At 48.6% G+C, this 144,179-nt stretch overlaps 1 protein-coding gene across 1 annotated transcript; it reads right to left on the bottom strand.

Moving 5' to 3' along the window:
• Nucleotides 1-77,804: 77,804 nt before the first annotated feature.
• LOC146025229 (vomeronasal type-2 receptor 26-like) lies at nucleotides 77,805-133,231 on the bottom strand. The gene is made up of 4 exons (XM_083155509.1): nucleotides 133,188-133,231; nucleotides 109,050-109,259; nucleotides 82,330-82,453; nucleotides 77,805-78,986 (listed from the first exon to the last, which is right to left on the bottom strand). Exons 2-4 carry the CDS (start codon nucleotides 109,113-109,115, stop codon nucleotides 78,073-78,075), a joined length of 1,104 nt encoding a protein of 367 aa, XP_083011635.1. The 5' UTR covers nucleotides 109,116-109,259; nucleotides 133,188-133,231; the 3' UTR covers nucleotides 77,805-78,072.
• Nucleotides 133,232-144,179: the final 10,948 nt, after the last annotated feature.

Genomic DNA, 144,179 nt, shown 5'->3' with positions numbered 1-144,179 from the left:
CATACCTGTCCTGTCCTTAAATATGGGTCTACTCCCATGGGGAGGCGCCTACTACCTGTTTCTCTCTTTCCCTCCCCCCCTATACTGTTCCTGCTACCCCCCTGCCCCTATCCTGATAACAGCTAGACAATGGGAGCACTTCATGGCCTTGGGAGCCCAGCCTTGTAGTTTACGGTCTCTCCCGGCTAGTCGCCGTTCGCTTCTATTAATATTACAACACCGGATATTCCCAGTGGGTTCTCCCCACGGGTACTAAGCTGGCCAATCACTGCTTAGCTGCTGAGATCGGAACGGGATCAGGCAGTCCAGTGATGTATGATAGTAAATTTACCAAATGAGAGGGCACCTGTGTTGATACCCAAGGAAAAGCAGGATGCTTCTGCTTTCAGAGGTGCCACCAGTACATCGCCCTGTTACCTGCCTGTATTGATGAGAGAGCATGGAACAATAGAAGAGTGAGAAATGGGTTGGTGTCTCCGGCGTGTCTCACCTTCTGCTGTCCACCATCTACTGATAGTATCCAATGGTGAATGAGAGAGGCGAGTGACGTCCACCCCTTCCCTGAGATATAAGGGGTGACATTCTATGGGATGCGATTTGCGTTTTTTGGCGTTAATTAGACAACAAAATGGCGATATCGCATTTTCCCGTCAAATCGCCAATTTAATGGGATGCGCTAAGGGACTGAAATCGCATATTATGTGCGTTAAGGCATGCGGACCAAAAGTGCGAGATTAATTCGCATTTTTATCGCATCCAGATGTTTTCGTATATAAAAGTATACAAATCGCTTATTTAATGCAATGCGCATTCGCAAATCGCACTTTTTAGGTGTCTAATTATCGCACTTATTTCAGACCAGGTTCTGTTTGGCGATTTGGGCCAGAACTCATTTTGGTCAAGTGCACACATGGTTAATTTCAGCACAGGTACCCTCATTTTCACTCACAAACACCCCTACATAAACCCCAACATCATTAAGGACACCTGTGAGGGTTTCAGACAAGGAGATTTTGCAGAGTGGTTTGGAGTTGCATATCTGTGATGTGGCCCATTTGGAGGAGCTGCGCAGGAGGGAGGAAGCTGCGCAACAGATCCTGGTAGCCCCCCGACTACTGCGTACCCCACGTATGTATCGTGCTCGCCTGTACCTGGACTCCCTCTCGGATCAACAGGTTGTGGGGATGTTTAGGCTGAACCGCATTAACCTGTTGGACTTATATGAGCAGGTGAGAGATGATTTGGACCCTTTTGGGGGAGCCAACTATGCAGTGTCTGGCCAGCACAAATTAATGTGTGCCCTCTACTATTTGGCCACAGGCTTCACTCAGTCTGTGACCTCATGGGCCTTGGGGGTATCACAGGCCACTTTCTCTAAGCATTTTACTCAAGTGTTACTTGCTATAAAGAAGTTGTGGCGGACATACATCAGCAGCCGTTACTTTTCTGGTAAGCACATGTGCCCTGTACTCCAAAATGTACCTGTACTGTAAGTGTACTCATAAACAAATTATTGACCAATACCATCTGTTTCCACCCACATTTAACCTAATACACAGTGCCCAACGGATGCACATGGCGGTGCTGACCTATCCCTTGCTGGTATCTAGCTTGTAAGTACATTTGATACATGTATGAATGAAGTTTGCAGTCAAACAAGGCTCACTGGTGTTGTGGAACTACACGTGCCAGCATGCCCTGACACACTACAACCATTACAGTCCAAACCATGAGTGTCAGAGCCTGCTGGAATATGTAGATCCACAACCTTTGACGGCCATGGAGTTACCTCACACTACTTTAGTGCAATCCCATTGTCATATACCATTACAATATGTTATAATTCACACAATAATTGGTTTTTATAAAAAGACACAAACACAATGGTATGCGGTTAGACATTTTTACTTCTGTCTTCTTTTTTAGAAGCAATCTGCATTTTGGCAGGTGAAAAATACCAACTGTGGGGGCATGTTACAAGATGTTTGGGATTTGACAAAATGAACAAAAATTTATATCAGCTACCTTCTCCCAGCATCAGGCACCCCTACACCACTTCTAGACCCTGCACCAAGCCCACCACGGGTCCTAACACTCCGACGGGGTGGGGAAGTGGGGGAGCCACTTATTGGGGTGCTGGATACACTGCTGAGGGTTGATGCTGCGCCACCTCCCACATTGGCTTCCAGCTGCTGTAGTTGGGCCTGCATAGCTAGTAAGGCATTGGTCTGCGCTGTGCATGATTGGCTTAGTGCAGCTATACTTTGCGCCAGGCTGCCAATATGCCTATTCTGTTCCCTTATAGCAGCAGTTTGTTCCGCAAAACGGGTGTCAATGCTGTTAGCAATGCGCACATGAGTGCCTACACCTACCCGTACACTACGTGCAATTTTGCGTAACTGAAGGAAGGTGTCACGCATGTACCCCTGGATATTACCTATTTGGAGGCTTTGGAAGGCCATGAATTTTAACTGTTTGTCCTTGAAATTAACCAAGGAGTTAGCTACTTGGGAAGCAGAAGCTGCTGTATGGGGTGTGTGGGTGGGTGGGGGTGGGTTGGGAGACACCCCACTTGGGGGAAGATCACTCTGTGACGAGGTCTGTATTTCTTCCTCTGCCGCAAAGGTCTCCACGGGTTCAAGAATGATGTCCATTTCGTCTAAGACCAGTATTGAAGAATCTGTTTGGTTGGACCCTAGTTGTATAGCACCTGTGGATACAGATGAAGAGGTAAGTACTGATGCATATATTGGCCACACTGTTGTCTATACTGTTTTACATAGGGCTAGAGATGCTGGACGCACATACCTAGGGGTGTTATGTACTTACACATGTACCCCGATACATCATGTAACATTGACATGAATAATATGTCACATGCCTAGCTCAGATGACATTCATTTCCGTTGCAATGTAGCAGCAGGAGATGAATGTAGTGTGAGATATTGTTCATGTGACATGGGTGTGTGTACTGTATGTGTAATGGCGTGGTTTTTTTTGATCATTTACCTGCTTCCGCAGATTCTGCAGCAACGGGCCTTCTGGTCTTGGATGCGTGAGCACTTCGGGACGGACAATCTGTGCAAGGAAAGATGGGCAGCCATTATGGACCTTGCAATAGCTAAGCATTTTCTGCAAACATGCATTGAAATGACAATAATGGACAATACCCTTTGCATAAGGACTGCATTATTTCTTCAACACCTTTTTTTTTTGTTTAAAGTCAAAGATTTTTTATTAAGATTATTATTAAACTAGTGTACACATGACAACTATTGGATAATCTGTGGTATGTAGGCATGGCAGCTAAACCACCAGTACACCTCTGGGTTTTTGGCCACATACATGTTAGGCTGCTAGAAAGAATGTTACAGTGTTAATCAATATGAGCAGTTGTGGAACTACAAGGCCCAGCATTATGAGAAATTTAAAAGTAGGAGCAGGCAATTTATTGTGCATGACCTTGCTGGGCTATGTAGTTCAACAGCAGCACTTTACTTAGCATAACAATACAAGTGAACATTACAGTTATAATACATTGGCATGTATGTTTAACATTGCATGGAGTCACACTTACCAGCTCTGGATGGCGTTTGCGGCCTATCGGAATACGCCACGTGCATGCCAGGCAGGACCTCAGGGGGTATGATGCGCTTCAGCTTCACCTCATATGAATTGTAGCACACAGTGGTGGGGCTTCCTCCTCCAGTCTTGGTGGCCTCCTCCAACTCCATGGCCATTTTATTTTTCAACTGCCTTTTGATGTCGTTAAATCTCTTTTTCACATTGCGGACCAGGCGCTTGTGCTGACTGACAGCGTTCACCGCCTGGGTGATGTCCTTCCACATAGCCCTTTTGCGCTGTGCAGTGGTCTTGTGGTGAGATTTGCCAAGCAAACGCTCAAACACTGGCAGGATAGCCCGGACAAGTGCTGCATTTTCCTCATATGAAAAGCGGACCTTTCGGCCACTTTTTGTGCGGCCAGCTTCCACCTCCTCCTCCTCCTCATTTTCAACTCCAGCCATGTAGCCCTCCTCCTCCATGCCAGTGTCTTCCTCCTCCTCACCACCATCTTCCTCCACCTCTGACATGTGGCCCTCCTGCAGCTGGTGTGGTGTATGGTCAAGGTCCTGGCTGTAGGATGGGGATGCCAGCGGATCCTCCACCTCCTCCTGCTGGGGCTGGACGCATAGGGCCTGGTATGGGGCTGCCCTTGCTGTGGCCATGCTGCCTGCCACACTGCTGCCTCTCCCACTTGGCTTGCTGCTGCCACTCCTCACTCTGCCACTGCTCCCTCTGCCACTCCTCACTCTGCCACCAACACCTCTTCCTGTACTCACACTTCCACTGCTCCTCTCCATGCTCCTTACTTCCTATCAAAGAGTGAAATGGCGCCAATGCCCCTTTATATAGGGGGTGTGATGCATAATGGAGGGGACAGAGGTGGGCCAATAGGTTGGGGGGTTCTTACTCATGCGGAGACAGTTTTGTAAATTGCACTCTGGTTGGTCCAAAACTCGCACATGACCGGCGGAAGAACTCGCACTGTTTTGTTACTTAAAATCGCACCACTTCGCCGCAAATCGCACCTCTTCGCACTTTTCAGCCTCCAATGCGCATCACATTAAATATGCGAATTTTGACTGAAAAAAGCGATTTGAAAAAGTGCGAATAGCAGCGATGTGGTGCGCTTAAAAAACATGCGCATTTATCTCAAAGCATAGAATGTCACCCATTATATCAGGTATAAATGAATTGGTGAAAAAAGGGGGAGAAGGAGAGAGAAGTCTAATACTTAAATGTAAATTGGTGTGAGTACAGAATAAGCTATTTCTGAGGTAAGATGATGAATGTGTCCTCGTTGCTGGTGCAACTGGTTGTCACCAGTATCAGTATAGTCTTACTGGGACCGCTGTGACAGCCTGAGGAATTTGATCCTAAATTGACTGGTCTGTACGATTTAATGAGATTTTGGGTGAACTGACATCTGTCATTCCCCTAATAATTGACCAGGCAAAATAACCCTCGGTTGCCGTGGAATGCAATAACACAATGAAATTCACTGTGAAACTTGCGGTGGTAAATATTAATGGTTGCTATACACAGTAATTATATTGTATATTTGACAAAGCCGCAGCGAAACACGTGTTAGGAGGACACCTCTGACACACCTCCAGCCTCCGTCCTCCCTGCCGATCCCGGCACTTCGTCTCCTGCGGCGTTCCCGTCAATTTGGCGAGGGGCGCCCACTACCAGCTGACCACCCTCCCACTGCTGTCTTCACTGACAATCCCGGCATCCACCTCACCCCGTCTCACAGGCTACGGGCACCGCAATCAAGCTAAGTACCCTCCAGCTAGTCACCCTTCCTTGCGTCCACACTCCGGCGCTAAGAATCTGCAGTAATCTTAACCCCATCAATGCCAGTATACATATACCTGCTGAGACTTTCCAATAGCCGGTAACCTGATGCATGCCAGTTACTTTCGCTCAGCATAGGAGACAAAACAGCGTTATTTGTATCTGTCATTCTACCTGCAACAATGTATTGTCTTTGTGACTAGCAAAAGTGAAAAGTGTTTGTAACAGTTACAGCTTACTCGTTGGTTATATCTGAAGCCTGATATTTATCATATTCTGACTTCCACAGCGTATATTCTCAGTTAAATATACAATATAATTACTGTGTATAGCAACCATTAATATTTACCACCACAGTTTATTTCATTGTGTTATTACATTCCACGGCAACCGAGGGTTATTTTGCCTGGTCAATTATTAGGGTAATGACAGATGTCAGTTCACCCAAAATCTCATTAAATCGTACAGACCAGTCAATTTAGGATCAAATTCCTCAGGCTGTCACAGCGGTCCCAGTAAGACTATACTGATACTGGTGACAACCAGTTGCACCAGCAACGAGAACACATTCATCATTTTACCTTAGAAATAGCTTATTCTGTACTCACACCAATTTACATTTAAGTATTAGACTTCTCTCTCCTTCTCCCCTTTTCTCACCAATTAATTTATACCTGATATAATGGGTGACATTCTATGCTTTGAGATAAATGCGCATGTTTTTTTAGCGCACCACATCGCTGCTATTCGCACTTTTTCAAATCGCTTTTTTCAGTCAAAATTGGCATATTTAATGTGATGCGCATTGGAGGCTGAAAAGTGCGAAGAGGTGCGATTTGCGGCGAAGTGGTGCGATTTTAAGTAACAAAACAGTGCGAGTTCTTCCGCCGGTCATGTGCGAGTTTTGGACCAACCAGAGTGCAATTTACAAAACTGTCTCCGCATGAGTAAGAACCCCCCAACCTATTGGCCCACCTCTGATATCTCATATCTCAGGGAAGGGCTGGGCGTCACTCGCCTCTCTCATTCACCTTCAGGGAGACGGGCAGGGTTAGGGGGGGCTCTCGGGGTGGCGAGGGGTACCTGCGGCGACGGCGGGGGAGGCGGCGGGGACTGGAGGCAGGCTCCATTGCCAGGGTCGCACGAGTGTCTCGTGCGCGTGCACCCCATGGTGGGGATGGCGTGTTGGCAGGGCTGGCGTTAGAAACGGCAGCCCTGCAAAGATGGGACAAGCCCCATCTGTATGTCTGCACAAACCTACCCTGCTCTACCATGTCAGCACACACGTACCCTGGGAGGAGGTGGACACAGAACCAAAGTGGGAGCAGGGGTGCAGGCAGTGGACACAGGACCGCAGTATGAGCAGGGGTGCAGAGAGTGGACATAGGACCACAGTGGGAGCATGGCTGAATGCAGTGGTCACAGGACTGCATTGGGAGCAGGGGTGCACGCAGTGGACAGAGGACTGCAGTGGGAGAAGTGGTTCACACAGTGGACACATGACCACAGACGGAGCAGGGGTGCAGGCAGTGGAAACAGGACTGCAGTGGGAGCAGGGGTGCAGAAGTTGGACATAGGACCGCAGTGGGAGCAGGGGTGTGGACAGAGGACCGCAGTTGGAGAAGTGGTGCACACAGTGGACACACGACAACAGATGGAGCAGGGTGCAGGCAGTGGAAAAAGGACTGCAGTGGGAGCAGGGGTGCAGAAGTTGGACAAAGGACCACAGTTGGAGCAGGGGTGCAGGCAGTGGACACAGGACCACAGTGGGAGCAGGGGTGCAGGCAGTGGACACAGGACCACAGGGGGAACAGGGGTGTGGACAGTGGACAGAGGACCACAGTGGGAGAAGTGGTGTACACAGTGGACACACGGCCACAGATGGAGCAGGGGTGCAGGTAGTGGAAATAGGACCGCAGTGGGAGCAGGGGTGAAGGCAATGGACACAGGACCGCAGTGGGAGAAGGCAGTGGACAAAGGACTGCAGGGGTGCACGCAGTAGATACAGGACTAAAGTAGGAGCAGGGGTGAATGCAGTGGACACAGGAGTAGGGGTGAGTGCAGTGGAAAAAGGAACACAGTGGGAACAGGGGTGCAGGCAGTAGATACAGGACCGCAGTGGGAGCAGGGGTGCATAAGTTGGACACAGAACCGCAGCGGGAACAGGGATGCACGCAGTGGACACAGGACCGCAGTGGGAGCAGGGGTGCAAGCAGTAGATACAGGACCACAGTAGGAGCAGGCAGTGGACACAGGACCACAGGGGTGCACGCAGTAGATAAAGGACCACAGTAGGAGCAGGGGTAAATGCAGTGGACACAGGACCGCAGTGGGAGCAGGGGTGCACGCAGTAGATACAGGACCACAGTAGGAGCAGGCAGTGGACACAGGATAAATGGGGTGCACGCAGTAGATACAGGCCCACAGTAGGAGCAGGGGTGAATGCAGTGAACACAGGACCGCAGTGGGAGCAGGCAGTGGACACAGGACCACAGTAGGAGCAGGGGTAAATGCAGTGGACACAGGAGTAGGGGTGAGTGCAGTGGACACAGAAGCAGGGGTGCAGGCAGTGGACACAGGACTGCAGTGGGAGCAGAGGTGCAGGCAGTGGACACAGGACCGCAGTGAGAGCAGGCAGTGGACACAGGACCACAGTAGGAGCAGGGGTGCAGGCAGTGGACACAGGAACACAGTGGGAGTAGGGGTGAGTGCAGTGGACACAGGAACGCAGTGGGAGTAGGGGTGAGTGCAGTGGACACAGGAACGCAGCGGGAGCAGAGTTGAAGGCATTGGACACAGGAACGCAGTGGGAGTAGGGGTGAGTGCAGTGGACACAGGAACGCAGTGGGAGCAGGGGTGCAGGCATTGGACATAGGACCGCAGTGGGAGCAGGGGTGCACGCAGTAGATACAGGACCACAGTAGGAGCAGGCAGTGGACACAGGACCACAGGGGAGCACACAGTAGATAAAGGACTACAGTAGGAGCATGGGTGAATGCAGTGGACACAGGACCGCAGTGGGAGCAGGGGTGCACGCAGTAGATACAGGACCAGAATAGGAGCAGGTAGTGGACAAAGGACCACAGGGGTGCACTCAGTAGATACAGGTCCACAGTAGGAGCAGGGGTGAATGCAGTGGACACAGGACCGCAGTGGGACCATGGGTGCACGCAGTAGGTACAGGACCACAGTAGGATCACGCAGTAGATACAGGACCACAGTAGGAGCAGGGGTGAATGCAGAGGACACCGGAATAGTGGTGAGTGCAGTGGACACAGGACTGAAGTGGGAGCAGGGGTGCAGGCAGTGGACACAGGACCGCAGTAGGAGCAGGCAGTCGTCACAGGACTACAGTAGGGGCAGGGGAGAATGCAGTGGACACAGGAGTAGGGGTGAGTGCAGTGGACACAGAAGCAGGGGTGCAGGGTGCAGGCAGTGGACACAGGACCGCAGTGGGAGCAGGGGTGCACGCAGTAGATACAGGACCACAGTAGGAGCAGGCAGTGGACACAGGACCACAGGGGAGCACACAGTAGATAAAGGACCACAGTAGGAGCAGGCGTGAATGCAGTGAACACCGGAGTAGGGGTGAGTGCAGTGGACACAGGACCGCAGTGGGAGCAGGGGTGCAGGCAGTGGACACAGCACCGCAGTGGTAGCAGGCAGTGGACACAGGACTACAGTAAGAGCAGGGGTGAATGCAGTGGACACAGGAGTAGGGGTGAGTGCAGTGGACACAGAAGCAGGGGTGCAGGCAGTGGACACAGGACTGCAGTGGGAGCAGGGGTGCAGGCAGTGGACACAGGACCGCAGTGGGAGCAGGCAGTGGACACAGGACCACAGTAGGAGCAGGGGTGAATGCAGTGGACACAGGAGTAGGGGTGAGTGCAGTGGACACAGGACCACAGTAGGAGCAGGGGTGAATGCAGTGGACACAGGAACGCAGTGGGAGCAGGGGTGCACACAGTAGATACAGTACCACAGTAGGAGCAGGGGTGAATGCAGTGGACACAGGAACGCAGTGGGAGTAGGGGTGAGTGCAGTGGACACAGGAATGCAGTGGGAGCAGTGGTGCAGGCACAGGACACAGGAACGCAGTGGGAGTAGGGGTGAGTGCAGTGGACACAGGAACGCAGCGGGAGCAGAGTTGCAGGCAGTGGACACAGGAACGCAGTGGGAGTAGTGGTGAGTGCAGTGGACACAGGTACGCAGTGGGAGCAGGCAGTGGACACAGGACCGCAGTGGGGGTGAGGGTGCACGCAGTAGATACAGGACCACAGTAGGAGCAGGCAGTGGACACAGGACCACAGGGGAGCACGCAGTAGATAAAGGACCACAGTAGGAGCAGGGGTGAATGCAGTGGACACAGGACCGCAGTGGGAGCAGGGGTGCACGCACTAGATACAGGACCACAGTAGGAGCATGCAGTGGACACTAGACCACAAGGGTGCACGCAGTAGATACAGGACCACAGTAGGAGCAGGGGTGAATGCAGTGGACACAGGACCGCAGTGGGAGCATGGGTGCACGCAGTAGGTACAGGACCACAGTAGGAGCACGCAGTAGATATAGGACCACAGTAGGAGCAGGGGTGAATGCAGTGGACACCGGAGTAGTGGTGAGTGCAGTGGACACAGGTCCACAGTGGGAGAAGAGGTGCAGGCAGTGGACACAGGACCGCAGTGGGAGCAGGCAGTCGAACAGGACTACAGTAGGAGCAGGGGAGAATGCAGTGGACACAGGAGTAGGGGTGAGTGCAGTGGACACAGAAGCAGGGGTGCAGGGGTGCAGGCAGTGGACACAGGACCGCAGTGGGAGCAGGGGTGCACGCAGTAGATACAGGACCACAGTAGGAGCAGGCAGTGGACACAGGACCACAGGGGAGCACGCAGTAGATAAAGGACCACAGTAGGAGCAGGGGTGAATGTAGTGGACACCGGAGTAGGGGTGAGTGCAGTGGACACTGGACCGCAGTAGGAGCAGGGGTGCAGGCAGTGGACACAGCACCGCACTGGGAGTAGGGGTGAGTGCAGTGGACACAGGAACGCAGTGGGAGCAGGGGTGCAGGCAGTGGACACAGGACCACAGTGGGAGCAGGGGTGCACGCAGACAGTGGACACAGGACCGCAGTTGGAGCAGGGGTGCAGGCAGTGGACACAGGAACGCAGTGGGAGTAGGGGTGAGTGCAGTGGACACAGGAATGCAGTGGGAGTAGGGGTGAGTGCAGTGGACACAGGACCGCAGTGGGAGCATGGGTGCAGGCAGTGGACACAGGACCGCAGTGGGAGCAGGCAGTGGACACAGGACCACAGTAGGAGCAGGGGTAAATGCAGTGGACACAGGAGTAGGGGTGAATGCAGTGGACACAGAAGCAGGGGTGCAGGCAGTGGACACAGGACTGCAGTGGGAGCAGAGGTGCAGGCAGTGGACACAGGACCGCAGTGAGAGCAGGCAGTGGACACAGGACCACAGTAGGAGCAGGGGTGAATGCAGTGGACACAGGAGTAGGGGTGACTGCAGTGGACACAGGACATCAGTAGGAGCAGGGGTGAATGCAGTGGACACAGGAACACAGTGGGAGTAGGGGTGAATGCAGTGGACACAGGAATGCAGTGGGAGCATGGGTGCAGGCAGTGGACACAGGAACGCAGTAAGAGTAGGGGTGAGTGCAGTGGACACAGGAACGCAGTGGGAGCAGGGGTGCAGGCAGTGGACACAGGACCACAGTGGGAGCAGGAGTGCAGACAGTGGACACAGGACCGCAGTTGGAGCAGGGGTGCAGGCAGTGGACACAGGACCGCAGTGAGAGCAGGCAGTGGACACAGGACCACAGTAGGAGCAGGGGTGAATACAGTGGACACAGGAGTAGCTGTGAGTGCAGTGGAAACAGGACCACAGTAGGAGCAGGGGTGAATGCAGTGGACACAGGAACACAGTGGGAGTAGGGGTGAGTGCAGTGGACACAGGAACGCAGTGGGAGCATGGGTGCAGGCAGTGGACACCGGAACGCAGTGGGAGTAGGGGTGAGTGCAGTGGACACAGGAACGCAGTGGGAGCAGGGGTGCAGACAGTGGACACAGGACCACAGTGGGAGCAGGAGTGCAGACAGTGGACACAGGACCGCAGTTGGAGCAGGGGTGCAGGCAGTGGACACAGGACAGCAGTGAGAGCAGGCAGTGGACACAGGACCAGAGTAGGAGCAGGGGTGAATGCAGTGGACACAGGAGTAGCTGTGAGTGCAGTGGAAACAGGACCACAGTAGGAGCAGGGGTGAATGCAGTGGACACAGGAACACAGTGGGAGTAGGGGTGAGTGCATTGGACACAGGAACGCAGTGGGAGCATGGGTGCAGGCAGTGGACCCAGGAACGCAGTGGGAGTAGGGGTGAGTGCAGTGGACACAGGACCACAGTGGGAGCAGGGGTGCACGCAGACAGTGGACACAGGACCACAGTTGGAGCAGGGGTGCAGGCAGTGGACACAGGAACGCAGTGGGAGTAGGGGTGAGTGCAGTGGACACAGTAATGCAGTGGGAGTAGGGGTGAGTGCAGTTGACACAGGAACACAGTGGAGCAGGGGTGCAGGCAGTGGACACAGGACCGCAGTGGGAGCAGGGGTGCAGGCAGTGGACACAGGAACGCAGTGGGAGTAGAGATGAGTGCAATGGACACAGGACCGCAGTGGGAGCAAGCAGTGGACACAGGACCACGGTAGGAGCAGGGGTGAATGCAGTGGAAACAGGAGCAGGGGTGCAGGCAGTGGACACAGGACCGCAGTGGGAGCAGGGGTGCAGGCAGTGGACACAGGAACGCAGTGGGAGTAGGGGTGAGTGCAGTGGACACAGGAACGCAGTGGGAGCAGTGGTGAATGCAGTGGGCACAGGACCACAGTAGGAGCAGTGGTGAATGCAGTGGACACAGGAACGCAGTGGGAGCAGGGGTGCAGGCAGTGGACACAGGACCACAGTGGGAGCAGGCAGTGGACACAGGACCGCAGGGGTGCATGCAGTAGATACAGGACCACAGTAGGAGCAGGGGTGAATGCAGTGGACATAGGAGCAGGGGTGCAGGCAGTGGACACAGGATGTTTGGCAGGGAGGTAGGCAGTGCTGACCTGTTTGCTAAGCTGTGAGTATACGCAGCCTAGTGAACAGGTCTGAATTGCCCCAGTGTGTGATGAGGAAATGTTCTCCCTGTCCTGTGTGGCCCGGGTTGGTCAGACTCAGAGGCCTCACATATCCCCTGTCAGTAGCAGAGGCAGGGCAGCTCTCCTAAGTCACAGGAGGAAATGTTTGGCCTCGCCCGTGGTCGGGGAATTGTCCTGTAACGCTTCCTCTCAGGAATTCCGCTGCCTGGTGACATTTCTCATCCTAGAAGTCGCTGCTTGTTCCTGCGTTCCTCCCATTTCCTCCATCGCTGGAGCTCTGCGACACCGGCCTTTTCTCAGGGCGATACAGGACCTTGTACTTCTGGAGATTGGCCCTCTCGCAGTGTTCCTGTGGTAATCAGTAAAGGTGTGACACATCGGGGGTCCGTGGCCCCAGAGGCGTTATAGGGCAGATGGTGGATTGCAATGTCCTCCTATTTATTCATCAGCAGGTTTTATTCTCTCATCACTCCTATAAGGAATTATGGGCCTAATTCAGATCTGATCTCTAAACTGCGTATATTCCCCTCCCCTCACTAGCATGTGGGCATACAGAGGAGAAATCATTCCATTTCTCCTGCCTTCATCCGCTATTGCCAAAGGGGCGGGACATTGACATCATGTGACCCAAGTAGGCGCTGACACGCCTCTGTCTGCTTACCCCAGTTCCCTCCCAATGCCTTCATGGGAAACAGACATGCGCAAGGCTCGACCACCGGGGACAGGCTAATATGTGTCATATGCGGGGACAGGGGTGCCAAGGATAGCTCATGGGATCGCTGCGGGGAACGATCGCGCTACTGTGCATATGCGGGGACAGGGGTGCCAAGGATAGCTCATGGGATCGCTGCGGGGAATGATCGCGCTACTGCGCATATGCGGGGACAGGGGTGCCAAGGATAGCTCATGGGATAACTGCGGGGAACGATCACGCTACTGTGCATATGCGGGGACAGGGGTGCCAAGGATAGCTCATGGGATCACTGCGGGGAACGATCGAGCTACTGTGCATATGCGGGGACAGGGGTGCCAAGGATAGCTCATGGGATCGCTGTGGGGAACGATCGCGCTACTGTGCATATGCGGGGACAGGGGTGCCAAGGATAGCTCATGGGATCGCTGCGGGGAACGATCGCGCTACTGCGCATATGCGGGGACAGGGGTGCCAAGGATAGCTCATGGGATCGCTGCGGGGAACGATCGCGCTACTGCGCATATGTGGGGACAGGGGTGCCAAGGATAGCTCATGGGATCACTGCGGGGAACGATCGCGCTACTGTGCATATGCGGGGACAGGGGTGCCAAGGATAGCTCATGGGATCGCTGCGGGGAACGATCACGCTACTGCGCATATGCGGGGACAGGGGTGCCAAGGATAGCTCATGGGATCGCTGCTGGGAACGATCGCGCTACTGTGCATATGCGGGGACAGGGGTGCCAAGGATAGCTCATGGGATCACTGCGGGGAACGATCGCGCTACTGCGCATATGTGGGGACAGGGGTGCCAAGGATAGCTCATGGGATCACTGCGGGGAACGATCGCGCTACTGTGCATATGCGGGGACAGAGGTGCCAAGGATAGCTCATGGGATCGCTGCGGGGAACGATCGCGCTACTGCGCATATGTGGGGACGGGTGCCAAGGATAGCTCATGGGATCGCTGCGGGGAACGATCGCGCTACTGTGCATATGCGGGGACAGGGGTGCCAAGGATAGCTCATGGGATCGCTGTGGGGAACGATCGCGCTACTGTGCATATGCGGGGACAGGGGTGCCAAGGATAGCTCATGGGATGACAGCGGGGAACGATCGCGCTACTGTGCATATGCGGGGACAGGGGTGCCAAGGATAGCTCATGGGATCGCTGCGGGGAACGATCGCGCTACTGTGCATATGCGGGGACAGGGGTGCCAAGGATAGCTCATGGGATCGCTGCGGGGAACGATCGCGCTACTGCGCATATGCGGGGACAGGGGTGCCAAGGATAGCTCATGGGATCGCTGCGGGGAACGATCGCGCTACTGTGCATATGCGGGGACAGGGGTGCCAAGGATAGCTCATGGGATCGCTGTGGGGAACGATCGCGCTACTGCGCATATGCGGGGACAGGGGTGCCAAGGATAGCTCATGGGATCGCTGCGGGGAACGATCGCGCTACTGCGCATATGCGGGGACAGGGGTGCCAAGGATAGCTCATGGGATCGCTGCGGGGAACGATCGCGCTACTGTGCATATGTGGGGACAGGGGTGCCAAGGATAGCTCATGGGATCACTGCGGGGAACGATCGCGCTACTGTGTCATATGCGGGGACAGGGGTGCCAAGGATAGCTCATGGGATCACTGCGGGGAACGATCGCGCTACTGTGTCATATGCGGGGACAGGGGTGCCAAGGATAGCTCATGGGATCACTGCGGGGAACGATCGCGCTACTGTGCATATGTGGGGACAGGGGTGCCAAGGATAGCTCATGGGATCGCTGCGGGGAACGATCGCGCTACTCTGCATATGTGGGGACAGGGGTGCCAAGGATAGCTCATGGGATCGCTGCGGGGAACGATCGCGCTACTGCGCATATGCGGGGACAGGGGTGCCAAGGATAGCTCATGGGATCACTGCGGGGAACGATCGCGCTACTGTGCATATGCGGGGACAGGGGTGCCAAGGATAGCTCATGGGATCGCTGCGGGGAACGATCGCGCTACTGTGCATATGTGGGGACAGGGGTGCCAAGGATAGCTCATGGGATCACTGCGGGGAACGATCGCGCTACTGTGTCATATGCGGGGACAGGGGTGCCAAGGATAGCTCATGGGATCACTGCGGGGAACGATCGCGCTACTGTGCATATGTGGGGACAGGGGTGCCAAGGATAGCTCATGGGATCGCTGCGGGGAACGATCGCGCTACTCTGCATATGTGGGGACAGGGGTGCCAAGGATAGCTCATGGGATCGCTGCGGGGAACGATCGCGCTACTGCGCATATGCGGGGACAGGGGTGCCAAGGATAGCTCATGGGATCGCTGCGGGGAACGATCGCGCTACTGTGCATATGCGGGGACAGGGCTGCCAAGGATAGCTCATGGGATCACTGCGGGGAACGATCGCGCTACTGCACATATATGCGGGGACAGGGGTGCCAAGGATAGCTCATGGGATCGCTGCGGGGAACGATCGCGCTACTGTGCATATGCGGGGACAGGGGTGCCAAGGATAGCTCATGGGATCGCTGCGGGGAACGATCGCGCTACTGTGCATATGCGGGGACAGGGGTGCCAAGGATAGCTCATGGGATCGCTGCGGGGAACGATCGCGCTACTGTGCATATGCGGGGACAGGGGTGCCAAGGATAGCTCATGGGATCGCTGTGGGGAACGATCGCGCTACTGTGCATATGCGGGGACAGGGGTGCCAAGGATAGCTCATGGGATCGCTGCGGGGAACGATCGCGCTACTGCGCATATGCGGGGACAGGGGTGCCAAGGATAGCTCATGGGATCGCTGCGGGGAACGATCGCGCTACTGTGCATATGTGGGGACAGGGGTGCCAAGGATAGCTCATGGGATAGCTGCGGGGAACGATCGCGCTACTGTGCATATGCGGGGACAGGGGTGCCAAGGATAGCTCATGGGATCGCTGCGGGGAACGATTGCGCTACTGTGCATATGCGGGGACAGGGGTGCCAAGGATAGCTCATGGGATCGCTGCGGGGAACGATCGCGCTACTGTGCATATGCGGGGACAGGGGTGCCAAGGATAGCTCATGGGATCGCTGCGGGGAACGATCGCGCTACTGTGCATATGCGGGGACAGGGGTGCCAAGGATAGCTCATGGGATCGCTGCGGGGAACGATCGCGCTACTGTGCATATGCGGGGACAGGGGTGCCAAGGATAGCTCATGGGATCGCTGCGGGGAACGATCGCGCTACTGTGCATATGTGGGGACAGGGGTGCCAAGGATAGCTCATGGGATCACTGCGGGGAACGATCGCGCTACTGTGTCATATGCGGGGACAGGGGTGCCAAGGATAGCTCATGGGATCACTGCGGGGAACGATCGCGCTACTGTGCATATGTGGGGACAGGGGTGCCAAGGATAGCTCATGGGATCGCTGCGGGGAACGATCGCGCTACTCTGCATATGTGGGGACAGGGGTGCCAAGGATAGCTCATGTGATCGCTGCGGGGAACGATCGCGCTACTGCGCATATGCGGGGACAGGGGTGCCAAGGATAGCTCATGGGATCGCTGCGGGGAACGATCGCGCTACTGTGCATATGCGGGGACAGGGGTGCCAAGGATAGCTCATGGGATCGCTGCGGGGAACGATCGCGCTACTGTGCATATGCGGGGACAGGGGTGCCAAGGATAGCTCATGGGATCGCTGCGGGGAACGATCGCGCTACTGCGCATATGCGGGGACAGGGGTGCCAAGGATAGCTCATGGGATCGCTGCGGGGAACGATCGCGCTACTGCGCATATGCGGGGACAGGGGTGCCAAGGATAGCTCATGGGATCGCTGCGGGGAACGATCGCGCTACTGTGCATATGCGGGGACAGGGGTGCCAAAGATAGCTCATGGGATCGCTGCGGGGAACGATCGCGCTACTGTGCATATGCGGGGACAGGGGTGCCAAGGATAGCTCATGGGATCGCTGCGGGGAACGATCGCGCTACTGTGCATATGCGGGGACAGGGGTGCCAAGGATAGCTCATGGGATCGCTGCGGGGAACGATCGCGCTACTGCGCATATGCGGGGACAGGGGTGCCAAGGATAGCTCATGGGATCGCTGCGGGGAACGATCGCGCTACTGCGCATATGCGGGGACAGGGGTGCCAAGGATAGCTCATGGGATCGCTGCGGGGAACGATCGCGCTACTGTGCATATGCGGGGACAGGGGTGCCAAGGATAGCTCATGGGATCGCTGTGGGGAACGATCGCACTACTGTGCATATGCGGGGACAGGGGTGCCAAGGATAGCTCATGGGATCACTGCGGGGAACGATCGCGCTACTGCGCATATGCGGGGACAAGGGTGCCAAGGATAGCTCATGGGATCACTGCGGGGAACGATCGCGCTACTGTGCATATGCGGGGACAGGGGTGCCAAGGATAGCTCATGGGATCGCTGCGGGGAACGATCGCGCTACTGTGCATATGCGGGGACAGGGGTGCCAAGGATAGCTCATGGGATCGCTGCGGGGAACGATCGCGCTACTGTGCATATGCGGGGACAGGGGTGCCAAGGATAGCTCATGGGATCGCTGCGGGGAACGATCGCGCTACTGTGTCATATGCGGGGACAGGGGTGCCAAGGATAGCTCATGGGATCGCTGCGGGGAACGATCGCGCTACTGTGCATATGCGGGGACAGGGGTGCCAAGGATAGCTCATGGGATCGCTGCGGGGAACGATCGCGCTACTGTGCATATGCGGGGACAAGGGTGCCAAGGATAGCTCATGGGATCACTGCGGGGAACGATCGCGCTACTGTGCATATGCGGGGACAGGGGTGCCAAGGATAGCTCATGGGATCGCTGCGGGGAATGATCGCGCTACTGTGCATATGCGGGGACAGGGGTGCTAAGGATAGCTCATGGGATCGCTGCGGGGAACGATCGCGCTACTGCGCATATGCGGGGACAGGGGTGCCAAGGATAGCTCATGGGATCGCTGCGGGGAACGATCGCGCTACTGCGCATATGCGGGGACAGGGCTGCCAAGGATAGCTCATGGGATCACTGCGGGGAACGATCGCGCTACTGCGCATATGCGGGGACAGGGGTGCCAAGGATAGCTCATGGGATCGCTGCGGGGAACGATCGCGCTACTGCGCATATGCGGGGACAGGGGTGCCAAGGATAGCTCATGGGATCGCTGCGGGGAACGATCGCGCTACTGTGCATATGCGGGGACAAGGGTGCCAAGGATAGCTCATGGGATCGCTGCGGGGAACGATCGCGCTACTGTGCATATGCGGGGACAGGGGTGCCAAGGATAGCTCATGGGATCGCTGCGGGGAACGATCGCGCTACTGTGCATATGCGGGGACAGGGGTGCCAAGGATAGCTCATGGGATCGCTGCGGGGAACGATCGCGCTACTGCGCATATGCGGGGACAAGGGTGCCAAGGATAGCTCATGGGATCGCTGCGGGGAACGATCGCGCTACTGTGCATATGCGGGGACAGGGGTGCCAAGGATAGCTCATGGGATAGCTGCGGGGAACGATCGCACTACTGTGCATATGCGGGGACAGGGGTGCCAAGGATAGCTCATGGGATCGCTGCGGGGAACGATCGCGCTACTGTGCATATGCGGGGACAGGGGTGCCAAGGATAGCTCATGGGATCGCTGCGGGGAACGATCGCGCTACTGTGCATATGCGGGGACAGGGGTGCCAAGGATAGCTCATGGGATCGCTGCGGGGAACGATCGCGCTACTGTGCATATGCGGGGACAGGGGTGCCAAGGATAGCTCATGGGATCACTGCGGGGAACGATCGCGCTACTGTGCATATGCGGGGACAGGGGTGCCAAGGATAGCTCATGGGATCGCTGCGGGGAACGATCGCGCTACTGTGCATATGTGGGGACAGGGGTGCCAAGGATAGCTCATGGGATCACTGCGGGGAACGATCGCGCTACTGTGTCATATGCGGGCACAGGGGTGCCAAGGATAGCTCATGGGATCACTGCGGGGAACGATCGCGCTACTGTGCATATGTGGGGACAGGGGTGCCAAGGATAGCTCATGGGATCGCTGCGGGGAACGATCGCGCTACTCTGCATATGTGGGGACAGGGGTGCCAAGGATAGCTCATGGGATCGCTGCGGGGAACGATCGCGCTACTGCGCATATGCGGGGACAGGGGTGCCAAGGATAGCTCATGGGATCGCTGCGGGGAACGATCGCGCTACTGTGCATATGCGGGGACAGGGGTGCCAAGGATAGCTCATGGGATCGCTGCGGGGAACGATCGCGCTACTGTGCATATGCGGGGACAGGGGTGCCAAGGATAGCTTATGGGATCGCTGCGGGGAACGATCGCGCTACTGCGCATATGCGGGGACAGGGGTGCCAAGGATAGCTCATGGGATCGCTGCGGGGAACGATCGCGCTACTGCGCATATGCGGGGACAGGGGTGCCAAGGATAGCTCATGGGATCACTGCGGGGAACGATCGCGTTACTGTGCATATGCGGGGACAGGGGTGCCAAGGATAGCTCATGGGATCACTGCGGGGAACGATCGCGCTACTGTGCATATGCGGGGACAGGGGTGCCAAGGATAGCTCATGGGATCACTGCAGGGAACGATCGCGCTACTGCGCATATGCGGGGACAGGGGTGCCAAGGATAGCTCATGGGATCACTGCGGGGAACGATCGCGCTACTGTGCATATGCGGGGACAGGGGTGCCAAGGATAGCTCATGGGATCGCTACGGGGAACGATCGCGCTACTGCGCATATGCGGGGACAGGGGTGCCAAGGATAGCTCATGGGATCGCTGCAGGGAACGATCGCGCTACTGCGCATATGTGGGGACAGGGGGGATCCGATACGATTTCCCGGCGGTCGGGATCCCGGCGGTCGGAATCCCGACACTGGAATCCCGACCGCCGAAATCCCGACAAGGGGGGGACATGGATCGCCCCCCCTTGCGGGCTCGCTGCGCTCGCCACGCAGCGGGCCCGGTGCCTCGCTACGCTCGGCACGCTATTTTATTCTCCCTCTATGGGTGTCGTGGACACCCACGGAGGGAGAAAGTTTCGGGATTTCGGCGGTCGGGATTCCAGTGTCGGGATTCCGACCGCCGGGATCCCGACCGCCGGCAAATCAACTGCATCCCGACAGGGGTGCCAAGGATAGCTCATGGGATCGCTGCGGGGAACGATCGCGCTACTGTGCATATGCGGGGACAGGGGTGCCAAGGATAGCTCATGGGATCGCTGCGGGGAACGATCGCGCTACTGCGCATATGCGGTGACAGGGGTGCCAAGGATAGCTCATGGGATCGCTGCGGGGAACGATCGCGCTACTGTGCATATGCGGGGACAGGGGTGCCAAGGATAGCTCATGGGATCGCTGCGGGGAACGATCGCGCTACTGTGCATATGCGGGGACAGGGGTGCCAAGGATAGCTCATGGGATCGCTGCGGGGAACGATCGCGCTACTGCGCATATGCGGGGACAGGGGTGCCAAGGATAGCTCATGGGATCGCTGCGGGGAACGATCGCGCTACTGCGCATATGCGGGGACAGGGGTGCCAAGGATAGCTCATGGGATCGCTGCGGGGAACGATCGCGCTACTGCGCATATGCGGGGACAGGGGTGCCAAGGATAGCTCATGGGATCGCTGCGGGGAACGATCGTGCTACTGCGCATATGCGGTGACAGGGGTGCCAAGGATAGCTCATGGGATGGCTGCGGGGAACGATCGCGCTACTGTGCATATGCGGGGACAGGGGTGCCAAGGATAGCTCATGGGATCGCTGCGGGGAACGATCGCGCTACTGCGCATATGCGGGGACAGGGGTGCCAAGGATAGCTCATGGGATCGCTGCGGGGAACGATCGCGCTACTGTGCATATGCGGGGACAGGGGTGCCAAGGATAGCTCATGGGATCGCTGCGGGGAACGATCGCGCTACTGCGCATATGCGGGGACAGGGGTGCCAAGGATAGCTCATGGGATCGCTGCGGGGAACGATCGCGCTACTGCGCATATGCGGGGACAGGGGTGCCAAGGATAGCTCATGGGATCGCTGCGGGGAACGATCGCGCTACTGCGCATATGTGGGGACAGGGGTGCCAAGGATAGCTCATGGGATCACTGCGGGAACGATCGCGCTACTGTGCATATGCGGGGACAGGGGTGCCAAGGATAGCTCATGGGATCGCTGCGGGGAACGATCGCGCTACTGTGCATATGCGGGGACAGGGGTGCCAAGGATAGCTTATGGGATCACTGCGGGGAACGATCGCGCTACTGCACATATGTGGGGACAGGGGTGCCAAGGACAGCTCATGGGATCGCTGCGGGGAACGATCGCGCTACTGCACATATGCGGGGACAGGGGTGCCAAGGATAGCTCATGGGATCGCTGCAGGGAACGATCGCGCTACTGTGCATATGTGGGGACAGGGGTGCCAAGGACAGCTCATGGGATCACTGCGGGGAACGATCGCGCTACTGTGCATATGCGGGGACAGGGGTGCCAAGGATAGCTCATGGGATCACTGCGGGGAACGATCGCGCTACTGCACATATGCGGGGACAGGGGTGCCAAGGATAGCTCATGGGATCACTGCGGGGAACGATCGCGCTACTGCACATATGTGGGGACAGGGGTGCCAAGGATAGCTCATGGGATCACTGCGGGGAACGATCGCGCTACTGTGCATATGTGGGGACAGGGGTGCCAAGGATAGCTCATGGGATCACTGCGGGGAACGATCGCGCTACTGCGCATATGTGGGGACAGGGGTGCCAAGGATAGCTCATGGGATCACTGCGGGGAACGATCGCGCTACTGTGCATATGTGGGGACAGGGGTGCCAAGGATAGCTCATGAGATCACTGCGGGGAACGATCGCGCTACTGCGCATATGCGGGGACAGGGGTGCCAAGGATAGCTCATGGGATCACTGCGGGGAATGATCGCGCTACTGCGCATATGCGGGGACAGAGGTGCCAAGGATAGCTCATGGGATCACTGCGGGGAACGATCGCACTACTGTGCATATGCGGGGACAGGGGTGCCAAGGATAGCTCATGGGATCACTGCGGGGAACGATCGCGCTACTGCACATATGCGGGGACAGGGGTGCCAAGGATAGCTCATGGGATCACTGCGGGGAACGATCGCGCTACTGCACATATGTGGGGACAGGGGTGCCAAGGATAGCTCATGGGATCACTGCGGGGAACGATCGCGCTACTGTGCATATGTGGGGACAGGGGTGCCAAGGATAGCTCATGGGATCGCTGCGGGGAACAATCACACTACTGCGCATATGCGGGGACAGAGGTGCCAAGGATAGCTCATGGGATCACTGCGGGGAACGATCGCGCTACTGTGCATATGTGGGGACAGGGGTGCCAAGGATAGCTCATGGGATCGCTGCGGGGAACGATCACGCTACTGCGCATATGCGGGGACAGAGGTGCCAAGGATAGCTCATGGGATCACTGCGGGGAACGATCGCACTACTGTGCATATGCGGGGACAGGGGTGCCAAGGATAGCTCATGGGATCGCTGCGGGGAACGATCGGGCTACTGCGCATATGCGGGGACAGGGGTGCCAAGGATAGCTCATGGGATCGCTGCGGGGAACGATCGCGCTACTGCGCATATGCAGGGACAGGGGTGCCAAGGACAGCTCATGGGATCACTGCAGGGAACGATCGCGCTACTGCGCATATGCGGGGACAGGGGTGCCAAGGATAGCTCATGGGATCACTGCGGGGAACGATCGCGCTACTGTGCATATGCGGGGACAGGGGTGCCAAGGATAGCTCATGGGATCGCTGCGGGGAACGATCGCGCTACTGCGCATATGCGGGGACAGGGGTGCCAAGGATAGCTCATGGGATCGCTGCGTGGAACGATCGCGCTACTGTGCATATGCGGGGACAGGGGTGCCAAGGATAGCTCATGGGATCGCTGCGGGGAACGATCGCGCTACTGCGCATATGTGGGGACAGGGGTGCCAAGGATAGCTCATGGGATCACTGCGGGGAACGATCGCGCTACTGCGCATATGTGGGGACAGGGGTGCTAAGGATAGCTCATGGGATCACTGCGGGGAACGATCGCGCTACTGCGCATATGTGGGGACAGGGGTGCCAAGGATAGCTCATGGGATCGCTGTGGGGAACGATCGCGCTACTGCGCATATGCGGGGACAGGGGTGCCAAGGATAGCTCATGGGATCGCTGCGGGGAACGATTGCGCTACTGCGCATATGCGGGGACAGGGGTGCCAAGGATAGCTCATGGGATCACTGCGGGGAACGATCGCGCTACTGTGCATATGCGGGGACAGGGGTGCCAAGGATAGCTCATGGGATCGCTGCGGGGAACGATCGCGCTACTGCGCATATGCGGGGACAGGGGTGCCAAGGATAGCTCATGGGATCACTGCGGGGAACGATCGCGCTAATGTGCATATGCGGGGACAGGGGTGCCAAGGATAGCTCATGGGATCGCTGCGGGGAACGATCCCGCTACTGTGCATATGCGGGGACAGGTGCCAAGGATAGCTCATGGGATCACTGCGGGGAACGATCGCACTACTGTGCATATGCGGGGACAGGGGTGCCAAGGATAGCTCATGGGATCGCTGCGGGGAACGATCGCGCTACTGCGCATATGCGGGGACAGGGGTGCCAAGGATAGCTCATGGGATCGCTGCGGGGAACGATCGCGCTACTGCGCATATGCGGACATCAGACCCTGCAAGTGGCCATTGCCGGGAAGGACCATTTGGCTATCGATAAACAGTCTCGGTCAACACGCAATGTCCGCCTGCATTAAAATGATGTTGACAAAAAGTCAACACATGAAAAAGGTTGACATGCATTAGTTGACATGGTTAAACGGTCAACACCAGCAATATAGTAGGTCATACAGAAGTGTGTATATAATATTGGTCATGCAGCATGGCCAGGGGACGCGTCCACTTCAACGTCAACTTATATCAACATAAACTGGTGTTGACATTTTCCATGTCGACCTATTGCATGCGTTGACCTTTTTCATGTGTCATCATTTGACTGTCGACTTATTGACTGTCAACTGAATTGCCAGCAGTTTCCTGCTTGTTGCCAGGGGTTTGTAGCCAGGGGTTACATGCTTGTTGTCAGAATTTTCCTGCTCGTTGCCAGGGGTTACATGCTTGTTGCTAGCAGTTTCTTGTTCATTGACAGGAGTTACAGGTCATACTTGCCTACTTTTAAAAACTAATTTCAGGGAGATTATAGTTGGTAATAGAATTTTGCACATTGCTCATTGAGGGGGCGTGTCATGCTCCTCCCAAAGGGCGTGTCTAGTTCCATATATGGAGAGATTGTGCATGTGGCACCTAGAAGCGTGGGTGTGTATATCTAAGAGGAATCTTTTATTATGACTTAAGGTACATACACTTGTATGGACGGGGAAAAACCGCTCTGGGCATACACACTGAGCGGCTTTCCCCCTGCCCGTCGCCATCAGCGGGGGGCGGACGGCTATCTGTATCGCAGAGCTATGGAAATCCCACCACATAGCCGCTCATCTGCTGTTATAACCAGCAGATGAGCGCGGCCGGCAATGATGATGCAGGAGCACGCATAACCGCTCATCACCGGGGAGATTGCTAGACTAATGAGGGAGAGAGGGAGATTGCTGCTATGTCAGGGAGACTCCTGCAGAATGCAGGAGGGGAGGTAACTATGATGTAAAAGTGTAATGTGGGCTAGGTGACATGAGGGAGATTGCTAGACTAATGAGGGAGAGAGGGAGATTGCTGCTATGTCAGGGAGACTCCTGCAGAATGCAGGAGGGGAGGTAACTATGATGTAACAGTGTAATGTGGGCTAGGTGACATGAGGGAGATTGCTAGACTAATGAGGGAGAGATGGAGATTGCTCCTATGTCAGGGAGTCTCCTGCAGAAAGCAGATGGGGAGGTAACTATGGGTAACAGTGTAATGTGGGCTAGGGGACATGAGGGAGATTGCTAGACTAATGAGGGAGAGAGGGAGATTGCTGCTATGTCAGGGAGTCTCCTGCAGAATGCTGGAGGGGAGGTAACTATGGTGTAACAGTGTAATGTGGGCTAGGTGACACGAGGGAGATTGCTAGACTAATGAGGGAGAGAGAGGGAGATTGCTGCTATGTCAGCGAGTCTTCTGCATAATGTAGGAGGGGAGGTAACTATGATGTAACAGTGTAATGTGGGCTAAGGGACATGAGGGAGATTGCTAGACTAATGAGGTAGATAAGGAGATTTCTGCTATGTCAGGGAGTCTCCTGCAGAATGCAGGAGAGGAGGTAACTATGATGTAACAGTGTAATGTGTGCTAGGTGACATGAGGGAGATTGCTAGACTAAGGAGGTAGATAAGGAGATTGCTGCTATGTCAGGGAGTCTCCTGCAGAAAGCAGGAGGGGTGGTAACTATGGTGTAACAGTGTAATGTGGGCTAGGTGACATGATGGAGATTGCTAGACTAATGAGGGAGAGAGGGAGATTGCTGCTATGTCAGGGAGTCTCCTGCAGAATGCAGGAGGGGAGGTAACTATGATGTAACAGTGTAATGTGGGCTAGGTGACAGGAGGGAGATTGCTAGACTAATGAGGGAGAGAGGGAGATTGCTGCTATGTCAGGGAGTCTCCTGCAGAATGCAGGAGGGGAGGTGTCTATGATGTAACAGTGTAACGTGGGCTAGGTGACATTAGGGAGATTGGTAGACTAATAGGGGGGAGAGGGAGATTGCTGCTATGTCAGGGAGTCTCCTGCAGAATGCAGGAAGGGAGGTAACTATGATTTAACAGTATAATGTGGGCTAGGTGACATGAGGGAGATCGCTAGACTAATGAGGGAGAGATGGAGATTGCTGCTATGTTAGGGAGTCTCCTGCAGAATGCAGGAGGGGAGGTAACTATTATGTAACAGTGTAATGTGGGCTAGGTGACATGAGGGAGATCGCTAGACTAATGAGGGAGAGAGGGAGATTGCTGCTATGTCAGGGAGTCTCCTGCAGAATGCAGGAGAGGAGGAAACTATGATGTAACAGTATAATGTGGGCTAGGTGACATGAGGGAGATTGGTAGACTAATGAGGGAGAGAGGGAGATTGCTGCTATGTCAGGGAGTCTTCTGCAGAATGCAGGAGGGGAGGTAACTATGATGTAACAGTGTAATGTGGGCTAGGTGAAATGAGGGAGATTGCTAGACGAATGAGGGAGAGAGGGAGATTGCTGTTATGTCAGGGAGTCTCCTGCAGAATGCAGGAGGGGAGGTAACTATGATGTAACAGTGTAATGTGGGCTAGGGGAAATGAGGGAGATTGTAGACTAATGAGGGAGAGATGGAGATTGCTGCTATGTCAGGGAGTCTCCTGCAGAATGCAGGATCGGAGGTGTCTATGATGTAACAGTGTAATGTGTGCTAGGTGACATGAGGGAGATTGCTAGACTAATGAGGGAGAGAGGGAAATTGCTGCTATGTCAGGGAGTCTCCTGCATAATGTAGGAGGGTAGCTAACTATGATGTAACAGTGTAATGTGAGCTAGGTGACATGAGGGAGATTGGTAGACTAATGAGGGAGAGCTGAAGATTGCTGCTATGTCAGGGAGTCTTCTGCAGAATGCTGGAGGGGAGGTAACTATGATGTAACAGTGTAATGTGGGCTAGGTGACATGAGGGAGATTGGTAGACTAATGAGGGAGAGATGGAGATTGCTGCTATGTCAGGGAGTCTCCTGCTGAATGCAGGATGGGAGGTAACTATGATGTGACAGTGTAATGTGGGCTAGGGGAAATGAGGGAGATTGCTAGACTAATGAGGGAGAGAGGGAGATTGCTGCTATGTTAGGGAGTCTCCTGCAGAATGCAGGAGGGGAGGTAACTATGATGTAACAGTGTAATGTGGGCTAGGTGACACGAGGAAGATTGCTAGACTAATGAGGGAGAGAGAGGGAGATTGCTGCTATGTCAGCGATTCTTCTGCATAATGTAGGAGGGGAGGTAACTATGATGTAACAGTGTAATGTGGGCTAAGGGACATGAGGGAGATTGCTAGACTAATGAGGTAGATAAGGAGATTGCTGCTATGTCAGGGAGTCTCCTGCAGAATGCAGCATGGGAGGTAACTATGATGTAACAGTGTAATGTGGGCTAAGGGACATGAGGGAGATTGCTAGACTAAGGAGGTAGATAAGGAGATTGCTGCTATGTCAGGGAGTCTCCTGCAGAAAGCAGGAGGGGTGGTAACTATGGTGTAACAGTGTAATGGGGGCTAGGTGACATGATGGAGATTGGTAGACTAATGAGGGAGAGAGGGAGATTGCTGCTATGTCAGGGAGTCTCCTGCAGAATGCAGGAGGGGAGGTAACTATGATGTAACAGTGTAATGTGGGCTAGGTGACAGGAGGGAGATTGCTAGACTAATGAGGGAGAGAGGGAGATTGCTGCTATGTCAGGGAGTCTCCTGCAGAATGCAGGAGGGGAGGTGTCTATGATGTAACAGTGTAACGTGGGCTAGGTGACATTAGGGAGATTGGTAGACTAATAGGGGGGAGAGGGAGATTGCTGCTATGTCAGGGAGTCTCCTGCAGAATGCAGGAAGGGAGGTAACTATGATTTAACAGTATAATGTGGGCTAGGTGACATGAGGGAGATCGCTAGACTAATGAGGGAGAGATGGAGATTGCTGCTATGTTAGGGAGTCTCCTGCAGAATGCAGGAGGGGAGGTAACTATTATGTAACAGTGTAATGTGGGCTAGGTGACATGAGGGAGATCGCTAGACTAATGAGGGAGAGAGGGAGATTGCTGCTATGTCAGGGAGTCTCCTGCAGAATGCAGGAGGGGAGGTAACTATGATGTAACAGTGTAATGTGGGCTAGGGGAAATGAGGGAGATTGTAGACTAATGAGGGAGAGATGGAGATTGCTGCTATGTCAGGGAGTCTCCTGCAGAATGCAGGATCGGAGGTGTCTATGATGTAACAGTGTAATGTGTGCTAGGTGACATAAGGGATATTGCTAGACTAATGAGGGAGAGAGGGAAATTGCTGCTATGTCAGGGAGTCTCCTGCATAATGTAGGAGGGTAGCTAACTATGATGTAACAGTGTAATGTGAGCTAGGTGACATGAGGGAGATTGGTAGACTAATGAGGGAGAGCTGAAGATTGCTGCTATGTCAGGGAGTCTTCTGCAGAATGCTGGAGGGGAGGTAACTATGATGTAACAGTGTAATGTGGGCTAGGTGACATGAGGGAGATTGGTAGACTAATGAGGGAGAGATGGAGATTGCTGCTATGTCAGGGAGTCTCCTGCTGAATGCAGGATGGGAGGTAACTATGATGTGACAATGTAATGTGGGCTAGGGGAAATGAGGGAGATTGCTAGACTAATGAGGGAGAGAGGGAGATTGCTGCTATGTTAGGGAGTCTCCTGCAGAATGCAGGAGGGGAGGTAACTATGATGTAACAGTGTAATGTGGGCTAGGTGACACGAGGAAGATTGCTAGACTAATGAGGGAGAGAGAGGGAGATTGCTGCTATGTCAGCGAGTCTTCTGCATAATGTAGGAGGGGAGGTAACTATGATGTAACAGTGTAATGTGGGCTAAGGGACATGAGGGAGATTGCTAGACTAATGAGGTAGATAAGGAGATTGCTGCTATGTCAGGGAGTCTCCTGCAGAATGCAGCATGGGAGGTAACTATGATGTAACAGTGTAATGTGGGCTAAGGGACATGAGGGAGATTGCTAGACTAAGGAGGTAGATAAGGAGATTGCTGCTATGTCAGGGAGTCTCCTGCAGAAAGCAGGAGGGGTGGTAACTATGGTGTAACAGTGTAATGGGGGCTAGGTGACATGATGGAGATTGGTAGACTAATGAGGGAGAGAGGGAGATTGCTGCTATGTCAGGGAGTCTCCTGTAGAATGCAGGAGGGGAGGTAACTATGATGTAACAGTGTAATGTGGGCTAGGTGACAGGAGGGAGATTGCTAGACTAATGAGGGAGAGAGGGAGATTGCTGCTATGTCAGGGAGTCTCCTGCAGAATGCAGGAGGGGAGGTGTCTATGATGTAACAGTGTAACGTGGGCTAGGTGACATTAGGGAGATTGGTAGACTAATAGGGGGGAGAGGGAGATTGCTGCTATGTCAGGGAGTCTCCTGCAGAATGCAGGAAGGGAGGTAACTATGATTTAACAGTATAATGTGGGCTAGGTGACATGAGGGAGATCGCTAGACTAATGAGGGAGAGATGGAGATTGCTGCTATGTTAGGGAGTCTCCTGCAGAATGCAGGAGGGGAGGTAACTATTATGTAACAGTGTAATGTGGGCTAGGTGACATGAGGGAGATCGCTAGACTAATGAGGGAGAGAGGGAGATTGCTGTTATGTCAGGGAGTCTCCTGCAGAATGCAGGAGAGGAGGAAACTATGATGTAACAGTATAATGTGGGCTAGGTGACATGAGGGAGATTGGTAGACTAATGAGGGAGAGAGGGAGATTGCTGCTATGTCAGGGAGTCTCCTGCAGAATGCAGGAGGGGAGGTAACTATGATGTAACAGTGTAATGTGGGCTAGGTGAAATGAGGGAGATTGCTAGACGAATGAGGGAGAGAGGGAGATTGCTGTTATGTCAGGGAGTCTCCTGCAGAATGCAGGAGGGGAGGTAACTATGATGTAACAGTGTAATGTGGGCTAGGGGAAATGAGGGAGATTGTAGACTAATGAGGGAGAGATGGAGATTGCTGCTATGTCAGGGAGTCTCCTGCAGAATGCAGGATGGGAGGTGTCTATGATGTAACAGTGTAATGTGTGCTAGGTGACATGAGGGAGATTGCTAGACTAATGAGGGAGAGAGGGAAATTGCTGCTATGTCAGGGAGTCTCCTGCATAATGTAGGAGGGGAGCTAACTATGATGTAACAGTGTAATGTGAGCTAGGTGACATGAGGGAGATTGGTAGACTAATGAGGGAGAGCTGAAGATTGCTGCTATGTCAGGGAGTCTTCTGCAGAATGCTGGAGGGGAGGTAACTATGATGTAACAGTGTAATGTGGGCTAGGTGACATGAGGGAGATTGGTAGACTAATGAGGGAGAGATGGAGATTGCTGCTATGTCAGGGAGTCTCCTGCTGAATGCAGGATGGGAGGTAACTATGATGTGACAGTGTAATGTGGGCTAGGGGAAATGAGGGAGATTGCTAGACTAATGAGGGAGAGAGGGAGATTGCTGCTATGTTAGGGAGTCTCCTGCAGAATGCAGGAGGGGAGGTAACTATGATGTAACAGTGTAATGTGGGCTAGGTGACACGAGGAAGATTGCTAGACTAATGAGGGAGAGAGAGGGAGATTGCTGCTATGTCAGCGAGTCTTCTGCATAATGTAGGAGGGGAGGTAACTATGATGTAACAGTGTAATGTGGGCTAAGGGACATGAGGGAGATTGCTAGACTAATGAGGTAGATAAGGAGATTGCTGCTATGTCAGGGAGTCTCCTGCAGAATGCAGCATGGGAGGTAACTATGATGTAACAGTGTAATGTGGGCTAAGGGACATGAGGGAGATTGCTAGACTAAGGAGGTAGATAAGGAGATTGCTGCTATGTCAGGGAGTCTCCTGCAGAAAGCAGGAGGGGTGGTAACTATGGTGTAACAGTGTAATGGGGGCTAGGTGACATGATGGAGATTGGTAGACTAATGAGGGAGAGAGGGAGATTGCTGCTATGTCAGGGAGTCTCCTGCAGAATGCAGGAGGGGAGGTAACTATGATGTAACAGTGTAATGTGGGCTAGGTGACAGGAGGGAGATTGCTAGACTAATGAGGGAGAGAGGGAGATTGCTGCTATGTCAGGGAGTCTCCTGCAGAATGCAGGAGGGGAGGTGTCTATGATGTAACAGTGTAACGTGGGCTAGGTGACATTAGGGAGATTGGTAGACTAATAGGGGGGAGAGGGAGATTGCTGCTATGTCAGGGAGTCTCCTGCAGAATGCAGGAAGGGAGGTAACTATGATTTAACAGTATAATGTGGGCTAGGTGACATGAGGGAGATCGCTAGACTAATGAGGGAGAGATGGAGATTGCTGCTATGTTAGGGAGTCTCCTGCAGAATGCAGGAGGGGAGGTAACTATTATGTAACAGTGTAATGTGGGCTAGGTGACATGAGGGAGATCGCTAGACTAATGAGGGAGAGAGGGAGATTGCTGCTATGTCAGGGAGTCTCCTGCAGAATGCAGGAGAGGAGGAAACTATGATGTAACAGTATAATGTGGGCTAGGTGACATGAGGGAGATTGGTAGACTAATGAGGGAGAGAGGGAGATTGCTGCTATGTCAGGGAGTCTTCTGCAGAATGCAGGAGGGGAGGTAACTATGATGTAACAGTGTAATGTGGGCTAGGTGAAATGAGGGAGATTGCTAGACGAATGAGGGAGAGAGGGAGATTGCTGTTATGTCAGGGAGTCTCCTGCAGAATGCAGGAGGGGAGGTAACTATGATGTAACAGTGTAATGTGGGCTAGGGGAAATGAGGGAGATTGTAGACTAATGAGGGAGAGATGGAGATTGCTGCTATGTCAGGGAGTCTCCTGCAGAATGCAGGATCGGAGGTGTCTATGATGTAACAGTGTAATGTGTGCTAGGTGACATAAGGGATATTGCTAGACTAATGAGGGAGAGAGGGAAATTGCTGCTATGTCAGGGAGTCTCCTGCATAATGTAGGAGGGTAGCTAACTATGATGTAACAGTGTAATGTGAGCTAGGTGACATGAGGGAGATTGGTAGACTAATGAGGGAGAGCTGAAGATTGCTGCTATGTCAGGGAGTCTTCTGCAGAATGCTGGAGGGGAGGTAACTATGATGTAACAGTGTAATGTGGGCTAGGTGACATGAGGGAGATTGGTAGACTAATGAGGCAGAGATGGAGATTGCTGCTATGTCAGGGAGTCTCCTGCTGAATGCAGGATGGGAGGTAACTATGATGTGACAGTGTAATGTGGGCTAGGGGAAATGAGGGAGATTGCTAGACTAATGAGGGAGAGAGGGAGATTGCTGCTATGTTAGGGAGTCTCCTGCAGAATGCAGGAGGGGAGGTAACTATGATGTAACAGTGTAATGTGGGCTAGGTGACACGAGGAAGATTGCTAGACTAATGAGGGAGAGAGAGGGAGATTGCTGCTATGTCAGCGAGTCTTCTGCATAATGTAGGAGGGGAGGTAACTATGATGTAACAGTGTAATGTGGGCTAAGGGACATGAGGGAGATTGCTAGACTAATGAGGTAGATAAGGAGATTGCTGCTATGTCAGGGAGTCTCCTGCAGAATGCAGCATGGGAGGTAACTATGATGTAACAGTGTAATGTGGGCTAAGGGACATGAGGGAGATTGCTAGACTAAGGAGGTAGATAAGGAGATTGCTGCTATGTCAGGGAGTCTCCTGCAGAAAGCAGGAGGGGTGGTAACTATGGTGTAACAGTGTAATGGGGGCTAGGTGACATGATGGAGATTGGTAGACTAATGAGGGAGAGAGGGAGATTGCTGCTATGTCAGGGAGTCTCCTGTAGAATGCAGGAGGGGAGGTAACTATGATGTAACAGTGTAATGTGGGCTAGGTGACAGGAGGGAGATTGCTAGACTAATGAGGGAGAGAGGGAGATTGCTGCTATGTCAGGGAGTCTCCTGCAGAATGCAGGAGGGGAGGTGTCTATGATGTAACAGTGTAACGTGGGCTAGGTGACATTAGGGAGATTGGTAGACTAATAGGGGGGAGAGGGAGATTGCTGCTATGTCAGGGAGTCTCCTGCAGAATGCAGGAAGGGAGGTAACTATGATTTAACAGTATAATGTGGGCTAGGTGACATGAGGGAGATCGCTAGACTAATGAGGGAGAGATGGAGATTGCTGCTATGTTAGGGAGTCTCCTGCAGAATGCAGGAGGGAAGGTAACTATTATGTAACAGTGTAATGTGGGCTAGGTGACATGAGGGAGATCGCTAGACTAATGAGGGAGAGAGGGAGATTGCTGCTATGTCAGGGAGTCTCCTGCAGAATGCAGGAGAGGAGGAAACTATGATTTAACAGTATAATGTGGGCTAGGTGACATGAGGGAGATTGGTAGACTAATGAGGGAGAGAGGGAGATTGCTGCTATGTCAGGGAGTCTCCTGCAGAATGCAGGAGGGGAGGTAACTATGATGTAACAGTGTAATGTGGGCTAGGTGAAATGAGGGAGATTGCTAGACGAATGAGGGAGAGAGGGAGATTGCTGTTATGTCAGGGAGTCTCCTGCAGAATGCAGGAGGGGAGGTAACTATGATGTAACAGTGTAATGTGGGCTAGGGGAAATGAGGGAGATTGTAGACTAATGAGGGAGAGATGGAGATTGCTGCTATGTCAGGGAGTCTCCTGCAGAATGCAGGATGGGAGGTGTCTATGATGTAACAGTGTAATGTGTGCTAGGTGACATGAGGGAGATTGCTAGACTAATGAGGGAGAGAGGGAAATTGCTGCTATGTCAGGGAGTCTCCTGCATAATGTAGGAGGGGAGCTAACTATGATGTAACAGTGTAATGTGAGCTAGGTGACATGAGGGAGATTGGTAGACTAATGAGGGAGAGCTGAAGATTGCTGCTATGTCAGGGAGTCTTCTGCAGAATGCTGGAGGGGAGGTAACTATGATGTAACAGTGTAATGTGGGCTAGATGACATGAGGGAGATTGGTAGACTAATGAGGGAGAGATGGAGATTGCTGCTATGTCAGGGAGTCTCCTGCTGAATGCAGGATGGGAGGTAACTATGATGTGACAGTGTAATGTGGGCTAGGGGAAATGAGGGAGATTGCTAGACTAATGAGGGAGAGAGGGAGATTGCTGCTATGTTAGGGAGTCTCCTGCAGAATGCAGGAGGGGAGGTAACTATGATGTGACATTGTAATGTGGGCTAGGGGAAATTAAGGAGATTGCTAGACTAATGACAGAGAGAGGGAGATTGCTGCTATGTCAGGGAGTCTCCTGCAGAATGCAGGAGAGGAGGAAACTATGATGTAATAGTATAATGTGGGCTAGGTGACATGAGGGAGGTTGGTAGACTAATGAGGGAGAGATGGAGATTGCTGCTATGTCAGGGAGTCTCCTTCAGAATGCTGGAGAGGAGGTAACTATGATGTAACAGTGTAATGTGGGCTAGGTGAAACAAGGGAGATTGCTAGACTAGTAAGGGAGATTGCTGCTATATCAGGGAGTCTCCTGCTGAATGCAGGAGGGGAGGTGTCTATGATGTAACAGTGTAATGTGTTCTAGGTGACATGAGGGAGATTGCTAGCCTAATGAGGGAGAGAGGGAGATTGCTGCTATGTCAGTGAGTCTCCTGCAGAATGCAGGGGGGGGGGGAGATAAATATGATGTAACAGTTTATTGTGGGCTAGGTGACATGAGGGAGATTGGTAGACTAATGAGGGAGAGATGGAGATTGCTGCTATGTCAGGGAGTCTCCTGCTGAATGCAGGAGGGGAGGTAACTATGATGTGACAGTGTAATGTGGGCTAGGGGAAATGAGGGAGATTGCTAGACTAATGAGGGAGAGAGGGATATTGCTGCTATGTCAGGGAGTCTCCTGCAGAATGCAGGAAGGGAGGTAACTATGATTTAACAGTATAATGTGGGCTAGGCGACATAAGGGAGATTGCTAGACTAATGAGGAAGAGAGAGATTGCTGCTATATTAGGGAGTCTCCTGCAGAATGCAGGGGGGGAGATAAATATGATGTAACAGTGTAATGTGGGCTAGGTGATATGAGGGAGATTGGTAGACTAATGAGGGAGTGATGGAGATTGCTGCTATGTCAGGGAGTCTCCTACAGAATGCAGGAGGGGAGGTAACTATGATGTAACAGTGTAATGTGGGCTAGGGGAAATGAGGGAGATTGCTAGACTAATGAGAGAGAGAGGGAGATTGCTGCTATGTCAGGGAGTCTCCTGCAGAATCTAGGAGAGGAGGAAACTATGATGTAATAGTATAATGTTGGCTAGGTGACATGAGGGAGATTGCTAGACTAATGAGGAAGAGAGGGAGATTGCTGCTATGTCAGGGAGTCTCCTGCAGAATGTAGGAGGGGAGGTAACTTTGATGTAACAGTGTAATGTGGGCTAGGTGACATGGGGGAGATTGCTAGACTAATGAGGGAGAGAGGGAGATTGCTGCTATGTCAGGGAGTCTCCTGCATAATGTAGCAGGGGAGGTAACTATGGTGTAACAGTGTAATGTGGGCTAGGTGACATGAGGGAGATTGCTAGACTAATGGGGGAGAGATGTAGATTGCTGCTATGTCAGGGAGTCTTCTGCAGATTGCTGGAGGGGAGGTAACTATGATGTAACAGTGTAATGTGTGCTAGGTGACAGGAGGGAGATTGCTAGACTAATGAGGGAGAGCTGGAGATTGCTGCTATGTCAGGGAGTCTCCTGCAGAGTGCAGGGGGGGGGAGATAAATATGATGTAACAGTGTAATGTGGGCTAGGTGACATGAGGGAGATTGCTAGACTAATGAGGGAGAGAGGGAGATTGCTGATATGTCAGAGAGTCTCCTGCAGAATGCAGGAGGGGAGGTAACTATGATGTAACAGTGAAGTTGTAATGACTTTCTGAATTGTATAGGGTGAAGTAGGGTTGTGCAGACGGTTACTTTCTTCTTCACAAGTTCACAGTTTTTAAACAATTTATTAAAGTTAGAACAAATATATCAATTCACAAATACCATGTCTTTGGTATAAATGCATACACAACTATAAATCAGATTTTATTAGACTGGAACTGCAGTCGATGTCTCCTATCCCAACTCTCCTTTCCGAAGGGATTCTGGGGTATAACACAATTATGCAACCCTACCTTCTGACTGTAAAACCAATAAGTAGGTTATTAACTTTTATAAAACAACTGCATGCAATTACACAGTGAATACATTTAGTAATAACAATTATGCTATTATTGCGCAATAATATGAATGTCCCTGCATGTGCACTAGTCTCTTTCTATATTACCAAGGAGGATTAAGCTTATACTATACTTTCTTCTATTTGTTGCAAAGTTAATCAGTACTTGAGCTAGCTGAATCTTTTCCTAGAGCAAAGTCTCCACTGAATATCAAATGTAAGCTTGGTTCCTCTGAAGTAGAAGTTAGAAACAATGTATTTGTAATCCACAGGAAAAAAGGGTATGTTGACAGAGTAACTGGTGTATTTATAACTTTTGTATCCACTCAACAGGCTCCTGTGTGGTTAATTATGTCTCTTTGCTGGATGATTCACTCTCTGATATATATACGGCTAATATCACTCCTTCCTTACTGTCAACACTGAACTGTAGTCTATCTTCTATAATGAACAAACGCTGTCCACACCAATATTAACTGTAATCCTATATAGAACTGAGTCAACAATTGTCAAGTTCTAACACTGGAGGAATTATAGTTTAAACACGGGCTCTCTGAAGTAACCCCAGTTGCATATGGACTCACATCAGTCACTTTTTGGTTAATCTTTCCTAAATATTCGGAGCTGACTGAGAACTCTGACTGTAACTTGTTTCACTGAGCACAACCTTGCTTAGTCCCTAGAAATAGACTGCATTGGTTTTACTTTCCACAGGGTGATTCCCTATAATTACTGCAAGCTCTGCCTGATGTCTCTGTAAGCGGTAATAACCTTACTCACTATTCTCGGAGCAGTGACGTGAGCTGTGAGTTGAAAGTGCCTCTATCTCTGACTGAATAAATACTTTGGTTATTGCATAAACTCCTTAGTATTGAGGATAATATGACTCTCCCTGCACTCCTATGTGCAACTCCGTGCGTGTCAACATTTGTTTGGTGTAGTCAGTGCAGAGGGTATACTAACTGCAGGTTGGGGATAGGGCTGTCACTCACCACCTCCCACTGTTCTGTCAGATAGTTTCCGCCTACTGGTGCTTGCAGAGAGCCGTCCTGCTGGGCACACCTCTCCAATGATGGGACTTGCGCGCCTTCCGGACACAGCCGCAGATGTCAGCCGGGATCTACTCTCGGTTCACTCACTCTCCGGTAAGTATCACCTCTCAGCCTCACTTTTCCCGACCTCCGGTAACACAGCCTGACAGCGCTGCGCTGTCAGTCACCTCAGCGCGCACCCTTCTCCCTCAGTCCTCACCGAGATCTCCTCAGGGCTTCCCGCTCTGGCTCCTCTGCCCCCTTATATCACCTCTCGTTGAGCGGGCACAGACAGGGTCTCGAGCTACCCTCGAGCCCCTAAACTTTATTGACAATTCTCAGCTGTTTATCAAGTCGGAACAAAACTCCTCCCTCCAGTGCAGGGAAAATGGTGCAATCCATCCGAGGTTGCCATAGAGTAGACTGTCTGGGCTAGTCCATTTCCCCCGCTGGGAGGGGTGTTCTTTTAGACGAGTCTTTCCTTTTTCTTAGGAATATATATACAATCACCAAGCTTTGGTGATAAAGTCCCATAGTATTAATATAAATAAATAATTTATACTGGGTTTTCCTTTTAACATGCTTCTATAACATTTACATATACAGCATTATATTTACACTTGCATGGTCAGAGGATGTCACATAATGTGGGCTAGGTGACATGAGGGAGATTGCTAGACTAATGAGGGAGAGATGGAGATTGTTGCTATGTCAGGGAGTCTCCTGCAGAATGCAGGAGGGGAGGTAACTATGATGTGACAGTGTAATGTGGGCTAGGGGAAATGAGGGAGATTGCTAGACTAATGAGGGAGAGAGGGAGATTGCTGCTATGTCAGGGAGTGTCCTGCAGAATGCAGGGGGGAGGTAACTATGATGTAACAGTGTAATGTGGGCTAGGTGACATGAGGGAGATTGCTAGACTAATGAGGGAGAGAGGGAGATTGCTGCTATGTCAGGGAGTCTCCTGCAGAATGCAGTAGGGGAGGTAACTATGATGTAACAGTGTAATGTGGGCTAGGTGACATGAGGGAGATTGGTAGACTAATGAGGGAGAGAGGGAGATTGCTGCTATGTCAGGGAGTCTCCTGCATAATGTGGGAGGGGAGGTAACTATGATGTAACAGTGTAATGTGAGCTAGGTGACATGAGGGAGATTGGTAGACTAATGAGGGAGAATGGGAGATTGCTGCTATGACAGGGAGTCTCCCAGGCAACTAGCAAGTAACCTGTGGCAATGAACATGTAACATAGTGACCTCCCCTCCTGTAACTGTGAGTTCCATGGTGAGTTGTATGGTGAGTTCCACTAACAGATGCTAGAGGCACTGCCTCCCCCTCCCCATACCTCCCAACATTGAGCCTTTGGGATAAGGGACGCTTCCTCCACGAGCACCCAAAATTGTGGGGAATGACCTCATGACAAGGGGGTGTGGCCTATTGCCACGAGGCCATGCTCCAGATTTAGCCTCTGTGGGGGCATGGCTAGTGGCTGTAGGTGCTGCTGGCTTTGTCCTCCGCCCGTCAGGCTGCAGGAATAGACGCTCCCAAAAAAACAAACGGGATGCAGTTGGGAGGTATGCTCCCCCAGACGCTACTCGTTACAGCAATGTCTTCCATAGGGGTACCCACCCGGAGGACCGTGGACCCTGCCATAATCCCATGAGGGCTGGTATAAGGTTATATTTTATACCCGATGGCTCAGATGTACTGTATACAGTATAATGGATATATTTATCTCTGTGCACTGGGACCTTGTATCCTGCCTTGTACTCTGTTATATAGGAGCGAGCAGCGACTAGCCGGAAGAGACCTTAAACTATTAGTCTGGGCTCCCAAAGCCAGGAGGTGTGCCCCATTGTCTTGCTGGTATTAGGAAGGGGGCCAGAAGATAGCAGAGAAGAGATAGTGGTATGAAAGTAGTGGGAAGGTAGGATAGAGCTATTGGGAGCAGGCCCCTCCCCGGGGGCGTATACCCATACTTAAGAACAGGACAGGTATAGGGGGGAAGATCAGAAATAGCAACTGGTGATGCACAAAGGATTGTCCCACCCACCCATCCTTGGATGAAGAAGGAGCAACATCCAAGAAGCTTCTAGTTATTGCAGAGATTGTCTTAACGGGGCAGAAGTACCTGCGGGCCAGCCAAAGTGTGGCGCCAGGAAGCGGAGGCACCGTATAAAGGGGGTGCAGATCTCCAAATGCCTGGCGTCGGGGTGGGGGCAAGTTGGGGACCCAGGTCGGTTACCGGTTTCGGTTGCGAGATAGCGTCCATGGGCCCCCCCACGGTCGGGTTGATTCAGTTACGTTCGAGGGCTGGTGGACCGCAGTGCTTTCTTTACCACCTAAGTGATTAAGATTATATTGGTAATCTGATTAATAAATGTGACCTTTAATTCGCCATAAATAAATGACTCTGTTTGGTTATTCCAGGAAAAAGGGGAGCAGGTGGAAAGGGAAAGGAGGGATGGAGGACGTTTAAGGGGATGGGGTTTCTTAGTCTCTTTAGGGGTAAAAGTATGGCGGGAGCATCAGACGCTCAGAGGTTTAAGAGATAAGAGAGAGTGCAGCTTGGGTACAGCAATGCCTTCCATAGGGGTAACCACCTGGAGGACCGTGGACCCCTGCCATAATCCCATCAGGGCTGCTAGAAGGTTATATTTTATACCTTATTGAAGGCAGTTCTTTAATTGAGAAATTTCCGAAGTGAGAATTTACAAAGTGGGATTTACTTATAAAGAACAGTTATAAAACAGTTATCCTGCATAAATTTCCCTGAATATGGACTGATCTTCTGTTTATTTCTCTTCTCACAGGTATGTGATTTAAACTGGTCCTTTCACTACAAGTCCCAGCAGTCTGCTCTGCATAAACCCCTATGAGCCCATTGCAGCAGTATACAATCTATGTGATTTAAATTGGTATCTAAAACACTATAACTGATAATCTGTATTTTGGCCATTGCATAACAAATGTTGTATTGTTAATGTGTTTCTAGTCTTTATAGTACCTGTTTGAAGCTGTGCTCAGTGAGGCATACTTTATTGGAGTATATGTTTTGGCTAGTGTTTATGTTACACAGGCCTTGATTAGCTGGTCATGTGACCTCAGCTGTAGTCTCTCCTAATTAGACCTGCTATATCTGGTCATATAGAAGGCAGTCCTCTGCCTGGGCAGTTCCTTAATTGAGAACAGTTATAAAACAGTTGAAAACCATTAAACAACATCAAACAAGGTAAATACAATACTTATTCCACATTATTTCAAAACAATCTCCACTTTACCTGGTCACCAACAGACAAACTATCACATCATGCTCACCACAATGCTACTTCTCATTACATTACATGGAATACTCACCAGACTTCACTCATCCTGTAATCTCCCTGACACTCACCACTCTGTACACATTGCCTCTTCTATTATTCACTCCCCTCTTCTAAACACTCATGAGCTCTTTACTTACTTCTCTACTTGTACTTTCACATCCACTTCCCATCACCAATACAAAAACTGCAAACATCCACCTATATCTATCTCTGCTTTCTAATCTTATTAGCTGGTGACATATCACCAAACCCAGGCCCCAACCACCTGTCCCATTCAGATTTAATTGCTTCTAAGACTAGAAATTCATCAAACCTCATAAATATCACATGCCTCCCACCACACCCCAAACAACTTACATGTGCCCTATTGAATGCACGCTCTGTTTGCAATAAATTAACATCCATCCATGACCTCTTCATCTCCCACAACTTCAACTTGCTGGCCATTACAGAAACCTGGCTCACACAGTCAGACACGGCTTTGCCTGCAGCACTGTCACGTGGTGGTTTCCACATCACTCACACCCCCAGGCCTGGTAACTGTAACATGGTCACACAATCAGACACTGCCTCGCCTACAGCACTGTCACATGGTGGTTTCCACTTCACACACACCTCCAGGCCTGGTAACATGGTCACACAATCAGACACGGCCTCCCCTGCAGCACTGTCACATGGTGGTCTCCACCTCACTCACACCTCCAGGCCTGGTAACTGTATAGGAGGTGGGGTTGGTATATTACTGTCACAAGCCTTCACATACTCAGTTCTCCCACCAGTTCCTTCACTCACATTTACATCATTTGAAGTAAACTCCATTAGGGTTTTTCCCCTTTCTCTCTGCGTGTTGCTGCTATCTATCGCCCACCTGGGCTTCCCAAATCTAAATTTCTGGAAGATTTCTCTGCCTGGCTCCCCCATTTCTTATTCTCTGACATCTTCACTATCATCCTGGGTGACTTCAATATTGCTATTGACAGTCCACCAAGCTGCTTTCTCTAACCTCCTCTCTCGGCCTCTCCCAGTGGTCCGACGCCTCTACTCATGAGGAAGGCCACTGCCTTGACCTTGTCTTCAACAGGCTGTGTTCAGTCTCTGATTTTACAAACACTCCCTTCCCTCTCCCTGATCACAATCTCATTACCCTCTCACTCTCCTCCATTACCTCAAGCTCACTGACACTGAAATCATGCAAGCCTACTCTAACCCGCAGAAATACTAATGCTATTAATTTTCCACAACTTTCCACCTCCCTCCAACAACAGCTCTCACTAATTTCTACATTTACCTCTCCTGACTCTGCTGTTTCCCACCTCTACCAGACTCTTGAAACAGCCCTTGATGAAGCACTCCAACACAACAAGACAACTACGAAATCAGTCACGTAAAGTAGAACGCCAATGGCGTAAATCTCGTAATATGACTGATTTCCTCACATAAGACTAGCTACCACTCCTACTGCAATGCTTTGGACACGGCCAAACAAACATACTACCAATCTCTCATCTCTTCTCATGCCACCAACCCTAAGCGACTTTTTAACACATTTAAGTCTCTTCTGTATCCTCCCCCTCTTCCCCCACCGGCTACCATCAGTGCAAAAGAACTTGCCTCCTACTTTAAGGACAAGATTGATAAAATCCGAGATGAAATGGTATGCTCCACAACCTCTAATCCGCTTTCTTCCACACCTGAACCCTCTGGCACTTTCTCTTCGTTTGAGCCCACAAATGAAAAGGAAGTATCCGCACTCTTCTTATCCTCCTACTCTACTACCTCTGCTCTTGATCCTATACCTGCACAAGTCATTAAAAATCTATCTCCTGTGATTATTCCAACCTTAACTAAAATCTGCAATCTCTCTCTCGCTACTGGTACTTTTCCATCTCTGCTCAAACATGCAGTGATTACTCCCATTCTGAAAAAACACAATTCTGACGCTAACTCTCTAACTATCGTCCTATCTCTCTGCTCCCATGCCTCTCAAAGCTCCTTGAAAGACTTGTCTACTCTCGCCTCACAAACATTCTTAACTCTAACACCCTATTAGACCCGCTTCAGTCAGGCTTTTGCTCTCAACACTCCACTGAGACAGCACGGACTAAAGTGGTGAATGATCTGGTAACTGGTAAGTCTAAAGGCCATTACTCACTGCTTATTCTTCCAGATCTTTCTGCTGTGTTTGACACTGTGGATCACACACTCCTTTTACAAACACTACACTCCCTAGGTCTTAATGACACAGCCATCTCCTGGTTCACATCTTACCTATTTGATCGCTCTTTCACTGTTCACTTCTTTGACTCTACTTCCTCTTCACTACCTCTGTCAGTCGGAGTTCCGCAAGGCTCAGTCTTAAGTCCTCTGCTTTTTTCAATCTATACCTCCTCGTTTGGCAAACTAATCAGCTCTTTCGGTTTTCAGTATCACTTATATGCAGATTATACTCAAATCTATCTATCAACCCCAGAGTTGTTACCAGTGGTTTTGGGTCGAGTCTCTGAATGTCTCTCTGCCATCTCAAGTTGGATGTCTTCTCGCCAACTCAAACTCAATATTTCCAAAATAGAATTACTTATATTCCCGCCAACTAAGAACAGTTACCATCCTGATATCTCCATCACTGTTGACACCTCGACAATCTACCCTACCCCACAAGCTTGTTGCTTAGGGGTCACCCTCAACTCTGACCTGTCCTTTGTTCCCCACATTCAATCTGTCTCCAAATCATGTTACATGCATTTAAAAAACATATCCAAAATACGACCGTATCTCACACAAGACACTACTAAATCTCTTATCCATGCACTCATTATATCCCGCATTGATTATTGCAATAGTCTCCTAACTGGACTTCCCAAGAACAGACTCTCACCACTGCAATCCATTTTAAATGCTGCAGCTAGGCTGATCTTCCTTGCAAGACGCTCATCGTCTGCTGATCCGCTCTGCCAGTCCCTCCATTGGTTGCCTGTATATTACCGTATTCAATATAAAACACTTCTACTTGCATATAAAGCTATTAACCATACTGCACCAGCATATATCTCTGCACTTATCACAAAATATCTCCCATCTCGACCACTCCGCTCTGCACAAGATCTGCGTCTCTCATCTGAGCGGATCACTAGCTCCCATTCACTATTACAGGACTTTCATTGGGCTGCTCCCACCCTATGGAATGCCCTTCCACGCACAATAAGACTCTCCGCTAGCCTCAAAACTTCCATAGGGGTAACCACCCGGAGGACCGTGGACCCTGCCGTAATCCACACTGATGGGCATGCTTACCAGTGACAGATGCCAAGTCAATGTGATGGGCGACCACACTGATGGGCACACTTACCAGTGACAGATGCCAAAGACATGTGATGGGCGACCACACTGATGGGCAAGCTTACCAATGACAGATGCCAAATCCATGTGATGGGCGACCACACTGATGGGCACACTTACCAGTGACAGATGCCAAAGGCATGTGATGGGCAACCACACTGATGGGCACACTTACCAGTGACAGATGCCAAAGGCATGTGATGGGCGACCACACTGATGGGCATACTTACCAGTGACAGATGCCGAAGGCATGTGATGGGCGACCACACTGATGGGCACACTTACCAGTGACAGATGCCAAATCCATGTGATGGGCGACCACACTGATGGGCACACTTACCAGTGACAGATGCCAAATCCATGTGATGGGCGACCACACTGATGGGCACACTTACCAATGACAGATGCCGAAGGCATGTGATGGGCGACCACACTGATGGGCACACTTACCAGTGACAGATGCCAAATCCATGTGATGGGCGACCACACTGATGGGCACACTTACCAGTGACAGCCATGGAAAGCTCTCAAGAACTCCTCATTGAACACAGAAGAGTTGAATAGTTCCCAGATGAGAATCAGTCCTACTACAGTATATAATATATATATATATATATATATATATATATATATATATATATATATATATATATATATATATATATTCTATTACTGTGTATGCTGAACAATACATGATTCTGAATGACAAAACAAGGACCGGCCTTGATGCGTTTCGCAGGGCATCTTCCAGCTTCATCCGAATGGGGTGACTTTACCTATACAAATTCCAGTGGGTGTCAGTACTTTGTTCAGTAACTTTCTTCTCTTGTATTGAGTAGTTTCGTCCATGATGAAGTCCCAGCAATGCCAAATATTATATTTCATTGCTGAATTAACAATGGGTTCTACCCTAGTTATCCCTGACAAAAGGTGATTATGCTACATAATGTAAGATTGCAAGTCTCCAATTGTAAAGCGCAATAGAAGTTGCTGCACTTTATAAGAGAACCTGTTAATAAATTGTCCACCCAGTAATTAACTTCAGCTGATTATGTGGCTGTGGGAGTCTTGCTGGGAAGGCCTGGCGATCCACAGGAGACCTACTGATACTATGGAGCACACGGTCAGGCGTCAGTAAATGACAGTACTCATTCCCTGTTGCTGTGGGAGTAGGTGCTGACTGTTAGTGTAATGAACATCCAATTAGCAGCCGCGACCTTCTGACACCATCTGCAGCAATTTTCTAATATTCTGAAGCCTCATTCTCCCCCACATGCCCGGAATCCAATCTGGAACGTGAGCAATGTCTTATTTACTCTGCAACGTCAGCACTGTGATCACCAACATGCAACGTCAGCACTGCGATTACCAACATGCAACGTCAGCACTGCGATGACCGACATGCAACGTCAGCACTGCGATGACCGACATGCAACGTCAGCACTGCGATTACCAACATGCAACATCAGCACTGCGATGACCGACATGCAACGTCAGCACTGCGATGACCGACATGCAACGTCAGCACTGCGATGACCGACATGCGATGACCGACATGCATCGTCAGCACTGCGATGACCGACATGCAACGTCAGGAGTGCGATGACCAACATGCAATGTCAGCACTGCGATCACTGACATGCAACGTCAGCACTGCGATGACTGACATGCAACGTCAGCACTGCGATGACCGACATGCGATGACCGACATGCATCGTCAGCACTGCGATGACTGACATGCAACGTCAGCACTGCGATGACTGACATGCAACGTCAGCACTGCGATGACCGACATGCGATGACCGACATGCATCGTCAGCACTGCGATGACTGACATGCAACGTCAGCACTGCGATGACCGACATGCGATGACCGACATGCATCGTCAGCACTGCGATGACCGACATGCAACGTCAGCACTGCGATGACCGACATGCATCGTCAGCACTGCGATGACTGACATGCAACGTCAGCACTGCGATGACCGACATGCGATGACCGACATGCATCGTCAGCACTGCGATGACCGACATGCAACGTCAGCACTGCGATGACCGACATGCAACGTCAGCACTGCGATGACCGACATGCGATGACCGACATGCATCGTCAGCACTGCGATGACCGACATGCAACGTCAGGAGTGCGATGACCAACATGCAATGTCAGCACTGCGATCACCAACATGCAACGTCAGGAGTGCGATGACCAACATGCAATGTCAGCACTGCGATCACCAACATGCAACGTCAGCACTGCGATTACCAACATGCAACGTCAGCACTGCGATGACCGACATGCAACGTCAGCACTGTGATAACCGACATGCAATGTCAGCACTGTGATAACCGACATGCAACGTCAGCACTGCGATGACCGACATGCATCGTCAGGACTGCGATGACCGACATGTAACGTCAGGACTGCGATGACCGACATGCAACGTCAGCACTGCGATGACCGACATGCGATGACCGACATGCATCGTCAGCACTGCGATGACCGACATGCAACGTCAGGAGTGCGATGACCGACATGCAACGTCAGCACTGCGATGACCGACATGCAACATCAGCACTGCGATGACCACATTCAACGTCAGGACTGCGATGACCGACATGCAACGTCAGCACTGCGATGACCGACATGAATCGTCAGCACTGCGATGACCACATGCAACGTCAGGACTGCGATAACCGACATGCAACGTCAGGAGTGCGATGACCGACATGCAATGTCAGCACTGCGATCACTGACATGCAACGTCAGCACTGCGATGACTGACATGCAACGTCAGCACTGCGATGACCGACATGCGATGACCGACATGCATCGTCAGCACTGCGATGACTGACATGCAACGTCAGCACTGCGATGACTGACATGCAACGTCAGCACTGCGATGACCGACATGCGATGACCGACATGCATCGTCAGCACTGCGATGACTGACATGCAACGTCAGCACTGCGATGACCGACATGCGATGACCGACATGCATCGTCAGCACTGCGATGACCGACATGCAACGTCAGCACTGCGATGACCGACATGCATCGTCAGCACTGCGATGACTGACATGCAACGTCAGCACTGCGATGACCGACATGCGATGACCGACATGCATCGTCAGCACTGCGATGACCGACATGCAACGTCAGCACTGCGATGACCGACATGCAACGTCAGCACTGCGATGACCGACATGCGATGACCGACATGCATCGTCAGCACTGCGATGACCGACATGCAACGTCAGGAGTGCGATGACCAACATGCAATGTCAGCACTGCGATCACCAACATGCAACGTCAGGAGTGCGATGACCAACATGCAATGTCAGCACTGCGATCACCAACATGCAACGTCAGCACTGCGATTACCAACATGCAACGTCAGCACTGCGATGACCGACATGCAACGTCAGCACTGTGATAACCGACATGCAATGTCAGCACTGTGATAACCGACATGCAACGTCAGCACTGCGATGACCGACATGCATCGTCAGGACTGCGATGACCGACATGTAACGTCAGGACTGCGATGACCGACATGCAACGTCAGCACTGCGATGACCGACATGCGATGACCGACATGCATCGTCAGCACTGCGATGACCGACATGCAACGTCAGGAGTGCGATGACCGACATGCAACGTCAGCACTGCGATGACCGACATGCAACATCAGCACTGCGATGACCACATTCAACGTCAGGACTGCGATGACCGACATGCAACGTCAGCACTGCGATGACCGACATGAATCGTCAGCACTGCGATGACCACATGCAACGTCAGGACTGCGATAACCGACATGCAACGTCAGGACTGCGATGACCGACATGCAACATCAGGACTGCGATGACCGACATGCAACATCAGGACTGCGATGACTGACATGCAACGTCAGGACTGCGATGGCCACATGCAACATCAGGACTGCGATGACCGACATACAACGTCAGGACTGCGATGACCGACATGCAACGTCAGGACTGCGATGACCGACCTGCAACGTCAGGACTGCGATGACCGACATACAACGTCAGGACTGCGATGGCCACATGCAACATCAGGACTGCGATGACCGACATGCAACATCAGGACTGTGATAACCGACATGCAACGTCAGGACTGCGATGACCGACATACAACGTCAGGACTGCGATGACCACATGCAACGTCAGGACTGCGATGACCGACATGCAACGTCAGGACTGCGATGACCGACATACAACGTCAGGACTGCGATGACCGACATGCAACGTCAGGACTGCGATGACCGACATGCAACGTCAGGACTGCAATGACCACATGCAACATCAGGACTGCGATGACCACATGCAACGTCAGGACCGCGATGACCGACATACAACGTCAGGACTGTGATGACCGACATGCAACGTCAGGACTGCGATGACCGACATGCAACTTCAGGACTGCGATGACCGACATGCAACGTCAGGACTGCGATGACCACATGCAACGTCAGGACTGCGATGACCGACCTGCAACTTCAGGACTGCGATGACGACATGCAACGTCAGGGCTGCAATGACCGACATGCAACGTCAGGGCTGCGATGACCGACATGCAACGTCAGGGCTGCGATGACCGACATGCAGAGATGATCTAGAAATGAGTTTGACCTTAGTAATAAACCTAATTTATTGTACACGACTGGTCACCATTGCGCACAAGCGTCGCTGGAAACAGTGTCCGCAGGATTATATTGTATTAAACAAATGTATATTTGTGTATGAAGCTCCTAAATCAGGGGAGACCTCCCATAATCCCGAAAGAGAAAGGTGCTTACATGCCAGATAGATGGGTGGGTCATGCTGCATGTACTGTATGTATTTTCATTCTCTGGAAATACACACACACACACACACACTGTCTCCCTTACTTAATGTCAGCTCCATTAAACAAGCCTTTCCCCCAAAATAGACACTTACACTCCTCAGTGCAGCATTTGCAGTTGGCAGCCAGCTTGGTAATTTATACTTATTGACTGCTGATTAAGAACCAAGCGCATGAGATTCACACGGCCATCCTGCAAGGCTAAAGTTTACCCTTGATCACAGCACTGAAAGGACCAGCCAGGGGAAGTATTGTTATTGCAATAGAACAAAGGAATTGTGTTTTTCTTTAGGACTGACCCACCCTGACACGGAATGTTGTGCACACTTACAGTATAGCAGCGTGACCCATGCCGCCTGTAACTGGACTGGCACCGAGCTGGGCAAGAACGCTAGACAGATTCAAGGGAACACATTCAAACAAATGTCACCAGTTTGTTGGCCAGGATCATGTTGAGATTGTCAGTACGCCAAATTCGAAAATTGCAGGTCACAATTGTGTGATAAATATAAAATTTGAATGTCAAACGCTGTGTGTAGAAAGGTCGCCGTCCACAATCGAGGCTTGCAATTAAAAACCAACACCTGATCAAGAGTTCTGCACCTTTGCCCAAGGGCGCGATGGCAAACAGGTTGGAGCGGACTGCCGTTACCTATTCTGCCGTTACCTATTCTGCCGGTGCCTATTCTGCTGGTGTCTATTCTGCCATTACCTATTCTGCCAGGGCCTATTCTGCCTGTGTCTATACTGCCATTGCCTATTCTGCTGGTGATTATTCTGCCGGTGCCTATTCTGCCAGTGCCTATTCTGCCGTTACCTATTCTGTCGGTACCAATTCTGCCGGTGTCTATTCTGCCGGTGTCTATTCTGCTGGTGCCTATTGTGCTGGTGCCTATTGTGCCGGTGCCTATTCTGCCTGTGCCTATTCTGCCTGTGCCTATTCTGCCGTTACCTATTCTGCCATTACTTATTCTGCCGGTACCTATTCTGCCGTTACCTATTCTGCCGGTGCCTATTCTGCCGTTACCTATTCTGCCGTTACCTATTCTGCCGGTGCCTATTCTGCCGGTGTCTATTCTGCCGGTGCCTATTCTGCCGTTGCCTATTCTGCCGGTGCCTATTTTGCCGGTGCCTATTCTGCCGGTACCTACTCTGCCGGTGCCTATTCTGCCAGTACCTACTCTGCCGGTGCCTATTCTGCTGTACCTATTCTGCCGATACCTATTCTGATGATACCTATTCTGATGGTAACCATTCTGCCGTTACCTATTCTGCCGATACCTATTCTGCCGGTACCTATTCTGCCGTTACCTATTCTGCCTGTGCCTATTCTGCCGGTGCCTATTCTGCCGGTGCCTATTCTGCCAGTACCAATTCTGCCGGTGTCTATTCTGCCGTTACCTATTCTGCCTGTGTCTATTCTGCCATTGCCTATTCTGCTGGTTATTATTCTGCCGGTGCCTATTCTGCTGTTACCTATTCTGCCGTTTCCTATTCTGCCGGTACCTATTCTGCCGTTACCTATTCTGCCGGTGCCTATTCTACCGGTGCCTATTCTGCCGTTACCTATTCTGCCGTTACCTATTCTGCCCAAACCTATTCTGCCGGTGCCTATTCTGCCGGTGTCTATTCTGCCGGTGCCTATTCTGCCGTTGCCTATTCTGCCGGTGCCTATTTTGCCGGTGCCTATTCTGCCGGTACCTATTCTGCCGGTACCTATTCTGCCGGTACCTATTCTGCCGGTACCTATTCTGCCGATACCTATTCTGATGATACCTATTCTGATGGTAACCATTCTGCCGTTACCTATTCTGCCGTTACCTATTCTGCCGTTACCTATTCTGCCGTTTCCTATTCTGCCGTTTCCTATTCTGCCGTTACCTGTTCTGCCGGTGCATGTTCTGCCGGTACCCATTCTGCCGGTACCTTTTCTGCCATTACCTATTCTGCCGGTACCTATTCTGTCGTTACCTATTCTGTCGTTACCTATTCTGCCGGTGCCTATTCTGTCGGTGCCTATTCTGTCGGTGCCTATTCTGCCGGTAAGTATTCTGCCGTTACCTATTCTGCTGGTGCCTATTCTGCCATTACCTATTCTGCCGGTGCCTATTGTGCCATTGCCTATTCTGCATTACCTATTCTGCCGGTACCTATTCTGCCGGTACGTATTCTGCCATTACCTATTCTGCCGTTGACTATTCTGCCGTTGCCTATTCTGCCGTTGCCTATTCTGCCGGTGCCTATTCTGCGGTGCCTATTCTGCCGTCCTGTTCCCATAGGATGGCGATATTCGCTGGATTTTGTTATAACGTTTTTGTTTTCTTTTTTTACAGAATTTTCCAGGGGCCTATTTATTATTGTGTTAAGAAGTAAGAACACGTCAGTTTCATAGAAAAAATAATAAAAAACAGGTGAACTTATTGACATGTCAACATTTTAAATGTTGGCATTTTGACCATGTCGGCATAATTAGTGTTGGTTAAATTGACTGCATCCCAGTGGTTCCCAAACTGTGTGCCGTGGCACTTTGGTGCCTCAGATGACTTTTAGGGGTACCTCGGGTTGGTGGTCCAAGAGACATTCACATTATTTATGGTCAGTGTAATAGAGAAAACCAGCGCAGGCATCCAGTCCGGATCAGAGTGACTCTAGGTCCACAGTCATAAAGGTCTACAGTCAAAATGTCGACGGGGTTTAAAGGTTGACAGGCAATAGGTCGACATGGTCAAAATGTCGACATACATTTTTTTACTAAATTTTCAGCCGACAGGCGGTATTTTATGCCCTACCATCCGCTAGGGCGTGGGGGGAGAATATAATAGTGTGCCGAGCGCAGGGAGCCATGCCAGAGGACACGGTACACTTAGACAGGGTCCATGTCGACATAGACACCCTAAAAGCATTAAAAACTCATGTCAACATTTTTCCATGTTGACCATATGATTGTAGACCTAGGCTGTAGATTTTTTATACCCTAACCCTGTTGCCCATCATGGAATATATTCACAAACTGCAGCAAATCCTGTCCCTCGCCACATAACTGACCCGAAGGACGACCTAGAAACACAATCGCTAAAATAGATTCTCCAGGGTTCTGTGATTCTGTGTATTTTGTGAACCGCTCCTTCATCAGCCATTGCACCATGTATGGTAAGAGTCCGCCAAGAGTTCAACTGTGGTACTGCAGTCAGACAGGTAAATATTTGGTGAAACAATACTATGGGGAAAATTTACTAAGAATACAAAAAATTGTATTCATATTCTTGCTACGAATGAATACGACTGCATACATCGTATGCAAAGTCGTGTTCCGGAGGGGAATTTACAAAGCAGTCAAATACGACTGTTTGTAACCCACCGATGTCGTATTAATTCGTATTAACGGCTGTATATACTGCCGCTAATACGAATTAGTGTAGGCAGACTGCACGGATCAGTCAGATCCATACAGGCTGCAGTGTGTAAATTTTTTTTTTAAAAATAACTAAATTAAAAAAAAAACTGCGTGGGGTCGTAACCAGCACCAGGCTGAAAGAACCGGGGCCAGTAATAAAAAAATCAGGGAACCCGACAAATAGGGGTTCCCCGATTTTTTTAAAACCAGCCCCAGGCTCCAGGTCCGGGGCTGGTTCCCAAAATACGGGGGACAAAATGACTAGGGGTCCACCGTATTTTAAGAACCAGCCCCAGGCCAAACCAGCAAGCAGGGTAATGTCACAGCCGGGGGACACTTATTATATAAGATCCCACTGCCAAAACATCACCCTACCAACCAGTCAGCCCGGCCAGGGGCCCTGGGGGTGTGGGGACCCCCTCAATAAAGCCCCCCCCCCTCCAGGACTTACCTGACCAGGCTGAAGTCTGGTGCTGTCCTCGATGCCCCTGGGCGGTGGGCATCGAGCTGATAAATGGTGTAAAAAAATAGAATAAAAAAACTATTGTTTTTTTTTACTGTGGAACTATGAGTCCCAGCAAGCCTCCCCCACAAGCTGGGACTTGGAGAACTCCAAGTCCCAGCTTGCGGGGCATTAAAGGGCCCGCTGGCACTTGTAGTTCCACAGTAAAAAAAAATAGTTAAATAAACACACACTGACACACCAGAAAAATAAAACTTTAATACATCCAAAACCTACACATACTGATACTTACCTATCTTGAGCCCGTAGGTAGGTCCCTGGGTCTTGGACCGGTGCCTTGTCCTGGTACAGATCCATGTCGGCATTTGGATCCATGTTGATGTCCATGTCGGCGGCGGCTGACGACGTCCATCCGGGTCCGAAGAAATGTTTCATCTTCCGCGCCTTTCCACTGAATGATTCTATTGGCCGCTAGGCGGCCAATCAGGAGCTGAGAAAGTCGGCTAATCAAGGTCAGCTGTCTCAAGACCAGAAGTAGGCCCGGGTGACTTGGTTTTATGGTGGTCACTCAAACTCTGTCTTGGAAATCATCAGTGGCGATGAATACTGGCCTAGTGGAGGTGAACTACCACAAAATTCTGAAGTGAGTGGCCAAGCAGATGGTGGCTAGTTTTGTTGCCAAGGCTGGTCATGTAGCTACAGTACCATACCACTTATGCAGCAGTCCACCATCGCTGGAGATTGGTATGCCAACCAATGCCTGCCATAAGTGCTGGAAGCCATGTCCAGTCACTGCCCACGATTTGGCACTTCATCACAGCATTGCACCTGCCCACAAGTTCAGGAAAGCGGTAGCTTTTCTGACCCATGAAGGCATATAGGAGCTTGGTCATCCAGCGTATAGGCCATGCCTGGCCCCCTGCGACTTCTTCGTGTTCCCACAAATCAAGATGCAAGATGCTTGGGCCTCACTTTGATTTGCCTGAAGCTGCAGCGGAGACCTTCATCCAGCATCTAGAAGACTGGTCCAGCTGCTGCACTAAGTGCTTTATTTCATGTAACCACCATAAATGCCTCTGGTGAGTACTTAGGGTCACATTTAACATTCACTTTATAAATATAATACTTTTTGAACTTTATTGCACACCCCTCGTACTATTCATTTCTGCTCTGTTCCCCCCGACCTATGGCCCCACAGACCATTGGTGGTGCCTTACAAATAAAAGATGATGATACTACTTATGAAGGGAGCTGCTTTCTGCGACTGAATGGTCTGTGCATCGCCAGGTAATAACACAGGGAGCGGCAGGCACATAGCGAGGGGGAGAGATTCCAAATGCTGCTTTATCCTTTATTTATTGCAGAGAAAGCAGAGGCTGTTCCTGATCTCTGGCTGGAGATAGCGGTCTCTTATCAGCTGGTATTCCAGGCATCTCCGCTATGATGTTCTCCAAGTATATAACTTTTATTCCAGAGCAGACACGTCACACCCAGCTATGTACTGCCAGGATCACTGAACAGAGACTGAACTAAATTGTTTTAGGGTAAAACCAGTGCAGAACTGGCCATTTGCCTATTTACCCACCCTACCTCATGCCCAAGCGCCAATCTACCCATCATACCTCATGCCCAGGGCACCTGTCCACCATACCTCATGGCCAGGCACCTATTAATCCATCATACCTCATGCCCGGGGCACCAATTCACCCATCCTACATTATGCCTGTGGCACCTACACATCATTCCTCATGCCCAGGGCACCTACCCACCCATCATACCTCATGCTCGGGGCATTTATCTACCCATCATACCCAGGGCACCAATCCACCCATCCTACCTCATGCCCGAGGCACCTATCACCCATCATATCTCATGCCCATGACGCCTATCCTCCCATTATACCTCATGCCCTGGGGCACCTATCCACCCTTCATACATCATGCCCAGTGCACCTATCCACCCATCATGGCTCATGCACAGGGCACCTATCTACCCATCATACCTCATTCAAAGGTAACTATCCCCCATCATACCTCATGCCAAGGGCACCTACCTACCCATCACACCTCATGCTCGGGGCATTTATCTACCTATCATACCTCGTACACAGGGTGCTTATCTGCCCATCATACCTCATGTCTGCTGCACCTATCCACCCTCATGCCCAGGGCACCAAACTTCCCATTATTCCTTATACCCGGTGCACCTGTCCACCCATCATACCTCATACATAGGGCACCTACCCACCATATCTCATGCCCATGGTATCTATCTACCTATCATTGCCCATGGCATCTATCTACCCACCAATCTCCGCATCATTCCTCATGCCTGGTGCACATATCCACCCATCATACCTCATGCCAAGGTCACCTACTCACCATACCTCATACCCAGGGCACCTATCCAACCATCATACCTCATGCTTGGGGCATCTGTCTACCCATCATTGCTCGTACCCATGGTGCTTATCTACCCATCATACTTCATGCCCAGGGCACCTACCCACCCATCATACCTTATGCCAGGGTACCTTTCCACGCATTAAACATAATGCCAGGGCATCTCTCCACCCATCATACCTCATGCCCACGGCACCTATCCACTCATCATACCTCATTCCCAGGGCACCTATCTATCCATCAGACATCATATCCTGGGCACCTACCTACCCATAATACCTCATGCCCAGGGCATAATACCTCATGCTTGTGTTGGCAGCTGTTTGCACCCGAATGGGCACCATCTAGTTACTGCTGACAATTGAATTCCCCTCTTCTTGTTTTCACTTGAAAGCTGGTCATTTTGGCACCATGAGATGATGCTGACCACCTCTCGTTGCTCTAACGCTGGCATCTAATTTCCGTTACTGATGATCTTGACGCGGTCCACTATCTATAGACGTCTAACTAGGCGGGTGACCACCATAATATGGTTGATCTAGACAGAGTCGGTCCACTATACCATAACCGGAGAGGTCACCGCTGGGGCCCTTAAAACCGGATCGCATCCCCCGGAAGGGTAAGTACATGAATACTACTTATCAAAGCAACTGTATATATCACATCAAACCGATGCAATGTACAGTACAGTGATAGCTAACAAATCACTTCTCATTCTGTACGTACACGTAGAAATCCCATTCTCTTACCAAATGGACTTATTAAGGATTAACCTCCTAGAGTTCCGATCCAATACATAGTAAGTATTCTAGTGTGTGTCTCTCTAGGATTCCAGTAATCTCAGCTAGAACCACAGTAATCACAGGAAATCCTGCCTGTAGGAGCAAGGAGATGGCAATGGGCCATCGGACATTATATTCAGATGCCTATATCCAACAATGGGGGGTACAGTCACTAGATATACAATAACCAGGTCTACAAGCATTAGACCGACACCTTCCCCATGTCAACATAATGCTTGTGTCGACCTAACCTGTGGACCTAACCCATGTTGACCTTCCTGCATGTCGACCTAGTGGTTTCAACCTAATGCTTGTCATCCTAGTTACTGGTTACCCAATGATCCCATTCCCAATGGGGTGCTGTACCCCTGACATTGTTACAGACAAAAAGAAAAGATGGGTGCAAAAATAATTTCATCTCATAACCACAATAATATTATTATATTAAAATGTCACAATAAATACACACACAAAAAAATCCCAAATAAATGACGGAGCCGCAGAACAGCCACGACAGGCCAGGTTTTCTTGTCAGCTGGCAGATCTCTTTAGGGTTCATCTAAGACGTGCATGGATGTTTGTCTGCCAATATCTGCCTGTTTAAGGGAGTTTGTGTGTTTATTATGATATTTTAATGTAATATAATATCATTTCTTTTAATATAACACATATTATTTCATAGACTACATTTTATTGTGGTTATTAATTATATATCCTATCTGCCCTTCCTTTATTTGTAAAATCTGGAAAGTTTTGTAAGATATTGCCCATAGGCTTTAATGGTCTCCAGATGACCGTAGCTGTTGGGGGAAAAAGGTTTTGTATTATGGAACTTAAGGTTCAGTAGCGCACGCAGAGAGGGTTTCTGAGTACCCAGAAACCCCTCCAGGAGTCTAAGGGTCCTAGGCTGAAAGCTGAGGGTCCCCTCTTTCCATTGGTAAGAATTTTAAAAATCGGCCTTTGGGAACCGGAGATATCTGACTTCAAAGCAGTGGTCCCCATCCAAGCCTATTAATTGCTCTTCCCAGTCAGATATTTCAGGTTCTGTCTGACTTACAGTTTTTCTGAGGGTATATTCCAAAAGCTGGGACTCTCCCCCTCTGATGGACACTAGTAGCTTGTCTCTACTGTGCCCAGAACCAGAGATATCAGCCTTCCAGCAGCTGGTTACTGCTCCAGCTCCACACACCTGGTATGTAGTTTTATATACTCGTGGGCAGATTGCTCTGCCTTCTGAATTCTGGTCCCCTAGTCACCAATACCATTTGGTAGGTGGGATCCTCTAGTTTTTAATTCCATTAAAATCTAAGAAATCTATTTCTGGGAACTGGAGATATCTGCAGTCAAGCAAGCTGTCCTCCCACCAGAAAATTATGAATAATAAGCCCACTCCACTATACACCCCTCCTCTGCATATTAAACATCCTCTACCACCCTGGAAGTAATGTATTAGGGCCCCTTCATTCAGCCCAATGCCCCCTTCTCCCACCCCATCTCCCACCATCTGCGCAGTAAAGGGGTAATTAGTGGAAATTACTGATCCAGGCCCTACATGCTGAGCGGTTGATATAATACAACCTACCACCCGGGGACATCAAAGCTTCCTCCACCCCTACCACTGGAGGATCGGCAGGGGCCCCAATACATGTCCAGGGGTCTACACTGCTGTTGATGCCCCTGTATGTATATATATATATATATATATATATATATATATATATATATATATATATAAATATATATATATATATATATTATGTAAATGTATGTGTATAATATATATGTGTGTGTGTATATATATATATATATATATATATATATATATTATATATATATATATATATATATATATATATATAAACAAAGAATATACCCAGCGCAAAAAGTCCTCAGTGTTAAGTGCCAATAATTCCACATCAAATCCCAGTGTGTGCAGTCTTTTTCTTTAGGATCGTGTCATAGATCCAGACATGGGGAATCACCGCTGCTCAGCTTCAGCCGCAGAGACCTCAGACCAAGACACCGCACCACTAGCACAGGACCAGAGGGGAACGCCGGCTGGAACACAGGTGGAAGACGGACGTCTCCAACGTCGGGGTGTTACTGGGGTGTTACTTCTATGGTCTGACGTTGGAGACGTCCTTCTTCCACCTGTGTTCCAGCCGGCGTTCCCCTGTGCGAGTGGTGCAGTGTCTTGGTCTGAGGTCTCTGCGGCTGAAGCTGAGCAGCGGTGATTCCCCACAGGAGTATCCGGGCTGTGATGGTGTTATGATCTGGCTGGCAAGCATTATACTTTTAATCCCTGTGTATGTGAGCTTTATTTGATCAGTAAAATTCTGTTACTTTGTGCTCATTGGTGCGTCTTTTCTACTCTTTTTGCATATATATATATATATATATATATATATATATATTATTGTTATTATTATTATTATTATTATTAATATACATTTGGTCTATCTATAATACTTTAACTGACCTGGCATATACTGGGTCACCTAAGTGTCCATCTCCGTGCTTTGCTCCGCCCCTCTGGAAACCCCCTTCTGAAAATCCTGCGTTTGCCCCTGAGGTTTCCTAGATACAATGCAATCTAGTACTAAAAGCATGGGATGCACAGACAATGGCCCTTATTCAGACCTGATCGCAGTACAAATGTGTTCTCAAAATGGGCAAAACCATGTGCACTGCAGGTGGGGCAGATGTTAAATTTGGGTGGGCGTGTTGAAACTGAAATCTAAATTGCAGTGTAAAAATAATGCAGCCAGTATTTACCCTGAACAGAAAAAAAAAACAACTCACCCAAATCTAACTCTCCCTATACATGTTACATCTGCCCCACCTGCAGTGCACATGGTTTTGCCCATTTTGAGAACACATTTGTACTGCGATCAGGTCTGAATAAGGGCGCTTATGTGTTGAGGAACGTGCATCTCATCGCACTGCCCTGTTACACCATGTATGGGCACCTTAATCTGGCAGCATTGCATCACCCATAGAATGCTATAATATTCATATGAACGATATTCAATCACAGTCAACACAATAGGAAGCAGTGATTTCTACAGAAAGGACACCAGTGCCGAATAACCAAATAGGTAGCATTAGCACAGGCCTATGGGGCCCGCACCTTTTAGGGGCCCCACAAGAAAAGTACTATCCCGCTTTCTTATATTGATTCCAAAAACAGCTCAAAGAAAAGAAAAGGTGACAACAAAGACTCTATAGAGGATACTGTACATATTATTACCTATCAGTATACAAACCTTACACGTCGTATTCACATTACCAGAGCATAAACCCCAAGATTTAGAATTCCAGTGGGCCTCCGCAGTATTTAATCTGGCACTGTCTGGCACCAATGCAGTAAGCAAGTTTTTCAGGTACTGTAATGTTAAATTAGGTGTATATCGTATTGTTCTAATGTGTGCCCCATGTATGGCGCTGCCAACGACTTGCGGTGCCTTAAAAATAAAATGTAACAATAATAATGATATTGGGCCTGATACATTCCCAATCAATGGGCTGCAATTATGGTACCCGGTACCCAGTGTGCTCGCGTGGGGCCCCCCATCGAACATAGCCATCGCTGGCTATTCCCGAAGGTAGGGTTACCACCTTTGTGATGAGCGATTCCCGGACAGTGACCGCCCCTTGACACACCCACAGCCCACCCATTGACCCGCCCCGCCCCTTGACCCGCCTTATGGGGGGTTTTTTACATTTGCTTCACATCTATTCTTGATTTCGCACACGGTAATGCCACATACACGTTACGTCACATAACACACTGTAATGCCCATTATACATTATGTCACACACTGATGCCCATTACAAGTTATGCCATGAGCGGACAATTTAAAAAGAAAATAGGGACAAAAAGGACAGTGCACACCAAAAATTTACACCATAATGCCTACATAATGCCGCACACTGTGATGCCCATAACACATTATGCCGCAAACTGTGATGCCCATTACACCGCACACTGTGATGCTTATTACACATTATGCCCCACACCGTGATGCTCATTACACCCCACACTGTAATGCTCATTACACCCCACACTATGATGCTCATTACACATTACACGCCACACCGTGATGCCCATTACACTTTATGTCCCAAACTATGATGCCCATTACGCCGCACATTTTGATGCCCATTACACTGCATGCTGTGATGCTCATTACACATTATGCCCAACACTGTGATGCTCATTACACCCCACACTGTAATGCTCATTACACATTACACCCCACACCATGATGCTCATTACACATTACACCCCACACCCTGATGCCCATTACACCGCACACTGTGATGCTAATTACACATTATGCCCCACACCGTGATGCTCATTACACCCCACACTGTAATGCTCATTACACATTACACCCCACACTATGATGCTCATTACACATTACACCCCACACCGTGATGCCCATTACAATTTATGTCTCAAACCATGATGCCCATTACGCCGCACACTTTGATGCCCATTACACTGCATGCTGTGATGCTCATTACACATTATGCCCCACACCGTGATGCCCATTAGGGGTAAAGAGGGTGAAGGTTTTCTGGAAAATGAGGGACTGAGAGACAGAGTGTCAGGGATTAAAAGATAAAGGGGGATAAGGGGGAGAGTGAAGCAATTAGGGAGATGGGGTGTCAGATCGAGAGTGGGAGGAGAAAGGGTAGTCTGTTGCAGGGGTAGCGCACGCATGCTCACAAGCGAGAGTGAAGTAAGCAGACTGTCACTTGTATGTGCTGCTTGGAGAGAGGCTGTCACGGGGGGACATTCAGGTGAGAGGGAGGAAGCAGGCTGTCACTTGCTGGGGGGAGGGGTTGGTAGGAACACGCAGGTGGGAGAGGGGGTCAGGCTGTCACAGGGGTAGCAGGGATATTCAGGTGTGATGGAGGAAGCAGGCACAAAAGTTTTTCAAGTTAAAGGCAGTACATGCAATATCCCCTCTCACTCCCCGTTTTGTTACCTGCGGTTAGCTAAGTTCTGATAGTGGCCAGACTGTGAGCACTGATGACTGACAGCTGCCTGCCTTCCGACTCTCCGCTATGCTGCGTTGTTGCGGCGGGTAATGGTGGCTGTGGGCGGGATGTACCTCCCTGCAGGAGCCGCCAGTAGCCATTCTTGTAGCTGCGAGTAATCTCAGTGAGCACCCAGCAAATGGATGGGGCAGTCGCATCTGGTGCTAGACGCAGCCTGCCCTATCAGAACCCCGGCGCAGCACCTGCTCTTCCCTCCAGCTTATACAGCGGGTCGGGGGAAGCTGGCGCAGCATCCGGCAGCTCTAGCGGAGGCAGACAAGCCGTGCGGCCCTGCTCCCGCCTCCAGTTCCCGGACATTGTATACTCGGGAATGCCACTCTTCCGGACTCCGGACACCCGGTCTAATTACCGGTTTGTCCGGAGTAATCCCAGACGGGTGGTAACCCTATCGCAAGGTGATTCAAAGCCGGAGGACGTATGTGGACAGCATGCCAGCGTTTCTGGGAGCGCTCAGGAAAATGCAGATGGTGCCCGGCCAATGGGAAGCCAGTAGGGTGGCCAATCCCGGGATCGGGATCGGCGGGATCCCGGGATTTGGCCCCCAAAACGCCGGGATTTCAATCCCGGGATTTGAATTTCCAATCCCGGGATTTCGGGATTAAACTGCGCATGCGCAGTTTAATGCCGGGCAGCGTCTGAGCACTCAGACGCTGCCCGGCTTCTCCCATACCCCGCAGTGCGCAGCGTGACGAGGTCACGCTGCGAGGTCGCGCTGCGCAGGGCACAGCCGCACATCCGCCTCGGCCACCCGCCCGCCCAGCGCTCTCGGCCGGCCGCCCGCCCACCCAGCGCTCACGGCCGGTCACCCGCCCGCCCACCCAGCGCTCACGGCCGGTCACCCGCCCGCCCACCCAGCGCTCACGGCCGGTCACCCGCCCGCCCACCCAGCGCTCACGGGCCCCATAGTATGGTAAATATACATTAAACTGTATAATACTCTGCTTTAATCCAGTGTATTTCAATCATCTGTGGTGCCACTACCAGTCCAGACTGCTGCCACACCATATAAACAAATACATTTGTTACCTCTATTTTCCATCTGGGGTTTCCAACTTTAATGTAGCAAAATGGATCGTGACTAGGGAAGCCAATCCCGGGAATCCCGGGATTGAGCATTTTTCAATCCCGAATCCCGGGATTGAAAAAATGCCCCGGGATTGGCATCCCTAGAAGCCAGCAGCAGCATCCATCTCCCCACGGCCATCGCAGTGCAGAGTACGATTAGACTTATTCGGTGGCTGTGAACAGGGAGAAATCCATTAAATCGTGAACATATTTCCATCTTTGCACAGGGGCGGGGGGAATTCTGGTGGGGCGGAGTTTACCTGATCGCTGGGATCCAAGGATTTGCAGTTCAGTGAACAGCTCTGAATCAGGCCCATTGTATGCACAGTTGGGGGACACTTGATGCAGATGAGCTGCCACCTAGTGACTGATAAGTTTAGAAGTTATTTTATTTCACCAGTTGTTGGTGAAAGTAAAACAATAATGACACCTAGTGGATGCTATTATGTAATGCACTGCTGCTCTCGTGTGTTGCTGAAAGTAAGACTTGGACAATACTGACACCTAGTGGATGCTACTATGTAATGCACTGCTGCTCTCGTGTGTTGCTGGAAGTAAGACTTGGACAATACTGACACCTACTGGATGCTACTATGTAATGCACTGCTGCTCTCAAGTTTTGCTGGAAGTAAGACTTGGACAATACTGACACCTACTGGATGCTACTTTGTAATGCACTGCTGCTCTCATGTGTTGCTGGAAGTAAGACTTGGACAATACTGACACCTACTGGATGCTACTATGTAATGCACTGCTGCTCTTATGTGTTGCTGAAAGTAAGACTTGGACAATACTGACACCTAGTGGATGCTACTATGTAATGCACTGCTGCTCTCATGTGTTGCTGGAAGTAAGACAATACTGACACCTAGTGGATTCTACTATGCAATGCACTGCTGCTCTCATGTGTTGCTGAAAGAAAGACTTGGACAATACTGACACCTAGTGGATGCTACTATGTAATGCACTGCTGCTCTCATGTGTTGCTGAAAGTAAGACTTGGACAATACTGACACCTAGTGGATGCTACTATGTAATGCACTGCTGCTCTCATGTGTTGCTGGAAGTAAGACTTGGACAATACTGACACCTACTGGATGCTACTATGTAATGCACTGCTGCTCTCATGTGTTGCTGAAAGTAAGACAATACTGACACCTAGTGGATGCTACTATGTAATGCACTGCTGCTCTCATGTGTTGCTGGAAGTAAGACTTGGACAATACTGACACCTAGTGGATGCTACTATGTAATGCACTGCTGCTCTCATGTGTTGCTGGAAGTAAGACTTGGACAATACTGACACCTAGTGGATTCTACTATGTAATGCACTGCTGCTCTCATGTGTAGCTGGAAGTAAGACAATACTGACACCTAGTGGATGCTACTATGTAATGCACTGCTGCTCTCATGTGTTGCTGAAGTTAAGACAATACTGACACCTAGTGGATTCTACTATGTAATGCACTGCTGTTCTCATGTGTTGCTGGAAGTAAGACTTGGACAATACTGACACCTAGTGGATGCTACTATGTAATGCACTGCTGTTCTCATGTGTTGCTGAAAGTAAGACTTGGACAATACTGACACCTAGTGGATGCCACTATGTAATGCACTGCTGTTCTCATGTGTTGCTGGAAGTAAGACTTGGACAATACTGACACCTAGTGGATGCCACTATGTATTGCACTGCAGCTCTCATGTGTTGCTGGAAGTAAGACTTGGACAATACTGACACCTAGTGGATGCTACTATGTAATGCACTGCTGCTCTCATGTGTTGTTGGAAGTAAGACTTGGACAATACTGACACCTAGTGGATGCCACTATGTATTGCACTGCTGCTCTCATGTGTTGCTGAAAGTAAGACTTGGACAATACTGACACCTAGTGGATGCTACTATGTAATATACTGCTGCTCTCATGTGTTGCTGGAAGTAAGACTTGGACAATACTGACACCTAGTGGATGCTACTATGTAATGCACTGCTGCTCTCATGTGTTGTTGGAAGTAAGACTTGGACAATACTGACACCTAGTGGATGCTACTATGTAATGCACTGCTGTTCTCGTGTTGCTGAAAGTAAGACTTGGACAATACTGACACCTAGTGGATGCTGCTATTTAATGCACTACTGCTCTCATGTGTTGCTGGAAGGAAGACTTGGACAATACTGACACCTACTGGATGCTACTATGTAATGCACTGCTGCTCTTATGTGTTGCTGAAAGTAAGACAATACTGACACCTAGTGGATTCTACTATGTAATGCACTGCTGCTCTCATGTGTTGCTGGAAGTAAGACTTGGACAATACTGACACCTAGTGGATGCTACTATGTAATGCACTGCTGTTCTCGTGTTGCTGAAAGTAAGACTTGGACAATACTGACACCTAGTGGATGCTGCTATGTAATGCACTTCTGCTCTCATGTGTTGCTGGAAGTAAGACTTGGACAATACTGACACATAGTGGATGCTACTATGTAATGCACTGCTGCTCTCATGTGTTGCATAAAGTAAGACAATACTGACACCTAGTGGATTCTACTATGTAATGCACTGCTGTTCTCATGTGTTGCTGAAAGTAAGACTTGGACAATACTGACACCTAGTGGATGCTACTATGTAATGCACTGCTGCTCTCATGTGTTGCTGAAAGTAAGACTTGGACAATACTGACACCTAGTGGATGCTACTATGTAATGCACTGCTGCTCTCATGTGTTGCTTAAAGTAAGACAATACTGACACCTAGTGGATTCTACTATGTAATGCACTGCTGTTCTCGTGTGTTGCTGAAAGTTAAGACTTGGACAATACTGACACCTAGTGGATGCTATTATGTAATGCACTGCTGCTCTCATGTGTTGTTGGAAGTAAGACTTGGACAATACTGACACCTAGTGGATGCCACTATGTATTGCACTGCTGCTCTCATGTGTTGCTGAAAGTAAGACTTGGACAATACTGACACCTAGTGGATGCTACTATGTAATATACTGCTGCTCTCATGTGTTGATGGAAGTAAAACTTGGACAATACTGACACCTAGTGGATGCTACTATGTAATGCACTGCTGCTCTCATGTGTTGCTGGAAGTTAAGACTTGGACAATACTGACACCTAGTGGATGCTACTATGTAATGCACTGCTGTTCTCGTGTTGCTGAAAGTAAGACTTGGACAATACTGACACCTAGTGGATGCTGCTATTTAATGCACTGCTGCTCTCACGTGTTGCTGGAAGTAAGACTTGTTTACATGTTTATAACAATTTTTTTAATAATTGTAGATTTTTTAAATATTATTTTAGACACTTTTTAAATAATGGGTTGGGTTATGTGCCTAAAGATGGCCATACACGCTGCAATAGCAGCGTGCGATGCGATGTGCGCTCCTGTGGGCATCGCACAGTACAAAAAGTATGTGCTGCACATAGTTTTTGTACTGCTTTCGGATTGCATCGCACACACACATTGCATGCATGCCGTGCGATGCGATCTAGCTTATAACGTATGCGATTCTCGCAGCGTGTATGGGCACCTTTGGTTCCTGCAGCATTTTGCGGACACAGCACTGAGATGGTGTATGCATACATGTACATGCACCAGAGATCCTCCATAGGATTGCATGTTGCATACACTCCCACAATCAGGCTGCAGCTTGTTGCAATGGCAATGTGAAAGGGCACAAAATGTATGGTTTGCAGGAGGGCGCCGGACTCCCTAGCACCGGCCCTGCAAACACCATGATGCCCATTATACATATGGCACACACTGTGATGTCCATTATACATATGCCACACACCTTGATGCCCATTACACGTATGCATTTACCCGTACCCACCCTGACGCTATCATTCACCCGTACCTACCCTGACGGTCTCATTCACCGTACCTACCCTGACGCTCTCATTCACCCGCACCTACCCTGACGCTCTCATTCACCGTACCTACCCTGACGCTCTCATTCACCCGCACCTACCCTGACGCTCTCATTCATCCGTACCTACTCTGACGCTCTCATTCACCCGAAGCTACCCTGACTCTCTCATTCACCCGTACCTACCCTGACGCTCTCATTCACCCGTACCTACCCTGACGCTCTCATTCACCCGTACCTAACCTGACGGTCTCATTCATCCGTACCTACCCTGACGCTCTCATTCACCCGAAGCTACCCTGACTCTCTCATTCACCCGTACCTACCCTGACGCTCTCATTCACCCGTACCTAACCTGACGGTCTCATTCATCCGTACCTACCCTGATGCTATCATTCACCCGAAGCTACCCTGACTCTCTCATTCACCCGTACCTACCCTGACGCTCTCATTCACCCGTACCTACCCTGACGCTCTCATTCACCCGTACCTAACCTGACGCTCTCATTCACCCGTACCTACCCTGATGCTATCATTCACCCGTACCTACCCTGACGCCCTCATTCATATATACATACACCAACGCTCTCATTCATACATACATATATACAGCAACGCATGCACTCATACATATGTACACTGATGCTCTCATTCATACATTACATACATACATACATACATACATACAAGCATGCACCAGTGCAGTTATTGATACTGTACATACACTGGTGCTCTCATTCATACTGTTTCCCTACATGTATACATTTCACCCCAAAGCACACTAAGACCACTACCCCCTTCCCCCAGGGAGTGACTCTAGGCAGCCACTACTGGGGGCTCCAAGTGATTAAAAAGGGCACCTTACTGCTTGCAGGGCTGCTGGTGCTGTTGCTGGTCAGTCTGTTGCTGCTGGCTCAACATGTTCCGCTTGTGTGCGTGTGTCAGGTAGGCGAAACTTAAAATGTGGCTCAGCAGCGCTGTTGCTGCTGCTGCTGACAGCCCCGCACGGCTCACACACAGCACAGCGTCTATGCAGTGGGAGCCGGCCGGGTCCTGATCATTCACGGCAGGGGTGGATCTTCTCCCTCCCCTTCCCTACATCCTTGCGTGTGGATGTGTGTACCGTGGGAGGAGCTGCGTGCTGCCGCACTTGAGCAGCAGCCCTCCCGCGGCCATCTTTGATTAGGGAATAATGCCATGGTCGCACTTAAAGTATTGTCCGCGGCCCAGACACGGAGGGGGGGGCGGCCTTTTCTGGCCAATTGTGGGCCGGCCCACCGGGAAACGGCCCAGTTTCCCGCCAGGGCCAATCCGCCCCTGACACTGAGTCTCTGTTACACACTAGCCTCTCCTGTGTACAGTATGGGACACAGCATACAAAGCTTTGGGAACATATTACAGTCATTTACATAACATGAGAGAATATTTCCCTCCAGTAGCACACATACTCATCCTAATGGAATAACCTGTTTGGATTATTCAGTATAACATCCTATTATTGTCCGACATACAGCCCTGTGATGTCCCCTGTATACAGCAGTCTGGGGAACACAGCTCAGATATGAATACAGTCAGTGATAATATCCGGTTATCGCCGGCAATTCTCTTTGCTGAAGCGCAGAAAGAGGCGGGAGAACAACATATGACGGAAAGGGGCGTGGCCTGGTTTCGTCACAATACACAATAGTTTTTCTATTTTTGTCACTATAATCAGCTCTATGCCCACTGCCCACGGGCATCGAGGACAGCCCCGTACTTCAGCATGGGCAGGTAAGTTCTGGAGGGGGGAACCCTTATTTGGGGGGGGGGGGGGTCCCTACTTCCCCAGGACCCCTGCCTATGCTGACAGGTCAGGGGAAAACGCTTTGGCCGGGGGGACTTGTATAAAAAAGTCTCCCCCCGGCTGTGGCATTACCCTGCTGGCTGGTTTAGCCCGCTGCTGGTTCTTGAAATACGGGGGACCCCTACTCATTTTGTCCCCCATATTTTGGTAACCAGGACAGGCCCTTGAGCCTGGTGTTAGTTTTATAAAATCCTGGGGACCCCTATTTGTTTTGATGTGATTTTATGAAACCAGGACCGGCTCTTTGAGCCCGGGGCTGGTTATGCGCAGGAGGGGGGACCCCACGCAGTTTTTATTCTGACTTTTTTGTTTTAACCCTTTTTTTAGACCAGAACTATGCACAGATCACAATGATCGGTGCATGGTTTAGACAAATTCGCTAGTCAGGACCTGGTCTATTTGTTTTGCAATTTTCAGTAACCTTTACTAAAAATCGCATCCCATTAAATTGCCGATTTGTATACTTTTTAATGGGAAAACATCTGGATGCAATTTTTAGTGTTACTAAAAATTGCACCTTTAAAATGTGCGAAATCGCGGCGAAATGTGTGATTTTTTTTTTTGCCGCAAATCGCATCATATAAAATTTGTGATTTTTGGAAAATTACCAAAAACGGCAGTTCTTGCGAAAATGTCACCCTTGGTGTCATGTGTTGTTTTACAATAGTAAATGGACATTGATATTGATTTATAGACCTGCAATGCGTTAGACCAGGGGTGTCCAAACTTTTTGCGACGAGGGACAGTTTTGGTGAGGTGAAAATGTGGGGGGCCGACGATTCAGCCTGACATTCTTTGAATCATTAATCGCATCAGAATAGTCCCCCACTCTGCCCCCATTCACTTTATGTCCCCCCAGCCTGCCCCTTCACTGTATATTCCCTAGACTGACCCCCCTTTCTCTGTATGTCCCCCAGCCTGCCCCTCCTTCACTTAATGCCCCCCACTCTGGCCCCTTCACTGTATATTCCCCTGCCTGACCATCTTTCTCTGTATGTCCCCCAGCCTGGTCCTCCTTCACAATATGTCCATCATTCACTGTATGTCCCCCACTCTGCACCCATTCACTCTGTCCCCAAGCCTGTCCCCCCTTCTCTGAATGTCCATCACTGCCTCCATTCACTGTATGTCCCAAAGCCTGACCCTCCTTCACTGTATGTCCCAAAGCCTGACCCTTCTTCACTGTATGTCCCCCAATCTGCCCCCATTCACTATATGACTCCCATTCACTATGTCCCACAGCCTGCTCCCCCTTCTCTGAATGTCCATCACTGCCTCCATTCACTGTATGTCCCCCAACCTGACCCTCTTTTACTGTATGTCCCCCACTCTCCTCCTATTGACTGTATGTCCCCCTGCCTGCCCCCTCCCTTCTCTGTATGTTTCTCAGCCCCTTGTGTGAGCCAGAGGATGGAGAGGCAGGCACTGCAAGGACGGGAGATGCTTGGGCTCCCACTGCCGCCCTCCTCCACTCTGCATGTCACGGGAGCAAGCTTACCCCCCTCCCCACACACTGCTGTCACTGTGATTGCGGAGGAGGGTGATATACAATTGCAGCTGCAGGGGTAGGACACATACTCACCCGAAAGACGCCAAACACATCTCACTGTGGCAGCCGGCACCTCCTCACTGCTGCAGACAGCAAGGTAAAGGCACCCTCGCCGGGGCCCCACCTTTAGTGTTTAGTGCTGTGTGTCCCGCATCTGATGCTCCCCCGCTTCTGGCTGGAGGCTACGGGCCGCTTGAAATGACAGCACTGGCCGCAATTGGCCCCCGGGCCTGACTTTAGACATGCCTGGCTAAGAGGATACCCCTAAAGTGTACTTTTGGGAGACTCTTGAATTGCTCTGAATATGGAGAATGATGTTGAAGTTGATATATGATTTGGGTGTTTTATATATTGAATGAATTTAATTTTTTTTTAAATTAAATATATTGAAAATCCTGGTGCATTAATGTACATACAGTACATCAAACGTAGTTTAACAAAAGTCTACATTTATGCACCACTTTGTGGGGGGTATTCAATCTGTGTGGCTATCGGCCGATTTTCTACAATGCCATACAATGCAATAGGATGTGATTATAAATTGTATAAGCACCATAATGGGTGCTTACAATGCTTAAATGCACCCCCAGGGCACCCCGAAGCGTGGTGAGCACAGCGGTATGCGTCCTACGACCTTTTTATACCCCCACTATCCACGTCGGCGTGGAGTTGAATTTATAAAGTGTGGCGAGCGCAGCGAACCACCGAGCCCGAAGCGTAGGGAGGGGACGCGGATACCTTTACAGGTATCCGCGTCCCCTCGCGGGCTTCACAGGTATCCGCGTCCCCTTGCAGGCTTCACAGGTATCCCGCGTCCCCTCGCAGGCTTCACAGGTATCCGCGTCCCCTCGCAGGCTTCACAGGTATCCGCGTCCCCTCGCGGGCTTCACAGGTATCCGCGTCCCCTCGCGGGCTTCACAGGTTTCCGCGTCCCCTCGCGGGCTTCACAGGTATCCGCGTCCCCTCGCAGGCTTCACAGGTTTCCGCGTCCCCTCGCGGGCTTCACAGGTATCCGCGTCCCCTCGCGGGCTTCACAGGTATCCGCGTCCCCTCGCGGGCTTCACAGGTATCCGCGTCCCCTCGCGGGCTTCACAGGTATCCGCGTCCCCTCGCGGGCTTCACAGGTGTCCGCGTCCCCTCGCGGGCTTCACAGGTATCCGCGTCCCCTCGCGGGCTTCACAGGTTTCCGCGTCCCCTCGCGGGCTTCACAGGTATCCGCGTCCCCTCGCGGGCTTCACAGGTATCCGCGTCCCCTCGCGGGCTTCACCGGTATCCGCGTCCCCTCGCGGGGCTCCCTGCTCTCGCCACGCTTCGGGCTCGGTGGCTCGCTGCGCTCGCCACACTTTGTAAAATCAACTCCACGCCAACGTGGATAGTAAGGGTTTGAAAAGGTCGTAGGACACGTACCACCACCCCTCGGGGGCTCTCTATGCTCGCCACGCTTTGGGTTCACGTTTATACTTGGGGGGTGGCGTGGGGGTGCATTTAAGCATTGTAAGCACCCATTAGGGTACTTATACAATTTAATATTGTATATGCGTTAAAATCGCATTGTATGCCATCGGGTGTATGGCATGCGATTCGATTAAAAAATCGGGCGAATAATTATCGGGGCGCCGTGCTAGTACACAAGTAAAGTCGAAGATGAATTGTTGGAAACAGCAGCTAATTGTGGAATTAGCGACCGATTCCGACAATTTACTGTAGTGTTCGATTCTGTTAGAACGCGTCCGTTCCAACACTTCGGAACACTGAATACCTACTGTCGAGTTACAGGCAGAAGGGGTGGAAAATAGCAGTGAATACGACTGTCAGGAACGTCCTGACCGTCAAATTTGGGATTGAGTACCCCCCTGTATGTGGAACTATCTCTTATATATCTGGCTACATCTGTCACTCAAAGTGTGTGATTGTATGTATAACAGGAGGGACACATTGCTCTGTTTCTGGACTTCTCCCTTAATTAATGATTGCCAGCACCTGTGTTGAAGCACCTTTCTAATCAATTAATAACATGTGTGAAACAGGTGATGGCAATCATACATTATGAGGGAAGTCCAGAAACAGAGCAATGTGTCCTCCTGGAGAGGGACATGCTGGGAGGTATGTGACTGACTCACATGAAAGAGAACCAGCCCAGTGAGCCCACAGTGCCAGACATCCTCTGACTCATGTTGCCCAGCAAAGACACTGTACCAGGTGAGCACCCCCCGCCGCCCCACCCACGATTCGCCCCCCCCCCCCCTGTGTCCCCTATCCCGCGATTCGCGGCACCCCCCGCGACCCCCCCTCCCACTATTCGTGACAAAACACACCCCCCGCAACCCCCCCTCCCGCGATTCGCGGCACCCCCCCGCGGTTCGTGGCAACCCCCCCCGCGATTCACGGCAACCCCCCCGCGATTCACGACACCCCCGCGACCCCCCCTCCCGCGATTCGTGGCAAACCCCCCTCCCTCCCCATGGCTATGGTCGACAATGAAAAAGGTTGACATGAGATTTTGAGATTTATTTTTAATTTTTTGAATGTTCTCATATTCATTCTCATGTGTCGACATGGACACCAATGAAATGCCACACTTATGTCAACATTAACATGTATTGACCTTTCTGTGTTGATTTTTTCTTGTGGCGATTCGCGGCATTCCCCCCCCCCGCGACCCCTCCCGCAATTCACGCCACCCCACCCTGTGACCCCCCCACCCGCTATTCGCCGCCAACCACCCCTCCCGCGATTCACGGCAACCCCCCGAGCCCTCCCTCCTGCGATTCGCGGCAACCCCCTGCCCCCGCGACCCCCCCTCCTGCAATTCGCTGCAACCCCCCGCGCCCCCCCTCCCGTGATTCGCGGCACCCACCCCACAACCCCCGCGACCCCCCCTCCCACAATTCGCAATCCCCCCCTTGAGCGATTCACGCCCCACTCCTGCGCTTTGCGGACCCCCACCCCCTCCCGAGATTCACCAACACCTGCGCCCCCCTCCTGCAATTCTGCCCCCTCCCTCGATTCACGGCACCCCCTGCGCCCCTCCCACAATTCACGGCACCCCTGCTCCCCTCTTTAGTCCCCCATATGCCCACACACCCCTATCACTACCCAGCTTCCTGCTATCCTGAACCATAACTTCCACCACTGTGGAGTCGCTGACGCTGTGTTGCCCACATACCCCTATCATGCCTCATAGCCCAGCCTCCTGCTCTCATGCACCCTAACTCCCACCCAGTAGGAGGAGACACTGACTCAGGGCCACCGTCCTGTACTCCTGTACTGCCACGCTGGACCCTCACCCACTGGCAGAAGCTGCACAGTATCTACCACCCTCCTCTTTAGTCCCCCTTATGCCCACACACCCCTATCACTACCCAGCCTCCTGTTTTCCTGTGTTGTGACCTCCGCCAGTGGGGAGCCGCTGACTCAAAAACACCCTACTATACTATTACACACACACCTCAACAACACGCACCCCCCCCCCCACACCCACAAATGTCACTGTACCCTCCACACTATCAATGAACATCTTACTCTGTAACCGCTTTTTAATTAAACAAAACAATACACACCCCCTTCCACATCATATGCTCTCTATTTAACACATTTCACCTATAACTCAAGTTGCAATACAGGCATCTTTCATACAATTCTAACCATATTTCTCACAATACAAACATTCACAAATTAAGGGGGTGCAGCCCCTTACGACGGTGTGAAGAGCGCCCGTAGGGCGCGATGAATCACCTAGTAATAAATATTGTCTTTAGCTGCTGTGGCAAATGCAGTTGTAACAATCTATAAATGACAGTATGTGTTTCTGTTTTAACTTTTCAATTGCACAAATCTGTAATGCCAATTAGTTCATTAATAGATTGTATCAATAAATACTCTAATTTAAATGACATTTACATTCATTAGCTGTGTGTATGTAATATTCAGTAGTTTTATTCTTTATTGTCAGCAAGGAATAAATGGAGTTACATTTATATTATAATAAGATAAACACATACAATCTGATAACACATACCTCCCAACTGTCACGATTACAGCGGGACAGTCCCGATTTTCGGGTCCTGTCCCGCTGTCCCACCCACGGCAGGCATTGTCCCGCTGCGGGGGGTGGCAGTTGGGAGATCCCCCAATCTAGTAGAATAGATGCTGTGTGCATGCGCACAGCGTCTATTCTTGTATGAAAATTAGGTTGCGGCTAATTGGCATAAGCCGCGCCCACATTTGCATACGCCCGCCCCCTTTTCGGACGCTCGTGCGGCGAAGAGTGTCCCTATTTCATCAGGACAGAAGTTGGGAGGTATGGATAACACATATGGATGGCGTACACTGCGCTAGTAAATGCATATCACAGTTACATTCATAGATAGGTGCCAATATTAATCAATAAAAACAATTTATTAATACATAATAAAAGATGTAGATAAAAACTGAATGGCCATGGATAACAACACTAAGTGGCATTGAGTGCTCGAATATATGGAGCTTCTGGCAGGGAATAACAGTTAGTGATCAGTCCATACGGTGCAAAGGATGAGATCCGTTCCTATGGTGCCTTTAAGGATGTCCTTGTTGTGGTCCCGTTCAACGGGGGGTCCACCCTAGTAGGGTGGCGATGTATTTGGGGGGTAGCACTCCCTGGCCAGATGGTAAGGCGCCCACTTCAGTGGACTCAGGACAAATCCTCCAAAACTTGGGGAAAGGACAAGATACATTTAGGGTGGGCTGGTTCAGACTCAGGTGAAATCTCCCAGTGCTTGCAGCAATTTGTATGGGACTGTAGGTTCCCTCTCCTCCACCGTATGGACTGATCACTAACTGTTATTCCCTCCCAGAAGCTCCATATATTCGAGCACTCAATGCCACTTAGTGTTGTTATTCATGTCCATTCAGTTTTTATCTACATCTTTTATTATGTATTAATAAATTGTTTTTATTGATTAATATTGGCACCTATCTATGAATGTAACTGTAATATTCATTTACTAGCGCAGTGTACACCATCCATTTGTCCTGTCCACCTTTACGGGTTTGACCACCCTTTTTAGTACACTGCAGCTTTGATAGGGCAACTCATCATTTTGCACCCCCCCACCTTTGATAACTTGTTATCCCCTACCACCCCCTGAAAACACATATGTCTAGCCTTACTATGGTACACAGCTCTAGACGCCTGTTAATAATAAGTGGTATGCTGATATCTGCAGCATTTGGGTGACCTTTTACCACCCAGTCATGCTCCTCACCCATAAATGGGATGTAGCTGAGATGCCTGCTACTCTATGCCACCCATAGATGCGTATGATCATCTCTGCTGCATGTGTGGTGGCCTTCTACCACCCAGTCATGCTCCTCACCCATAAATGGGATGTAGCTGAGATGCCTGCTACTCTATGCCACCCATAGATATGTATGATCAGCTCTGCTGCATGTGTCGTGGCCTTCTACCACCCAGTCATGCTCCTCACCCATACATGTGATGTAGCTGAGATGCCTGCTACTCTATGCCACCCATAGATATGTATGATCATCTCTGCTGCATGTGTGGTGGCCTTCTACCACCCAGTCATGCTCCTCACCCATAAATGGGATGTAGCTGAGATGCCTGCTACTCTATGCCACCCATAGATACTGTATGTATGATCAGCTCTGCTGCATGTGTGGTGGCCTTCTACCACCCAGTCATGCCCCTCACCCATAAATGGGATGTAGCTGAGATGCCTGCTACTCTATGCCACCCATAGATATGTATGATTAGCTCTGCTGCATGTGTGGTGGCCTTCTACCACCCAGTCATGCTCCTCACCCATAAATGGGATGTAGCTGAGATGCCTGCTACTCTATGCCACCCATAGATATGTATGATTAGCTCTGCTGCATGTGTGGTGGCCTTCTACCACCCAGTCATGCTCCTCACCCATAAATGTGATGTAGCTGAGATGCCTGCTACTCTATGCCACCCATAGATATGTATGATCAGCTCTGCTGCATGTGTCGTGGCCTTCTACCACCCAGTCATGCTCCTCACCCATACATGTGATGTAGCTGAGATGCCTGCTACTCTATGCCACCCATAGATATGTATGATCAGCTCTGCTGCATGTGTCATGGCCTTCTACCACCCAGTCATGCTCCTCACCCATAAATGGGATGTAGCTGCGATGCCTGCTACTCTATGCCACCCATAGATATGTATGATCAGCTCTACTGCATGTGTGGTGGCCTTCTACCACCCAGTCTTGCCCCTCACCCATAAATGGGATGTAGCTGAGATGCCTGCTACTCTATGCCACCCATAGATATGTATGATTAGCTCTGCTGCATGTGTGGTGGCCTTCTACCACCCAGTCATGCCCCTCACCCATAAATGGGATGTAGCTGAGATGCCTGCTACTCTATGCCACCCATAGATATGTATGATCAGCTCTACTGCATGTGTGGTGGCCTTCTACCACCCAGTCATGCCCCTCACCCATAAATGGGATGTAGCTGAGATGCCTGCTACTCTATGCCACCCATAGATATGTATGATCAGCTCTGCTGCATGTGTGGTGACCTTCTACCACCCAGTCATGCTCCTCACCCATAAATGGGATGTAGCTGAGATGCCTGCTACTCTATGCCACCCATAGATATGTATGATCAGCTCTGCTGCATGTGTGGTGACCTTCTACCACCCAGTCATGCCCCTCACCCATAAATGGGATGTAGCTGCGATGCCTGCTACTCTATGCCACCCATAGATATGTATGATCAGCTCTGCTGCATGTGTGGTGGCCTTCTACCACCCAGTCATGCCCTCACCCATAAATGGGATGTAGCTGAGATGCCTGCTACTCTATGCCACCCATAGATATGTATGATCAGCTCTGCTGCATGTGTGGTGGCCTTCTACCACCCAGTCATGCTCCTCACCCATAAATGGGATGTAGCTGCGATGCCTGCTACTCTATGCCACCCATAGATGCGTATGATCATCTCTGCTGCATGTGTGGTGGCCTTCTACCACCCAGTCATGCTCCTCACCCATAAATGGGATGTAGTTGAGATGCCTGCTACTCTATGCCACCCATAGATTTGTATGATCAGCTCTGCTGCATGTGTCGTGGCCTTCTACCACCCAGTCATGCTCCTCACCCATAAATGGGATGTAGCTGAGATGCCTGCTACTCTATGCCACCCGTAGATATGTATGATCAGCTCTGCTGCATGTGTGGTGGCCTTCTACCACCCAGTCATGCCCCTCACCCATAAATGGGATGTAGCTGAGATGCCTGCTACTCTATGCCACCCATAGATATGTATGATCAGCTCTGCTGCATGTGTGGTGGCCTTCTACCACCCAGTCATGCTCCTCACCCATAAATGGGATGTAACTGCGATGCCTGCTACTCTATGCCACCCATAGATATGTATGATCAGCTCTGCTGCATGTGTGGTGGCCTTCTATCACCCAGTCATGCCCCTCACCCATAAATGGGATGTAGCTACGATGCCTGCTGCGATGCCTGCTACTCTATGCCACCCATAGATATGTATGATCAGCTCTGCTGCATGTGTGGTGGCCTTCTACCACCCAGTCATGCTCCTCACCCATAAATGGGATGTAGCTGAGATGCCTGCTACTCTATGCCACCCATAGATATGTATGATCAGCTCTGCTGCATGTGTGGTGGCCTTCTACCACCCAGTCATGCTCCTCACCCATAAATGGGATGTAGCTGCGATGCCTGCTACTCTATGCCACCCATAGATGCGTATGATCATCTCTGCTGCATGTGTGGTGGCCTTCTACCACCCAGTCATGCTCCTCACCCATAAATGGGATGTAGTTGAGATGCCTGCTACTCTATGCCACCCATAGATTTGTATGATCAGCTCTGCTGCATGTGTCGTGGCCTTCTACCACCCAGTCATGCTCCTCACCCATAAATGGGATGTAGCTGAGATGCCTGCTACTCTATGCCACCCGTAGATATGTATGATCAGCTCTGCTGCATGTGTGGTGGCCTTCTACCACCCAGTCATGCCCCTCACCCATAAATGGGATGTAGCTGAGATGCCTGCTACTCTATGCCACCCATAGATATGTATGATCAGCTCTGCTGCATGTGTGGTGGCCTTCTACCACCCAGTCATGCTCCTCACCCATAAATGGGATGTAACTGCGATGCCTGCTACTCTATGCCACCCATAGATATGTATGATCAGCTCTGCTGCATGTGTGGTGGCCTTCTATCACCCAGTCATGCCCCTCACCCATAAATGGGATGTAGCTACGATGCCTGCTGCGATGCCTGCTACTCTATGCCACCCATAGATATGTATGATCAGCTCTGCTGCATGTGTGGTGGCCTTCTACCACCCAGTCATGCTCCTCACCCATAAATGGGATGTAGTTGAGATGCCTGCTACTCTATGCCACCCATAGATATGTATGATCAGCTCTGCTGCATGTGTGGTGGCCTTCTACCACCCAGTCATGCTCCTCACCCATAAATGGGATGTAGCTGAGATGCCTGCTACTCTATGCCACCCATAGATATGTATGATCAGCTCTGCTGCATGTGTGGGGGCCTTCTACCACCCAGTCATGCCCCTCACCCATAAATGGGATGTAGCTGCGATGCTTGCTACTATTTGCCACCTATAGTTACCTATGATCAGCTCTGTGTGGGGACCTACAGTATTACAATCCAGTAATGTCCCTCAACCATAAATAAGATAAGTCTGAGATGTCTACTACTTTATTCCATATATGTGTATGGTCAGCTCTGCAACATGTGTGGTGATACAATATTAAATAAGTAACTTGCATTCAACTGCCCCACTGTCTTCATTCTACCTCATAGAATATTAACAGCATGGTAATGAGGCATCTTCTGTGGGACACGAGGTCATATTATGAGAAATGTTTGTTTCCCACACACAGAATCTCTCTTCTGTTCCTCTCCGGTCTCATCAGTATATTGTAGCATTTGGGGAAAAATATACAGCCCAGAACCCCAATACATGAAGCTAATATAGCAAACACCTCTACAGTGACCATGTGTTTTCCCTTACTGCTCAGATAGGCCGGGATGGCACAGACCCACACACTGCAGAACATCAGCATGCTGAAGGTGATGTACTTGGCCTCATTATAGATGTCAGGCAATGTCCTCACCATGAAAGCCAGAACAAAGCTCACAGCTGCCAGGAGTCCCAAGTAACCCAACATGACATATAGAGATAACACAGACCCCTCATTACATTGTATGATGATAGTCCCAGGGTATGTGTCCATGTCATACTCTTGGAATGGAGGAGAGACTGACAACCAGATAGCACCATTCAGGACCTGGACAGATGAGCAGATCAGCACTAAAGCATTTGGCAGTGTGATTCCCAGCCATTGTCTCCAGTAGCTTCCGGGTCTTGTGGCCTTAAAAGCGATGCACACCATGATCGTCTTAGCCAGGACTGAGGACACCACAATAGTAAATGTGATTCCAAAGGAGATTTGGCGCAGCATGCAGGTTATATGTACCGGACGGCCAAGGAAAAGGAACACGCAGAGTAAGCTCAGCATGAGAGAGATGAGGAGAAGAAAGCTGAGGTTCCGGTTGTTGGCTCTGACAATATGATTGTTCCAATATACAGTAAACACTCCAATTATGAAGATAATTACAGCAGAGAATAATCCGGCTGTGACAGAGAAAACTGAGGCTACAGCGTCCATTTCATATGACAGGAAGTCCTGTGCCTTGGCAATGCATGTGTTCCTTCCGTCATTAGGCCATTCAGTATCAGCACATCTCACACAGGTTTCTGCATCTATGGGGAGAATATGACATAAATATAATATTATAGCAGCAATTTCACCATCACTCAGTCCTTCTATTCCGGTAGGTGGATGCATTGTATGATTACATTATTCTTATCTCTGTGAGTCCCATGTATTAATACATGTGTTATATTGTTATATTTGGTACTTATGTAGTAACTGGGCTGCCGATTTTGAAATCGGGTCCATCGCATCGCACCCGACCATATCGCATGCGATGCGATGGACCCAATTTTTCCATAGGAATCAATGTTAAAATGGACAGAGTCCATTTTAACATGGAATTCAATGGGAAAAGGGGTCCTTTTCATACCCCTACTATCCAAGTGGGCATGGAGTTGGATATAAACCTGTGGCGAGCGCAACGAGCCACCGAGCCCGAAGCGTGGCGAGCGCAGCGAGCCCCGCGAGGGGACGCGGACACCTGTGAAGCCCGCGAGGGGACGCGTTTACCTGTGAAGGTATCTGCGTCCCCTTGCGGGGCTCGCTGCACTCACCACGCTTCGGGCTCGGTGGCTCGCTGCGCTCGCCACACTTTCTATACTCAACTCCACGCCGACGTGGATAGTGTGGGTATGAAAAGGTCGGAGGACGCGTACCGCCGCCCCTCGTGGGCTCGCTGCGCTCGCCACGCTTCGGGTTCGCATTAATAGTGGGGGTGGTACACTCTGAAAAATGACATTTGGGGGCATTTAACATGTTTGCTGCACATCTCAATGCATTTGGATGCATTTCAGTGCAAAATCGCATGCGATACGATGCGATTTTTTAGCATGCGATGGACATCGTGGGAGCCGTGATACTCCACAAGTACTGATATTTCTCCTGTCCTTCATGTGACATCACCAAACCAAGATAGTACAATATTGTATGTACTGTACCTGTACGATCTGATATTTCTCCTGTCCCTCATGTGACATCACCAAACCAAGATAGTACAATATTGTATGTACTGTACCTGTACGATTAGATATTTCTCCTGTCCTTCATGTGACATCACCAAACCAAGATAGTACAATATTGTATGTACTGTACCTGTACGATTGGCTATTTCTCCTGTCCTTCATGTGACATCACCAAACCAAGATAGTACAATATTGTATGTACTGTACCTGTACGATCGGATATTTCTCCTGTCCTTCATGTGACATCACCAAACCAAGATAGTACAATATTGTATGTACTGTACCTGTACGATCGGATATTTCTCCTGTCCTTTATGTGACATCACCAAACCAAGATAGTACAATATTGTATGTACTGTACCTGTACGATCGGATATTTCTCCTGTCCTTCATGTGACATCACCAAACCAAGATAGTACAATATTGTATGTACTGTACCTGTACGATCGGATATTTCTCCTGTCCCTCATGTGACATCACCAAACCAAGATAGTACAATATTGTATGTACTGTACCTGTACGATTAGATATTTCTCCTGTCCTTCATGTGACATAACCAAACCAAGATAGTACAATATTGTATGTACTGTACCTGTACGATCGGATATTTCTCCTGTCCTTCATGTGACATCACCAAACCAAGATAGTACAATATTGTATGTACTGTACCTGTACGATTGGATATTTCTTCTGTCCCTCATGTGACATCACCAAACCAAGAAAGTACAATATTGTATGTACTGTACCTGTACGATCGGATATTTCTCCTGTCCTTCATGTGACATCACCAAACCAAGAAAGTACAATATTGTATGTACTGTACCTGTACGATCGGATATTTCTCCTGTCCTCCAAGTGACATCACTAAACCAAGATAGTACAATATTGTATGTACTGTACCTGTACGATTGGATATTTCTCCTGTCCCTCATGTGACATCACCAAACCAAGATAGTACAATATTGTATGTACTGTACGATAGGATATTTCTCCTGTCCTTCATGTGACATCACCCAACCAAGATAGTACAATATTGTATGTACTGTACCTGTACGATTGGATATTTCTCCTGTCCTTCATGTGACATCACCAAACCAAAATAGTACAATATTGTATGTACTGTACCTGTACGATTGGCTATTTCTCCTGTCCTTCATGTGACATCACCAAACCAAGATAGTACAATATTGTATGTACTGTACCTGTACGATCGGATATTTCTCCTGTCCTTCATGTGACATCACCAAACCAAGATAGTACAATATTGTATGTACTGTACCTGTACGATTGGATATTTCTTCTGTCCCTCATGTGACATCACCAAACCAAGAAAGTACAATATTGTATGTACTGTACCTGTACGATCGGATATTTCTCCTGTCCTTCATGTGACATCACCAAACCAAGAAAGTACAATATTGTATGTACTGTACCTGTACGATCGGATATTTCTCCTGTCCTTCATGTGACATCACCAAACCAAGATAGTACAATATTGTATGTACTGTACCTGTACGATCGGATATTTCTCCTGTCCTCCAAGTGACATCACCAAACCAAGATAGTACAATATTGTATGTACTGTACCTGTACGATTGGATATTTCTCCTGTCCCTCATGTGACATCACCAAACCAAGATAGTACAATATTGTATGTACTGTACGATAGGATATTTCTCCTGTCCTTCATGTGACATCACCCAACCAAGATAGTACAATATTGTATGTACTGTACCTGTACGATTGGATATTTCTCCTGTCCTTCATGTGACATCACCAAACCAAGATAGTACAATATTGTATGTACTGTACCTGTACGATTGGATATTTCTCCTGTCCTTCATGTGACATCACCAAACCAAGATAGTACAATATTGTACGTACTGTACCTGTACGATCGGATATTTCTCCTGTCCTTCATGTGACATCACCAAACCAAGATAGTACAATATTGTATGTACTGTACCTGTACGATTGGATATTTCTCCTGTCCTTCATGTGACATCACCAAACCAAGATAGTACAATATTGTATGTACTGTACCTGTACGATTATATATTTCTCCTGTCCTTCATGTGACATCACCAAACCAAGATAATACAATATTGTATGTACTGTACCTGTACGATTGGCTATTTCTCCTGTCCTTCATGTGACATCACCAAACCAAGATAGTACAATATTGTATGTACTGTACCTGTACGATCGGCTATTTATCCTGTCCTTCATGTGACATCACCAAACCAAGATAGTACAATATTGTATGTACTGTACCTGTACGATCGGATATTTCTCCTGTCCTTCATGTGACATCACCAAACCAAGATAGTACAATATTGTACGTACTGTACCTGTACGATTGGATATTTCTCCTGTCCTTCATGTGACATCACCAAACCAAGATAGTACAACATTGTAGGTACTGTACCTGTACGATTGGATATTTCTCCTTCTGAGCACAGGACACAGTCATAGCAACAAGCATGTTTTCCTCCCACTTGAGCCTTTCTGAACCCGTAAGGACACTCTTCCGAACATCGACCTCGTGGCTTCTATTAAACAAAGATAAAAAGTAAGAGGTGAGATTCCGTCTAATCACCCTATAACGCTATATAACCAACGTGACCGGTATCCCCGAGACATGTGACCTGTATCCATGAGACACGTGACTGTTATCCCCGAGATATGTGACCGGTAGCCCCGAGACACATGACCAGTATGGCTGGAGACCCCGGCACACGTGAGTAATGGCTGCCACACCACTGAAGGGGTTAAGCCTGTTGCTGGGTACAAGGCACAAAGTATACGAATTTATGAAATGTATGTTTAGCACTAAGCTGGGATTGTACCAGACTGTGGGGGAAATTTACGAATACCAAAAATCGGTACTTGTTTCCTAGCACGGCGCCAACGATTTAAATTGTATCCATCGGGTCTTAAAAAATCGCATCGCATGCAACCAAATCGCATGCGATGCGATCGACGCGACCAACCCGATTTTTTACATTGGAACCAATGTAAAATGGTCCCTGAGACCCGATTTTACATTGGACCCAATGTAAAATGCCCCCTAGACCCCAATTTTAATTGTATACCCACCCTGATGGGTCAAATGCCCCCCCATTGTTAACGCCACCTCACGATGAACGCCAACCCGAAACGTGGCGAGCGCAGCGAGCCCGCGAGGGGTGGCGGTACGCGTCCTCCGACCTTTTCATACCCCCACTATCCACGTCGGTGTGGAGTTGACTTTATACAGTGTGGCGAGCGCAGCGAGCCACCGAGCCCGAAGCAATGAGCCCATTACAATGGCATACAATGGACCCGATTTTACATAGGAATTTAACATTGAATACAATGTATTCAATGTTAAATCGCGTCGGTCGCATCGGTACCTTAACTTAAGGTATGCGATGGACGCGATTTTTTAATTGTCGGGGGAAAAGGTTAAAAATAGCCCAAAAATCGTGTCGATCGCGTTCATCGCATACCTTAAGTTAAGGTATGCGGTGACCCACGATGGGCGCCATGCTAGGAAACAAGTACCCCAAAATCTTATTCATATTCTTAATATTGAATGAATACGACTGGTGTAGTCGTATTTTCATTCGTATTCCGGAGGATAATTTACTAATCAGTCGTATTTGACTGATTCATAATTATCCGATGGCGTAATGATTCGTATTAGCCGACTGTATATACGGCCGCTAATACGAATTCGTATAGCCAGTCTGCACGGATCAGTCAGATCTGTGCAGGCTGCAATGTGCCGGGGCTGGTTCCCAAAATACGGGGGACAAAATGACTAGGGGCCCCCCATATTTTTAGGACCAGCCCCAGGCCAAACCAGCCAGCAGGGTAATGCCACAGCCGGGGGGAGACTTTTTATACAAGTCCCCTCCGGCCAAAGCATTCATCCCTACTGACCAGTCAGCCTGGCCAGGGGCCCTGGGGGAGTGGGGACTGACCAGGCTGAAGCCTGGTGCTGTCCCCGGTGACCCTGGAGCAGTGGTCATCGGGCTGATTAAGTATAACAAAATAGAATAAACTATTGTTTATTACTGTGGAACTATGAGTCCCAGCAAGCCTCCCCCGCAAGCTGGGACCTCGAGAACCACAAGTCCCAGGATGAAGGGCATTAAAGGGCCCACTGGCACTTGTAGTTCCACAGTATTAAAAATAGTAAAATAAACACACACACACACAGACACGTGAAAAATAAAACTTTAATACATCCAAAGCCCACACATACTGATACTTACCTATCTTGATCCCGTTGGTAGGTCCCTGGGTCCGGGGTCCAGGGCTCCATGGTCCAGAGCCTGTACCCAGAACGTTCTCCGATTGTTCTGGGTACAGTATCCAGCGTCTCTGAGTTCCACTCAGCTATGGAAGCAGAGGTCTGGTCCGCGACCAGTGGGGAACCAACCGACACCAGTCAGGGGTGTGTCAGCAGCGTGTCGACGCAGACACCCCAGCAGATAGTACTCAGGTACCAGCGTTTGGGCCTGAGGAGGTGTTCGCGGTTCCGGGCACCATGTAGTAGGAGTCCGGTGGTGGCAGCGATATCCCCGCCCACTGCGTAGTGGGTGGAGTCAGTAACAGGCAATTACTGATAGTAACAGGGAATGCCCTATTGGCCAGGTCCCGTGAGACAAGAAACTGCCGTCTATGGACACGAATGTCATAGCCAGAGCGTAAGGGCAGGTGGTAACCGTTAGACATGTGAACGGTATCCCCAAGACACATGACCGCTATCCCCAAGACACATGACCCGGTATCCCCGAGACACATGACTGCTATCCATGAGACACATGACCGCTATCCCCGAGACACATGACCGCTATCCCCGAGACACAAGACCGATATCCCTGAGACACAAGACCGATATCCCTGAGACACAAGACCGCTATCTCCAAGACACATTACCCAGTATCCTCAAGACACATGACCGTTTTCCGCGAGACACATGACCGCTATATGTTAGACACATGACCAGTATCACCAAGACACATGACCCACTTTCCCCGAGACACATGACCCGGTATCCCAGAAAAACATGACCCGGTATTTCCGAGACACATGACCCGGTATCCCAGAGACACATGACCCAGTATCCCTGAGACACATGACCGGCATCCCCGAGACACATGACTGGCATCCCGAAGACACATGACCACTATCCCCGAGACACATGACCAGCATCCCAGAGACACAAGACCAGCATCCCCGAGATACATGACCAATATCGCCGAGATACATGACCCAGTATCCCTGAGACACATGACCGGCATCCCCGAGACACATGACTGGCATCCCGAAGACACATGATCACTATCCCCGAGACACATGACCAGCATCCCAGAGACACATGACTGGCATCCCCGAGACACATGACCGGCATTCCGGTGTTACATGCAGGAAAGTGCAGTACCTGGGACGGGGCTGCGGCATCTCTTGGCCGCTCGTTCCTCCTGCCCCGGCGTCACGCTGCCTGGTTGCCCGGCAATCTGGGACACCGGAGGACGAGGTAGCCAGGCGCAGCCCGCGCCCGTCACTCTCATATTGCCCAGCAACCCTGGATGCAGGGAGGACTCGGAGCAGCAGCAGGAGGCGCAGGGAACGGGCCGGGCAGCAGGTGGACCTCAAGTGTCCGGGTCGCAGCTGAGGTTAATGGAGATGGGCTGGCCTTCCATAGGGATTGGCCACGGTATCCCATTTAAGGAAGCCAGCCCATTACAACCCTGTCGGTGATAGCTTCACCTTCCTTTGCTATCCAATGCCCGATCCCTTCTCTGCACCAGTGCCTGTCAGCGCCCGGGAATTCTTCCCTGTGGTTTCTGTGACGCTCGTTCCTGGTATCGTGAGTACCCCTGCTAGGGGCCTGGTTTATTTCTTTATTTCTTGTGGCTCTCCTGAGCATATCTTTATTTACCCACCCTCTGCTTGTTGTGCAAGGGTATCCTTACAGCAGGTCGCTGTAACTATATTCGGTTTGCTTGGGTGGTTCTTCCGGCACCTTATTCTGTGTTCTTTGTTCCTTGCGAATTGTTCGTTTTGTGCTTTTTGGTGTGGTGTTTATTATTCTTGTATATGCGACGCGGTCGCTGGTGGTTGGCGACTAGGTCGTGGGCACAATTAGTTGCGTAGTTAGTTTTTAGCAAGTTGCCTTTTTCCCTTAATTTTCAGTTAGGCCTCCGTAGTTAGTTTGCCCTTTTGGCCGTACCCTGAGGGGGTTGCCGGTTCTTTGTCCTTACATAACACCTGGCTGCACCGGAAATAGGGCGGGCTTAACTCGCCCTTTCAAACATGGTGGCTACAGGCAAAGCCTAGTTCCTGCAAGAACCGGTCACCCAACTTGGGGGGTCAACAGAGTGAGTATAGGGTTCCACCGTGGCTGTCCTAAACAGCAGTCCTGGCTGCGGGTTCACACCCGAAACCTAACACCCGGAGATACATGACCAGCATCCCAGAGACATATTACCAGTATCCCTGAGACACATGACCGGAATCCCCGAGACACATGACCAGCATCCCCGAGACACATGACCGATATCCCCGAGACACATGACCTCTATCCCCGAGACACATGACCGGCATCCCGAGACACATGGACGGTATCTCCGAGACACATGACCGGTATCCACGAGACACATGACCGCTATCCCCGAGACACATGACCGCTATCCCCGAGACATATGACCGCTATCCCCAGGACACATGATCAATATCGCCGAGACACATGATCGCTATCCCCGAGACACATGACCGGCATCCCCGAGACACATGACCGGCATTCCTTAAACACATGACAGCTATCCCCCAGACACATGACTGGTATACCGGAGACACATGACCGCTATCCCCGAGACACATGACCGCTATCCCCGAGACACATGACCGCTATCCCCGAGACACATGACCGGTATACCGGAGACACATGACCGATATCCCTGAGACACATGACCGGCATCCCCGAGACACATGACCGGCATCCCCGAGACACATGACCGGCATCCCCGAGACACATGACCGCTATCCCCGAGACACATGACCGCTATCCCCGAGACACATGATCGGCATCCCCGAGACACATGACCGCTATCCCCGAGACACATGACCTCTATCCCCGTGACACATGACCGCTATCCCCGAGACACATGACCTCTATCCCTGATACACATGACCGCTATCCCCGAGACACATGACCGCTATCCCCCAGACACATGACCGCTATCCCCGAGACACATGACCGGTATCCCCGAGACACATGACCGGTATCCCAGAGACACATGACCGGTATCCCCGAGACACATCACCGGTATCCCCGAGACACATGACCGGTATCCCAGAAACACATGACCACTATCCCCGAGACACATGGCAGGTATCACCGAAACACATGGCAGGTATCCCCGAGACACATGACCGGTATCCCCGAGACACATGACCGGTATCCCCGAGACACATGACCGGTATCCCCGAGACACATGACCGGTATCCCAGAAACGCATGACCACTATCCCCGAGACACATGACCGGTATCCCCGAGACACATGACCGGTATCCCCGAGACACATGACCGGTATCCCCGAGACACATGACCGGTATCCCCGAGACACATGACCGGTATCCCCGAGACACATGACCGGTATCCCAGAAACACATGACCACACTATAAAATTGCACACAGGCAGTAATCTATACTTCTAGTGCCCTATTCAACTTGGATACAGAACGCTGCATCTATACGTGTAGGTTACAACAGTAATAACTGTGTCTGCAAAAAATTGAGTGTCAAGGTATAAAGGGCAATATACAGTCTATTCAGACTAAGGTGACTAATTAGTAAATTGTCAAATCTATGGTATATCTCACCCTTTTGTTCCTTACACCGACCATACTCCATTTAATACTATAAGCAGGGCTTAAAGTGGTCACGGAGAGGGGGTGGAACTCCCTCCCCCTAACACCGCCCCAGTCAGGGCCAGTGCAAGGTTTCTTGGCACCCTAGGCAAAACTTTGGCAATTCCCCCCCCCCCCCCACATATTTGATGGGCACACTTACTGACACCCCTTCCCAGATCTTGGCGCCCTATGCAGCTGAGTATCTCGTTCTATTTCATTCTGCCTCTGATACATATATAGCTATCTATATAGCGCCTCCCTCATATTCCTTCACATTTCACTCTCTCTTAAAATAAATACTATCTCCTTTTAGTTCTGCCACATACACCTATATCTGTTTCTAATCCCACGTGTCTCATACATACATACACACATATATATATATATATATATATATATATATGCACGCACATCTATATACTTCCTCTCACATACATACATACATACATACATACATACATACATACATACATACAGTATATCTATTATTAATATGGTCCTGGTAGGAAGGGTAGGTTAGGATAAAAATACTCAATGGGGTCTGAAAGTATCTGACCGTCATTGTGCTGTGCATCGGGTTTCGTACCCAACCATTGCGCACTAGCATACTTAGCATGCCAGTGAAGTAGTTGAATATTAAATATATGCATAATAAAAGAAACTGGAAAAAAAATATGCTACAAAATAAAATAATAAAGTCCTTAAAAAAAATGCTTTAACAAGCAGATGTTTTTTGGGGGAGATAGTAGTAGGAACTGGGTATGGGTAGTTATAGTGGCACATGGCAGCTGTGGAAGGTGGTTGGGTGAGGGTGGTAGTAGACATAGTGGCACATGGCAGCTGGTGGAGTTGGTGGGGGTGAGGGAGGTAGTAAGGAATGTAGTGGCACATGGTAGCTGGGGGAGGAGGTGAGGGTAGTAGTAGGGACTGGGTGGGTTGTAGTTATAGTGGCACATGGTAGCTGAGGGAGCTGGTGAGGTAAGGGTGGGAGTAGTAGGGACTGGGTGGGGGGTAGTTATAGTGGCACATGGTAGCTGGGGGAGCTGGTGAGGTAAGGGTGGGAGTAGTAGGGACTGGGTGGGGGGGTAGTTATAGTGGCACATGGTAGCTGGGGGAGCTGGTGAGGTAAGGGTGGGAGTAGTAGGGACTGGGTGGGGGGGGTAGTTATAGTGGCACATGGTAGCTGGGGGAGCTGGTGAGGTAAGGGTGGGAGTAGTAGGGACTGGGTGGGGGGTAGTTATAGTGGCACATGGTAGCTGGGGGAGCTGGTGAGGTAAGGGTGGGAGTAGTAGGGACTGGGTGGGGGGGTAGTTATAGTGGCACATGGTAGCTGGGGGAGCTGGTGAGGTAAGGGTGGGAGTAGTAGGGACTGGGTGGGGGGGTAGTTATAGTGGCACATGGTAGCTGGGGGAGCTGGTGAGGTAAGGGTGGGAGTAGTAGGGACTGGGTGGGGGGGTAGTTATAGTGGCACATGGTAGCTGGGGGAGCTGGTGAGGTAGGAGAATTTAGTTGGGAGTTTAACATTCAGTTAGCTTTATGTATAGGAATATACTATAATATTACTAACTCAAAAGAGAGCGCCACACATCTGAATTGTAATATTAAATACATATAAAAAAAAATTTATTATATAAAAGAGAAGAAAAACAATAAAATTACATAAAAAATCATAAAACACAATATCGCAATAAAATTAAGCCTCAATAGGATGCAATAAAGGCAAAAGCCAATAATAACTTTTGTTAGTATTCTGGTATAACCCAACTCTGGATGATATTTCTGCACAAATATATACTATTTGATATGTAAACAAAGTCAATTGGTATCGGCCCTTTTAACTCCAAAGGGTTAAATTGATTTAGGATGGTTTTTAGTTGAAGGATAAGTATCCAATACAATGGAGTATTCCTTATTTTGTGAAAAGGGCTTGCAGGAGATGTTCTGCACCGATGGAAATAATAATAGGAACAGTACCTCTTGTAATGTACACAGCAATTTGTGTGATATCCGCCGCGGACCTCTGTGTGGGTTCGCTTCTACCCGCCCGGCTCCAGCTGATGACAGCGAGCCTTTGATGTTTGTAGTACGGCGGGGAGCAACCTCACTGACCTGTGTTGTTTATGCAGGTTCTCCGTGTCCAGCTTCTCAATTAAGCAGATTTCTACGGCCAGCTGTGTGCTGCTTGTAAAAAGGAGGTGCTTTCGTTCCTTTAGTTTGCAATCTCCCGGGGTATGAGGGAATCTCTGCAGATAGAAGTTGGGTTAATGAATGTCCAGATATCGGATCCTTGACGCGTTTCTCTGCAAATTACACATGGCGGTTTCTTCAGAAGGAGCAGGGACTGGGTGGGGTGTAGTTATAGTGGCACATGGTAGCTGAGGGAGCTGGTGAGGTAAGGGTGGGAATCATAGGCGTGCGCAGCACATTTTATTAGGGGGTACACCATCAAAGGGGTGTGCATAGCTCCACCTATTGGGCGTGTCTAACACCGCCAATCAGGCATGTCTACCATCATCTATTGGCACTCGCTACAATATATCTCAGCCACACCATAATCTTCTGCCTAATTCAGTTTTAATCTTCTAATTACTCTGTGTAACAGTACATGCAAATAATGTCACAAACATATATGGATGACGCAGGTATGTAGGGATATGACAATGGTCTCGTACAATTAACAATGCAAACACACATAATTGATTGATAGGTGCTTCTTTTAATGGAATACAGTTCTAAAAAGCAAAAGTCTTTTGCTGGTATTGCTAGCGGCAGAGGTGTTCATAAGGGTGGGCACAGCATTAGGGGTGCCTGTGCACCCCTAACACTCAATGTGCGCACACCTATGGTGGGAATAGTAGGGACTGGGTGGGGGTGTAGTTATAGTGGCACATGGTAGCTGAGGGAGCTGGTGAGGTAAGGGTGGGAATAGTAGGGACTGGGTGGGGGGGTAGTTATAGTGGCACATGGTAGCTGGGGGAGCTGGTGAGGTAAGGGTGGGAGTAGTAGGGATTGGGTGGGGGGTAGTTATAGTGGAATATGGTAGCTGAGGGAGCTGGTGAGGTAAGGGTGGGAGTAGTAGGGACTGGGTGGGGGGTAGTTATAGTGGCACATGGTAGCTGGTGAGGTAAGGGTGGGAGTAGTAGGGATTGGGTGGGGGGGTAGTTATAGTGGCACATGGTAGGTGAGGGAGCTGGTGAGGTAAGGGTGGGAGTTGTAGGGACTGGGTGGGGGGTAGTTATAGTGGCACATGGTAGCTGGGGGAGCTGGTAAGGTAAGGGTGGGAATAGTAGGGACTGGGTGGGGGGGTAGTTATAGTGGCACATGGTAGCCGGGGGAGCTGGTGAGGTAAGGGTAGGAGTTGTAGAGACTGGGTGGGGGGTAGTTATAGTGGCACATGGGAGCTGGTGAGATAAGGGTGGGAGTAGTAAAAGGTACTGGATAGCAGGGCCGTCTTTTCGTATGGGCTTAATGGGCACTTGCCCAGGGGCCCCATGTGTATAAGGGCCCTATGCTGATAGCTGAGGATCCCCTTTTTCCAGTGATACCAGAATTTTGAAAATCGGCCCTGGGGAACTGGAGATATCCAACTTCAAAGCAACAGTCCACATCCGACCTGTTAATTGCAATTCCCAGTCATATTTCTCGGGTTCTCTCTGACACTAGCGGCTTGTCTCTATCATGCCCAGAACCAGAGATATCAGCCTTCAAGCAGCCGGTCCCTGCTCCAGCTCCAAACGTCTGGTGTACAGTTTTATATTTTTGTCAATGGATTGCTCTGGCTCCTGATCTCTGATCCCCAAGTTCCCAGCACCTCCTGAAAGTTGGGACTCTAGGTTTTTATACTATTGAAGGCTAAGAATCTATTTCCAGATAATGGCGATATCTGCAGTCAAACAAGCTGCCCTTCCACCGGAAAATGATGAATATTAAGCCCACTCCATTATCCAACCGTCCCCTGTGTATAAAACACCCCCTACCTCCCTGGAAGGCATTTACAAGGAACCCTTCATACAGCTCAGTGCCCCCTTCCACACGTTAGTGTTCACCCTCCCACCACCTGTGCAGTAAAGGAGTAATTAGCAGAAGTTACTGCTCCAGGTCCTACATGTTGAATGGAAGATAGAGCACCCCCTGACACCCGTGGGACATCAAAGCTGCTGCTGATAGCACCCCCACCCCTAGGAGGGGAGAATGGGTAAGGGCCCCAGTGCATTGCTTTGCCCAGGGGCCCACACTGCTGTTAAGACGGCCCTGCTGGATAGGAGTAGTAGTGAGGAGGGACACAGATCATCTGGATTTAGCATAGGCTAAAGGGACACACTCACACAGGATGATAGAGGCACCCACCTAAATCCACAACTCCCCATACAGCTGAGCAGTGAGCACACTCATAATTCTTATTTTTCTGTATTGCTACTGCTGGGAAGCTGCCTGCTTCTCCCAGTCTGACAGGTCACACGATCTCTGGGAGTAAGGGGTAGTCTGCAAACTACATGCCCCTATTCAAGTGTATTCAACACTATTTGAATACACTTGGAAAGGGAGATAATAGCTTACATACTGTCCCTGGCTCCCAGCGTGAGATCTAGTAAACACTATGGGCGGGATTCTCTAAAATCCGCAGCACTCTTCGCCCGGCATCGCATTTCTAATGACCGCATATTCTCTAAAATATGCGGTCATTAACGCAAGGGACAGCTCTTGCGGTAAGAGCTGTCCCTTGCGATGCGGCGCCGTTGCTGGACTTCCGGGTCTATGACCCGGGAGTCCGTCTGCGCATGAGCAGACTGACGCGCCGGCCGCGGGGCATGCTGGGAGGGATCCGTGACGGATCCCTCACACAGCGCTGTGGTAAGAAGCCCATAGGCTTCTGCAGGGGACCGCCAGCTTTTGCTGGCGATTCCCTCCGCAGCGCTGCCACTGCGAAGGGGGGTTAGAGAATACAGAAATGTGGTAAAAACTCCGATAACGGGGTTTTTACCGCATTTCTGTGATAGAGAATCTCGCCCTGTGTATGTAACCTGTGTGACCCACTGCAGCGCATGGGAGAGACAGAGCTGATGACTCCTGCCCCTGCCTGCCTATACTGGGGCATGCTGAACATACAGTATGTATTTCTATAGTGTAAGAATAGCAGAAAAAAATCAGCACTAAAGTGAAGAGGGGTGCCCTGGTGCCATCTTTACCACAGCCACAGCATTTTGCCTGACAGCCGTGGAGTCAGCAGAGGAGCTTACCCGGCTGTCAGGAAGCATACAGGACCTTGTCCCTGCGCTGCTGCTGCCGCCCAGCCCACCGGGTTGTAGTGGGGGGTTACTGCTCCCTGCTGCTACCATCTATGTCTGCTGCTTACTGTTCCCCAGCCACCTTGCGTGGTCCCACCGCTCAGCTGCCGCTGAGAGTACTGCTGGCAAGGACTCATGTACCGCTCCATGTAGCTGCAGTGCTGTCAGCTGTATAGCGCTGCTCCAGGTGAGGGATGGGCTTCTTGCCGCCTCCCAGAAAACCCGGCAAATATGTATTAAAAAATAAAATCATTGGTCGGCTGCTGTGGGGTGAACAAGGGCGCCCTCTAGCGCCCAGCGCCCTAGGCAGCTGCCTAATACTGCCTAGTGGCAGCGCCGGCCCTGGCCCCAGTAGCACATTACACTGCACGTAGTGCCCTTGATACATATTAAATCACACAGTAGTGCCCCTTATGCACACAATGTGCACAGTAGTGCTGCTTGTACACAACTGGCTCTCTCACTCCAGCAGCTCACTGCCCATGTACCCTCAGTAGCTCCGTGCCCTGTGTCCCTCCAGCAGCTCACTGCCCATGTACCCTCAGTAGCTCCGTGCCCTGTGTCCCTCCAGCAGCTCACTGCCCATGTACCCTCAGTAGCTCCATGCCCTGTGTCCCTCCAGCAGCTCACTGCCCATGTAACCTCAGTAGCTCCGTGCCCTGTGTCCCTCCAGCAGCTCACTGCCCATGTACCCTCAGTAGCTCCGTGCCCTGTGTCACTCCAGCAGCTCACTGCCCATGTACCTCAGTAGCTCCGTGCCCTGTGTCCCTCCAGCAGCTCACTGCCCATGTACCCTCAGTAGCTCCGTGCCCTGTGTCCCTCCAGCAGCTCACTGCCCATGTACCCTCAGTAGCTCCGTGCCCTGTGTCACTCCAGCAGCTCACTGCCCATGTACCCTCAGTAGCTCCGTGCCCTGTGTCCCTCCAGCAGCTCACTGCCCATGTACCCTCAGTAGCTCCGTGCCCTGTGTCCCTCCAGCAGCTCACTGCCCATGTACCCCATACTTGCCGACTCTCCCGCATTTTGCGGGATGCTCCCGCTTTAGCCACCATTCTCCTGGTCCCCCGCAAAGCCCCCCCAATCCCCGGGAATTTCAATGCCGAGCTTAAAAAAACGGACTGCGCATGCGCTAGTCCGGCGCGATGTGGGCGGGGCTTGGAACTACTACGCGTGCAAGTCGCAACATCAGTGTGAGAGCCGCACGTGAAAGAGCCCTAGCAGTCAGCATCAGCATTGCAAGCAGAGAGACTACGAGCAGCAGCAGTGAAGCCCGCCCCTCTGGCCTCTTCCCCTCACCGCCTCAACTAGGAGCTGCACGCTGGAGGCAGAGAGGAGGGGGAGAGACGGGGACCTGCACAGAAAGCAGCTGTGTGGAGACTGGCTGACCAGGCCAGCTGGGAGCTCGGAGGAGAGGCTGGGGGAGGAGCAGGACTAGTGCTCCGTCCCAGGTTAGTTCATGTTGTTCTGCCACAGAAGCTCCATACTGGCCATACTTGCCTACTTTTGAAAACGAGTTTCAGGGAGATTATAGTTGGTAGTAGAAGTTTGCACTGTGCCCCATTAAGGGGGCGTGCCATGCTCCACCCAAAGGGGCGTGTCTACTTCCATATATGGAGAGATTGTGAAAAGAAATTGTGAACGTGGCACTTAGAATCTTTTACATTTAATTATATCCAAATGTAGATAAGCTCCAAAGCAGAAATTAAGATCTGCTATACTTGGTAAAGTGCTGGGAAATGGTGCTGATGATTCAATGTAAATGTATCTAGCTTTCATTCCTTCCCCCCCCCCCCCCCCCCTAAAGTGTAACAGTGTAATGTGGGCTAGGTGAAATGAGGGAGATTGCTAGACTAATGAGGGAGAGAGGGAGATTGCTGCTATTTCAGGGAGTCTCCTGCAGAAAGAGAACCGAGGGCTGATTAAGCTAGAGGTGCCATAAACTGCTGAAGGAATCAGAGATGCCGCACTTTAAGTTGTGTTTGTTAAGGGGGCTATGATGCTGCAGCAATAGCCAATTAGGGAGCAGGGGAGGAGTTCCTGCAGTTAGGAATAGCCAGAGGGTCAGGTGATCTGCCTCTCTGGCCCAAATTTCCCCACCCTCCCTCCCTATTTTTCTATCTTTCTTGGCGGCGGTAAAGAACGGTCCTTGTTCAAATGCTGATATGAGGATAGTGGGGTGCGCTCTCCCCTCAATGATACGCCACGAGCCCATGCCCCTTGGACAGGGGATGGGCTGCACCATCCGCACGGGTGGGTTGCGTGGGAGAGTTGAACACCAACGTTGTGTGAATGGTGTGATGTCATCTTACCCTTCTTTTCTCTATGACCGTTCTTTAGGGCCGCCACCCTCTTTTATAAGATCAATATATATAAATAGTTGTCAATAATAAATTTGACATTCATATTGAAACGCCAGCACTTGTGTCTGTCTCTTTATTTTAGTGTTAAGATAGATAAGTTTAGATAAGTTATTAAAGTGTCGGGGCATAAGGATTACCGATGGCAAGTTTATGCAGGAGGGGAGGTAACTATGATGTAACAGTGTAATGGGGGCTAGGTGACATGAGGGAGATTGCTAGACTAATGGGGGGGAGATGTAGATTGCTGCTATGTCAGGGAGTCTTCTGCAGAATGCAGGAGGGGAGGTAACTATGATGTAACAGTGTAATGTGGGCTAGGTGACATGAGGGAGATTGCTAGACTAATGAGGGAGAGAGGGAGATTGCTGCTATGTCAGGGAGACTCCTGCAGAATGCAGGAGGGTAGGTAACTATGATACTGGCTGGTCCTGTGTGTAGGCAGCTACTGTATGTAATGTGATCTGTTTGTGTTTACTTAGCTTGCACTGACTGTAATGTGTGTATGTAGGTGACCTATGGGTGTATCTATTACAGCTGGCAGTGTGTGTGTGTAGGTATGTCATTGTGTGTGAATACACTGGCACTGTGTGTGTAAAGCCTAACACTGTTCCATCTGTGTGTGTGTGTTTGTGTGTTTACTGGCAGTGATCCCTGTGAATTTTAGGCTGGCACTGAGCATTTGTTCATATGTGTAGGTAGGATCCTTGTTTGTGCATACCTCCCAACTGTCACGATTCCGTCGGGACAGTCTTGATTTTCGGGTCCTATCCCGACGTCCCACCCGTGGCAGGCATTGTCCCGCTGCGGGGGGTGGCAGTTGGGAGACCCCCCAATCTAGTAGAATAGACGCTGTGCGCATGCGCACAGCGTCTATTCTCGTATGAAAATGAGGTTGCGGCTAATTAGCATAAGTCGTGCCCTCATTTGCATACGCCCGCCCCCTTTTCGGGCGCTCGCGCCGGAAGTTGGGAGGTATGGTTTGTGTGTGTGTGTGTGTCAGTGTGTGTGTGTGTGGGGGACAGTAGTGACCCCTGTGTGTGGGACGGTAGTGACCCCTGTGTGTGTGTGTGGGCGGTAGTGACCCCTGTGTGTGTGTGTGTGTGTGTGGGCCGTAGTGACCTGTGTGTGTGTTTGTGGGCCGTAGTGACCTGTGTGTGTTTGTGGGCCGCTACTCTAGTGACCCCTGTGTGTGTGTGTGTGTGTGAACGGTAGTGACCCCTGTGTGTGTATATGCAGGGACTGGTAGTGACCCCTGTGTGTGTGTGTGTGTGTGTGTGTGTGTGTGGGAACGGTAGTGACCCCTGTGTGTGTATATGCAGGGACTGGTAGTGACCCCTGTGTGTGTGTGGGAACGGTAGTGACCCCTGTGTGTGTATATGCAGGGACTGGTAGTGACCCCTGTGTGTGTATATACAGGGACTGGTAGTGACCCCTGTGTGTGTGTGGGAACGGTAGTGACCCCTGTGTGTGTGTGTGAACGGTAGTGACCCCTGTGTGTGTATATGCAGGGACTGGTAGTGACCCCTGTGTGTGTGTGTGTGTGTGTGTGTGTGTGTGGGAACGGTAGTGACCCCTGTGTGTGTATATGCAGGGACTGGTAGTGACCCCTGTGTGTGTGTGGGAACGGTAGTGACCCCTGTGTGTGTATATGCAGGGACTGGTAGTGACCCCTGTGTGTGTATATGCAGGGACTGGTAGTGACCCCTGTGTGTGTGTGGGAACGGTAGTGACCCCTGTGTGTGTATATGCAGGGACTGGTAGTGACCCCTGTGTGTGTATATGCAGGGACTGGTAGTGACCCCTGTGTGTGTGTGTTTAGGCTGGCAGTGACCCCTGTGTGTGTTTGTTTAGGCTGGTAGTGACCCCTGTGTGTGTGTGTGTAGGCTGGCAGTGACCCCTGTGTGTGTATATGCAGGGACTGGTAGTGACCCCTGTGTGTGTGTGTGTGTGTGTGTGTGTAGGCTGGCAGTGACCCCTGTGTGTGTTTGTTTAGGCTGGCAGTGACCCCTGTGTGTGTTTGTTTAGGCTGGCAGTGACCCCTGTGTGTGTTTGTTTAGGCTGGTAGTGACCCCTGTGTGTGTGTGTGTAGGCTGGTAGTGACCCCTGTGTGTGTGTGTGTGTGTGTAGGCTGGTAGTGACCCCTGTGTGTGTGTATATGCAGGGACTGGTAGTGATCCCTGTGTGTGTATGTGTAGGCTGGCAGTGACCCCTGTGTGTGTGTATACAGGGACTGGTAGTGACCCCTGTGTGTGTGTGTGTAGGCTGGCAGTGACCCCTGTGTGTGTTTGTTTAGGCTGGTAGTGACCCCTGTGTGTGTGTGTGTGTAGGCTGGTAGTGACCCCTGTGTGTGTGTGTGTAGGCTGGCAGTGACCCCTGTGTGTGTGTGTGTAGGCTGGTAGTGACCCCTGTGTGTGTGTGTATATGCAGGGACTGGTAGTGACCCCTGTGTGTGTATATGCAGGGACTGGTAGTGACCCCTGTGTGTGTGTGTGTAGGCTGGCAGTGACCCCTGTGTGTGTGTGTGTAGGCTGGCAGTGACCCCTGTGTGTGTTTGTTTAGGCTGGTAGTGACCCCTGTGTGTGTGTGTGTAGGCTGGTAGTGACCCCTGTGTGTGTGTATATGCAGGGACTGGTAGTGACCCCTGTGTGTGTATATACAGGGACTGGCAGTGACCCCTGTGTGTGTATATGCAGGGACTGGTAGTGACCCCTGTGTGTGTGTGTGTGTGTGTGTGTGTGTGTAGGCTGGCAGTGACCCCTGTGTGTGTATATGCAGGGACTGGTAGTGACCCCTGTGTGTGTGTGTGTGTGTGTGTGTGTGGGAACGGTAGTGACCCCTGTGTGTGTATATGCAGGGACTGGCAGTGACCCCTGTGTGTGTGTGTGTGTGTGTGTGTGTGGGAACAGTAGTGACCCCTGTGTGTGTGTGTGTGGGAACGGTAGTGACCCCTGTGTGTGTGTATATGCAGGGACTGGTAGTGACCCATGTGTGTGTTTGTTTAGGCTGGCAGTGACCCCTGTGTGTGTTTGTTTAGGCTGGTAGTGACCCCTGTGTGTGTTTGTTTAGGCTGGTAGTGACCCCTGTGTGTGTGTGTGTAGGCTGGTAGTGACCCCTGTGTGTGTATATGCAGGGACTGGTAGTGACCCCTGTGTGTGTGTATATGCAGGGACTGGTAGTGACCCCTGTGTGTGTGTGTGTGTGGGAACGGTAGTGACCCCTGTGTGTGTATATGCAGGGACTGGCAGTGACCCCTGTGTGTGTATATGCAGGGACTGGTAGTGACCCCTGTGTGTGTATATGCAGGGACTGGTAGTGACCCCTGTGTGTGGGACGGTAGTGACCCCTGTGTGTGTGTGTGGGCGGTAGTGACCCCTGTGTGTGTGTGTGTGTGGGCCGTAGTGACCTGTGTGTGTGTTTGTGGGCCGTAGTGACCTGTGTGTGTTTGTGGGCCGCTACTCTAGTGACCCCTGTGTGTGTGTGTGTGTGTGTGAACGGTAGTGACCCCTGTGTGTGTATATGCAGGGACTGGTAGTGACCCCTGTGTGTGTGTGTGTGTGTGTGTGTGTGGGAACGGTAGTGACCCCTGTGTGTGTATATGCAGGGACTGGTAGTGACCCCTGTGTGTGTGTGGGAACGGTAGTGACCCCTGTGTGTGTATATGCAGGGACTGGTAGTGACCCCTGTGTGTGTATATACAGGGACTGGTAGTGACCCCTGTGTGTGTGTGGGAACGGTAGTGACCCCTGTGTGTGTGTGTGTGTGTGAACGGTAGTGACCCCTGTGTGTGTATATGCAGGGACTGGTAGTGACCCCTGTGTGTGTGTGTGTGTGTGTGTGTGTGTGTGGGAACGGTAGTGACCCCTGTGTGTGTATATGCAGGGACTGGTAGTGACCCCTGTGTGTGTGTGGGAACGGTAGTGACCCCTGTGTGTGTATATGCAGGGACTGGTAGTGACCCCTGTGTGTGTATATGCAGGGACTGGTAGTGACCCCTGTGTGTGTATATGCAGGGACTGGTAGTGACCCCTGTGTGTGTGTGGGAACGGTAGTGACCCCTGTGTGTGTATATGCAGGGACTGGTAGTGACCCCTGTGTGTGTATATGCAGGGACTGGTAGTGACCCCTGTGTGTGTGTGTTTAGGCTGGCAGTGACCCCTGTGTGTGTTTGTTTAGGCTGGTAGTGACCCCTGTGTGTGTGTGTGTAGGCTGGCAGTGACCCCTGTGTGTGTATATGCAGGGACTGGTAGTGACCCCTGTGTGTGTGTGTGTGTGTGTAGGCTGGCAGTGACCCCTGTGTGTGTTTGTTTAGGCTGGCAGTGACCCCTGTGTGTGTTTGTTTAGGCTGGCAGTGACCCCTGTGTGTGTTTGTTTAGGCTGGTAGTGACCCCTGTGTGTGTGTGTGTAGGCTGGTAGTGACCCCTGTGTGTGTGTGTGTGTGTGTGTGTGTGTGTGTGTGTGTAGGCTGGTAGTGACCCCTGTGTGTGTGTATATGCAGGGACTGGTAGTGATCCCTGTGTGTGTATGTGTAGGCTGGCAGTGACCCCTGTGTGTGTGTATACAGGGACTGGTAGTGACCCCTGTGTGTGTGTGTGTAGGCTGGCAGTGACCCCTGTGTGTGTTTGTTTAGGCTGGTAGTGACCCCTGTGTGTGTGTGTGTAGGCTGGTAGTGACCCCTGTGTGTGTGTGTGTAGGCTGGCAGTGACCCCTGTGTGTGTGTGTGTGTAGGCTGGTAGTGACCCCTGTGTGTGTGTGTATATGCAGGGACTGGTAGTGACCCCTGTGTGTGTATATGCAGGGACTGGTAGTGACCCCTGTGTGTGTGTGTGTGTAGGCTGGCAGTGACCCCTGTGTGTGTGTGTGTAGGCTGGCAGTGACCCCTGTGTGTGTTTGTTTAGGCTGGTAGTGACCCCTGTGTGTGTGTGTGTAGGCTGGTAGTGACCCCTGTGTGTGTGTGTATATGCAGGGACTGGTAGTGACCCCTGTGTGTGTATATACAGGGACTGGCAGTGACCCCTGTGTGTGTATATGCAGGGACTGGTAGTGACCCCTGTGTGTGTGTGTGTGTGTGTGTGTGTGTGTGTAGGCTGGCAGTGACCCCTGTGTGTGTATATGCAGGGACTGGTAGTGACCCCTGTGTGTGTATATACAGGGACTGGCAGTGACCCCTGTGTGTGTATATGCAGGGACTGGTAGTGACCCCTGTGTGTGTGTGTAGGCTGGCAGTGACCCCTGTGTGTGTATATGCAGGGACTGGTAGTGACCCCTGTGTGTGTGTGTGTGTGTGGGAACGGTAGTGACCCCTGTGTGTGTATATGCAGGGACTGGCAGTGACCCCTGTGTGTGTGTGTGTGTGTGTGTGTGTGTGGGAACAGTAGTGACCCCTGTGTGTGTGTGTGTGGGAACGGTAGTGACCCCTGTGTGTGTGTATATGCAGGGACTGGTAGTGACCCATGTGTGTGTTTGTTTAGGCTGGCAGTGACCCCTGTGTGTGTTTGTTTAGGCTGGCAGTGACCCCTGTGTGTGTATATGCAGGGACTGGTAGTGACCCCTGTGTGTGTGTGTGTGTGTGGGAACGGTAGTGACCCCTGTGTGTGTATATGCAGGGACTGGCAGTGACCCCTGTGTGTGTATATGCAGGGACTGGTAGTGACCCCTGTGTGTGTATATGCAGGGACTGGTAGTGACCCCTGTGTGTGTATATGCAGGGACTAGTAGTGACCCCTGTGTGTGTGTGTGTGTGTGTGTGTGTGTGTGTGTGTGTGTGTGTGTGTGTGTGTGTGTGTGTGTGTGTGTGGGAACGGTAGTGACCCCTGTGTGTGTGTATATGCAGGGACTGGTAGTGACCCCTGTGTGTGTATATGCAGGGACTGGTAGTGACCCCTGTGTGTGTTTGTTTAGGCTGGCAGTGACCCCTGTGTGTGTTTGTTTAGGCTGGTAGTGACCCCTGTGTGTGTGTGTGTAGGCTGGTAGTGACCCCTGTGTGTGTGTGTGTGTGTAGGCTGGTAGTGACCCGTGTGTGTGTGTGTGTGTGTGTGTGTGTGTGTAGGCAGGTAGTGACCCCTGTGTTTGTGTAGACTGAGAGTAGGTTGCCGACACTCCCGGATTTTGCAGGATGCTCCCATTTTAGGCGACAGTCCCCCCGATTTCCCGCAAAGCCCTCCCAATACCCCATAATGCTCAATTCCCATCTAAAAATCCAGACCACACAGTCTGTCTGCCATGGGGGCATGATCATGCCTAATAGGCCTGCCATGCACCCCTGGCAGTAGTTAGCATGAGAGCCACCCAGGCCAGCAAAGCCTGCTGGCGGCCAGCCACCGGGGAGACCTTACATCACAGCTTTCTCTCTCCAGTGGGAGTGGCAGCAGCAGCAACGGATCCTCCCCTCTTGCCCTGACCCCTGCATGGTGGGACGGGAGCTAGTGCGGAGAGCAGCTGGTGCGGAGGCTGGCAACTGGGAGCCCCCAGGAGAGGCCGCGGGAGGAGCAGGAGTGCCCGGGCTGCAGGTTAGTGTTTCCTCAGCAACTCCATTTATCCCCTTTTTGTGTGTGTGTGTTTGTACAGGTGACCCTTGTTTTTTGGCTAGTGTAAGCTGGCCCCCGACCCCTTTGTGAAAGACACGGTCCCTCATCTGCGGGCCATACAAACTCTCTTGAATCAGTTGGACAGTCTCGCTAATTGCAGACTGTCCCGCTGTACCTAAGGGGGGGGGGCAGAGATTACCGCTGTGTACATGGCATCTCTTCAGTGCAGGGAGGAGGCATGCCCCCAAAATGATGAACATGGGTGTTACTACACTGGGCCACTCCCACTTTACAGGAGACCACACCCACTTTTTGTGGCCCCACTCCTCCGTTCTGGGTCGGCCACGTCTCTGGCGCGGCAGGTCACAATTTCAACCAATCACAAGTTGGGAGGTATGGAATCTCCCTGAAAGCAGTTTCAAAAAGTAGGCATGTATGATGTACCCTCAGTAGCTCCGTGCCCTGTGTCCCTCCAGCAGCTCACTGCCCATGTACCCTTAGTAGCTCCGTGCCCTGTGTCCCTCCAGCAGCTCACTGCCCATGTACCCTCAGTAGCTCCGTGCCCTGTGTCCCTCCAGCAGCTCACTGCCCATGTACCCTCAGTAGCTCGTGCCCTGTGTCCCTCCAGCAGCTCACTGCCCATGTACCCTCAGTAGCTCCGTGCCCTGTGTCCCTCCAGCAGCTCACTGCCCATGTACCCTCAGTAGCTCCGTGCCCTGTGTCCCTCCAGCAGCTCACTGCCCATGTACCCTCAGTAGCTCGTGCCCTGTGTCCCTCCAGCAGCTCACTGCCCATGTACCCTCAGTAGCTCCGTGCCCTGTGTCCCTCCAGCAGCTCACTGCCCATGTACCCTCAGTAGCTCGTGCCCTGTGTCCCTCCAGCAGCTCACTGCCCATGTACCCTCAGTAGCTCCGTGCCCTGTGTCCCTCCAGCAGCTCACTGCCCATGTACCCTCAGTAGCTCCGTGCCCTGTGTCCCTCCAGCAGCTCACTGCCCATGTACCCTCAGTAGCTCCGTGCCCTGTGTCCCTCCAGCAGCTCACTGCCCATGTACCCTCAGTAGCTCCGTGCCCTGTGTCCCTCCAGCAGCTCACTGCCCATGTACCCTCAGTAGCTCGTGCCCTGTGTCCCTCCAGCAGCTCACTGCCCATGTACCCTCAGTAGCTCCTTGCCCTGTGTCCCTCCAGCAGCTCACTGCCCATGTACCCTCAGTAGCTCCGTGCCCTGTGTCCCTCCAGCAGCTCACTGCCCATGTACCCTCAGTAGCTCCAAGCCCTGTGTCCCTCCAGCAGCTCACTGCCCATGTACCCTCAGTAGCTCCGTGCCCTGTGTCCCTCCAGCAGCTCACTGCCCATGTACCCTCAGTAGCTCCGTGCCCTGTGTCCCTCCAGCAGCTCACTTCCCATGTACCCTCAGTAGCTCCGTGCCCTGTGTCCCTCCAGCAGCTCACTGCCCATGTACCCTCAGTAGCTCCGTGCCCTGTGTCCCTCCAGCAGCTCACTGCCCATGTACCCTCAGTAGCTCCGTGCCCTGTGTCCCTCCAGCAGCTCACTGCCCATGTACCCTCAGTAGCTCCGTGCCCTGTGTCCCTCCAGCAGCTCACTGCCCATGTACCCTCAGTAGCTCCGTGCCCTGTGTCCCTCCAGCAGCTCACTGCCCATGTACCCTCAGTAGCTCCGTGCCCTGTGTCCCTCCAGCAGCTCACTGCCCATGTACCCTCAGTAGCTCCGTGCCCTGTGTCCCTCCAGCAGCTCACTGCCCATGTACCCTCAGTAGCTCCGTGCCGTGTCCCTCCAGCAGCTCACTGCCCATGTACCCTCAGTAGCTCCGTGCCGTGTCCCTCCAGCAGCTCACTGCCCATGTACCCTCAGTAGTTGCGTGCCCTGTGTCCCTCCAGCAGCTCACTGCCCATGTACCCTCAGTAGCTCCGTGCCCTGTGTCCCTCCAGCAGCTCACTGCCCATGTACCCTCAGTAGCTCCGTGCCCTGTGTCCCTCCAGCAGCTCACTGCCCATGTACCCTCAGTTGCTCCGTGCCCTGTGTTCCTCTAACAGCTTCCCCTACTCTCTGTGTACCTCCATCTCCCTCTCACCTGTCTTCGGTAGGCACAGAGCCTGCTCCTCTTAGTGGCTCCTCTTACTTCAATGGCGGTGATTGCATGACATCACATACGCCGTGCCAGAAGAAGCCACTGGTACAGGCTTTTATGTTGGAATTACTTTTCAGGGCTGTGGTAGAGGTGGAACTCAGTTCCCCCTACTATTAGAGGTGGTGGAACTCAGTTCCACCCCGTTCCCCCTCACTTTAACCCCTGACTATAAGGCTCTCCATTACGGATAGACCCCAAAACGGTGTATCTTACAGCTTTTAAGTGTATAGTACAGCAATACATATATAAAGGATAGACCGAAGTCTCAATAATCACAGAGCTGTACACTGTCAAACTACCAATATAAACCTGTATGAATCTTTGTGTCATCACCTGTTGACAGCCACCGTATTTGCTGGTAAGTGACTATACAGTCAGGGGTACATGGCTCCAGTGGCAGTATAACGGGATGCCGTCATTTGGTCTACAGCATGATGGTAGACAGTCATTAGGTCGACACAAGTAGGTCGACATGGGAAAAGGTCGACATGGTTTTAGGTCCAAAGGTCAATATTTCGACAGGTCATTAGTTCGACAGTGTCTAGGTCGACAGGCAAAAGGTTGACATGGGGTTTTTTCACAGTTTATTGAGCCGACATGTGCCGACAGGAGGTATTTCATGCCCTATCATCCACTAGGGCGTGGAGGGAGAATAAAATAGTATGGCGAGCGCAGCGAGGCACCGTGCCCGACGCATAGCGAGTGCAGTGAGCCCGATGCATTGCGAGTGCAGCGAGCCCGACGCATTGCGAGTGCAGCGAGCGATGCGAGGGGATGCGGTGCACTTTAAACTGTGTCCATGTCAACTGTTTTGACATTCTGGTAAAAAAACAGTGAAAAACCCCATGTCGACCTTTTGACTGTCGACCTAGGCATTGTCGAACTAATGACCTGTCGAACTAATGACCTTTCGACCTAGATCATGTTGACCTTTTCCCATGTCAACCTTTTCCCATGTCGATCTTTTCCCATGTCGACCTAATGGTGTCGAACTAATGTCTGTCGGCCATCATAATGTAGACCAGATGATCCCAACCCAGTATAACGTGCGGTCTGATTTAGAATATAACCCGTATACTTGTACCATCATACCTCACTGGGCTGCCCAATAAAGACCTTCAGAACTTGGAAGCCAAACAGTGAAGGGCCAGGACAGTATCCAGGTGGGAGACCCCTGGTGAACACCGGGTATGGTATGAAGAGTTCAGTGTCCAACTAACATGCGCTGCCTCAGCCAAAACAGCAATATACCAGTATCTGTAGAATCGCTAAGGGGTAACCAGTCCCATCAACTTCTAAATGTGTTAGGGTATTTTATTTCATTTGGGTCCACAAGTATGCATTTCGCCTATGGTCACATTGTACAATCATCGATGTTGACAAGGGATCCGATACGATTTGCCGGCGGTCGGGATCCCGGCGGTCGGAATCCCGACACTGGAATCCCGACCACCGAAATCCCGACAAGGGGGGGACATGGATCGCCCCCCCTTGCGGGCTCGCTGCGCTCGCCACGCTATTTTATTCTCCCTCTATGGGTGTCGTGGACACCCACAGAGGGAGAAAGTTTCGGGATTTCGGCGGTCGGAATTCCAGTGTCGGGATTCCGACCGCCGGGATCCCGACCGCCGGCAAATTAACTGCATCCCGTTGACAAGACGTGATTCGCCAAATGAACATTAGCTCTTGCCATCTATTCTTAGGAATCTACAATAAAGGTTAGTTTTTAATTTAATTCCACTTGCAATCCAATAAGAGTGCACCCAAAAAGCATTGCTCCTCTTTTGTTTCTCCGCAAACAGACCCCCCACAGGCTCTTCTGTCAGCGTTTTTCTTCATACTCCCTCCTTCTGCCCCTCTGATGTCTGTGGCTTCGGACCTGTTGATATATGTGATGATGGGACACTGGGTCCCAGCTGGGCTGAGCACTGCGAGCAGGGCTGTCACTCCCAGTTGGCTGCTCCACTGCACTTCATGTGTGTGCAGGATGCCAATTCAGGGTGCTGGTGGCATGACTGCCGAATGCCGATAGAGGAGGGCTGCCAGTGGCTAACAGACAGACTGCCATCTCCTCATGTTAGCCGCAGGCTTTGTGAGCGGGGCAGACATGAAACTGTGACACAGTATAAAGTAATATAACCAGGGGCGTAGCTAGGGTGGAGCCGGTGGAGCACTAGCTCCAGCCGCCAACATATCACCTGGCGCCGGAGCTGTGCTCTCTGCCACCGGCTCCCCCGCTCCCCGCTTTGCCCAGCATCAGAGCCTCCTGCTAAACCCCCCCCCCCTCCCGCTGTTCTGAAATGCTCCCCCTACGCACCGTGAGGCAGACCCGGCGAGGGGGGGTACTGCCGATACCAGTGTCCTGGCTGTCATGTCCCGGGGGGGAGGAGGAGGCACAGAGCTCGCTAGTAACACACAGCTCCCTGGTGCTGCTGTGTGCAGTGTGAGATGAACTTCCTTCTCACACTGCAGTGCACAGCAGCACCAGGGAGCTGTGTGTTACTAGCGATTATTCCTTTCCCCAACAGAGTGTGTGAGACTGTCACCGCAGATTACAGAGGGAGGAGAGAGCTCAGCTGCCTCTCCATAACCGCAGTGCTGCTGTCACTGTGTGTGTGTGTGTGTGTGAGACCCGCCTCGGCGCCTCCTGCAAAGCACTACTGGGAGCAGGGCAGAGCTCTCTGCGTGTGTGCCTGCAGGCTCCTTCATGATCTCTGCTGCAGGAGGAACCTGGCCCCATGGGAACAAGAGAAATAAGTAATGCTGCTTTCAGACCGCATAACTGGCTTTGACCCTGTATTTGGAAACGTTTCCAAAAACGGGTCTGCCAGATAAAACCCCTTTCACACCGCAGCACTTAAACGGTATATTACCGTTTAAGTGCCGATTTTTTGACACTGGCAGACCCGTTTTTGGAAACTTTCCAAATACAGGGTCAAAGCCAGTGCAGCCTTCAGCCCTCCCCTCCGTGCAGCTCCCCCCCCCCCTCGCGTGTCGACCGAGAGCATGTCGACGCCCCCCCGCGCGTGTCGACGCCCCCCGCGCGTGTCGACGCCCCCCCACCCCACCCCGCGTGTCGGCGCCCCCCCCCCGTGTCGACTTACCCCGTGCCGGTACCTCCGTTGTGGACTGCAGCTCAGTATGCTCGGAAAGCACTTATGAAAAAAGTGTCTTCCAGAAAATGGCTGCCCCATAGGAAACCCTGTTTAAAAAAACTGTCTTCCGTATGGGGGGCAGCCATTTTCTGAAAGACACTTTTTTCATAAGTGCTTTCCGAGCATACTGAGCTGCAGTGCCGGGAACCACAACGGAGATACCGGCACGGGGTAAGTCGACAGGGGGGGGGGCGCCGACACGCGCGGGGGGGTCGACACGCGGGGGGGCCGTCGACACGCGCGGGGGGCGTCGACACGCGCGCGGGGGGTGTCGACACGCGCGGGGAGGGCTCCAGTGCTGTGAATACTTAATGAGCGCTCATTAAGTATTCACTGTGCTGAATTTAGGACCCAGCTCATTGGCTGGGTCCTAAATACCGTTTCTGAGCCGATTTTTGCGCTAAAATACCGGTTCAGAAACGGGTAGGACCCTGCATTTTAACCGGTTAGAAAAAACGGCATTTTCTAACCGGTTAAGTGGGACTGGACCTTTCAGACCGCACACATTACCGTTTTAAAACGGTAAAAAAACGGCAATTTACCGTTTTAAAAGTGCGGTCTGAAAGGGGCATAAGTTGGCTGAAGTGGCTGTTGAAGAACTAGCACTTCAATGCCATACCCTCTTACAGCCTAACTATACTCCAGCGTTTCCTGCCCTGTGCCCCCCTAGCCATGGGCGGATTTAGGCGTGATGGCAGCCCTAGGCACAGCAATAACGGCTGCCCCCCCCCCACCTAATTGTATTATTTTTATTGATTACTTATATGCCCTCATTTGATAATAGCCAATTTAATGGATTATTTAAAACAAAGCCACTAACTGACTTTTTGTAAAAATTATGTATACATATTTACTATATAGGACAGTTTACAGGGGCAGTATCTGCATGTCCTATCCATTTACACTCTATTCAAGATGGAATATAGTACAGTACAGTGGATATTTTGCAGTTATTGGTACATTTCAGGCTGACAGTACCATCACAGGCATCCAAGTGCCGCCCCCAAACATGTGCCGCCCCTAGGCCGGTGCCTCACGTGCCTAATGGGAAATTCGGCACTGCCCCTAGCCCTGCTTTCCATGCCCTGTGCCCCCTAGCCCTGCCTTCCCTGCGCCCCCCTAAAGTAGCCTTCCCTGTGCCCTCCTAGCCCTGCCCTTTGCCCCCTAGCCCAGATTTCCATACCCTGTGCCCCCTAGCCCTGCCTTCTCTTCTCTGTGCCCCCTAACCCTGCCTTCCTTGCCCTGTGCCCCCTAGCCCTGCCTTCCCTTCTCTGTGCCCCCTACCCCTGCCTTCCCTGCCCCCTAGCCCTGACTTCTCTTCTCTGTGCCCCCTAGTCCTGCCTTTTCTTCTCTGTGCCCCCCTAACCCTGCCTTCCGTGCCCTGTGCCCCATAGCCCTGCCTTCCCTTCTCTGTGCCCCCCTAGCCCTGCCTTCCCTGCCCCCTAGCCCTGCCTTCCCTGCCCCCTAGCCCTGCCTTCCCTGCCCTGTGCCCCCCTAGCCCTTTCCTCCCTTCCCTGTGCTCCCCTAGCCCTGCTTTCCCTGCTCTATGGCCTCCCTTGCCCTGTCCTCCCCTCCCTGTGCCCCCCTAGCCCTGGTTTCCCTGCCCTGTGCCCTATATATATAATTTATTCAATCATCCAACATGTTTCGGGCACGTGGCTCGTCCTCAGGGATATACAACAGTGATAAAACCACACATATAAATACTCAAACAAGTGATAAGAACCCCCCCCCCCCCCCCGGGGGTCAGCCAGCGCCGCCCTACTCACCTGCGCCATCCAGGTCTGGTCCCCGCTTCCACTTTCCCCAACGTGCAGTTGCATACATACCGCCATTGAGAAGGCTGTGTCTAAACCCGGCACCTCTCTCTGACGTCATCACGCCCCTGTCACGCTGCGGGTCAGCTGAATAGCCAGGCCTCGCTCTGGATCCCGCAAGCTGGACGGTTGCCTTGGCGACCGCATAGATTGTGTTAGAATCTGAAAACAAACAATACAGAAAAATGTCAAACTGTGCGTTAAGAGGCCATTTAAAAGGTATGAATATACCAGTGCGTGTAAAAAATACAAAAAAATGAATAAGCACATACATACAAAAAATGCTTAAAAATCTGCAGATAATTAATTGTGCACAGTAACACTAACGCTGCATATGATAGACTGTATAATAAGTCATCTAAAATCTGTTTCTTTTAATCTCGATGTTTTATTAGTTTCTTCAAAGAATCGATGTTATACGATGTTTTTATCTATGCTTTTAGGTACTGTGCGTGGGGCAATGAGTGATCAATTGATATACAGGCTGTGAATTATATATTCTATTATCTTTTGAACTCATAAGCGCATGCTTATAAGAAATGATACAAGCTATGTTGCTCATTTAGCCCTCTGGGTGCGAGTGTCCCGAGTTTGTGTATCCACCTCGCCTCAAGCTGTAGTAGCTTCTTTTTTCTGTTGCCCCCTCTGGCAAGTATAGGGACATGATCCACAATTTTAGACCTGATGCTAGCCAAGTTGTGTTTTCTCTCAGCACAATGTCTTGCCACCGGCTGTTCGCTTTGGCCAGATGACAAGGCTTGTCGTATGGCTAAGCGATGGTTCGCCATTCTTTCTTTAAATTGTCTCTCTGTCTTGCCCACGTAGTATAACCCACATGGACAAGACAGAATGTAGACAACATAGCGGCTAGAACATGTGACTGAGTGTCTGATGTTGATCTTTTGTCCAGTGTGAGGATGGCACACTGTATCTCCTATAATCATGGAGCTACAGGTCACACAACCCCCCACACATCTGTAACAGCCCTTAGGGTGTGACAAAAAGTGAGTTGGTTTTCTATCCTTGGTTAATCTAGCGATATCAGTTTTTACCAACAGGTCTGCCAGATTGCGTCCCCTCTTGTATGCAGTGTGGTTTTATCACTGTTGTATATCCCTGAGGACGGGCCATGTGCCCGAAACATGTCGGATGATTGAATAAATTTTTTCACTTTTTGCAACAAATCCGGGAGTGCCGCCTGATTCCTACCTCTACATTAGGACTACACGTCCACGCTGGAAGGTCAGCTATTGATTGCATCATCCCCTTTGGAGTGCCGGCTTACCCCACCAATATATATATATATATATATATATATATATATATATATATATATATATGTATATATACATAGAGATTGGCTGGCACTCCTCCTCCAAAAAACGATAGTACCCCTGGTGCCCTTCCACAGCAGCAAAAAGAGCAAGCGTATTGGATATAGAACAGAGACGGATGGCACTCAGTGGGATTTACGTCAGAAATAAACAGACCACACTTTGGTGCACGGCGGCGAGTAGCAACTACATGACAAGAATTCTTGTTATCTCGCTGCCGTGCGAGTCATCAGTATTATGTCTACATTAAATTGACTTTTCTTCACAAGCCCTCTGGAGTGACTCAGATTTTTCCCTTCTATATATATATATATATATATATATATATATATATATATATATATATATATATATACAGTATATATACACACTGTATATACATATATACTGCCACAAGAGCCCGCCTTATACAAATCGGGCTCCGGTCACCGTGGCACCTAGCTACACCACTGAAGATAACTGTCTAACTGACAGGGGGCGCAAGTGCCTTGATGCCCCCCTCTGAATCGGCCACTGGAAATACCTGCTATTTAGAGATTTACTGACAGTTGGTTTGTAAAATGGTCTGAAATCAATGTATTCCCTATGATCAGTATTACTCACAGTCTATTCTTTTGATGATATGTGAATATGACTTTAGTAAATCTCCATTTTGTAATATTAATCTGTAAAAATACACAGAATCAGTCCAAAGCAACCCTTAATATATACAGTATATAGTGATCGCTTGGTGTGGGCTACACTGCTTGTTATCTGTGGAAGGATTGATTACTCTCCCCTTATATGTAAATGTGAGTTTAGAACATACCCTTCCGTGTCTCCAGATTATGGCAGATAATTTAATATATATAGACTCATCTTCCAATTTTCCAGCGTATCTTAATAATAACTTGAAATGTTTTTCTTTCTGAAAAGTTACCCAATTTTTTATAGTAAAGGAAAGTGGCAATTCTCCTTTTTCATTAAAACATATTTTGTCACCAGTATGATCGGTATAAATGACATTTCTTATGTAGAAGTGAAGCTTTTAAAGAAAAACAGGAGATGGAACATGTTAGAGATGAAAGCCTTTAATATAGAGGCATAGTTGCCTACCCTCCTGCATTCTGCAGGAGACTCCCTGAAATAGCAGCAATCTCCCTCTCTCCCTCATTAGTCTAGCAATCTCCCTCATTTCACCTAGCCCACATTACACTGTTTTTGGGGGGAAAAAGTAATGAGAGATAGATACATTTACATTGAATCATCAGCACCATGTCACAGCACCTTATTAAGTATAGTAGCTCTTACTAACTGCTTTGGGGCTCATCTACATTTGGATCTAAGTAATTTTAAAGGAATCCTCTCAGATGTAGCAGTACACACCCACGCTTCTAGGTGCCACGTTCACAATCTCTTCACAATCTCTCCATATATGGAACTAGACATGCCCTTTTGGGTGGAGCATGACACACACCCTCATTGGGGCACTGCGCAAAATTCAATTGTGAACTATAATCTCCCTGAAACTAGTTTTCAAAAGTAGGCAAGTATGATAGAGGAGTATATACAGTAGATTGATGTGGGTAACAGTCAGCAGTGCCAGGTCCTGTCTCATTAGGCTTATACATATACATATATATTCACCGGCATATCTATAATGGGTACAAGGTGGCTCCTGTCTCCAGAGGGGATCACACCCCACACACCATGCACCCAGGGCTGCCGAGAGGAGGGGGGGGGGGCGGGTACAGTTTACCCAGGCCCAGGCCTGTCAGGGGGGCCCAGGTCTGGGCACACACAGTTTTTTTTTAAATTTTGGTGGCGAGTGCACGGGGTCTGAGGGCGCTGGAGTCAGTTGTTTAGCAGCGGTGGCAGGAGTGCAGACTGTGGGGGCAGCAGGATCACAGAGGTCCTTCTTAGAACATTCCGCTCTCCGGCTCCAGGGCCTGCTGAGAACCCACTATGTGACTCTGGAGTTTGCCGTGGCTCTGCGACAGGAGTATACTTCAGGTAGGTAGTCCCTAAGTGCTGGGAGGAGTTGGGACAGAGAGAGGCCTCCCCTGGGAGTAACACCCACTTCACAGAATCCATCTCACCCAGCGCCCCGCGCCCCACATTCCCATCCCAGCTGCCAGTGCCATGTCTTCAGCCCAGCAGTCCCAGACCTGGTTCCCTACCCATGTCCAGGTCACTGCGTTCCAAGGTGGAAGGTGGGTGGCTGGGTGCTCTGTGTCTGCTGCCTCCCTGCATGGTGCTGGAGATGAGATCCAATTCTGGAAGTCAGCATGTAAGCCCTGGCAGAGCATGTACTGTAACTCCATGGCAACGAGCATGTAACCCCTGGCAGACCATGTGCTGTAACTCCATGGCAACAAGCTTGTTAACACCTGGCAGAGCATATATCCCCTGGCAGAGCAGGTAACTCCATGGCAACAAGCTTGTTAACACCTGGCAGAGCATATATCCCCTGGCAGAGCATGTAACTCCATGGCAACAAGCTTGTTAACACCTGGCAGAGCATATATCCCCTGGCAGAGCAGGTAACTCCATGGCAACAAGCTTGTTAACACCTGGCAGAGCATATATCCCCTGGCAGAGCATGTAACTCCATGGCAACAAGCTTGTTAACACCTGGCAGGGCATATATCCCCTGGCAGAGCATGTAACTCCATGGCAACAAGCTTGTTTACACCTGGCAGGGCATATATCCCCTGGCAGAGCATGTAACTCCATGGTAACAAGCTTGTTAACACCTGGCAGAGCATATATCCCCTGGCAGAGCATGTAACTCCATGGCAACCCTGCATATTAATCCCTGGCAGATCATGTATTCCCTGGCAGAGAATGTAAACCCATTGCAACAAGCATGTTAACTCCTGGTATCAACCATGAAACCCATAGCAATGAGCATTTAGGTAAGCAGAACTTATGTGGCATAATATGTGCGGAATTATATGTAATATATGTAATGAGCATTATGGTGTGTGGAATAACATGTAATGGGCATTACAGCATGTGGTAAAATATGTAATAGGTATTACGGTGTATGGCATAATGTTTACTGGGTGCTACAGTGTGTGGGATATTGTGTAACGGGCATTATGACATGTGGTATAGTATGTAATGGGAGTGTAACATGTGTAATAGGCATTATGGTGTAAATTTTTGTCCCTGTGTCCGCCTTGGAAGAAGGGGCGTAACAACGAGTCTGCCAGCGCCGACAGAGTGTGAGGGGAGTTCCATCCATAGGGGCCCAGGGAAGTTGCTGTACCGGGGCCCAGGATTTCTCTTGGCGGCCCTGATGACATCTGGAATAGTTGGGACATACTGTATGGCGTCACAGTGACCATCTTACTGTCAGCTGCTGTGATAAACTGACACCTGGAAGAGCTGGGCCGTATGTGGTCACAGTGACCATCTCAGTGTCAGCTGCTGTGATATACTGACACCTGGAAGAGCTGGGCCATATGGCATCACAGTGACCATCTCAGTGTCAGCTGCTGTGATATACTGACACCTGGAAGAGCTGGGCCGTATGGGGTCACAGTGACGATCTCAGTGTCAGCTGCTGTGATATACTGACACCTAGAAGAGCTGGGCCATATGTGGTCACAGTGACCATCTCAGTGTCAGCTGCTGTGATATACTGACACCTAGAAGAGCTGGGCCGTATGTGGTCACAGTGACCATCTCAGTGTCAGCTGCTGTGATATACTGACACCTGGAAGAGCTGGGCCATATGGCATCACAGTGACCATCTCAGTGTCAGCTGCTGTGATATACTGACACCTGGAAGAGCTGGGCCGTATGGGGTCACAGTGACGATCTCAGTGTCAGCTGCTGTGATATACTGACACCTGGAAGAGCTGGGCCGTATGTGGTCACAGTGACCATCTCAGTGTCAGCTGCTGTGATATACTGACACCTGGAAGAGCTGGGCCATATGTGGTCACAGTGACCATCTCAGTGTCAGCTGCTGTGATATACTGACACCTGGAAGAGCTGGGCCGTATGTGGTCACAGTGACCATCTCAGTGTCAGCTGCTGTGATATACTGACACCTGGAAGAGCTGGGCCATATGGGGTCACAGTGACCATCTCACTGTCCGCTGCTGTTATATACTGACATCTAGAAGAGCTGTGCCATATGGGGTCACAGCGACCATCTCAGTGTCCGCTGCTGTTATATACTGACACCTGGAAGACCTGGGCCATATGGGGTCACAGTAACCATCTCAGTGTCAGCTGCTGTGATATACTGACACCTGGAAGAGCTGGGCCGTATGGGATCACAGTGACCATCTCAGTGTCAGCTGCTGTGATATACTGACACCTGGAAGAGCTGGGCCATATGGCATCACAGTGACCATCTCAGTGTCAGCTGCTGTGATATACTGACACCTGGAAGAGCTGGGCCGTATGGGGTCACAGTGACGATCTCAGTGTCAGCTGCTGTGATATACTGACACCTGGAAGAGCTGGGCCGTATGGGGTCACAGTGACGATCTCAGTGTCAGCTGCTGTGATATACTGACACCTAGAAGAGCTGGGCCGTATGTGGTCACAGTGACCATCTCAGTGTCAGCTGCTGTGATATACTGACACCTGGAAGAGCTGGGCCATATGTGGTCACAGTGACCATCTCAGTGTCAGCTGCTGTGATATACTGACACCTGGAAGAGCTGGGCCGTATGTGGTCACAGTGACCATCTCAGTGTCAGCTGCTGTGATATACTGACACCTGGAAGAGCTGGGCCATATGGGGTCACAGTGACCATCTCAGTGTCAGCTGCTGTGATATACTGACACCTAGAAGAGCTGGGCCATATGTGGTCACAGTGACCATCTCAGTGTCAGCTGCTGTGATATACTGACACCTGGAAGAGCTGGGCCATATGGGGTCACAGTGACCATCTCAGTGTCAGCTGCTTTGATATACTGACACCTGGAAGATCTGTGCCATATGGGGTCACAGTGACCATCTCAGTGTCAGCTGCTGTGATATATTGACACCTGGAATAGCTGGGCCATATGGGGTCACAGTTACAATCTCAGTGTCAGTTGCTGTGATATTCTGACACCTGGAAGAGCTGGGCCATATGGGGTCACAGTGACCATCTCACTGTCCGCTGCTGTTATATACTGACATCTAGAAGAGCTGTGCCATATGGGGTCACAGTGACCATCTCAGTGTCAGCTGCAGTGACACCTCCCGGGGCAGACGCAGCGGCACTATGTGGAGGGGTAAGAGGGTTGGGGCGCAAAAGATTTGTGAGCAGTGGTGGACAGTGAGGTTTAAGTACAGCAGTGTGAGCTGTGGGGTGCAGTGATGTGTGAGGAAAGCGGTGGGAGCTGTGGGGTGCATTGACATGTGAGGAAAGCAGTGTGAGCTGTGGGGTAGTCAGGTGTTTGGAATGCAGTGTGAGCTGTGGGGTGCAGTGATGTGTGAGGAAAGCAGTGCGAGCTGTGGGGGAATTGAGATGTAAGTAGAACAGTGTGAGCCTGTGGGCAGTGGGATGTGAGCAAGGTGTTCAAGTTCAAGTAAGGTGTAAGCAGAGCAGTGTGAGATGTAGAAAGGAGAAGACAGTGAGTTATGTATGGAACAGGGGTAAATACAGGGCCACATGAGGGCGTCAATCTGGAGCAACTCCCCCCACTTACCACTCCAGGTAAGCGGTGCCTCCAGCACCCCCCCCCCCCCCAACTTGGCGCCCGCATCCCTCCCCCCCCCCACTCGGCAGCGGAGGTGGCCGCATCACCCCCCTCCCCCTGGGACTAGGCGTTGGTGGCTTCCCGCGTTCTTGGCGGCGACAGCATTTCCTCCGTCCCCCACCTCGGACTCGGCGGCGGCGGATGCCACAGAACCCGCAGACTCGGACTTGACAGTGGAGGCCGCTTTACACTCTATACACTGTCATTCATATGGACAACATCTCTACTTCACTATTCCCGACATTGCTCAAACATGTCATTATCATTATAGTTTGGTGTAAATAGAATTCCCTCCCCTGCTGAATTACATGAATGTGTCAGATGAATGCAACCTGTGATGGTAATACTATTACTGACTAGCTGCATACCAGTGCTTCGCTACGGGATGAGGATGGTAACGTAGAATTATAGGACAGAGCAGGTCATGTAGCCAAGCCAGGAAGACCAGAACTGGGCAGGAATACCGATGTTCAGTTTATTCGATGTTAGTGGACATTCAGCATTCACCGATAGGTGCAGGCAGACACAGGTGATGGGCAGTAAGGAGGGGATTGGCCCTTACAGAGCCACGATCTGCCAACCTGGTCCACTGACCTGCGTCACCTTTTGGCGGACCTACACGCGCACACATGAAATGCCATTGTCATGACAATATTGATTTATAACTACACTTTTAGCAGTCATCTGAACTCATCAGAAGCCTTCTTAGCTTTTTGGGCTGTAGAATGAGAGCGAAATCGGCAGATTTATGATTAGCGTATTTTTGTGATTTCTGTGGATGGACAGTGACATTTGTAAAAATGGTTCTTACCAGGCACCTAGGCCCTAAGGAAAAGCTACTTGCCAAGTTTCAAGATTGTAGACCTTGTGGTTTAAGAGATTTTAGTATCCTTATATATATATATATATATATATATATATATATATATATATATATATATATATATATATATATATATATATATATATATAACTCCCCAATAGTGGTATAGCACCAAGAATATTTCAATTGTCCACAAGTTCCATAATAGTCCAAATAATGAATAAAGTGACGTTTTAACAATATTGTCTTTTATTCATCTTTTTTCAATAGTAGTATAAGAAAACGTCCCAACACGTTTCGTCTTTACAAAGTCTTCATCAGGGGAATAGTTTTACAGTCTACAAACATAAACAAATTTCAATATACAGAAAACGGAACAGGGGTTTATTCACATATGACCATTTGATTTAAAATTGCTTATGAATTAAGTCTTTAAAAGGTTGGAAACATTATTTATAGAATAATAGAAGTGTGGTGGTGAAGAAGCTGGAAAATGAAAGGTGAGATATTGAATAAGTGACTTTAGTAAAAAAATATATATATATTTTTTTATTATTATACCTTTTATAGTGTATCATACGTCGAGTGTTCCTAATGAGAAATTCAATGATCAAAAGACCGTATGTTCTTGGACCCTACAAGTGAGATACTTTTAATTAGTGACAAGTCATTTTCTTTTTTTTTTTTTTTACATCAAGCCAGGTGATATTTATTTCAAGAAATGAAATTATTCCATTACAGGTAATATTCAGACACCACAATACTATACATTATACACGACAAAAATAATAAAAAATGAGAGCTACAGTATACAGCATACCTTGTCCACATCCTGTTTTCCTGGACACATGTAGCAGTGCTTAAGATTGGCATTGAGTATATTCCATACCAAAAAAAAAAAGGAAAATAAAACAACGTGAATCTTTAGATGCAGCAATTATTACAGGATAACGTCCAATCAATGTGACTGAAACAGAAATTATACTTCCCCAAAAAAATGCATATATGTATGCAATGTCTGTCCCGTGTATCAGTAATAGCTGAGTAACTCATAATACTGATGGTATACAACATAACAAGAGCAAACAGCCTTTTACAGACCATTCTCTGCACAATTAGACATCTGCAATGCAACATAATAATTCTATGGCCACAGAATAAGATCATTTTGTTGTGAATTCTGTGCGCTCCACAATGGAACGCAGAGCGGTTATACTATCAAAACCCAGGGACACACTGCAATGCCTTGCCAGATGCCAGATGCCCTATTGTCGCCACAATTTAAATTAGAAATCGTTTTTTTTATGAACATAACAAACACAAATCTGTTCTTTTTTTTTTGTAAAATACAAGAATACTCAACAAAACATGTGTTACAGATGCACCTTAGAACGTATGCTATATTATTAGACAATTCATTAAGACTCCAGAAAATGAATGAAACGAGCAAATGTCTTATGCCACCAAGGTTGTCGATGACAGTGACAGAACCACGTCCTGGAATATTTGTAAGAGCTGATTGTTTAAAATTTTAAATATATGTATATATATATATATATATATATATATATGTATATTCTTTTTTTTGTTTAATTGTTTTATTGAAAGGTTTTCAAAGTTGTACATATCTCAACATATACATTCCTATATATGGGGTGGGGTAGGGGGTAGAAAGGGCGGGGTACACAGTCGGGTTATATTCGGGTTCACTCAAATTACCATACATTTTTACATTTCCATCTTAAATGTTATTTTCAGAATCGGGAAATTGGTCCCACTTAGGGGTTTAATCGCATACTGGTTTTCATTTGTCTTTTTACCCGTACTATTTTATAGCCCAAATGTAAATGGTAAGGGGAGATTATGATATTTTAACCAGGGAGACCATATGCTTTTAAAGGCAAGTTCATTATCTTCTACAAAACTAGCCATGTATTCCATGTGGTATACATCCCATATTCCTGCCCTTATTGCTGTACTAGATGGAATAGTCTGTGTTTTCCAATGTGATGCTATCTTAATTTTAACAGCGCTGAGCATATACCAATTAAATTTTTGTGTTGCTTTCTGTACCCCTGGGACTTTTTGAGGCAGGAGGAAATATTCTGGCCTAAATGGGATATATATCCCTGTAATCTGTAATATTAATCTATATATTTCTTTCCATATTCCTACTATTTTTGGACATTCAAAAAAGATATGAAGCAATGTGCCTCTTTGTCCACAGGCTCTCCAACATTGGTCGGATGTGTTGGGGTATATACGGGCTAACTTCTCCGGGGTCATGTACCATCTGGTATATAATTTAAATGCATTTTCTCTGTATCGGATTGAGAGAGAAATCGACACCAGATTTTGTTTTATCTGGTCCCATATCTCCACCTCTAGTTGTTTTTCGAGGTCTTTTTCCCACGCCAATTCGTGGGAGGTACGGATAGGGTTACCGGAATTAAGTATAAATTGGTAAATTATGGATATAAGACCCTTAGAGGGAGCCCTTTTATAGCAAAGACACTCCAATGGAGTTTTGCTTTCCGATCTTCGGGCTGGATAACATACCCTATGGAAGCTACGGAGTTGGAGAAACTGATAGAAACCTTGCGTAGGAATATTGTATCTTATTTGCATATCTTTAAACGTAGGGAATATATGCGTTGTAGATATATCATTTATAAATAGTAAATTAATATCAGTCCACTGCTTAAAAAATTGTCCATCTTTTCCGGCTGGAAAATCCGGATTGTCTCGTATTGGAAATAAAGCTGGTGGAGATGATAACATCCCGTAGCGTTTGGTTATTCTATCCCATATTGCAAGTGTAGATGTGATTACTGATGAGTCCTGTATGTTCCTGGGACGTGACTTACGTGGAATCCATAACAGTGTGGAGGCGGAGTACATCTGTAGGAACTCTGATTCCAGTTGGACCCATCTACGTGTGCCTCTATCTGAGTGCCAAAGGACTGCTTGTGAGATGTGTACCGCATAATAATATAATTTTAAATTTGGAACTCCCAAACCTCCTTCCTTAACTCCCCGATATGTTTTCAGGCATACTCTTGTTTTTTTTCCTGCCCATAGGAACCGTGTGCATATTTTATGCAAATTCTGAAAGGTTACCGCCGGAATCCTTATTGGTAGGGCTTGAAAGAGATGTAATAGACGTGGGAGTACATTCATCTTTAATACGTTTGCTGGCCTGTCCATGATATGAACTGCTCTGTCCACCTGGCAGTATCTTGGGATATTCCATTTATCATTCTTGGATAGTTAGCTTCATATAGTTGATCATATTGTCTAGTTAAGTATACCCCTAAGTATTTCACTCTAGATTTTTTCCATTCGAATTGAAACTTGGAAGTTATCTCTTTTTTCCACTCCAAGGGAAGATGCATATCTATGACTTCAGTTTTTAATGCGTTAATCTTAAAGTTAGAGATCACACTAAATTCTTGTATTGTTTGAAATAGATTAGGTAATGATGTCAAGGGGTTTGAGAGTGTAAGAAGAATATCGTCTGCATACAATGAGGCCTTGTATTCTTGCGTTCCTATATTAATTCCCTTAATCTCTGCGGAGATCCGAATTTTGGCTGCCAGAGGTTCTATCATCAGGGCAAATATTAGGGGGGATAAGGGGGACCCCTGTCTTGTTACATTTCTTATGGAGTAGATTTAAAGCCATTTACTGATACCATGGCTCTCCGCTCTGAATATAAAGCTTGGATAGCCGTAAGAAAGCGTCCTGCGATCCCAAAATGCGCAAGTGTTCGATTCATATATGCCCATGCGATTCGATCGAATGCTTTCTCAGCGTCCAAACTCATTATTAAAGAAGGTATTTTGAGCTTATCTATAAAATTGTTAGTATTAATAGCTCTCCTTATATTGTCTGAAGCTTGTCTATGTGGTATGAACCCCACCTGGTCCGGGTGGACCAGGGGGGTTATAACCTTTGCTAGACGATTTGCTAATATTTTAGCAATCAGTTTTAAATCTGATTTTAACAATGAGATTGGACGGTAACTACTACACATTGTAGGATCTCGACGCTCTTTGGGCAATACTATGATCTCTGCACTAGTTGAGGCTAAATCAAATTTTTGTCCTTGCAGTATATCATTAAAGAGAATTTTTAGTTTTGGGATCAGAATCTCTCCAAATTTCTTATAATATACAGCCGGCAACCCATCTGGGCCGGGTGCAGATGAGTTCTTCATAGATTTAATTGTATTTTCAATCTCTTCACTTGAGATCTCTGTGTCTAAATATTGACATTGTGATTCAGAGAGTTTCGGAAGAGCACATGCATCCAGAAATGTGTCTGTATATGCTTGCAAAGTCTCTTCCTCTATTGAGGTCTGAATGTTATATAATGATTGATAGTACTCCCTGAAGCCCTGAGCGATCTTTTGCGGGTCAAATAATATATTGTTTTGGGAATCTTTTAATGATAATATACGGTCCCTCCTCTTACGTTCCCTTAACCGATGTGCCAATAGCGCGTCGGCTTTATCTCCTTTTGCGTAAAATTTATATTTTAACCACCTCATAGTTTTCGCTGCTTTTTTCTGATTGAATCTGATATAATTGACTCTTTAATACTAACAGTCTACTATAGATCGATCGTTTGGAATTCTGTTGGTGTTCTATTGTTAAGGCTTCTATCTGTTTCTCCAAGTCAAGGCAAATTTTCTGATCTTTCAGTTTTTGTGTTTTAGATAATGATATGAAGTGTCCCCTAATCGTAGCCTTATGATGTGCCTCCCAAACTATTGATGTGGTTACATCCTCTGTCATATTCAAGTCAAAGTATTCTTTCAGTGTTTTTTCCACTTGTATTACATACTCCTTTTTTAAAAGGAGTGAAGTGTTTAATCTCCACCTGAAGGCCGATGCAAAAGTTTGCGAGACCGGAATCGAGATAGAAATGGCTAGATGATCCGACCAAACTACGGGGGTAACCCAAGCTTTACTTAGTCCTGTTACAGTATTGGAATCAACTAGAAACAGATCGAGTCTCGAATGCACTGTACAGTATGAGGGATATAATAATGTGTGTATGTTCGTTCCGCTGGATACAGTACCGTCCAGGCATCAAATAAGCCATGTGAGGTCATTATATCCCTCAGTCTCCTCGATTCTCTGACTGTAGTATGGCCTGGTGGTTTAGATGCTGATCTGTCCCAATTTATGTCTGGCACCGCGTTGATTATTCTACCTTTAGCAATTTTATTAAGTTGATTAAAAAACTCTTTATGACATACCCCTTGTTCCATATTTGGTACATATATTGAAGCTATTGTTAAATAAGCTTGGCCAAAGTTTATTACCAAAATATTAAATCGTCCCTTTGAGTCAGCATAAGCTTGCTCTACTTGGAACGCTAGTGAGTTATGTATCATTATTGCTGTTCCCTTTTTTTGTTTGTTTCCAGTTGAATAATGTACATATGGAAAGGCCCGTGAGGTTATTGCAGGATGATGATTTTTAAAGTGTGTCTCTTGTAATAATAATATTTTTATTTTCTGTTTCTTAAAAAATTGTATAGCCATAGTGCGTTTTTGGGGAGAATTCAAACCATTTACATTTAAAGACATTATTTCCAGGGTCATAATATATGTCTATGAAGAAAAATGCTTACATTACGGGTGAATCCCTGAACTTGCCTGTTCTGTGTAGGTAGAGGAAGGGAGGAAGGTTGAAACTTCAAATTAAAAAGACATATTAGGTAAGATACCCCAAGAGGCATCTTGAGCAAAGGTGTAAATGGCCGTTAGTTGATAAAGAGAAAAAAAACGGCTACCCGTTTCTATCACGGGTGCTAATCAGTCCGGGGAGCACCCACGTGTAACGGGGAGGGGGGAAAGGGAGGGGGGGGGGTTGAAACAAAAAAAAGGGTACTTGTGTATTATAACGGCGCCCAATTTAATCCAAATCGCATCCGATATCACATCCGATTTATCGGCCGATTTGCGGCCGATTTTCTGCCGATTTTTGGCCGATTTGATCTGCGATGCGATTTTGCGTCCGATTTGCGTCAGATTTTTTGCCGATTTTCGGCCATTTCCTGATGATTTGCATGTTATTCCATCCTTGCACACCCCCAGGTACTATGCGATGTATGCGATGTGATTTTCGGGAAAATACCCCTGATTGTACAATTAAATATCGCATAGCAACGCATGCCAGCAAGTTGCATGCGATGCGATGTGATTTGCAATGTTAAATGCACCCCCATTGTTAACGCCACCCCCACTATCAACGCCAACCCGAATCGTGGCGAGCGCAGCGAGCCCGCGAGGGGCGGCGGTACGCGTCCTCCGACCTTTTCATACCCCCACTATCCACGTCGGCGTGGAGTTGATTTTAGATAGTGTGGCGAGTGCAGCGAGCCACCGAGCCCAAAGAGTGGCGAGTGCAGCGAGCCCCGCGAGGGGACGCGGATTACTTTACATGTATTTCGCTGCGCTCGCCACTCTTCGGGCTCGGTGGCTCGCTGCACTCACCACACTATCTAAAATCAACTCCACGCCGACGTGGATAGTGGGGGTATGAAAAGGTCGGAGGACGCGTACCGCCGCCCCACGCGGGCTCGCTGCGCTCGCCACGCTTCGGGTTGGCGTTGATAATGGGGGTGGCGTTAACAATGGCGGTGCATTTAACATTGTAAGCACCCATCAGGGTGATTGTACAATTACAGATCGAATCGCTTCACATGCATCGCATGGCATGCATCACATGCCACTATATTCCATGCGATGCACTACGATGGAAATCGGGGGTGTGCAAGGTGTGCAATAATGGAACATCCGTCGAAAATGGGCCGAAAATCGGTCGCAAAATCGCATCCGATTTTTCCATGCGATTTGCGGCCGATTTTCGGCCTATTTCGTGGGCGCCGTGATAATACACAAGTGCCAAAAAAAGTGTAGGGTATTTCCCTACTGGGGTGAGGGTTGCCACCTTTTGCTTTTACTTAACACTCTAAATTTACATCAGAACAATATACTGTATCTGTATATATATATATATATATATATATAGAGGACAGGGGTTTGGCACTCCTTGTAACAGCAAAAACAGCAGCGCCGGTGCCTACACAGAGGATTGGTAGGAGATTTGTGGTGAGGCACTCGTGGCAATTGTAATCCAGAACAAAGCTAGCCAACAGGAGATAGCAGCAACGTTTCAAGTTATTACTTCAAATTTTCGTCAGGTAACCTGACGAAAATTTGAAGTAATAAATTGAAACGTTGCTGCTATCTCCTGTTGGCTAGCTTTGTTCTGGATTACAATTGCCACGAGTGCCTCACCACAAATCTCCTATATATATATATATATATATATATATATATATATATGTAGCACAAAAAAATTATAAAGAAGAGAAGAGAGAAAAAAATAAAATAAAATTAATAAAAAAAAAAAAAAGAACTCTGAAAGGGAAAAGGAAGGGAGGGGAGGCTATATTTATCTCTCCCAGCCTTTAGTTCCACTTTATATTTATTTAGTTTTCATATCCCAAAATCCATCCTATTCTAAGTCCGGTTGCCCGAACGAAGATCAAATCAGATTCTAATCAGGTAAAATTTTGCCAATGTCCCTGCATGTTAATCAGTATTTAAACTTTTTTCCTGTCCTTAACTATCCCACCTACAGCAGAATTTGTGAGTTCCCATTGTGATATAGCTAATTTACATAATCCCCAAGATTCTCTCTCCTAATTATTCTGTTGGTTCTAATCTCTCAGGTATTGCCTTGGGCTCCATCCCCCAATTTAGCGCCCTACTCTTCCTTACTAAACCTGCCCCATAGTTATGGGGGTCATCTTGAGGGGTGGTCCCTTTAGTAAATCTAAACTTTTAACCTTTATTATTACATCCAAAGTTCTTCACCTTACTTCTGAGGTATTTTGTCACTATATTCCAGGCCTTCAGTCCTATGATAATGAGAGAGAAAATATGTGCAAAAAAAAAAAAAAACCCCGTGATTTGCGATACCATCATGCAAATTCGTGTGAGAGGCAGGGCCGTCTTAACGCATGGGCTTTATGGGCAGTTGCCCTAGGGCCCCACAGCGTTAAGGGCCCAAAGCCTTCCAACACCCCCCCCCCCTCCGGAGTCCGGCCGCAACAACAAGACAGTGTCACAGTATGTGTGGTGTGCGGTGCCCGGGTGCCGCCGATACCCAACAGCTACCGCACCGCACAGCATTACTGGGACTTGGAGTATGGGAGGAGACGCTATTACGCAGTGGCCGCCTCCCCGCCATTGGATAGCGCGGCCGCCGCGTGACCGCGACCCCTCCCACTCTCCCAGTAATCCTGTGCAGGGCGGGCGCAGTCCTGTCGGCAACGTGACCAAGGTGGTGTCAGAAGACGGGCTGCTGCAGGCTGCTTCTTCGTTCTACTGCCCTGGCCCCTGTCCAGTGCCCTGCCCTGCCCTCAGCCCTGTGGCACCTCATGTGCGCTCACGCTGTGCACTGTCACCTCTAGGCTCCACCACTGCAGCACCACGCGACGCGGCTCCCGGCACCCTGACCCTTCCTCATGTGAGTAAATGAGAGTGTGGCTTCTGCTAGGGATGGGACATCGAACGAAAACATCGGTCAAATGATGTTTTTAAACATTGGTACTGTGAACCCGATGTTAACCGATGTCAACCGATGTTTCGATATTTTTTTAAAATAAACTGGTTACCAAAGCATAGAATACACTAATAAGCTTCTGAAATGATAAATATTCCCTCTATTAAGTTTATCTTGTTGGGCTGGGTGCAGTTGCACTCTCAAATCCACCACTTAAGTATAAAAGATGCAACATTGCCAACATCAAACATATGAGCAACCCTATTGTTGCTTAGAATAACCATCAGAACAAAGATGCTGGAGCCAGTGCAACTGCAAATTAATGTTTGAAACACATCTGCGTTTGACAAACCAGCCCCCATCCCCTCCCTCAAATAGAAACTACTGTACCTGTCACTCAGTATCTGCGTCCGCTGTTACTAATAAATCACTGCACAGAAATAAACTGTGCAAATGTCTGCATCCACAACTGAATCAGGCCCTTTGTAAGGTGCTGTGATATGCTTGCTGCATAATAATAAATCAATTGATAGATTGTAAGCTTGTGAGCAGGGCCCTCATACCTTTGTCTGACTGTAAATACCCAGTTAGTTGTATCACTGTCTCCTATTGTAAAGCGCAAGTGAATATGCTGTGCTATATAAGCAGGGCCGGCGCCACCACTAGGCAAATCTAGGCATTTGCCTAGGGCGCCGGCCACTGGAGGGCGGCATTTTGTGCCGCCCGGGTACCTGTAATACGTCGCTGCCTATTTAAATCTGGCGGCGGAGGCAGCGGGGGTCCCTGCAGTCCATTAAAAATCACGAGCGCTATCCGCCGGGCTATGCGGAAGCGCTTCTAGTGTGAAAAATCTGGCAGCACGGCGCACGCTGATCTCAGCCAATCAGCGTGCTGCCAGTGTTTTCACACTAGAAGCGCTTCCGCATAGCCCGGCGGATAGCGCTCGTGATTTTTAATGGACTGCAGGGACCCCCGCTGCCTCCGCCGCCAGATTTAAATAGACAGCGCCGAACGACAGGTACCCACCCACCCCCCCCCCCCCCCCTGGCACCGGGGCACTAGTTGTTTAGGTAGGGGCCCCACTGCACCTCTTTGCCCGGGGGCCCATAATGCTGTTAAGATGGCCCTGGTGAGAGGTGCAAAAAAAAATTAAGTATAGTGCTAAAGGACATTTTTGATCTATGCTTATTTATACGTTATTTCTATAATTCTTTTCTATGTCTACATCGTGTTAGTGCTAATTTCTGCTGATGGGGGAAGTGGAATAAATTAAATAAACTACTTTTTTATATTTTTTTGGTTCACTTTGGCTACTCATTAAATAATAATTATCCTTAGCACTTTATAGTACAACTGATAGCTTTACATTTGTTCTGGGGTACTACATCCTTTTCTCTTTTCTTCTACTTCTCCTTCCTTAATATGTTCAATTGTCCCTTTGTGCTTCTGGCCCAACCTTGGACCATTCTGCCCGTGGAGCTATTTTACCCTTCATCTTTTCTGATGACCCTGGAGAGGAAAGCTCAACTGTGGTTATATCAAGTCCCAACCGTTTTAAGGTGTCATGACCCTCTTCAGAGTTTCTCACTGTCTGTTTATTCCCATTATGTGTAAACTGAAGCGAGAATGGGAAGCCCCATTTATAGGGGATCTTCTGGTTACGTAGGCTCCTGGTGATCTCTTCCATTTCCCTTCTTTTCCTTAATGTCAAGGGCACTAAATCTTGAAAAATCAATAGAGTCGAGTCTCTGTATATGATTGAAGTGGTTTTCCTGCTTGCCTCCAATATCTTTGGTTTCATATGCGAATAATGCATTTTCAATATGACATCTCTTGGAGGTTGATCTTGAAGTGGTTTTGCTCTTAAAGCTCTGTGTGCTCTATCCAACAGAAATTGATCCTTTGGGTACTCTGGAAGTAATTGATGGAACAGGCCGGTTAAATAGATAACTAACGCTTGAGTATCAATTAATTCAGGGATGTTTCGTATTTGTAAGTTATCTCTTCTTGATCTATTTTCAAGATCTTCTATATGGTCTCGCATGCCTTCCATTTCTGTTCTTAAATCTGTCATCTCTTGAGACATTACTTCATTGTAGTTACAGATATCGTTAGTTTTGTGTTCTAAAGTGTCTATGCGGGATCCCAGGGATGGAATTTCTGTTTTCAATTCTTGTATCGCTGCGCGGAGTTCCACTTTAAATGATGTTGTTATTCTCTCGATTAATGATTCATATGGATCTATGTCAGTTACATTAGACAGTATACTTCTAGATGGTGATTGAGTCTGGTTTAAGGCTGTTACTGGCGATTGTGGTTGCTGATTCGATTGTTTACCTCTCTTTACAAAAAAGGCTGATGATTGCTCTTGTGATTGTTTTTTACGGTTTCTGTTAGACATTTTTTTTTTCCTTTTTCTTTCTTTTCCTCCTCTTTTCTCTTCCACCCTTTTCCTTTCTTCTCCTCCTTTTTTTTTTCCTTTCCTTTTAACCTTTCCCTTTAAAACCTATAATCTTCCCAAAAGGTTTCGAGTCTCCAGCAAGCCACTGTTAGTTCAGCTTTCCCACCTTCCTCTCTCCCTTCTTCCTCTCCTCTTGACCATCTATTTAATCATATATTTTTGTTCTGAGGTTTTATCTTCAGGTGTAGGGCCCTTCACCCCTTGTTAATTCGTTTTAACCCCCATCTGGCCTTTCTTCAGCACTGAGCTGAATCCATTGTCTGCGTCTCTAAATCTGTATAAATAGTATGGCCTGGTGGGGGTTATACGCTATCTTGTATCTTTAATAAGTAGGGTATTCCCCCTTTTCTGAGGGGTAATTTTTTTCTCCTCTTTATATATATCAGAAAAAGGTGTCCACCGATTTAATTTGCCCCTTATCTCCTTAATAGGAGGTATCTGAGGATACAGTTGTGTACAGGGGTCCCCGGATTTCCCCCTGATCACACACTTATATCTCTTTTTAGCTCCTATTATGTTCTGGGCTGTATTATGTACCAAGGTAGCAGGTTATGTATACTGTTTAAGCCTCCGTTCCTGGGGCTGTCAAACGTGGCCCCCAGTACCGTGTACCCTTTTATTTTTCCAGGCTCTTTTTATATCTGGCCAGTGCTAGGTCACCGGGGCCATTGATTTCCAGCACCTTTTATTTTCAGAGTGTGTGCCAAAAACAAGGTTTTTTTTTTTTTATAAAGTTCTTTAATGGGGAACTTCCCCACTCACCCTCTCCAGCCTGAAGGCACCGTTTTCAGGGTCCCGGCTTTCTGCTGATGACGTCCCTTCTCTATCCACAGTAACATACCTGCTGCCTCCTCTCTGCTTCAGAGTCCGGGCACGCAGTTCCGTACACTTCCACCCACTCACTGTTGCCGGTCAGCTTTGGCAGCCTGTGTTCTCCTATTCTCCTCAACCTGCAGCGCTCGATAAGCGGGCGCCCGGCTCCGAGGTCCTCGCAGAGCTGCTATGGGGGTAAGTCCGGCTGCTGCTTCTTGTAAAGTTCAATGGTAGGTCACAATGTTCACACATACTATCTATATGGAAAAATTGTATAACTCCATATATTACAATTGGATCACCATAATTAAGAATAAAGGCAATAGGTAGTTAATGATACACTGTTTAGATGTGTTACTAATAATTAGTATTATTAGTGGGCAAGAAGTTATTTACCATAGAAACCAATTATATACATTCCCCAATATGGCGGCTGTATGAACCGCTGATGATACGCATAGGACCCACAGTAAACCCTTCACAAGTTAACTAAGATGGCGATCAGTTGAACCATAAGCCCGGCGTGCGTTTCACGCGGGCCGGAAATAGATCATCCAAATGGAACGGAAGACCACACAGCTCCCTGTATTAAAGATGGCGGCCGATTGAACCGCATTTGCGACTTGCGTGGAGCGCAAGCCGGAAATAGCAGTGCACAATATACGGTGACAGCGCTGAGGAACCGGGGATGCCTGGTCCGAATTAAAGTCAATTTCAGGATCCACCGCCACCTATGCATTCATTTTCAAAAGAAATGAGGGCTTTAAAAGGCTCGATCATAGCATGGTGGGAATACTTTATAATACAGGAGGAAGGGAGCATTATGGGTAACTTCCGGTTATCGGGAAATTCAGGATAACTTATTTACACAAGCCTAACCCGTTTTGAAACTCACCTATTACATTAGGTAATTAATAATAGGACCCAATATTACCATTTAGAGCTTAATAACGGCTTAGGATATAATTTATATGGTAACCAATCATGAGAGGGAGGATATGACATCATATCCCTCTCCCTATAAGGGTGATACTGGAGACCACATCATTCATTCTGGTGGTTCATGCCATAGGAGAAGGTGGTTCCCACAGGAGGTATGGTTCTACATTGTTGGTACTTACCATTGAACTAGCAGGATACTGTCTGTCAATCTGGTATGCCTAAATCTTCTGGAAGCCTTGTACCCCCATTAGAAATATCAACATTAGTGAATAATTTTATTGTCATTATTTTTAGAAATAAGTTTTGTAATATTAAGTATTTTAAGCAGTAACCATTTATGATCAATTTATCATTTTTTTATGATTTATTTTTAGGTGAAACCCCAATTAGAATTATGGGGAAGTATTTGTATACACATTGTATGTATTTTTGAGTTTATACTCATATGACCTTTTTCAATGTTTTTAGTGTGATATCGTTGGCACCAATACAGGAAGCTTAGTTTTATGTGCTCATATGATTATTTCTGACATTATTTTATTTTCAATTGTCTTCCATTGTAATGGTCACCTTAAACATACTAAGATAATCATGTTAACTCCACCCCCTCTAGGTACAATTAAGGGACCAGAGGATAGCCACTAGAATCATCTGTACCCTTTAGTAGCAGGGTAGGTAAAGATCAATGAACTATAAAAATATAACTCCAATCTATAATGGAAACGTTTTCACTTTTATATATACATTTTTTTCACTTACAGGTTTTTTATATATAAATTCCATTTTATTGATAATGGATATTTTTAGCCTATTTGGCCTTCCTTAAGTGTGGTCAGACACACACTCCAATTCTGGACTGTTAGGTTAGTATTGTTCAGAGTATATGGACTAATTAACACTAGAAAATTACTCGTCACTAATTAAAAGTATCTCACTTGTAGGGTCCAAGAACATACGGTCTTTTGATCATTGAATTTCTCATTAGGAACACACGACGTATGATACACTATAAAAGGTAAAATAAAAAATTTAAAAAAATAATTCTTTTTTACTTAAGTCACTTATTCAATAGCTCACCTTTCATTTTCCAGCTTCTTCAGCACCACACTTCTATTATTCTATAAATAATTTTTCCAACCTTTTAAAGACTTAATTCATAAGCAATTTTAAATCAAATGGTCATATGTGAATAAACCCCTGTTCCGTTTTCTGTATATTGAAATTTTGTTTATGTTTGTAGACTGTAAAACTATTCCCCTGATGAAGTCTTTGTAAAGACAAAACGCATTGGGACGTTTTCTTATACTACTATTGAAAAAAGATGAATAAAAGACAATATTGGAAAAACGTCACTTTATTCATTATTTGGACTATTATGGAACTTGTGGACAATTGAAATATTCTTGGCGCTATACCACTATTGGTGAGTTATCTGTGGATACTGTTTCCTAGCCCTCAGGAAACTCTGTGGTTAAGCAGCCTAAATTGTGTGTTTTTTTGGTGTTACACATAACCTAATATAATTTGATAAATAGGAGTATTTAAGCGCGTGAGAAGTATTGGGATATATATATATATATATATATATATATACACACACACACAACAACAAAATTCCTGGAATTGATTGGTGGTCGCCAATGACACTTGGCTCCCTACTAGCAGAGCTCCCTTTACCCAATACTACCACAATAGTGTCAGACGCCCTATGTTTAGAATGATAATTTCTGTCTTTCCTTATTTATAGATTTTTTCAAAAGAACCATACATCTGTTACCGTATAAAACACTGTTTATTAAAACATAACTTTCTTAAAATCAGAATCTTCTTGACATAGGAGTAAACTTTTGTTTTTACAGGTGAAACCCAACGCGTTTCGTCTTTAGTCAAGACTTCATCAGGGGTAAAGATATTTATACAATAGTCTAAAAACTGAATACAATATTCAGTATTTTACATAGGAAAGACATTCAACAAATTATTCATATATGAACAGGTTTTTTCATTCTAAACCCAACCTAGGGCATGACCAGTGGTATAGTACTTTTGGTAATTATTTTGTGTGGTCAGAAAACAAGAAAAAATGGGGGATAATGGGAGGAAGAATGGATAAAGATGTAGAGGAGAGATAAGAATTGTGCAATAAAAGCTACCAATTTAACATTAAGCACCCTATTGGGAATCGGTACATCTGTCAGACCACACTTAGGTTTACAGTCATTAGGTCGACCCCACTAGGTCGACTGGCAGGAAGGTCGACCTGACTTAAGGTCGACATGGGCCAAGGTCGACATGACTTAAGGTCAAATTTGCATAAAGGTCGACATGAGGAAGGTCGACTGGTCATAAGGTCGACATGGGTTTTTAAGTTTTTTTGGACCCGAATGTCGACACAGTCGACATGTACACAGTTGGCAATGAGAATCGGACCCTCGCATCGCTCGCTTCGCTCGCGATGCTTCGGGCACGGTGGCTCGCTTCGCTCGCCACAGGTTTAATAACCTCCTCCACGCCCTAGTGGATGGTAGGGCATGAAATTCCGCCTGTCGGCACATGTCGGCTCCAAAAACAGTGAAAAACCCATGTCGACCTTATGACCAGTCGACCTTCCTCATGTCGACCTTTATGCAAATTCGACCTTAAGTCATGTCGACATTGGCCCATGTCGACCTTAAGTCAGGTCGACCTTCCTGCCAGTCGACCTAGTGGGGTCGATCTAATGACTGTAGACCTAAGTTCATTCTAATAGATGACCGCTTCCCCCCTATTGGTTTATTTCTTTGTGTGGGAATGTAAGAAATAATTACCTCTGTTTAAACAGGGATAGTGGTTATTGTATAGGTGTCTCCTTTTTTTGGCTTTTTTGATCTTTCAAGGCTTATAAATGGGCTTTATAACGGTGTATTTCATTCCTTTAAGGCAAGATAGATTCATTAGTGTGTCCTATGGTGATACATTATACCAGACCGACTTAACTTTTAGATTTTTAGTTATTAATTTCTCTTTACCTGTAGAAAAGTATTTACAAATAGACTGGACTATTGTTGTCCCTCTTTTTGTCCAATCGGACCGAATGATGGTATGCGTAACTTACCAAAGAGGTATAAGATATTTTTCACACATTTTTGGATGGGTTAATAGATTGTCACTTTACAGGGGCGTTATAGAATACATACACTGCTCAATTGTCGATCTCTGATAAAACCTTTCAAATAGACTGCTTGTAGGGTAATTTTCTTTTCCTGCAGACCAGTTATTTTAAAACAAGGGATGGATCTTATTCAATTGACTCCAATGTAATAGATTTTTTATATATATATATATATATATATATCCTACAACCAATAGATAGTGGGTGGTAAATTACTACATGACAATTATCATATAAATATTTCTATTAGTACAATTTATCTCAATATATCATAGCTGACCTACCTTAGAAGGACAAGATGACCATAAGAAGTGCTTATGGATCTGTATAGGATATAATAGTAGTTGCTATAAAATGAATTAAGCGTAATAAGCTTTATTTTATAAATTTTTTTTTTTTTTAAACAATGATCATTTAGTATATTAAGTTCCTATTTCTAGTCACCTGATCTGGTGGTGCTTGTGTTCTCCTCAGAGTCCAAAGGGCAAGTGAATGGGGTATGTCTCTGTGTGCCTATTTAAAGGTAGGAGTGAGTGACCTCACTTCCTGTATTAAATTTTTTAATAAATAAATAATATAGAACGTGTATTTCATCTTAGGTGTTTAGTTTCTAATAGTTTCTTTTCTAATGTAACACCTCTGAGCCTAATTTGATACTTTTAGTATAAATATAAAGTGTTGTCAATTTTTATCTATAATTCTGGTATATTTTTTTATATATTTGTGACAACCTTCTAGTACGTTTTTTATGTGTCTAATATAAGTGTGTAACTATATAATATATTGCTTATAGGTGTCTAAATTTGCTTAATTATATGGCTTGCGTTCCACCTGTCCGATGGTGGAACGCACAGCCATTTTCCGGATGTGGAGTAACTATATTAATTATAATAATGGTGGTGGTCCGCTTACTTAAAAATAGGATATCTCTGAGACTTAGGGGTGAGCGTCTAGCTCACCCTTTAATCAGCTTTCTAGTTAGCTGGACGTATGGGGCGGTGTCAGTTCCATACACATCGCGGTGGAACGCACCGCCATCTTTGTTTGTTAGCTGGATGGTGATTTGCGTTCCACCCGGCTAAGTGGTACGCACGGCTACACTGTGGTTGTTCCGTGCATTTCCATAGGGACCCGTAATTATGCTTGTGTTCCATCTGGTTTATAATGGAGCGTGCCGGTTACAGCGTATTTTTTTAATAAGATGTAGGTGCTCCATTAAATACTAGTTTATAAATGGGTATCTATTTTAATATATCTAAGCTGCATTTTAACCATTGAATAAGGTGAGATTTTATTATTACTTTATTTTTATTCTACCTTAATGGTGTTTTCCTAATAGATAAACCAGAACAATCACTATATGGTCAGAAACTGAGATTTTTTATTTTTTTTATTTTTATATATATATTAAACCTTTTTTATGAATGTAGGGCCAGAACTTAATCTATCATAAACAAAATACATACCATATTAATTATACCACTTTCTTTAATAGGGATATTTGAACTACAATCATAAGCATATAGTTTATAATTTATAGTACATAGTAGGGATATAAGACTGGAATCAGGCAAATATATGAATAATTTGTTGAATGTCTTTCCTATGTAAAATACTGAATATTGTATTCTGTTTTTTAGACTATTGTATAAATATCTTTATACCCCTGATGAAGTCTTGACTAAAGACGAAACGCGTTGGTTTCACCTGTAAAAACAAAAGTTTACTCCTATGTCAAGAAGATTCTGATTTTAAGAAAGTTATGTTTTAATAAACAGTGTTTTATACGGTAACAGATGTATGGTTCTTTTGAAAAAATCTATAAATAAGGAAAGACAGAAATTATCATTCTAAACATAGGGCGCCTGACACTATTGTGGTAATATATATATATATATATATATATATATATATATATATATATATATATATATGTATATATAGTCCAGGAATCCGCACTCTCATCCAGGAGTATTGTACGATACGGGGAGCACCTAGGGAAAAGGGAATTTTCCAATAATAGCAAGAAGTCCGGTCTTTAGGCCAGAGAGGGCACTCACCACCACAGCAGGTAAAAATTGCTTTTTAATCAAAGATTGTAGACAGGCATGGTATATATATATATATATATATATATATATATATATATATATATATATATATATATATATATATATACATAGCATGTATGCATAATAATGGTGAGGGCGCCCTGTATGGAAGATTCCTTTATTATGCTACTAGTACAGATGAAGGAGACACCCTACGCCAGATCAGCAGTCTGTATACTCACCTTGCGTACATGTGTTTTAATAACAATGTTTGTTCCATATTTGTTGAAAAATAAAAACATATCATGTAACGCTTGTGCCATAATGGAGACAGCGAGATGTACTCTGTAGGGAAGTGCATCATAACTAGAAGATACTGCCAATCCAGGCTTGTCCTCTGATGTACAGTTTCTGGGTGAATCAACAATGAATTCTTTAAAATAGTAGTTTTTTAATTTATTTTTTGATCTGCATTGGTAATCAGTTATCCAGATGTCCTCCAATAATGGGTCAAATGACTGATTGGACGGTTGAAGATTATCTAGATATTCCTTTGCCCCAGGGATGTCATGTACAAGAAGTGAGAGAACAAGACTGCAGTTAGCTGGGATTCCACTCCCATCATCCACTGAAATTTCCAGGACATCTGACCACGAAGTTGGAAGAATGAATGTCTTATTAGCAAACACTTGAGCCAGTATATGGATAAACCCTACAAAGTACAATGAGCTTGTGCCACAGATTATTATAATCTCAGTAGTAGAACGCTGAATGACATTCCTAATGGCTGCCAGTTTCGGATCATCTGCAGCAACTGCTTGTACCATGAATTCAGTGCATATTGCATGATCAGATAACTGTCTGCTGAGTTGTTGGAGCTCCCGTTCTCCGCTCTCATCATCTGATGTAATGATCCCGACCCAGGTCCACCCAAAATAATTCATTATCACAGCAATTGCCTCAATTTCCTTGTTATTGTTGTGAATTGTTCGATAAAAATGTGGATATATCCTTCTGTCACTGAGCTCAGGGTCCTTTGCTCCATAACTGATCTAGAAATGGCATCAACATATACAAACATAATAGTTAAAACTACAGTATATTCTTTTCTTTTATATGTACTATGTGGAGAACTTCAATACCTCTCAGTGGCGAACGCAGGATTTTCATGTGGGGTTTCCAAATATACATGTATACGTGTGTGTGTGTGCATGTGTGTGTGTATATTAGGGCGGAGTGAAAAAACTTAAATTGAGAAATTCAAAATCGGCTAGTGTGGGAAAGTTGTGACTTGACCTGAATAAGAAACGTGCAAAAGCATTTTGATCTGAGTCAACAACTTCTGTTCTGGCAAGAGGCCTGAAGTTTCACTTTTTAGGTGAAAATAACGAAACCTATGAAGATGCTCCAATCTAGTTATAATTATGTCAGGATGTCTTAGAGTGGTTCATTAATATACTTTAGCATAGTAAAAAACAGTACGAGCTTGTCCTAGTGCAAAGTGACTGACTGGCGGGAGAAAAAATCCCTAATAATTGACCCATTTTCATGGTCATAATTGTGAATATTGTGTGTTGTCTCCTGAACGTGTTTATAATAGAAGAAGCACAAATACTCTAAATGGAATATCAGTGACACTGTGTGAAATATAACACTGCATAATAGCCCTTAATCAGACCTGATCGCAGTACAAATTTGTTTTCAAAATGGGCAAAACAAATGCTGCATTGCAGGTGGGGCAGATGTAACGTGCGAGAGAGTTAAATTTGGGTGGGGTGTGTTGAAACTGAAATCTAAATTGCAGTGTAAAAATAATGCAGCAGGTATTTACCCTGCACAGAAACAAAATAACTCATCACAAATCTAAAGGTGGCCATACATCTACAGATCGATTGTCAGATCTGGCTGGTTGAAACAAATACCTGGTAATATCTGAATGACAGTTTTTGGCAGTTTTCCAGCATTTCAAAGCAAAGTATCAGCATTTCAAAGCATCCATTACCAGTATTTTGTTCCAAACAGACAGATCGGACAATAAATCTGTAGATGTATGGCCACATTAACTCCCTCTGCACATGTTACATCTGCCCCACCTGCAGCTGCATTACAGCATATAATTATGCCAAAGATAAGCCAATATATTAACAGTTAAATACATTAAAGTGCATTATGCTGTAATAAGTATTGCTGATCAATCCTGCCTAGCAGGGCTGTCTTTTTGTATGGGCTTAATGGGCACTTGCCCAGGGGCCCCAGGCGTATAAGGGCTCTATGTTGATAGCTGAGGATCCCCTTTTTCCAGGTATACCAGAATTTAGAAAATCGGCCCTGGGGAACTGCAGATATCCAACTTCAAAGCAGCAGTCACAATTTCCAGTCATATTTCTCAGGTTCTCTCTGACACTAGCGGCTTGTCTCCATCATGCCCAGAACCAGAGATATCAGCCTTCAAGCAGCCGGTCCCTGCTCCAGCTCCAAACGTCTGGTGTAGTTTTATATTTTTGTCAATGGATTGCTCTGGCTCCTGATCTCTGATCCCCAAGTCCCCAGCACCTCCTGAAAGTTGGGACTCTAGGTTTTTATACTAGGCTAAGAAATCTATTTCCAGATAATGGCGATATCTGCAGTCAAACAAGCTGCCCTTCCACCGGAAAATGACGAATATTAAGGCCACTCCATTATCCAACCGTCCCCTGTGTATAAAACACCCCCTACCTCCCTGGAAGTCATTTACAAGGGACCCTTCATACAGCTCAGTGCCCCCTTCCACACGTTAGTGTTCACCCTCCCACCACCTGTGCAGTAAAGGAGTAATTAGCAGCAGTTACTGCTCCAGGTCCTACATGTTGAATGGAAGATAGAGCACCCCTGCCAGCCGTGGGACATCAAAGCTGCTGCTGATACCACCCCCCACCCCTAGGAGGGGAGAATGGGTAAGGGCCCCAGTGCATTGCTTTGCCCAGGTGCCCACACTGCTGTTAAGACGGCCCTGCTGCCTAGAAATGAACACAGTGATTGGCATATATGTACTGCTGTACACCACTCATAGAATGATTAACCTGTTATTTTTTTGAATCAATGTTCTTGTTTTTTTCCCCTAAACATTAGATGTATTTGTTTATTTATTTGCAGTTTCTTATATAGCGCAGCAGATTCCGTTGCGCTTTACAATAGTAGACAGCGATAAAACTAACTGGGTAATGACAGACAGACTTGGGGGTTAGAGGGCCCTGCTGCAAGCTTACAATTTATTACATCATAATACACTTCAACGTATTTAACAGTTAATATATTGGCTTATCTTTGGCATAATTATATGCTGTAATGCAGCCCAATCATGTTCCCAGTATAGGGGATGCAACACTGTTTTTCTGTCAATAAAAAGAAGTGATATGTAAAATGATACATTAGACAGTTTACACTGTTACTTGTAATACTTATTGTAACAGTTACTGTTTTTCAATAACATACTGCAACAGTTATTTCTTATTTATATACACAGGATTGTCTATCTTTGTATATGCACTGCAAAGAGAGCAGCATAAATCCAATTTCATGTATTTCAGTGACACTGTGTAAAATATACCACTGCATAGTGGCCCTTAATCAGACCTGATCGCAGTACAAATTTGTTCTCAAAATGGGCAAAAAAATGCTGGACTGCAGGTGGGGCAGATGTAACATGTGCAGCGAGATTTAAGGTGGCCATACTTCTACAGATTTATTGTCCGATCTGTCTGGTTGGAACAAAATCCTGGTAAAAGATGAGAGCAAATGACAGTTGACCATTTGCTTTGAAATGCTGAAAAACTGTCATTCAGATATTACCAGCAGTTTGTTCCAACCTGCCCAATCTGACAATCGATCTGTAGATGTATGGCCACCTTTAGATTTGTGTGAGTTATTTTGTTTCTGTGCAAGGTATATACCGGCTGCATTATTTTTACACTGTAATTTAGATTTCAGTTTCAACACACCCCACCCAAATTTAACTCTCTCAGCACGTTACATCTGCCCCACCTGCAATGCAGCATTTGTTTTGCCCATTTTGAGAACAAATTTGTACTGGGATCAGGTCTGATTAAGGGCTATTATGCAGTGTTATATTTCACACAGTGTCACCGAAATTCCATTTAGAGTATTTGTGCTTCTTCTATTATAAACACGTTCAGGAGACAACACACAATATTCACAATTGTGACCATGAAAATGGGTCAATTATTAGGGATTTTTTCTCCCACCAAAGTCAGTCACTTTGCACTAGGACAATCTCGTACTCTCTTTTACTATGCTAAAGTATATTAATGGACCACTCTAAGACATCCTGACATAATTATAACTAGATCGGAGCATCTTCATAGTTTTCGTCATTTTCACCAAAAAAGTGAAACTTCAGGCCTCTTGCCAGAACAGAAGATGTTGACTCAGATCAAAAAGCTTTTGCACGTTTCTTATTTAAGTCAAGTCACAACTTTTCCACACTAGTCGATTTTGAATTTCTCAATTTCAGTTTTTTCACTCCGCCCTAATATATATAAATGGGGGGACCCCTTCCTGCGCTAATGAAATAGGAGCAGCACCTCTGAAGGGTCTTCTGTTAGACAAGACCCAGACAATAGAAATGGAAAAAGGAAGGGGTATCAGTGTGCACTAGTATACAATCGATGTAGATTTAAACATTTGATATTTAATATAAATATAAAACGTACAAATATATGTACAATGTACAGAAATAAAACAAGCCCTTATTAGGGTATCACAAGTATACAAATGGTGAACATAAATAATTGCTGTTCAATTCAGGAAATCTTGATCACAGTTATCCCAACGCGTTTCGTCATGTCATGACTTCATCAGGGGCGGACATTGCAATCAGCAGTGACTATGTGTGTCCTATATACAATTTGTCTGGAGCTTGATGCCTCAGAAGCAATCCGGTGTACTTTCAGCAATCGAAAAGGGACAAGGAATGGTCCTAGTATAGTGTAAACTGTCAAGGATTTTGCCAGATGAACAGAATTAGCAGAGAGATCTGGAGCAATAACATGCAGCAGGGGTTCACCAGTGTGAGTCTAAAAGTAACAATCTTATTTAATAATAAAAGATGCTCAATGAGTAATAATAAAATACACAATAAAAATGTATTTTGGCAACGGAGAAAGAGTTGATATGGAGAGAAGGACAATGGAGGGGGAAGCAACATGAAATTCAATAGGAAAAAATTCCACTCTGGAGGAACAATTTTAGGATTCCTTGATCTAAAAAGGAAAAAAATGTCTCCGTACTTTCCTGTTACAGAATACGGTATGATGTACATTCACTGAGTTTGTTTGGTGCAGGCCATTTTTTAGTTCACATCTCTTTGTTTGGTGGAGAACTGTTGGTCTCTTCTCCCATGGGTGGCCCACTTTTTGCCCTTATGATCTAGAGCAGTGTTTTTCAACCACTGTGCCATGGCACACTAGTGTGCCTTGAGCTGTTCTCAAGTGTGCCCCCAGATCTAGAGATGCCCAAACTAGTTTACAGCCACCACCAGTTCAAGTGTTATTTACTGGTCTCTTCTTTTCATGTAAAGGGCCAATGTATTTTATTTGTGTTACCTGTGGGAACCAGTGTGATTGTTTTTTATATGGGGGGCAATAGGTTTGTTTTTTTCCTGTGGGGACCAATGTGTTTTGACCTGTGGGGATCTCATGGTGTGCCTTGACGATTTTAAAATCTTATTTAGTGTGCCGCAAGGTAAAAAGGTTGAAAATCACTGATCTAGAAACTCACTGTAGATCCTATTGAATTTCATGTTGCTTCCCCTCTCCATTGTCCTTCTCTCCTTTCTCCGTTAGCACGTTTTTCTCCCTTGTTTTTTGGCTATATCTTATACACAGATTTGTAATAATTATCTGTATCATTATATGTACATTTATTGTTATGTATTGTGACGTACAGTGTGAACTGTTCATATAATATGCTGCTTCCACTGCCCCGGAGGAAGTCTTTTTGACGAAACGCGTTGGTCATCTCTTCGACGATCGGAAGTCCAATCAACAGTTCTTTTGATAACAAATTGTGCCAAAATACATTTTTATTGTGTATTTTATTATTACTCATTGAGCATCTTTTATCACTAAATAAGATTGTTACTTTTAAATGTGTTAATTCATGTCTGGAAGCGCAGCCTGATCTTTTTCCCTTTCTTCATATATATATATATATATATATATATATATATATATAGGGATCCGTGAGGAGGCACTCCGGTTTAAGGTGGTAATAAAGCCTTGAATATAATACTAAATTCTGGTGCCCTCCGGGCTGAGCCTTGGCTGTGTGCCAAATACGTAGAGGGGGGGATGGCGGCACTCAGAAATAAATACAGACCACGCTTGGTTAGACCGACGTTTCTGTGCCGTTTGGCACTTTTATCAAGGTGCAGGGACAATAAACAATACAAAAGTGAACATTTAAATACCCTTACCTGATCCGTCCGTGCCGCCCGCAGCGTCCTCCCGAGACGGCGTCTGATGATGACGTCACGCGCCGGGTGACGCGTCGGGACGCACGGAGAGACCGCATGTGCGTCTGGTTGTCAAGGTAACCTGGCAACAAATGCCGGCACCTTCACAACAGCCTACAAAACAAAACAAACAGGAAAATTACATACAACTCAACAAATGATCAAATTACCAGTGAAACATAAAAACACAGTTACAAGGTCCGCATGTCACTGTCACCTTTGCTGCCCGATACTAATTCATCTAAAACCAAGTGCTAGAGGTTCCCAAACACCTGGATAGCCCTAATCACCATTATAAAAGGGCATAATATTACAAAAACTGTTTTACATAAAATGCTTTTTTTTTTAAAAAAGACTATTTTATATCGTGAGTGTCCCGCATACATGAATACAGCAACTACCGGTCGTTGCTAAATGTGTAAATACACAATATATTTAAAAAATCACAGGGCTAAACCAAGTTTACCAACATGTAACCTACTGGACTAATTAGATGCCTACTTTGATCATGTAGGTGGTTTGCATGTGATCAAAGAAAGCATGACAAACCAAGGTGCTCATTCAGCCCTTTGGGGCTGAGGGTTTCTAATGTAAAAATCCAGCGACATTCGAGCTGGAGCAGGCGCAATGACCTGTCGCCCCCTCTTTTTAGGGGGGGCACATGATCAATTACTCTGTAACGTAATGAGGAGAGGTTGTGCCTAGCCTCGGCAAAATGCCGGGCTACAGGTTGTTCATGGTGCCCGGCTAGTATGGCAGCCTTGATTGCTGACCGGTGGGCAGCGGCCCTCTCTTTGAAGGGTCTATCCGTTTTCCCCACATAATGCTTGCCACACGGGCAACTAATGAGGTATATCACGAATTTGGTGTTACACCCTACTCGATGACGAATGTGAAACTTTTTCCCAGAAAATGGGTGAAAAAAATGTTCACCGGGCACCATGTAGCTGCAAGTTATGCAGCCTGTGCACTTTACACAACCTTTCTTCGGTTTTCCCCAAAACGGAACATTTTTCTCTTGGGGCATGATGACATCATTTTTCACTAAGAAATCCCTGAGACTCCTACCCTTTGTGTAAGAGTGCATCAGGGATTTTCCTTTAAGTGATGGGAGGGAAGGGTCAGTGGCCACAATTGGCCAATATTTTTTTGAAATTTTGCCTATATTGGAACTTTCAGGATGGAAAGAATTGACCCAGATTAGTTTTTGGTCAATTTTTTTAGCTGAAGCACGCGGAATGAGTGACTCATCCCTAGACAAATTTAGCACTCTGGCTTTGGACTTAAGAAGTGCTGACATTTCATACCCTCTCTCACTAAACTTTGTGGTCATGTCTGTTAAAGATTTTTCCAATTCTCCCGGGTTGCTAGTAATTCTCCGAGCCCGGAGCATTTGGGAGAATGGAAGGCCCTTTTTGAGAGGGACAGGGTGAAAACTTGAGTTGAGCAAGATGTTGTTTCTGTCTGTTGGTTTGCTGTATAATTGAGTTTCTATCTTGCCACCCACCATTAAGATTTTGACATCCAAGAAGTGGATGGAAGCACCATCAGACTCGTAGGTGAATTTGATGGGGGAGCTTGTTTTGTTGTGATCATTGATAAGGTCATGTAGTATAGTAATATCACCGACCCAGAAAACCAGGAGGTCGTCTATGTACCGCGTGTACAATAGTAACGACCCCCTGGTTGCTGGGTTGTCAATGAACAGGGCCCTCTCCACCACAAACATGTAAGAATTTGCAAATGACGGGGCCACCGAGGACCCCATTGCGCAACCTTGTTGCTGCAAAAAGAACGCTCCATTAAACACAAAATAATTGCGGGTGAGGGTCAATTTTAGCAAATCAAGAAAAAAGTTAATTTCTGGCCCAGTGTACAAGGGGTTATCTGTTATGAGAGCCCTGACTGCGTCCAAGCCTGCACTGTGTGGTATACACGTGTACAGGCTTGTCACGTCGATGGTACACATAACGCAATTAGGTGGTACTTCATGAAGGCCAATTAACTTATTAAGCAGGGAATTGGTATCCTTAAGATAATAGGGGTCACCCTGTACACATGGTTGTAAAAAAACATCCAAATATCTAGATATTATCTGATAAAGAGACCCCCGGGCAGAAATGATGGGTCTCCCCGGGGGTTTCAATGGGTTTTTGTGGATTTTAGGGATGGAGTACAAAACCGGCACAACTGGGCATCCCACTAAGAGGCTGTCCCTAGTTGTTTTATCTATAATGCCATTTAATAAAGCCTGGTTCAGTACCCCATCCAATTCCACCTTATACCCACTTGTTGGATCCTTCTGTAGGGGTAAATATGTAGCCTTGTCTTGTAATTGACGGTTGACCTCTGCCACATACTCGACAGTATCTAGGACAACAATTCCCCCGCCCTTATCTGCTGCCCTTATGGTAATGGAAGCGTCCTCACTCAAATTTTTAAGTGCTGTCCACTCCGGCTTCGAGAAATTTGAGTATGTAGGTTTGTAGTCCTTGATTAGTTTGGCAGTGTCTTGTTCAATCATTCTTGAAAAAGTTTTAATTGCAGGGTTCACTGAATGTGGATCAAACTTTGAAGCTTTCTTGATTGAACTGGGGACCGTGCTGTGAGTAGTGGTGGCATCTTTGTCCTGGAAAAATTCCCTCAATTTGAGGTGTCTTTGCAGCTTGTACTGCTCAACCCTAATGTTGAAGGGGTCAGGCTTTGTCGTGGGA

The sequence above is a fragment of the Crinia signifera genome, chromosome 1 (assembly GCF_055691185.1).
Source record: "Crinia signifera chromosome 1, ASM5569118v1, whole genome shotgun sequence".
Taxonomy (NCBI): domain Eukaryota; kingdom Metazoa; phylum Chordata; class Amphibia; order Anura; family Myobatrachidae; genus Crinia; species Crinia signifera.
Note: the sequence above shows the minus strand (reverse complement) of the source record. Positions and strands in the feature narration are given on the sequence as shown.

What these genes read in the sequence shown, in the direction of transcription:
- LOC146025229 (XM_083155509.1), bottom strand. Translation starts at nt 109,115, where the DNA reads ATGGCGGTATGTATGCAACTGCACGTTGGGGAAAGTGGAAGCGGGGAC. An exon ending in ACCAGACCTGGATGGCGCAG is followed by an intron (nt 82,454 to 109,049) that starts GTGAGTAGGGCG and finishes TTTGTTTAATAG; the next exon opens with AAGCCACGAGGTCGATGTTC. An exon ending in AGAAATATCCAATCGTACAG is followed by an intron (nt 78,987 to 82,329) that starts GTACAGTACCTA and finishes TTCTCCCCATAG; the next exon opens with ATGCAGAAACCTGTGTGAGA.